This window comes from Mus musculus, chromosome 7, assembly GCF_000001635.26.
Source record: "Mus musculus strain C57BL/6J chromosome 7, GRCm38.p6 C57BL/6J".
In the NCBI taxonomy this organism is placed as follows: domain Eukaryota; kingdom Metazoa; phylum Chordata; class Mammalia; order Rodentia; family Muridae; genus Mus; species Mus musculus.
In genome coordinates, this window is record NC_000073.6 from 35,517,730 (window position 1) to 35,639,625 (window position 121,896).

The 121,896-nt window shown below is 46.9% G+C and overlaps 4 protein-coding genes across 19 annotated transcripts in view; 1 reads left to right on the forward strand and 3 right to left on the reverse strand.

Annotated features, from left to right (window-relative positions):
- Tdrd12 (tudor domain containing 12) overlaps positions 1–20,055 on the reverse strand; it is a 70,844-nt gene extending 50,789 nt beyond the window's left edge. For 2 of the 9 annotated variants that reach the window (XR_001778000.2, XM_030242998.1), the window contains exons 1-4: positions 19,785–20,054; positions 11,384–11,542; positions 6,209–6,345; positions 4,191–4,310 (exon numbers count right to left, since the gene is read on the reverse strand). Coding sequence is in view for 8 of the 9 variants with exons in the window: in XM_030242998.1 (XP_030098858.1) it covers positions 4,191–4,310; positions 6,209–6,345; positions 11,384–11,542; positions 19,785–19,808 (440 nt within the window). In the remaining variant the exon portion in view is untranslated. The other 7 variants (XM_030243001.1, NM_001368387.1, XM_030242999.1 and 4 more) reach the window with 7 other exon arrangements.
- A 9,400-nt stretch (positions 20,056–29,455) lies between these two features.
- On the reverse strand, positions 29,456–40,914 carry Nudt19 (nudix (nucleoside diphosphate linked moiety X)-type motif 19). Of its 2 annotated transcripts, none has more exons than NM_033080.2 (3): positions 37,425–38,199; positions 33,725–33,932; positions 29,456–30,394 (listed from the first exon to the last, which is right to left on the reverse strand). In NM_033080.2, the coding sequence occupies exons 1-3, from the start codon at positions 38,073–38,075 to the stop codon at positions 30,180–30,182; spliced, it is 1,074 nt and encodes a 357-aa protein (NP_149071.2). In that variant the 5' UTR covers positions 38,076–38,199; the 3' UTR covers positions 29,456–30,179. The 2 variants fall into 2 exon arrangements, 1 of the variants encoding a protein (NP_149071.2); XR_391037.4 differs by having other exon boundaries at positions 29,461–30,394; positions 33,725–33,813; positions 37,425–40,914.
- Positions 40,915–61,263: 20,349 nt separating this feature from the next.
- Positions 61,264–67,853, reverse strand: Rgs9bp (regulator of G-protein signalling 9 binding protein). Its single transcript, NM_145840.3, has one exon. It carries the CDS (start codon positions 67,489–67,491, stop codon positions 66,778–66,780), a length of 714 nt encoding a protein of 237 aa, NP_665839.1. The 5' UTR covers positions 67,492–67,853; the 3' UTR covers positions 61,264–66,777.
- A 643-nt stretch (positions 67,854–68,496) lies between these two features.
- Ankrd27 (ankyrin repeat domain 27 (VPS9 domain)) lies at positions 68,497–121,508 on the forward strand. 7 transcript variants are annotated; one of them, XM_017322264.1, is made up of 29 exons: positions 68,497–68,640; positions 74,023–74,153; positions 82,586–82,696; positions 83,761–83,917; positions 84,702–84,853; positions 85,826–85,885; positions 85,970–86,023; positions 86,107–86,172; positions 86,484–86,560; positions 88,054–88,175; positions 89,372–89,450; positions 90,592–90,724; positions 94,734–94,826; positions 96,726–96,853; positions 97,299–97,381; positions 98,119–98,234; positions 99,118–99,210; positions 101,586–101,783; positions 102,629–102,688; positions 102,814–102,933; positions 104,576–104,620; positions 107,918–108,037; positions 109,675–109,872; positions 110,698–110,817; positions 113,414–113,575; positions 115,208–115,319; positions 118,502–118,580; positions 118,801–118,873; positions 120,285–121,497. In XM_017322264.1, the coding sequence occupies exons 2-29, from the start codon at positions 74,052–74,054 to the stop codon at positions 120,513–120,515; spliced, it is 3,144 nt and encodes a 1,047-aa protein (XP_017177753.1). In that variant the 5' UTR covers positions 68,497–68,640; positions 74,023–74,051; the 3' UTR covers positions 120,516–121,497. The 7 variants fall into 7 exon arrangements, 6 of the variants coding, with proteins under 6 accessions (XP_017177753.1, XP_006540049.1, XP_030098450.1 ...); NR_152519.1 differs by having other exon boundaries at positions 68,518–68,640; positions 84,699–84,853; positions 104,580–104,620; positions 120,285–121,508; NM_145633.3 differs by having other exon boundaries at positions 68,518–68,640; positions 84,699–84,853; positions 120,285–121,508.
- The last annotated feature ends 388 nt before the right edge of the window (positions 121,509–121,896 follow it).

Below are 121,896 nucleotides of genomic sequence, written 5' to 3' on the forward strand. Positions count from 1 at the left end.
AAGAAAACAAGTAACTCAATTAAAATATAGGATCTAGATCTAAAAAGAAAATTCTCAAAAGAGGAAACTCAAAAATGGTTGAGAAGCACTTAAAGAAAATGTTCACCATCCTTAGCCATCAGGGACTACCAATCAGAACTACTTTGAGGTTCCATCTTCTCCTCCTCAGAACGGCTAAGATCAATAACACAAGTGACAGCCCACGCTGGTGAGGGTGTGGAGCAAGGGGCACACTCACCCATTGCTGGTGGGAGTGCAAACTTGCACATCTACTATGGAAAGCAGTGTGGTGGTTCCTCATGACCTACCTCAGAACTAATATACCCCAACATCCAGCTGTACCACTGCTGGACATACGTCCAAAAGATTTCAGCTTACCAGAGACACCTCCTCATCCATGTTCATAGCTGCTCTATGCATAATAACCAGAAACTGGAAACAATCTAGATTTCCCTCAACAGGGGAATGGGAAAAAAAAAAACCCTATGGTATGTTAACACAATAGAATTTCAGTCAACTATTTTTAAAAGACATGAAATTCTCAGGTAAACGGATAAAACTAGAAAAAAAAAATCATCCTTAGTGGGATTGTCTCAGACTCAGAAAGACAAGAAATGGTATGTATTTATGTATATGAAAATAATAGCTGTTAAGTCAGTGACAAACAAGCTACAGTATGTAGAATCATAGAGGTTAGGTATAGTTAGGGACAAACAGATCTCAGTAGGAAGGGGAAACAGAATAGAGTTATGGACGGATGCAGGAGTTTGAATGGGAGGATCAAGTGGAGGAGGAGAGGGAACAACAGAGGGAATATTGGGGAGAAACAATTAAAATTAAGGGTCACGAGTAGGAGTATGGAAACATAATGCAGTTGAAACTTCTCAAATATATGAAGGCAATCTAAATGAAATTCCCAAGTAATGGGGGAGACGTGCATGGGAGATCCCAACTATCTCGTCACAAAACAAGTTTCCTGTACCAGGACTGAGTTACATCAAATTAAGTTGTTGGCCAAATGGGGCTCATGAAAATCCCGACAACTCAGGCTGTTGCTGACAGAAGGCTCCATTGATGAAGACAACACCTATGCAACTCACTGAACATAAAGAAGTCAAGCTGGTGTCCTATGTTCTAGCATCTTTGGTGCAGGAAGGTACTCTACACTACTAAAAGAGAAATGTAAATACAAACCCAGCCTGTGGTGGGAAAATTAGGAAAGCTGTTGTATCTGGCATGAACACTGGGATGCTGGGATTGTTTTAGGTGGGCCTAAGCCCTGAGGAAATCTTTTGGATCTGATCAGTGACTGGGTTTTGAGATTTGTGGGGGCTGTATTTCTGAAGTAGCTTTATTGCCTTCACAGTACTTCAGTCACATGACATTCCTGGCAAACCTAGAATTCCTGTATTACTGAGTACTGCAAACAGTGCATAATAGGGACTGACAAGTGTGTGATTCATGTATTCCCTCAGGCAGCACATAGATCAGAGCAGATGCTCTGGTATGAACAACTTGACTTCTGTAAAATTAACTTTTGGGTAATAATCAATAAATACATTTCTGCAAAGCTACTGGGGGATCAGCCCAAAGAGGTTCTTCTCTCCCTGTTGCTTACGAAGATTTATTTCATTCTTGAGTGTCTCTCCTTCTTAGATTGTTCTGCCTAGCTAACAATACTGACACTAGCCACAAATGCTTTAATCTACAATGATGTCCTGTCTGCAAGATAAGTTAGTGCAATGGTGGTACAAAGCTTGTGGGAGTAACCAACTAATATCTGATTTGACTTAAGGCCCACTCCATGACATGAATGAATACCTAACATTGGGTTACCAAAAACCTAAGACAAGACAGCCTAGGAACCATAAGGTAAAATCAAATCCTAGTGTTCTTTGGTAATCTTTTTTTGGAGACAGGTTTCCTCTGTGTAACCCTGGCTGTCCTATAACTCCAGAGATCTGCCTGGCTCTGCCTCCCAAGTTATCTTTTTCAAGGTAGTAATAAAGTGACATTTGCTATCCTCATAGATCAGTGCTTTGCTTAGCCATCATCAGAGATGCTTCTTCTTATAGCTTATGGGAATAAATACAGAGACACAGCCAGACATATGCAGCATGTGAGAGACCTCAGAACACTCAACCTTAAGTGAATGACTATCAAATCACTCCCCTGAAAGATCAGGGAACACCAAAGAAGAGGAGGCAGAACATGTAAGGGCCAGAGAGAACGGAGGCCACCAAGACAACAAGGCCCTCTAAATCAACATGAGTAAAGCCCATATGAACTCAGAGATGAAGGCAGTGTGCACAGGGCATGCCTAGGTCTGCACCAGGCCCTTTGTGTATATGTTATGGCTTGTAATTTAAGGTTTTTAATGGGATCCCTGGATGTGGGAACAAGTGGGTCTGTTTCTTGTGCATTTTCTTGGGCTTTTTTTTTTTCTGTTGGTTTGTCTTGTCTAACTCCTATGTGATAGTTTTTGTTATATCTATACTTTATATTATCTCTTAGAAGCCTGATTTCTAATGTGAGACAGAAAAGGAGTGGATCTGGAAGGGAGGAACTGAGAAACTGTAATCAGAATATATATTATGTAAGAAAAAAATCTATCTTTTTAAGAAGGGGGAAATAATATTGAGGCTCAGTTATTTTCAAAGCAATTTGGTTACATTGCCAGAACACTTGGGAAAAGATTTGGTAACAAGATCTCATAAATTTCTCACAAGAAAAAATTGATAAAAATTGAAAATATTTACTCAATTTTAATATTACAATTATCAAAACTTATAGTGAACCATCTTATGTTCTGTACTGTTTCTGTTTGCTTTTGAGACCAGATCTCACTATCACCGAGGCAACAAGCTGTCATCTTGCCTTGAGCTCTAGAGTATGTGGATTTCAGGAATACACCACCACATCTGGTTTTATTATGTTATCTTCTTTATCACACCCTGACTTCCCTGTTTTTAACTTTAGAAAAATTCAGAAGTAAAGCAGCTTATCATAGCTCTCCTTGCTAGCAAATGAACCTAAAGGGTATCAAAACCACTCCAAATAAAAAGAAGCAGAGAGGGAACTGGAGAGCCCCCACATACAAAATCTGTACACGTGAACGGCTATTTTATTGATTTTAGAAACAACCAAAGGGCTACATTAAGATGCTGCATAAAATTAATGTCAATTTCTTTGAAGAAAAAAAAAAAAACAAGAAACAAAAAGAAATTCGTATTATTCTTATCTCAAAGGTCCTGGCGTCAACCTCGTTCTTTCCGCACATTTCATTGCTTTCTCATCTCATGTTCCATGCTGCTCATCAGGAAGAATTTAAATACAGCAAGGATTCTGTGCCAACAGGTATTGTCTTTTATTTCTAAGATAACCATGACATCAAACCCTATCCCCTTAGTCAATGAGTTTATCTTATGTCATATCTGGAAGTGAACAGTTGTTGGGAGCACAGCAGGAAGGGTCCTGTGCACACAGATCTTTAGAGAAACCAGGAATGTTAAGCACACAGGATTGTCTTTCCAATGGGAAAGATGAAAAACCCATTCTTCCATCCAGAAGGCCAAGAATTGGAAGCAATTAGTAGCCTGGTGCCATATCAAGCTCCTACACCTAGGACTGAAGGTGGCTAACAGTCCAAATGAGCTCTATGCTATCTGTATGACCTGGCCAGAATCTAAGGCCCTTAAGCTAGTACAGAGAGCCTATCTCTAGAACCCATCTTCTTGGGGGAAAATGATATGTAGCTCGAGTTGAGTTTCAATGTAATTATGCTTCTTTGTGCACCAGGGATTATATTATACCAAAGTCCTCTTTTTTTCTTCTTCAAATTACATTGGGCTTAAATACATTGGGAATAAACCACCTGTTATTAGACTCTCTGACGTCCATCTAGGTTGATAAAGTCAACCTGCGCTGGATGTCTTCACAATCCACTTCCTCGTATGACATCTACAGGGACACCTCCCCACCAAAAAACAGTGCCCTCACAATGCCACACCATAGTATTACAGAACTACTGGCTCAAACTTGCATTCGAGTGGAATCAATTGTTAATTAATTTTCTCATTTTTTTTGTTGCTCGTTTCTGATTGTGATCCTTATAACAAATTAAAATGGAAACACATATAGAAATAAAAGGAGTGCCAGTATTTTAAACTTCCAAAAGAAGATATACTTACACAATCTCAGCATTGTCTTCACAGAAGTCAATGTGCAATGTCACAGGCTTTGTACCGTAAAGTCTGAATTTTTTTGCTCTGTAAGGAAGCTGCATAAAAGACTCTACTGCAACTCGGATGCTTAAAGGTAAAATACAAACAATTTTATTGTAAGTAAAAAAATATATAACAAGTTCACTTAAAGCACACTTATATAATTAATATACTGTTCACTAAGGAGCAAAAGAAAACTTAAGTTTTATGTATAAAGGTTTATACACTGCACATAATGAATGGTATTAATATTCTGTGGCATAGAAATTTAGGATATATATATATATATATATATATATATATATATAGTGAGGCTACAAATGGTGAGAAATACTGAATAACAACTGAACTTGTGAAGGGGTCTAATTTTTATTTTTATTCTTTTAGATAAGGTCTCAATATGGTTCAGACTGGCCTGCTTCCATGTCCCAAGAGCTTGGGTTATTGGCATGTGTCACCATCACCATGCCTGGTTACTTACTACTCTTAAATATCAAATCCAGGCAGGTGAGTGCCTAAAGGGTTAAAGCACCAGTCACCAGCCTGATGGCCTAGACTTGATCTCTGAGGCCTACATGGGGGAAGGAAGGAACTGACTCCTGCAAGTTGTCCTCTGACCTTCACACATGCATTGTGGCTTGAGTATAAATCTCAACACACACAACAAATAAACTCATAAAGTGGCAATTTTATCATATGATCAGAATCACACAAGAGTTTCTTTAAACAGATGGATGTTGTCACAAAAGCTGGAGGAATGAGATTTGATAAATTACAATTTGGTCCATTCTTCTTCAGGCAAACTCCAGGCCACTTTAACCTGACACATTTCAAATGCCAACTGGCTCTCTTCCTGGGACGCCACCCTCCACAAGCAACCACACAGCTGGTTACCCCAAATAGGTTAGACAGTACAGATGGCTGTACTGAACTTATTACACTCATGGATCATGTATTCTCTTGCCCTAAATAAAGTAACCAAGGAGAAAAACGAATAAACAAGGAGAAAAGTTCCCAACAGGTAAATACAATAATTCTTTTGAAACAAACAAAAAAAATAAAAGCTGCAAAGCTCTGAACATAAACTACTTCTTCCTGTACTCTCTGTAAAGTCTATTGTCGCATTTGCCACATGCCTCTAATGCTACTGTAGCCTGCCTGTTATAGTGCCTTATTCAGTGGGAACAAGGGTCCTCCTCTTTAACTGACTACCTTTTACTCTGGGAAGAAAACTCAAAAGGTTGTCACAAAATGCAAAGACTAACCTATTAGTTCCAGTTATCTGTAACATGTGGTCCCCAAATCAGAGCAGTCTGCCCAGTGGACATTTGGCTCCTGTGTCCTACCTTAAGGACAGCTAAACTCTATTATGCAAGAGAATAAGAGAATATGCAAGAATGTATGCTTGCATCCTTTGCCCTGTGTACCCTGACAGTGGTCTGCATTCTCCTTTTCTGAGACAAAAAAAAAAAAAAAAAAAAAAAAAAAAAATCTACTTCTTGGCAGTATCTTTCCTGAGTCATATCTCCCTGTCTATGAGCAAGCTAAGGGGACAGAACAGATGGCAGCAGTACAAGAGGTGCAAAAAGAACAGCTTGCCCTGCCCTTTCAGGAAAGAAGAATCCTGTGAGCCCATTCTGACTCTCTGTGCTCCCAAAGTCTCTCCTTACTTTAAAAATCAACATTGATTTGGTGGAGAGATAGCTCGGCAGTTAGGAACACATGCTGCTATAACAGAGGTCCTGTATTTGGTTCTCAGTACCCACACTGGGTGGCTCACACTGCCTGTAAGGATCTAATGGTCTTTGGGTGTGAGCATACACACATGCATATACACACCCAACATACAAAATACATGTACACATAATTCAAAATATATCTTTGAAAATGTTTAAAACAAGAATGTATTTACTTCATTGACATTTTACTTTAAAACTGCCATCTGTCTCCTTAAGGCATGTAAGACAAAATTAACACATACGTACTTTTTAGATTTTACTGGAATATACTTGGCAAAATCGACCAGGAAACACTCTGCCAGGTAATGGTCTGCAGAAGAGATGATGGACTTAATCAGAGCCCTGCACCAGCACTTCAGCTCCTGGCAGTACACCACACACACCTGCAAAATGAAAACAAGCTCAGGGTTAAAGCACAAATGATGTACGGTCCTCAGCTGAGCACAGGGCAGGGCGGCGGGGAGCTGGAGGCACTGTCCACCAGGAAGGAGGTTTGGGGTGATTTTCTTACTACAGTAGCTCCCATTAGCAACAGTTTCTGTTGCTCACAGTTAACTGTAGTCTGAAAGGATTAATGAAAGTTCCAGAAGTCAACACTTTATAATTTTAAGTATCCTCTGCTCCGGCTAGCATAAGGAATTCTTACACCATGTTGCTCACTTGTGCAGCACATGCTATATGAACAGTACTGGCCTCTTAATCACCACCCTGTCTTGGATATCAGGCCAGCTGTCATAGGACTGACATGACATGCTTGGTTCAAATAACCTTTATTTCCCCTAAAAATGACCTTACAGAAGATTTTGATTGTAGTACACTGTCATAATTATGCTATTTTATTATTGTTGCCAAGGTCTTCTTATGCTTAATTTGTAAATTAAGCTTTACAGTAACTCATATCTCCACTAGAATCTTATCGAAGTAGTTCCTTAACTCCAGGCTGTTTCTACAATGTGCAAGTTAAAATGCATTGTTCTTTCTTCTCCAGTCAGAAATTCCAACTCTGGTTCCTTTGCCCCTTGGCTTGGCTACACTTTAATGTCAATTTTTTCCTCTGGCATAAATAGTCCCTGGCTCTATGACAGTATGAACTTTGTCTTTTGGGGTTTGCTTGGTTATCATACACTGCCTGCCATATACTTAGTCTTCAAAAACTACTTGCTGAATAACTGCAGTTGCTCTTAAGGGAAACACCCTGACAAAGTGACAGCCCTTACCATCCTGACTTGACCTTAGGGCCCTGTCAAGCCACAGGCTATTTGACTGGCAATCTACAGCCAGGCAACCCATGTGCTGACCAGAGGCTTTTACAAAGCCACCCAGAAAACTGACGTTGGAAACTATAGTGCAGCTATTCCACAAGAACAATGCAGTTCAAAAGTCAATGACTAGAGAGAAAATCTGATACTGGATGAAGGTCATGTCTACTGAATGCCAAATTCAGACACTTGCAGGATGTGTTGCACTGGTAACTTACACAGCCAGCAGATTTTGAACCTGTTATTCTAAAGCAAGCTATCAAGTATAACACTGATTACAAAATGTAGCTTAGGAATACACATACCTATATGCAAGAACACAGCTTCAATTCCTATTTTCCAAAACACACAGTTTTCTAGTATTGACATTCTCCCTACAAGAACATGTCTTCTCCTTCATGTCTCTTCAAGAGAGGAAGAGGAAACATGAGCAGCAGTCCCTGGAGCAGGGCTCCAGTTTTGTACTTCATGAACGTGAAATGCCCAGGATGCTGAAACATTATCATGGGCTTGAGTCCTGTACAAACTGTAATCTTGTGTCCTGGCTATCTTTTGTCAGTCATGTGCAAAAATGTGAAGGCTACAGAAGGATGCTCCTTCTAGAGGAAACAGCACTAAAAGCCCCTGGATCAAGGAGCCATCTAATAGACACATTTGGATCTAAAAATAGAAAGAGTAACAAGCCACTATAAAGTCCAAAGGAGCTGGAAGTAAAGTTCAGAGGTATACACGAAACTCTGGGTTCCATCCCTAGTACAAAAATATAAATTAAGCAAGTAGGGCTGCAAAGATGCTCAGTGGTTAAGAGCACTGGTTGTTTCCACAGGTCCTGAGTTCAATTCCCAGCAACCACACGGTGGCTCACAACCATCTGTAATGGGGTCTGATGCCCTCTTCTGACATACAGGTGTACATGAAGATAGAGTCCTCATATACAAAAAATAAATAAATGAAATAAATCTTAAAAATTAATTAAATAAACAAATAAGAGGAGAAAGAGTGAAGACTCTGAATATCAAAGGGGATACCTGGGCACCAAGCACTAAAATGAAAAATTGAAAGAATAAGAATCATTCTTAGGATAAAGAAAATGAGGTATATTTACACAATGAAGTATTATTCAGCTAATAAAAATAATAACATCATGAAATTTGCAGGCAAATGGATGGAACTAGAAAAGACCATCTTGAGTGAGGTAACCTAGACCCAGAAAGACAAACATGGTGTGTACTCACGTAAGTGGATATTTGCCGTAAAGTAAAGGGTAACCATGCTGCAATCCACATACCCAAAGCAGCTAAGTAACAATGAGGGCTGAGGGGACTGGCGACACATGAATCTCACTGAGAAAGGGAAACAGAATTGACATCAAGGGTGAGTGGGGAAAGGGAACTGGACAGAGATGGGGGTGGGAATGGAAACAGGAGGTATCTCTGGGACAAGCTAGAAACCTAGAGCAATGGAAACACCCCGAAATCGATGAGGGTAACCCTAGCTAAGACTCTTAGCAATGGAGGATATGGATATGGATTGGACTTGCCATCTCCTATAACCAGGAAGAGTTCCAGTGCAGGGACTGGAACACCAGCCAAACCACAAAACCTTCTACCTACAATTTGTTCTGCCTACAAGATGTGCTGGGGTAAAGGTGGTGAAGAAATTGTGGGAGTGGCCAACCAAGGAGTGGTCTAGCTTAAGACCCATACTATAAATGGAAATCCACCCCTGACACTGCCTGGAAGGCCAGGAGCCAGAGGCTAGATAGGATAGCCCAGAGACCCACAATAGAACCAAACACAAATTGAAAAAAAAAAAAAAAAGAAATGATTCCTAATGATATTCTGCTATACTCATAGATGGGTATACAGCTAGCTCAATTGTAATCAAAAAGGCTTCACCCAGCAACAGATGGAAACAGATGCAGAGACCCACGGCCAAATATTAGGCAGAGCTTGAGGAATACCTCTGAAGATGGGAGGAAGAATTATCGGAGGCAGAGGAAGTCAAGGACACCACAAGAAAACCCACAGAATCAACCAACCTCATAAGGGTCCAGAGAGACTGAACTGCCAACCAGGAAATCTGCCTGGGACTGATCTAGGCCCTCTGCCATATATTGCAGTTGTGTAGCTTGGTCTCCTGGTGATACTACTATCTTTGACTCTGGTGCCTGCCTCTGGGCACCTTTCTCCCTACTAGGTGGCCTTGTCTAGCCTAAATAGGAGGTGCCTAGACTTACTGCACCTTCATATGCCATGGTTGGGTGATATCCATTAAGGCCAGCCCTTTTCTGAAAGAAATGGAGGAGCAGCAGATAGGATTTGGGGGGGGGGGGGAGGATGGGGTGGATTGGGGAGGAGGGCTGAAAGGAGAAGGGGAGAGAAAACTGTGGTCAGGATGTAATATAAATAAAATTTTTTTTTAAAAAGGAGAACCATTCTTAAGTTCAAAATCTTTTCTTTTTGTTTTGTTTTTGTCCTGGAACTATGTACCAGGCTGGCCTTAAATTGGTCTACCTGCCTCTGCCTCCTCCTAAATGATGGGATTAAAGGCATGAGCCACCATATACAGCCAACTATTTCATATTTTATTAGATAATAAATGATAAAAAGTTCTACATAGATGAATCCTAACTCAGAATGCAGAGGAATGAGAAAAAAATCTCATGTTAAAACCACAAAGGAAAGCGCTGATGATCACTACTAAATGGAGAGACCACTTAGTAGTCATTGTTGGTGATGTCAAGAATGAGGCCAGGCTGTCGAAGTCTCAATCCATGGCAACTTAGCACCTCTCAGAGTCTTACCTTCCAAGTTAATACAACAGGAAGTTCACAGATTACATATGGAGGGAAAGAGACCTCAAATCCATCCAAAACATTTAGCTATGCTATTAGTCTATACAAAATAAAAAGGACAAAAGGAAAAGTTTAAACAGACAGAATGTCTGAAATATTCAGACACAAGTGCACACACACTTTCAAGGATCCAGTGGCCTTGCTTCACTTTAGAAGCTAGCATTTGGCTAGCATGAAAAGCAGCTCATCCTGTCACTAATGATCATGGGGTGGGAAACTCAAGGGCTTCCTGGCTTTTTTTCTTAAAACACTTATAAATCTTTCCTACCATGTTATTATAAAAATTCACTCTCCTGGAAAAGCCTGACAAGAGGGCCAGACTGTAGACAGTGGCAGTTTATGCTGCTAGAATACAGAGGGGCCTAGACATGGAACAAGTAGAATAAAGAAATGTAAGTTTCCCAAAACCTGAGTTAAAGAAAAAAACCCACAAATACAAACAAACAAACAGGAAGCCCCAGCCCCATGTCCTGCTTGGAAAAGGCCTGCATATACATGTTGGGCCCTGAAGACAATGTGATGTCTCCTTTGCCCATGGTATAAAAAGTCAGTAGACTGAGATAACTCTGCCAGTATAAGTCACTGCTGCCAAAGCCCAAGTTTGATCCCTAGAGTAAGAGAACCTTGCCTAACCATCCTCTTCCAAGATTAGGTTCTAGCATGTGCAAAATAAACCAGTACCAGGTGAAAGAAACTAGTGGGGAAACTCCCACTCAATTCCCAATTCAGCGTGCACCCAAGAATCACAAACAGAACAGAACGCCTTGATGTAAAAACACGAGGTAGTTTAATGGCGGAGTTCCGGGTCTCACGCAGGAGACATTGGATTTGACCACGAGGCTTGGAAGCTAGGGGTTTATATAGAAAAGGGGCTGGGGCTGGGGGGAGGAATTGGCGCGGCTTCACATGATTGGTCCATTTAAACATCAGCAGACTGTACATGCAGATAACATTTAACTTAGGTCAGAAGGGCGAGTGTAGGGAGGCGACGGGCCAGTCCGGACATGTCACTCTCTTTATCTTTATGGCCAAGCAGCCTCAGGAATGTCTTAACAACAGGCCTGCCCAGGCATGTCCTGGCCTGTTCTGCTATGTTCTCAGCCCCAGGTTTCAAAGCTCACAAACAACTCTTTGGGCTATTTGACATACATTACATGAATCACAGGTCTCAAGTTTCATTTTCTTTCACAGGCAATGATAGAAAGAGCTAAAATATTCCAAAACTTTTACTAATTAGGTATAGAATATTTTGCATTTTAAGCTCTGTTTTAAGACTCTGAGATCAAAGCATATTTAGGTACATACCTGCCCTTCTTCCAGCATTAATGGTTTCATTTCTACGTCCTGACACATGCTGTTATAGAAGTCATTCATGGCAGTGTTTAGTTTTTGGTAGTCAACTTCTTGTTCTAAAAAATGACTACATCCTTTTATAATTACCCAGAAGCAACCTGGATCTTCAATCTGTAATAAGAAGACAAAACAATGCATGCCTTAAAAATAGAGTCCTACGACGTTAAGCCTATTTGTAATGTCTGTGATCTAACACATCCTTGATAAGCACCTTTGTCTTAAATGGTCAGACTGAAGCAGTGGGATTGCACATTGATGTGAGTTTGATGCCAGCCTGGTCTACATAGTGAGTTCCAGAATAGCCAGAGCAACAGAAGGAAGACCCTGACTCAAAAACAAAACAAAACAAAACAAACAAAAGAGATCTGATAGAAGATAAAAATCCCAAAACACATTTAAAAAAATAGGCAAACAATTCTCAATTATGCGTGCAAATCCAAAAGCAAACAGGATAGTGAGCATGGTGGCACACATGTATAATGGAAGTACTTAGGAGGTTGAGGCAAGGTGATCACAAGTTCAAAACCAGTCTAGACTATGAATCTAAAACCTATTTCAAACTCTGCCCCCACAAAGGCAAAAAGATGCCCTTGATCTCCAATATTTAAAAAGTATACACAATATAAATAAGCAAATTATAAACAGTATTTATAACCTGTGAAGAAAGAAACAACAACAACAAAAAACAAACAAGAACATTAAGTGTAGGGAGCCAAGGAAGGCCTGAGTGAGTCTGAAAGGAATAGATAAACTCCTATGTGAATGTCTTGACATGGACACAAGCATTTCAAGGACACCAATGCCTCAGACTCATGGGATTTAGTAAAGCCTTCCCTCTGGTCTGTGGATATGGACAGTGTGTAAAGAACTAGCAACTGGGACTGGAGAGATGGCTCAGTGGTTACGAGAACTAACTGCTCTTCCAGAGGTCTCAAATTCAATTCCCAGCAACCACATTGTGGCTCACAACCATCAGCAACAAGATCTGACGTCGTCTTCTGGTGTGTCTGAAGACAGATATAATTGTACTCAAATACATAAAATAAATAAATTAATCTTAAAAAAAGAAAGAGAACTAGCAACTACAGCTTCCTCCTCCTGGGTGATTGCAACCCTTGATGGTTCCTCTGCTGCTATGCACACTTCAGTGAAAAAGTCTGCTTGGCAGGCCAAGAGGCCTGGAAGCACTCAGGAGGCAAAGAGTTTCAAGGAAACTCAACCTCCTGGAACCTTGGCATTCTCATAACCTCTATACTCACACCCTATTCCTGAGTTAGTCTGGTGTATGGATCCACGTGCTCTCTTTTAGTATTATTTTATTATAAGTGCCTTTAAAGATTGAATTCTGACATAGCTAAGCCTTCGCCAGTGTTCCAACATCCCAGAAGCTGACAAAATTGGAATTCAGTAAGAATGTTACCTATTCAGTAACATTCAAATTTACTTCTAGTAGAGACAGTGAAACTAATTAGGCATTACAAAGAACAGAGCCAGAATAGCTCAGGGCTGGTCTGCAGAATGTTTACTTGGGACAATAGCCAGTCTTACCCAGACCAGGGAATTCACAGTGGCCTAAAGAATAGGTGAGTTTACCATGAAAGAGTTAGGGAATCCCCCTGAGACAGGTTTCTTCACTAGCCCAAAGAAACAGCATAATCAGGCATTTACTAAGAACCCCTGGTGGCGGGCTTAACAATAGACTAGCATTACACCTGGCTCCCTTCTTAGTGGCAGTGGCCAGGTCCCTGCCTTCTTTTGATGTATACATTCCTTTTGTTTTGTGTCACTGTAACTCGGTGGATGTATCTTGCCTGGTTTCTGGTTGCTCTTCATAAAAAAGTATGATCTCAACTTGAAAAATTACATTCATATTCTACACAACCTCTTGTGTTGATTTTGTCTGTCATTCGCCAACTCCTTGTCCACCTGCAACTAGAGACCCATTCTATGCAGACAGGGTCCAAAAGGGTCTGCAGCACTCTGCAAAGTCTCCTATTGAGACTAGCTAACCCCTCATTCTCCTGCTGTACATAATGAACTTACTGAGGTTCTGGCTGCTGCATAGTTGGTGCCATTCCATCAGAGTGCACACAACCCACCATATCCCAGCCTTTCAGTTCCTGTGTCTTGTGTATCTATCTATCCTTTCTTCATTCCCTTGTCACCCTGTCAGGTTAGGTCCAAAGTCACACAGGATATAATGCATGTGAAAATTCTATCATTTAATCAAAGAGGATATGGGGGCAGCAGATGTAGCTCAGCTGGTAGCACACTTGCCTGGCATGTATGACACTTTAGTTTAACCTGCAGTATGTCATGAAATGGAACATTTTGACACACATCTGTAATCCTAGCACTTGGAGGTACAGGGAGGAGAATCAGGGGTTCAACACCATCCACAGCTACACATACACAGTGAGTTAAAGGGCCAGTGTGAGCTACAATTCCACATCTCAAAAGTGGGCAGGAGGGAGAAGAAAAAAGGAATGAAAAACAGCCATGAGGGGCTGGGGTGCAGTTCAATGGTAGAGCACTTAACTAGCATGTGCAAGGCCCTGGATTCCACTCTCAGCACAATCCACCCCCCAAAGTAGCTGGGGCAGGATAACAGATAAATCAAGCAAACATAAATCATTACCTAGGGAAAGGGAGGCATGGAATAGAAGATCAAAGTTGGAGCTATCTGAATTTACCTTGGAATATGTTATTTTTAAAATTATAAAAAAACTACAGCTCAGCTCTTAGGTGCTGAGGCTATAGCTGACCACCTGAGCTGTTGCCCTGGAACCCATGAAGTAGGAGAAAAGTTCCACAAGTTAAGTTGTCCTCTGACCTTCTCATGCCCATTGCCACAAACACATGCACAAAACAAATACAACGGGATGAAAAGACCCACAAAGGGCTGGAGAGAGATCAGAAGCTAAGACCACTTGCTCCTCCTCCAGAAGACCTGAGTTCATTCTCAGAAATCAAGCCAGGTAGCTCCAAATGCCCTTGAAGGCCAGTTCCAGGTGATCTGATGCTCTCCTCTAGCCTCCGAGGCCAGCATAGCAGCACACACATGGTGTACATCCAGATACATACTGTCTTAGTGTTCTAGTGCTGTGCAGAGACACCATGACCACACCAACTCTTATAATGGAAAGCATTTCACTGGGACTGGCTTACAGTTTCATTAGTGCCTTGTCATCATGGCAGGCACGATGGCGTGCAGGCAGACAGTGCTGGAGAAGGAGCCCAGTTCCACATCCAGACCAACCGGCAGCAGTACTTCAGGGCTTGGCTTCTTGGGTCTTTGAAAACCTCAAGCCCACTTCCAGTGACACACTTCCTCTAACAAGGCCATGCTTCCCCTACCTTTTCAAACAGTGCCATTCATTCTCTGGTGACCAAGCATTCAGATCTATGGCCTATGGAGGCCATCCTTACTCAAACCATCACACATATAAAAAAATCTAAAAACTCCACAAAGGACCATTTTTACAAATAAGCTAAAAAACAAAAAACAAAACAGTTAAACTTGAATTAAAAACACGAGTTAAAACTACCACTGATGTTTCAAATGCATACCCTACCTCTGCCTACTGAAAGGGTCAAGAAGCAATAATAAGACACCACAACTTTGCACCCTACGCACCAGAAGGCAGGAACACAAGTCTGCTTTAGTATTTTTCTACTCTTATAAATGCTTGATTTTTTTTTTTTCTTTTTAAAGCCTGCTAAGTATCTTGGCTGGCCTGGAACTAGCCATGCAGACCAGGCTGGCCTCAAATTCACAAAGATCTACCTGCCCCTAGCTCCTAATTACTGGGATTAAAGGTGTGCACCATCATGTTTGGCTCTTTGGAGGTTTTTATAATAACTGGGGAATTGTCACTGCAGAGTAGTCTACAGTCATATACTTAATAGCATCTGTCTCTCCAATGTTGAGTGCAATAACTAACGGATAAAGCAAAGCCCAGTAAAGTCAGTCACTAAGCAGATGAAGAAATGAAACCATGATACATGGCCAAGAAAAAAGTCACTGGACAGTGACCCCAGGGCTGGGGAGCTCAGTGGCACACACTTGCCTAACATCTCCAGGTCCAGAGCTCTATCCTAGAAAGCGAGGGAGGGAAGGAACCCAAGCTACTTAATTGGCAAGGACTTGAAAGTAACTATTACAAGAATGCTCAAGCAAGAACACACCCAGGATCAGAGGATCAGAGGCGAGGAGGACACAACATCTGTCCCCAACACTCTTTACTAGTTAAACTAGGACCTTTATGGTCAGGGAACAAGAACAATGGCAGCACTGGCTGACATAACTCTCACTAAGACTGGACTGGTGATAATTATTTCTTATATCCATTTTTGCCCTTAGCTTCCTGATACTATTTAATAAGAATTGCTGATAAGTATATATGCATTATGAGGATTTAAGATACATATGGCTGTTTTTATATAAAAGTTTAGATTTGTGATTCTTTTAAGATTATTATAAAATTACTTTTTAAAATAGAGGCTTTAAAAGATTTATTTATTTATTTATTTATTTATTTATTTATTTATTTTATATGAGTACACTGTAGCTGTCTTCAGACTCACCAGAAGAGGGCATCTGATCTCATTACAGATGGTTGTGAGCCACCATGTAGTTGCTAGGAATTGAACTCAGGACCTCTGGAAGAGCAGTCAGTGCTCTTAACTACTGAGCCATCTCTCCAGCCTACACGATCACTTTTAAAGATAAATAATAAAATAATTATTCCTTTCTTTGTAACCTCAAGTTGTTGCCTGCCAATAAGAAAAACTGGCTGAAAAAACTACCTTGCTTGCTTATACTTTGTTAATCTACAACAAGTCGCATAGTTATGAATGTGTGTGGGTTCTAGAGAATAATTTGTTTTCTTTACCTGTAGTATGTAATGCTACTCCTTGTAGAGGTATTGGAAAACACAGTACTTTTTCATAACCATTCACTAAAAGAAAACTAAAATGTAATCACATTGCAATTTATGCTGCTTGAAAGATTTTGCTGGGATATATAAGTTATGGAAGAAAGAATAAAGGATGAGTGTCAGAGCATCCATCAACTATGTGTATGTGTAAGGTTTGTGTGTGTGCTGTGCTGGAACACTCTTCCACACATCAGCTATGTGTATGTACACGTGTAAAGTTTGTATGAATGAGGGCTGGAACACTGTTCCTTCCATCCATCAACTGTATGTATGTATGTATATATGGAAAGCTTGTCTGGGTGTATCTTGGAGCCTGCTTGCTGGAGCTTTGCTCTAACCATTCTGTGTGTGAGTGTGTGTTTCTGTTTGTAGTTATGTATGTATGTGTGTATGCATGCATGTATATATATGTATGTTTGTATATATTTGTGTGCATGAAGCTATTGAACTGCCTTTCGTTTCATTCACTCAGTGTGTGTGTGTGTGTGTGTGTGTGTGCACATGTGAATTCTCTCTCTATCCTTCTCTTTCTTGATAGCCCCAAGGAGTTAAAAGAGTTCATAGTTTTTCCACTGGCCACAGGGAGTGCAGGCTCCAGTAAATTAAATTTTGTTCCCTCAGATAAAAGTATGCTGAGAGCCAGGCAGTGGTGGTGCACACCTTTAATCCCAGCACTTAGGAGGCAGAGGTAGGCAGATTTCTTAGTTCAAGGCCAGTCTGGTCTACAAAGTGAGTTCCAGGACAGCCAGGGCTCACAGAGAAACCCTGTCTCGAGAAAAAAAAAAGTCTGCTGAGAAACTTCTCTAATCGCTGACTGCCTTTGGCAGCATCCCCTGTAGCTATTTGAATCCACCTGTCAGCAGCTCTAAACACTGACACACCCCCCCCACACACACACAACTGCCTGTCTCAGTTTACCCACCACCTGGATGCCAAAGTCGATCACTGGCAGCTGTATATGGAGTCCTAGCCCCAGCACTACATAAAACTCTCCACGGTAGTACATGCCTGTAATCTCAGTCCTCCTGAGATAGAGGGGAGGATCAGGCTCCTGAAGACAGAGGCCAGTCTCAGCTATTTCAAAACAAGACAAGCTAGAGGAACTCATACCTGATTTCAAAACTTACTACAAAACTACAATAATCCAAACAGTGTGGTGCTATTGTAATCCAGACATACAGACCAGAAGGATAAAAATCCCCGGACTGCCTCTTTTACAATGTGGCCCAGTAATAGCTGACAAAGGTAGCAAAGTCATTCTAGGGGAAATGATTGTCTATCCAAATCTTAAGTACTTCATGCCAAAGAACGAACTAGCTCCATACAGAAAAATTAGTTCCAGAGGTTGGCAGGATGGCTCACTTGCTGGGGAAGCCTGGCCACTTGAGCTCAGTCTCTGAAATCCATGGAGACACGTGAGAATTAACTCTGCAACTTTCACAGGTATGCCACAGCATGTGCCTCATCATAATAAACATGAACACAATAAAAATGAAAGAACAAAGAAAACTAGCTCAAAAGTATCATAGCCTAACTGTGAAATATATGGCTATAAAACTCTTAGAAGCAAACAATACAAAAGCCTTCCTTTATATTTGGCATTGGCTGCTTGGACACTGACAGAAATAGCAACAAAAGGAAAAGGAAACTACTAAACTGATCAAAACTGTATCCTTTTGACTCCAGAGAGACTATGACTGTAACAGTCAGCCATGTGTCCTAGTCTCCTTTCTGTGGCTGTGACCAAAAACACAGCAAGGGAGGAACAGGCTTATCTGACTTACAGTTCCACGTTGTAGTCCATTACTGCCCGGAAGTGAAACTGGAACTGGAAGGAGCGAATCTCCCGGACTGAGAACACCTGGATCCTTGCTTGCCGGTGCTCAGCTAGCTTCCCCAATTACACAATCCAGGATACCAGGCCCCGGAAGAAAGCTAAGGCCCTCAATGGGGTGTGTCTTCTCACATCAATTAACAATCAAAGCACACACACACACACACACACACACACACACACACACACACACGTCCACAGGCCAGCTTGATCTAGGTGATTCCTAATTGAGATGCTCTTCCCAGATGATCAATTCTAGGTTGTGTCAACTATGAGCAACCAGCACATCACAGAATGGGAGAAAATCACTTCTCTGTAGAGGGAAGAACAAAGGTCTTGTCCACACAGATAAACACTGAAGAAGCCGAAAGGTTAAACACACAGCTTACCTATTCAATGGAACGAGGTGCACAGCTGCTCCTCCTGGACTGCCAAGAATGATGTGGTTTTACAACCTGGTGACCCTTGGCTTCGATGAGACAAGCTCTGCCCCTATCTCCCAGAATTCACGTTTATACATCCCAGATCTTCCCTCTAAATCTTGAACATTGCTTTTAGACCATAAGCCTAACGAAATCTGATACCCTCTTCTGGAGTGTCTGAAGACAGCTACAGTGTACTAACATATAATAAATAAATAATAAATAAATAAATCTTTTTAAAAAGATTCATAGTTAAAAAAATAAAAATTAAAAATAAAAATAAAATCTTTAGCCAGGCATGGTGGCGCCTGCCTTTAATCCCAGCAGAGGCAGAGGCAGGTGGATTTCTGAGTTCGAGGCCAGCCTGGTCTACAAAGTGAGTTCCAGGACAGCCAGGGCTATACAGAGAAACCCTGTCTCGAAAAACCAAAAAAAAAAATAAATAAAATAAAATCTTTAATGATGCTTGACATGCTGGATACAGTAGTGCACAACTTTGATCCCAGCACTGGAGAGGCAAAAAGGCAGGTTGATCTCTGTTAAGTTCAAGGCCAGCTTGGTCTCTATATCGAGTACCAAGCAAGCCAGGGCTACAGAGTTAAGCAACTAAAATTAAATGCATTTGTTAAAATAAGCGGGACCTGTAGGAGGAGTCAGGAAAAGGTGATTGCCAACAGGCCTACCTACCTGAATTCAATCCTCAGATCTGTTGCCCTCTGCATGTGTGCCATGGCACAGGCACTCCCACAGGGATAACACACACACACACACACACACACACACGTAAATTTTAAAATAAGTGACCATACCAAGGTTACAAGGCCTAAGTTTACAGAATAAATTTAATTGTAACTGATCGGTTCCCCAATGAATATTTCATTTGGGGAGGTGATGTTTGTTAGACAGGGTCTCACTATGTAGCCCAGGCTGGCCCAGAACTCACTGTGATTTATTTTCCTGCATGCTCCACTGAGGTCAGTTCATATACTGGATAATTGAAGTATATTAACATTTTGCCACCCCATCTGCAACCAGGGAATGCATCTGCGTCACTCACTTAATCGGAACGCAAGCCTACGGCACCCGAGTTTTGGGGCCCCCAAGATGGCAGCCGCACGTGGGGAAGCTGCTCGAGGAAGGCCTCGGGCACTCCTCACCTTCAGCACCAGGACCTCGAACATCCTGGCCCTTCTCTCACAGAGGAGATCACAGCACACAGACGGGGAGACAGCACGCGGAGTGAGAGTGAGCGTCCCTCACCACCGACAAAAAGACCTGGCCTGGGAGCCTCTGCACCACCAGCCTTCGTAAGCCCCTAGCATGCACGCACTCCTAACGGCCGGCGCTCACCACGCTCCTGCGCACAGGGCTCCAGAAGGCTAGAAAGCACATGCGCACCAACGGCCTGGATAATGGCCTGGCTGCGCACTGCGCCACCCTCAGGCTGGGCGGTGAACTACAGGGCTAGGAAGGATGCATGGTGCAACCTGTATGGGGTTTTACTTGTGTTCCCCTCCCTCCCCCCCATGGAGTGACTGCATGCAAGCCAAGTCTTTAGCAGTATTGCCTGGCAGGAAACCCTGCTCTCCACTCCCCTTGGACCAGCTTGCATCCTCTGTCATAGCACTTATGGGCCTCTCCTATATCAATATCTGACTTTGGCTTGCAACCATCACAGGGTGTTCTAATCAGCCACCCAGATTTTGTGTCTTCCTGGCATCATTTCCACCGGACCACATTCTGGAAAAGACCCCACCTCCTGAGCCAGGTTCTACCCACACTTGTACGTTATTGTGGCAGCATAGGTTTGTTTGTTTGTTTTTCGAGGCAGGGTTTCTCTGTATAGCCCTGGATGTGGCTGTGCCCTGGATGTGGCTGTCCTGGAACTCACTCTGTAGACCAGGCTGACCTTGAACTCAGAAATCTGCCTGCCTCTGCCTCCGTATTAAGGCATGTGCCATCACTGCCTGGTCATAGGTTTTTTTTTTTTAAATATTTATTTATTTATTTATTTATTTATTTATTTATTATATGTAAGTACACTGTAGCTGTCTTCAGACACTCCAGAAGAGGGCATCAGATTTCGTTATGGATGGTTGTGAGCCACCATGTGGTTGCTGGGATTTGAAATCAGGACCTTTGGAAGAGCAGTCGGCGCTCTTAACCACTGAGCCATCTCACCAGCCCTCAGAGGGGGTTTTTAACTCCTATTTTCTGATCTTGTATCCTGAGACAGACATAGTGGTTCTAAGTTACATGTGATTACATTGAAACAAAAGACACAGAAGCACAGGGAGGGTTAGCTATCAGTGCTGTCTTGCGCATCAGCAACAAACAAGAAGTGGAATTAAAGGAACCATGACTCTGCCGACCCAAATAATTTTACAAATGAATTCTTTGATGGTTGAATTTTGGGGAAAAAAAAAATGCTTGAGTTTGTATTCAATTGTAGTCATCTACTGGTAGGGAATTAGGATGGCAACAAAGAGACTTCCGGTTTCAAGAACGTGTGGAACTAGGAGGGGACGGAGGGGATCATGTGTTTAGGAAACAATGTGCATCCAGTTTTAAAAGTAAGCTTGATGCTAGAGAGATCATTCAATGTGCAAAGCGCTTGTTGCCACATTCATATGAAGATGTGAGTTTGATCCCTAGATTCCATTTTTAAAAAGCTATGTTTGGTGATGCAGTCAGTCTCAGTGCCGGAAAGGAAGAAACAGAAACAGGCAGATCCATGGGACTTGATGACCAGCAAGCCTGACCTGCCTCATAAGCATCAGTGGGGCGAAAAGACAAGAAAAAGAAAAGTGTGGCTAGGTAGATGGTTCAGAGTGAGGAGTTGCTATGCAAACATGAGGACCTACCTGAGTTTAAATCCCTATCACCCATATAAAAAGCTAGGCATAGCTACAGATGCCTACAATCTCAGAATTCAGGTAAAGAGACAGATGGTTCCTAGGAGCTCACCGACCAGTCAACCTACTCAAAATGGTGACCTTCACATTCAGTGAGAGACCCTTTCTCAAGGGAGTCCAAGAGAGAGCCTATGCTGTCTGGCAATCTTGTGTTGAATTGTGAGAATGCACACGCGGATGTGTATCCATCCATATGTACGCGACCAAGGTGGACGGCTCCTGAGGGATGTCACCCAGGATTTTAGACCCACGGGAACAAGTGCATCCACACAAATAAGCCTGAAGAGGTAGGGTGGCTTACAGCTACAATCTCAGCAGGAGAACTAGGAGGCAGAAGTGCAGGTTTGAGGTCAGCCTGGACCTTGTCTCCAGAAGCAAAATACCAAACACATGGTTGATTTCAGAAGGACCACAAATATGTAGGCTCAGGAAGGAAGGTGGGAGGAAAACTTCTCTCTGCAGTGTAGAAAATCCATTTTCTTCTTTGGCTAGGTCCCATGTGCACCTATAGGATTGCACTTTATAATTTTTTCACATGGCTTATGGAAGCTAGAATGATTCTGAATGGTTAAGACTACTGAATTGTATATGAAGACACACTTCTGTAATCCTGACAATCCAGAGGCTGAGGCAGGAGGATAACAAGGCTAACCTACATTACCTATGTAAGTTCTAGGCCAGCCTGGGCAGCTTTGTGAGACACTGTCTCAAAATAACAATAACAATAATAGCAACAAAACAGCTAGAATAATTTTGGCTTTGTATTTTTGAGACAGGATGGCCTTGTATTTAGTCTTGGATGGCCTTGAACTCACAGAGACCCATCTACCTCGGCCACTCTCTTGAGTGTTAGGATTAAAGGTGTGTAGAGAGACTCACCAATAAACAACACCTGTCAATAAGAAAGCTTATGGCCAATGAGCTGAGGCAGAAAACAGGGGGTGAGACATCCAGCAGGGACAAAGAGGATTCTGGGAAATAGTGAGAGGTGTGAGGGATTCACCTGGAGCTCTGAGAAGGCTGTAACCAGCCACATATATGGACTCAGATTAGAACAAAGGGAGATTTGCCCTGGAACTCTGAGGAGGAGACAGATGTAAGAGGACAAGGAGAGGGAACCAGCCATGGAGCTGAACCCAGATTAGAATACAAGGGATAATAAGTTAAGAACAAGTCAGAGAATAAGCGAAGCTTATGGCCTAGGAATTTACTAGTAAATAGTCACAAATAGTCACAAAGTTCTTCTTTCTGGGGATTAAGTGGGCAGGAAGGGAGAACTTGGATTTTTTTTTTTTTTACAAAGATATGTGCTTTTGTAAAAAAAAAAATGATTTTTTGATCCATTGACTTGGATACAGTGATGTCTGCATCATAGCATCCATAGGTATTTTTCTGTTCCGTGTAACGTAAACATTTTATGGAACTATCAACTCTCTTCTCTCATATTCTTTCCTAGTCCTGCCATAGACACTTCTGTTCATGGAAAGAAATATAGAATTTTCATAAGTTTTACACGAGAAATCTGAGGGTCTTTTTTTTTTTAAACCAATCTAATGTTTAAGTTCACTTAAACATTGGCAGCCTTTTCTAGCCATATGTAATTAGTCAGACATACTGCTGATATTTAGTTAATTTCTACACATGTCGTCAGGGTTTCTACTGCACACTGCCATTTGAAGAGGTTACATGTTGTGTTGGATAGCTGGTTTGTTGGTTAAGAATACTTACTGCTCTTTCAGAGACCCTGGTGTACTGGCTAGTTTTGTGTCAACTTGACACAGCTGGAGTTACCACAGAGAAAGGAGCTTCAGTTGAGGAAATGCTTCCATGAGATCCAACTGTAAGGCGTTTTCTCAATTAGTGATCAAGGGGGAAAGGCCCCTTGTGGGTGGGACCATCCCTGGGCTGGTAGTCTTGGTTCTATAAGAGAGCAGGCTGAGCAAGCCAGGGGAGGCAAGCCAGTAAAGAACATCCCTCCGTGGCCTCTGCATCAGCTCCTGCTTCCTGACCTGCTTGAATTCCAGTCCTGACTTCCTTGGTGATGAACAGCAGTATGGAAGTGTAAGCCGAATAAACCCTTTCCTCCCCAACTTGCTTCTTGGTCATGATGTTTGTGCAGGAATAGAAACCCTGACTAAGACACCCGGTTAGGATCCCAGCATCCATATCAGGATGTTCCCAGACACCAGTAACTATAGCTTCAAGGGATCAAATGTTCTGTTCTGTCCTCTGTGGGTACCAGCAAACACACAGGTAAACATAAACATATGTACATACATATAAAATATAAATGTTTATTAAAAAGAACTTTAATTAATCTTTCAGTCTATGGAATTTTTTCCTATGGAATTTCTATACATGACTTTTTCTTAGAGATAGAGGATCTTCAGAGTCCACACACGTAGAAATGATTATTTCTATAGCTTCTACATGAGCCTGATACAGAATTATTATTAAGTATACAATCATCCCCCCATCAGCACTTCACATATACTGTCCAGCTATCCCAATACTGATTTTGGACTTTGTACTTACTTCTTTTTGTTTCTTAATACTTGGTTGTTTTATTTGTGTGTTACTTACTTGTTATCAGGGCAGGGTCTCACTTTCTATCCCAGCCAGGCTCTGAAATTACTGTGTAGACCAAGCGAATCTTAAACTAGCCTCAAACTCAGCATCCTTCCTGACTGAGCCTCTCAAGTTCTGAAATTACAGGTGTAATTGTATAATTACCATGTAATTACCACCCCCCCCCCCCGTGTGTGTGTGTGTGTGTGTGTGTGTGTGTGTGTGAGAGAGAGAGAGAGAGTCAGAGTCAGAGGTTGACATGGGATGTCTTCCTCTTGCCCTTTGCCCCTCTATTCCATATCTTTTGTTATTTGACCATTTCATATATGTATGTTCTACTTTTCTTTCCTTTACTCTGTTAAACAATGTGGTCCAAAGCAACTTAGAGTAGGAGAGGGTTTATTTGGCTCACAGGTCAAACAGTTCATCGCTGAGGGAAATCGAAGCAGGAACTGAACTCAGGAATGAAAGCAGAGACCATGATGGAACACGACTCAGTGGACTGCTTCCCCTACCTGCTCACCTAATTTCTTCTAAAGCCCAGGACCAGGTGTTCCAGATAGCACTGCCAAAAGTAGGCTGGGCTGTCATCCATCAACAAGCAATCAGGAGAATGCCCACCAACGTGCCCATAGGCCAATGTGACAGAGGCTAGTCCTCAGATGAGGTTCCCTTTTCTCAGTTGACAACCAAGACTCCCCAGCACATCCCATGCAATATATAGTTCTAAGGCCCATCCCCCTCCCTCTCCCCCTGCACCTCCTCTTCCCAGGAAATTCCCCTCTGCTTTCCTGTCTCTTGGGTTTGATCCACTGAGTTTACTTAGAGTCACCCACACGGGTGTGGGCAGGTGGTTATTTACTGGAGCATGCTCTATCACTGAAAACAACGGCATCACATCACCCAGCCACCATTGACTGCCGATAGTCCCTCAAGGAGGGCCCCTCCCCACCCATGATGAGATAGATGCTGACCGGTGCAGCTCACCCCAGTTTCAGTGAGTTCCTGAGTGGGATCCTGATGTCAGGCTCAGAACACATCATTTTGCTGCACATCCTTTGATGCTAGATTCTTTCTGCCGCTCTTGCACAGTGTTCGAGCCTTGGTGTTGTAAGTGTGGAGCTCTCCATCGCCTCTTGGTCTCTGCACTTTGGCCTGTATGGGTTTCTGCAATAACATTTCTCTGATGAAGGCTGGAGACTGAGCTAATATCGAATGGCAAAGCAGAGCTGGGGCTAATCTACCTTACTTTATGAGACAGGGTCTCTCAATGGGCTTAGTGCTTACTGCTTTGGCCTCAATGGCTGGTATTAAGCAGACCCAAGGATCTGCCTGTCTATATTTCCCTGGACAGGGGTGTACAGGAGACCAACATGTCTAATCTTACAGGGGTGTTAGGGATATGAACTCAGGTTCCCATGGTTGTACAGCAAGTGCTTTACCACTGAGCCATCTCCTCAATCCCTATACACGAGTTTATCAACCACATAGATGTATTAGTACCTAACTGGGCCTGATGGCAAAGCACTGTAACCCCAGCCATTCAAGAGGCTGGGGCAGGATGGTCACAACTTCAAGGTCAGCCTGGGCTACACAGTGAGTTCATGTCCAACCCAAGCAATTTTAGGAGTCCTGTCCCAGGATGAAAATTGGCTCCGTGCCACAAGGACTTGAGTTTGGATCCCCAGGACCAGTGTAAAATGCTGGAAGTGTTTGGCGAGTGCCTATAGTACCAGTGCTGGGAGGTAGAGACTGGCAGATCTCTGGAGCTCGCTGCTCAGCCCAGTCATGGTGAGCAGTACAGATTCAGTGAGAGACTCTGTGTCAAAAAAGTGGAGAGTGATTGAAGAAGATGCCCTAATGTCAACCTGTGGACTTGGCAGACTTGAATACACACACACATGCATGCACACACACACACACACACACACACACACACACACAAACGCTCACACGCATGTGTGCACACACAAACATAATTTTGTTGTTGTCGTTGGGCCTACTGTTGAGTTCATTTAGTCCCAATAGTTGAGAGTCGGAGGCAGGCAGATCCTCTGCATTTGAGGCTAGCCTGGACTACATAGTGAGTTCCAGACCAGCCAGGGCTACCAAATGAGACCCTGTCTGGAAAACTTTTATAAACAAAAAAATAAAAAAGGTCTGGTGATGTAGCTCAGTGGTAGAGCACCTGCCTAGAATCCACCAGGGAGAGAGACCCAGGCAGTCTATTGGATAAGAAATACCAAATGATATCTGGCTTGCTTGATGCGGCATGCCTTTAATCCCAGCACTCTAGAGGCAGAGGCAGGTAGATCTCTGTGAGAATAAAGAGAGAGAGAGAGAGAGAGAGGGAGAGAGAGAGAGAGAGAGAGGGAGAGAGAGAAAGAGAGAGAGAGAGAGAGGCTACAACTGATAAAAGTGATGAACTGGATCTGAACTCTAAAACAACTGTTCAGAGTATGAAGACGGCTATTATTTGGGGCTGCTGGAGCAGGCTGTTGCTCCAGGTGGGAAGTAATAACTTTCTTAGAATGTCTCCTTGGGGGAGAGACACGTTTCACTCAGATTAAAAACATCAGCAATGAGTTCAGCAAGCAATGATGCAAACCTGTAACCCCAGAACTCAACAAGCTGAGGCAAGAGGATCAGGAAGTCAAGGCCATCCTTGGCTACATAGCAACTCCAACGCCAGCCTGGGCTACATGAAAGAGACCTCAAGGCATGATGTGTGCACTTGTAATAATAGATCTCAGGTGGCATAGGCAGGAGACTACAACACAGTCTGGGAGTTCGAAGCCAGCCTGGGTCACATAGGGAGTCCCTCTCTCAAGAAACAGTCATACCTACATTATTATACCTTTTCTATGAAAAGCTAGTTATTATTATCTTAGACATCTCCTAAGATCACCAGGGAAGGCAGTGACTTCACAAATAGGTCAAGACTACTGTTCAAGCTCTCTTCTTAGCCAGGACGGAAACTCAAGGCGTGCCATCTGTCTCTTAGCCTCCTCGCTGACAGAACAGTGGCATGCACCGGGGTCCCTTCTAGCAGTGACACTTGGTGAGAATGAACACTATGACCAGTAATCTTAAGAATTTTGGTAGATTGAGAAACCACGTAGAATATTATTATCTATAGATCTCAAATCGGGATACATATCAGGACCTTCTACTTAAAACAACAACAACAACAAACCCAAAACCTAAATTTGGGGCCAGACAGATGGCTCAGCAGTTAAGAGTGCTTCCAGGGGACCTGAATTCAGTTCCCAGTGGCTCACAACCTCTAACAACTCCAATAAGGGAGTCAACACCCTCTTCTGAGCCTGTGGGGAACTCCACTTATTAGCATTCTTTCTAGGCTCTGCCCCAGTTACCTGGCTTGCTATAAAAGGGGCTGATTGGCCCATCCTTGATCTCTCTCTGCCCCTCCTCTCCCAGCTTCTCTCTCAATCCCCATCCCCCTACCCCCTCTCTCCTGGTCGGCCTTCTCCCCCTCCCCTCCTTTCCCCTCCCTTCCTCTCCCCTCCCCTCTCCTCTCTCTTTTGCTCTCTCTCTCTCCTTCTCTCTTCCCTTCTCACCCCCCCCCCACTTCCCACGCCCTAAACTCTATTCTATACAACACCCAGTCAGGTGGCAGGTGGCTGATACCTCAGGGGAAGGATGCCTCTCAGCAGGGGCCTGCAGAGGCAGAGGCACCCCTTCCCACCTCAGCATACCTTGCTCTAGCAAACATATCCTTGGCTCCTTTTTCTTTTTTATAAAACACGCAACTAATATGCACATACACCAAGGGACACATAAACATAGAGTTTAAAAAAAATCCATACATTTCATGTGTGTATGTGCGGCAGACACCTTTAATGCCAGCACTTGGGGAACAGAGGCAGGTGGATCTCTGAGTTTGAGGCCAGTCTGGTCTGTATGCAGAGTGAGTTCTAGGACAGCCAAAGCTACACTGAGGAACCCTGTCTTAAAAAGCCAAACCAACCAACCGACCAACCAAATACCTTGCACATATTAGGCAAGTATCTGCCTTAGCCTTCTTTTAAAATGTTTGCGGCAGGTTCTTGGGTCTTCAACTCCCTCTGTAACCTAGGCAGACTTTGAATGTTTGACTGTCCTGTCCCAGCCTTCCAAGTAGCTGGGATCACAGAGCTGTACCACTAGACCTTACTAGATTCTACCTCACGTCTGGTGACTCAACTCTCCTCTACACTGCAGGCTACCTAACTGTGCTGGCACACTGTCCACTAGATGGCACTATTTGCTCCTCAGCGGTGACAACTGATATTTTCAGACATAGCTAAAGTAACTGGAAAAGCATGAACAAGCTAAGAAGCACGGCTCTCTTTTAGTCCCCTAATGGGGAGTAAGTAACACACAGAGAGGGCTGGAGAGGTGTTTTAGCCATTGGAGTGCTTACTGCTCTTGCAGAGGACTTGAGTTTGGCTGTCTGCTTCACCAACTCCATTCCAGGGCATCCAGTGTGCTCTTCTGGCTTCCAAGCAGTGCACATAAACTCACACAGACAGCCAGCCAGACAGCCAGACAGCCAAATTCTTAAGGATAAAAACCACACGCGTAAGCTTTATGCTATACTTGCTTATATTGTGTCGGCAGGAACAGCAAGTCATTTGGTGAAAAGTGAAGCCCACTACAACACACAACACAAAGATCTACAAACAGAATTTGTGTCCTGCTGGTCTGGTAGCATATGCCTTTAGTCCCAACACTCAGGGGGGAAAAGTAGACAGATCGCACCAGTTTGAAGCCATCTGGTGTACACAGTGAGTTACAGGACAGCCAGGGCTATGCAGAGACTCTGTCTCAAACACACACATACACACACACACACCAGTACCCTATCATTTCTCACCTTTAGTCAATAAAGACCATTAATCACCCACATTAACCATATTAAATGTCAATTAAACATTCTCCAGCCTCATTAACTGCTACTTCATAAGCATATAACGGCTGATAAGTTTTATAGTGTCGGTGTGTGCATTAGGTGTGTGCGAGGACACAAGCACTGTGGCATCCGTGGAGGGACAACTTTGTAAAGTAGGTCCCCTCTTCACACCTTTGCACGGGTTCCAGGGGTCAGGCTCAAGTCGCTAGACATGCTCAGTAAGTGCCTTTACCTGCTGAGCCATCTCACCAGCCCGCGTTTTCTTATGACTTCCTGGCCTGACCTTAGTCTACAGGACACACACGCAGCAGGAAAGCAGTGTCCTTGTAAGGTATTCTCTGCCCTCCACACATGCTCCATGGTATGCACTCCTCTGCACACACACACACACACACACACACAAATAAATAAGTAGAATAAAAAATACAACTTGGATGTCAAAATGAATGTCATTTGGTTTTAATGCAAATACTGTATGTTAATTATCAAGTTGATTCTATGGCACGACCATGACATCCCCTTTGAAGGATGATCACTGTTTATTTATATTAACTTTCCTTACTGTGATCAAAAGCCCGACAGAAGAAACAAGGGACCTTCCTGGAGGCAGAAACCTGAGGCAAAGTCTGCTCGCATCTCCTCAGATGGAGAAACAAAGGACCCTGCTGGCACAGAGTTAAGACTCGATCCCTCAAGACCCTAGCTAAAGCCTGCCCCTCAGTTTTCACAACCTGCCAAAATGGCTACCAACCAGGGAGCAAGTGGGAGTCCTCTCACATCTGACCCTCAGCACTCTTTAACTAGGTATCTCGGAATCAATTCCTGCGAAAGTGTAAGAGAGCCAGGGCTCAGTCTCCACAGCGCACCAGGAAACCTGCTAACGCGTGGGACAGTTAGAGGATGGCAGGAGACCACTTTCCAATGTTCAACTAATAAAACAACTGTCGTGAAACCGTTCATCTTGGTGACAAGAGCTTTACTACTTCGTCCATTCTACATTTGGCTTGCTGTGCAGTCTGACAAATGGCAGAGGCTCCCAAAACACACATGACACAGGTAACACCTCATTGTGACTTTTATGGGTACATTCCTTAGATTTTTAGACAGGTTCAGTCAATCTTCATTATTTGCTAACAGTACATAAGTAGTGCGGCTTACAGGTGGGCAGTACATCTCTTATTCACTATGTAGTTCCTAGGGTACACGTGCTTATTCTCTGACGGAAGAGTCATGTAGATTTCGTACACATAGGGACTGTGGATCACAACTCGGTTAAGGACTTTGCCTTCCTTCACGATTTCTTCAGTCTTTTTGTCAGTAGACATATTCTTTTCCAAGAAGTCTGAGTCTTTCACATACAGCTCATCTCCTGAAAAATAGTAAAAATGTATTTCCGTAGAGCATTGTTTCATAACACACACACACACATATCAAGGACTTAAAGCAGTGTTTTTTGGATGTATTTCATGGTGAAGCTTAGTTGGTGTTTTTCTTGTTGCTTGTACTAAAATTTATTTTATTATAATCCATGTATATGTGTATGTGTGCGTGTATACTGCCTGGGGTGGGGACTGGGGACTGACCTCAGCTACTCTGAGAGCAGCAACACAGCCTCTAACCACTGGGACTGGCTGTTTCAGGTTTTTATTGTGGGGGGGAGAGGGAGGGGTATGTGGTGCATATATTCATGCAGGTGGGGGTCAGAGACCAGCCTGCTAGGGTTGGCTCTCTCCCTCTGCCAAGCGTGTGCATGATTACAGGCAAGGAAGCAGGAGGGCCAGAGAACCGCCTTGGTGTTCCTCCAGAACTTTCTGCCTTTTATCTCAGCTAGGATTCCTACTGGCCTGGAACTTTACCACTTAGGCCAGGATACTTGGCCTGTGAGCATCCAGAAATCTGCTTGTGTCCACCTCCCATCCTGCCACTGCAAGGCTGAGATCAGAGATGCCTATCACCAGACCTTCCTCTCTGCACCACTTCAGGGGACCCAAGCTCGGGCCTTCACACTTGCTAGCCGACCTTTTACTGACTTAGTCAGCTCTCTAGTCCTCTGTGTTGGATTTTAATATCCCTACATTATGCCTCCCTCCAAGATAAGCATTTGCTTCGGGCACATCAAAAATTGATGCCTATCGTGTTTCCACTGTCAGCTGTAATTATTTTATCATAGTTCAGCAGCACTGGGAATTAAAACTGAGGCCTTGATGCAGTTGAGGCAAGCACCCCACCAAGTCCCATGCCCAGGCAAGAGCACTTTAAGTTCTGAACTAGTTCATGACTCTCTTTATTAAATAGTAATATTAATGTTGGCCTTAGTAACAATGATTTTGATGTTTCAATACAAGTTTGTTCTGATAATCTCATGGCTAATCCATTTTTTTTGCTTAGTCTTAAAATTTTCCTTATGTACTTGCGTATGTGCGCAGGCGTGAAGGCCAGAAGTTGACACAGGGGGTCTTCCTCAGTCACTCTCCACCTTACGTTTTGAGGCACAGACTCTCACCAAGCCTGAAGCTCATTCATTTAATGAGACTCCTTGGCCAGCAAGCCTCAACAATCTCCTGTCTTTACCTGCGTAGCTGGGATTACAATGACCACCAGGTTGGCCTCTAACCTGGGTACTGGCAATATGAATTCACATCCTGTGCTTATACAGCAAGTACTTACTGGCTGAGCCATAGCATAATCACCAAGGTTAATTTAGATGAGTTATCACTTGTATTAAACTTGCTAGGGGTTGGAGAGATGGGTCAGGGTTAAGAACACTGGCTGCTCCTCCAGAGGACCTGAGTTCTGGTCCCAGCAGCCACATGACAGCTCACTACAACCTGTAACTCCAGTTCCAGGGAATTGATGCTCTCTTTTGGCCTCTGTGGATATTAAGCACATTGGTGGTACATGTACATACAGATAGGCAAACATTCATATACATAAAATAAGAATAAGTCTTAAACCCTGCTAAACTATCCTTCTGTAGGGTGAATAACAAATCTTATCAGTATTATCAGGTACTGAAGAGGCAGATATGAAATACTACATAGTGCTTAACCCCGAAACTGTCCAGTGTTTGCCAAACTATAACTCACCACCGACAATCTTTATAATTCAAATAAGCTGACAGTCTACAAGTTCTCATAATTTGAAATGAAGATGTAAAAGTGAGAAAATGCATGATTAGAGAATCGTGCCCATGCCTAGGAAATATATATATGCATAAATTCAGGATTTCTAGTTATAATAAACATTATGGGCTGGGCACAGTGGTATACCTGTGATCTCAGCAAATGGGTAATGAAGGCAGGAGGATGCCAGCCTGGGATAAACAGTAAGTTCTATGCCACTTAGTCTGAGATCTATATTAGAAATTTTCTCAAAAATAAATAAAAATAAAGACTATGTTTCCTAAAGTTCACTTGGACAAAACCATACAGCCTATAGTCATCTGAAATAAAGTATCTTAATTGAAGGACTGCCCAGATTATATGGGCCCGTGGAAGTATTGTCCTGATTGTTATTTGATACAGCCCACTGTGGGCAGCACCATTCCTTAGTCAGTGGGTCCCAAACTGAGTAAGAAAGTTAGCTAAGCACAGTTCTTTGTGAGCCAGCTAGCAAGTAGAATTCTCTATGGTTCCTGATGTATGCCTCTGATTGTGAAGTGAGTTTGTTGGTTGGAAGCAATGCTGTGTGTGGTAAAGCTTGAGGCCTGTTTTCAAGTTACTGCCCCAGCTTCTCTCAATAATGAACCATAACCCACAGTCTGACATAAACCTTCTTCCTCCCAAAGTTGTCTATGGTCATGGTATTTGTCACAAGAACAGACTCAAACTTAAAACACGTACATTTTATGATTCTGGCCTTCCCCTCTCCTCCCTCCGTTTTTTGAGACAGGGTTTCACTGTATAAGAGCCCTAATTGTCCCGGAACTCTCAACGTAGACCAGACTAGCCTCCAAATCACAGAGATCCACCTGTCTCTGCCTTCCAAATACTGGGACTAAAAAGCATGCACCACCACAGTGGAGTGACAGTGACCTTTTAATTACTATTCCACCAGGCACAGCAAACCTCGTAACTAAAGGCTAGAGCCTGTGATTGAGCAGTGGAAGGGAAAGGTGGAGCTTTTAGAGAGGGAGAAGAGAGGAAGGAGGAGAGGAGAGGAGACAAGGAGATGGAGGAGACAGGGGAAGATGGAGGAAGAGGAGGTGGAAGGAAGATGGAGCAGAACCATGTGGCTTGGAGAAGTCACAAGTAGCAATGGCTCTCATAGCTGGGGAACAGAGTAGTGCAGTGGTAAATCTGCCCAATCCTTATAAATATTGTAACTGAGTTGTCTGTTCTTTGCACGGGCTTATTGGGGTTGGAGATTTACTGCAACCCTTGACATTAAAGATTATGTCTGAGAACCACACAGCTGAACAACAATAAAAAAACAAACAAACAAAAACTTTAAAATAAAGAAGTTAAGAAAAAGATCCCTCAAAACTTGTCAGGAAGCATAAGCTTTTGTATTGGGCTGCATTCAGTTATCAGGGGGTGCATGGGGGTGGCCTATAAGCAGAGGTTAGCCACACCCACAGGCAGAGGCGACATAAAACAGGCTGTAACTCCTCCCTCTCTGCTGGGCAATGCTGCCAGAAAGCCTGGCTGTACCCAACTCGAATCCTAATGAACAGGAGTGCTATACTTCTCTGACTCACCTGGGAGAAGATGGATGGTGCCATCAGAAGTTAAAAGTATTATTGGCAGCCATTTCTCAGGTACTTCTGATGGGCGATCCGAACAAAATCTATACAGAGCAGAGAGAGAGGCAAAGTTTTCAAGTCTTCTCATTTCATAGAACTGTGGTGGTGCCAGCCAGATTTCTTTTGATAGGAAACATTCAGTTGCCTCTGATGGGGACAACCACTGTAAGAGACAAAGGGAGAAGCTTTGTAAGATGTATTGAGTCACCAGTCAGATCTGTGGTCGTTAGATGGGGATACAAGATCGATTTGATGTGAAAAACATTAACTTATCCAAAGGCCTTGCTAGAGCTCTCCGAGACAGCATAACTTTCAGAGGCCCAGACACTGCCATGTACCAATCGCCCTGCTTAGTCAGGAGGCTGAAGCAGGAAAATTGCTTGAGTCCAGGAGTTGAAGTCCTGCCTGGGTAAGATAATGAGGTCCTGTCTCAGAAAGAAAGAACCGGAGGCTAGAGAACTGCCTCAGTGGTTAAAAGCAGTTGCAGCTCTTCCAGAGGGCCAGAGTTGGGTCCCTAGCATCTACACAGGACAGCTCACAACCATCCATAACTCAAGTTCTAGGGGATCCAATGCTCTCTTCTGGTCAGCTGCATGCGTGTTAAACAAAAATAATCAATAACAACCAAATAATAAGTATAAATAACAACACTTAACAACAATAAAATGCCAATTAAAATATTAATAATTAGTAAATAAAATTCAAAAATCCTTTCAGTCACAAGAGCTAAACCCACACGTTACACAGCAACTCAATAAAATCTAATTTTTTTTTGGTTTTGTTTTGTTTTGTTTTTTCGAGACAGGGCTTCTCTGTGTAGTCCTGGCTGTCCTGGAACTCACTCTGTAGACCAGGCTGGCCTTGAACTCAGAAATCCGCCTGCCTCTACCTCCCAAGTGTTGGGATTAAAGGCCTGCGCCACCACTGCCTGGCAATAAAAATCTATTTTCAGACACCAAAAATGCCTAACTATAAGTAAGTAAATAAATATATAATAGAATGAAGTGAGCCCACCTATCTGCTTAAAGTCAATCCCAGTCCAAGAGCACTGGGGGAGACTAAGTAGCATCCAGGAGTCTTACTGACTAGAGCAGACTGGAGCAGACTGGGGCAGACTGGAGCAGACTGGGGCAGACTGGAGCAGAACTTGGAAGGCTCACTTAGTATCTGGTGAGCATGTGCCGAGAAGTTCTACCCAGAACTGAACTCCACAGCTCTACTGACTACTTACCTGGGCCTGATGACGCCCAGGGAAAGAGCAACTACCTGGGAGGTTGCTGACTAAATTCTTCATGCTCACCTGGATCCAAGACGTTTTCTAGTTTTCCCCAGCAGTATATTCCTGACAGAGGGAAAGCCTTTTTTGAATGTAAGGAGCTTTTCCACTCAAGTGAGCAGGAATAGAACCACAGAATAGAACGTCAGGGAAATGAGCCCCAAGGATGAATGCTACTGTGGACCCACTTGCAAACCATTTTAAACACACCTCAAAAGGGTAAAGTCCATCTCTAATAACTTAACTGCCTTCCGGGGAGAGTGCAACACTAGTTAAGAGAATAGAACAAAACCCTGCATCCAGCGACCTAAAAACAATGCTAACATGCACTCAAAAACTTCAGAGCATGCTGACGTCAAGCGCAGGGAAATGCAGTCCATAACTAAAATGCATGCACATGCATAAAATAAAATCGTTTGTTAAAAAGACAAATTTAGGGCTGGAGAGGTGGCTCAGTGGTAAAGAGCACTGACTGCTCTTTCTAAGGTCCTGAGTTCAAACCCCAGAAACCACATGGTGGCTCACAACCATCTGTAGTGGGATCCGATGGCCTCTTCTGGTGTGTCTGAAGACAGCTACAGCAAGAGTACTCATATACATAAAATAAATAAATAAATCTTTTAAAAAATGATGAAGTTAAAAACAGGGTCAAAGAGAAGCTCAAGGACAATTTTTACTACAGTTTAAGAGCACAAAGCTATAGATCTCAGCAGGTGCTAGCAGAAGGGAGATGGGGTGGATAGAGAGAGAGAGAGCTATGCTTTAAGTGGTCACCTGGTGGACGGGGTTAGCAGAGTAGCTTTAGAGAATGTCTGGGCAAGCACACCCAGGCTTTGGACAGTACTTCAAGGAAAGGATGAAAAAGGCATTTGTGAGTGACTCAAGAGAAGCAGGCAGGTCTGCATCCTCCATCACAGAAGCTCTGTAAGTATCTGTACCAAGAGGCCCCTGAGAGGAAGTCTAGGTTATGGCAAACTGACAAACTCCTGTTCTCAGCAGTTCCATTGGTCCAAAGATGTAAAGGAACTATCAACATAATAAAATAAAAAGGAAAAAAATTCAAAAAAAAATTAAATTAAAAAAAAAAGGAAAAAATTCGCTTTATAGTTAGTTACTTTTTATTCATGTATTTTTGCCTGCTTAGAAATCTGTACACCAGATGAGGGCCAGAAGGGGGCGTCAGATCCTCTAGTACTGAGGTTACAGGCAGCTATAATGCTTCCAGAAATACTATTTACAGTTGATATTTCATTTAAAAAAAAAAAAAGCAAACTTAAACAATTGAGCTGGGTGTGGCAGCACACGCCTTTAATCATAGCATTTAGGAGACGGAGGCAGTCAGAACTCTGAGTTCAAGGTCAGCATGGTCTACAGAGTCAGTTCCAGGACAGCCAGGGCTACAGAGAGAAACCCTGTCTCAAAAAAACACAATCAAATATTAAAAAGCAAAAAAACAGCCATTGAGTTTACTCAATTGGAATACTGAGAGGAAAAGGTTGAAATGAGTGAACGAGGCATCCAGGTCCAGTGGGAGGCCAAGCTGTCCAACATATGTGTAACTGCAGGTACAAGAAACAGGGAGTGGCGCGAGAGACTGGCTCAACTGAGATCTGGAGAGGAAGCATCCCGCAGAAGGCCTGAGTTCAGTGCCCAGCACCCATTCAAGGTAGCTCACAACCTTCCTCAACTCCTGCTCCAGGTGATTAGACACTTCTGGCATCAATGGGCACCTGCACTCACGTGCATATACTCTCACACCAGAACACAACTTAAAATAAGTCATTTTGTTTATTTTACAAAAAGGAAAATAACGGGCAGTTGAAAACATTTTTTTGCATAAATAAAAGATGAACTTGAAGCGGTGGCACACTCAAGACCTCGGGTCCTAGGCCTGAAGCCTAACTAACTGTGCCTGGTGCATTGCAAGTGACACGAAAAAGAAAGGGAGGGAGGGATGGAGGGAGACAGACAGACCAACTCGCGCGCGCGCACACACACACACACACACACACACACACACCTACCACGCGTGCGCATGCAGAGAGAGAAAGGGGTTAGAAAAAGGAGAAAGATGGAAAGGGAAAGGAGAGAGAAAGCGAAAGACGAAGGAAACGGGAACAGAGAAACAGGAAGAGATGAAGAAGGAAGAAGAAAGTTAATGACTGAAATCCTATAATGTGTTCTAGAAACCCGAATGAAAACGATTTAGGGCATGAAGTGAATTGGGAAGTGTCCAGAACAGGCAGTTGGGAGCATTGCCGCGCCCCCGCTTAGGGTGAGAGTTGAGTCCTTGAGAGCCTAAAGCAAGGTCACGCACGTGCGCCTTTGGTCTGGGGTAAGGCTCAGCGCATCCCGGGGGGCGGGTCCCGCGACCCCTACCTGGTAGCCCACCACCTCGGCCACGTCGGGCTCCACGCGCGGAATGTCGCGCAGGCAGCACAGGAAGAAGGTGGTGTCGAAACGGCGGATGGTTCGCCCATACGGGGTGAGCCATCCGCCCCAGTCGTGCAGCGCCCAGATGTCAGGCGTGCAGTCTAGGTGCGCACACAGCTGGAGGAAGCAGCGCGGGTCACTGCGCACGCGCGAGCGCCATTCGGCCAGGCCGGCCGGAGGCGACAGCGCCTGACTGGGCTCCTGAGAAGCTGGAGCCGCGTCCCGCGGCCGCAGGAGCAGCACCCCCGCCTCCTCGAAGGCTTCGCGGATGGCACAGATGCGCAGCGCTACGTCATCGGGCAGCGCCGCGGGGTCCGCGTCGCCGTGGGACAGCCCGGGGAAGGGGGGTTGCCGAGGGGGCTCCGGGCCTAGGCCGAAGCGCGGCGGCGTGTGCCGAGGCGCGAACAGACGCACCCAGTCGGGTGAGCTGTCGGCCGCGTCCAGCACGCCGCCCGGGAAGACGTGCGCGCCGGGCAAGAAGCGCTGGTTTTGTGCTCGCTGGAGAAGCAGCAGCCGGAAGCCGGCCGGGCTCGAGTGGGTCCAGCCTGCTGCCAACATCACGGTGGCTGCCCGCCGCCAGCTGCTCGAGCTGCTCATGGCCGGCGTCCTTCAGATCCCCCTTAGGAAGTGGCCGGGTCGTAGAGTGGTGTCCAGAAGCCCTATAAATGTTGAGGGCCTGAAAAATCCGGCCTGGCGGCTTCCGGAGGTTTACTTGTGGGAGGAGCGTGATTCCCGCGCCAGAGCACCTCCTCGAATGCCCTGCGCTTCAGTCAGGGTCATTCTCGCCCTGTCACAGCCCTGTCACAGCTGCTGCAGTCACCAGCCAGCCTCTGGGAGCACGGGTGCCAGTGTGGAGTGGAAAATAATTTCTAGTTGTGAACCTTTCCCACTAAACGCAAACGACTAGGACTTTGTCCCCTACGCTGGCCTGTTGCCTGTATAGGAGGTTCCAAGGTGTCTGGAGCTCTCTTGAACCATGCTAATAAACGAATGGGTGGATCAGATGCCAAGTTAGACTAACTACTCTGTAGTTTGAATGTCTTTGGCTAGTCCCTGTCCCTTGGGGTAGTCTGTCTTAAGTTGTAGATGTTGTTATTGCCTGAGCACCTGAGGATCAGGGAAAATTATCTTAGTGTGATTAGTTCTCTTTCTACGTGGGAGATGTTTAATCCTAGACTAGCAATGCTTCCCCCTCCTCTCCAACCTTTTTTCCTTTTTTCTTTTTCTTTTTGTTTTTGTTTCTTGTTTTGTTTTGTTTTGTTTTTAGACAGGGTTTCTCTGTGTAGCCCTGGCCGCCCTGGAACTCACTCTGTAGACCAGGCTGGCCTCGAATTCAGAAATCTGCCTCCCAAGTGCAGGGATCAAAGACATGCGCCACCACTGCCTGGCTTCCTCTCCAACTTTTAAGTGGCTGGAGGACTTGCACTTCTATTTTGTTTTTTGGAAACAGCTTGTTTCTGTCTCCCTTTTTGCAGCTCTCTCTCAGTCACCAACTCTTGTAAATCCCATCCTAACTGATCACATATTTTTAGGGTTTCGGATGAGTTAGGCTGTATTCTTGGGGCTATAGAGATGTTTTTTGTTAGTTTTGAGAAAGTATTATTATGTAGTCTTGCTTTTTTGGGAACTTGCTATGTAGACGACCAGGCTAGCCTTGAACTCACAGAGATCTATCTGCTTGTCTCTGCCTCCCCAAGTCTAGGACTAATAAAGGTGTGTGCCAGCCTCATCATTTTGCAGTTGACTTTGGTTATTTTTAATGTTAACCTGTCTAAAGATGGAGCTGTCTGTGTACTTACTGCATCTCCAGAAACAGAAAATGGGGCCACAGGTTGAGAAGTATCTGCCCTTAGTAAGATAACCTGCCGCCGCCGTCTATCTGTGAGCCAACAGACTACCCTTGTCTAAACTGATGCTCTTGGCACTGACACGGGAAATTTGAGCTGAAATTTATTCTAAATCTATTATAGAGCCCAGGTGTCATTATGGGAACTTTTTTTTTTACACTTATTACTTACTTATGCAAGTGCCATTGAATGCATGTGGCGCCCAGAAGACAATGTATGTCCTGGGTCATCAGGTTTAGCTGCAAGTGCCATTACCTGCCTCCTGCCCCTTCCCCCAGCCATCTCACCAGCCCCCTACATTAAAAAAAAAAAATCCTCTTTCCTCCAAGTGGTAACAGGATGATTCCCGTGTCTTTAAAGGACATACTGACAACTGTACAGTGACTCAGATGTGTGGGCCTGGCCTGGAGGCTATAGAATGTACTAGGCAAGAAACAAAAGCTTCAATGAAAAGAATGGTAATAGAATAGGAAAAGGGGACTGGTTTAAAGTGCATTTGGGAAATAGACAACACAATGTGGTACTTGACTGACTATGCAGAGCAATGGATAGGAAGGAGTTAAGTTCTGACTTAAGAGGCTGGTGACCTTCCCAGAGTGATAATATTATGTGTGAGACACTGCAAGCTTTGTCAGTATACTTGTGTAATACTTGCCAACGCCAATAAGGTTAAAAAGTTACTACTACAGATGCCTAACCTGTTACACAAGAGATTAAACTTTTTCAGGAAGGGCACATTCACTAAAATGGCTCTGTGGTTTTGTGACCCTTAGTGTTTGGTTTGATAGCAGCAGTCTTGTTCCCAGATTCTGGCCACTCTAGAACAAATCAACCAAGGCCTGGAGTACAAAGCGAAGCAGCAGACGTGGTGCTCATGCATTTATTTTTGTAGTGCTAGAGGGTCATAACCACACCTTTGGCTGTGCTAGGCAAATATCGCACCTCTATACGGCATTACTGTGGTAATGCCTGTGGTTTTCTGAGACAGTGCCTGACGGTGTAGGCCAAGACGGCCTCATGCATCTGATTGTTCAAAATCAGCCTATGGAGTCCTAATGTGCATCTGCACAGTCAGAAAGAAGCTGGGTTTTTCATTTATTTGTGTGTGTATGTGTGTGTGTATTCGAGTGTTTGAATTGCACAGAAGTCCATGTGCCTTCAGAGGCTAAAAGAGGTGTCTGATACCCATGGACCTGAAGTCACAGGAAATTATGAGCTGCCAAAGTAGGCTCTAGGAACTGAACTCAGGTCCTCTGTAAAAGCAACAAGCACTCTTGACCACAAGCCATTGCTCCAACCCAGAAACTGAATCTTAACCATCTCCAAAGCCAGCTCACCACCATCGCTGTCTGCTCCGTAGGCTTTGTAGTGACGCATTACCATCTTCATGAAACCAGAGATGAAATCGCGTTCTGGATTGTAGCCAAGAATCCAAACAGAAGCAAGGAATTGAACCTCAGCATCAAGAGAGATACAAATACAGAGCTAAGCTTCCAAGCTCAGGGAACTAATCATGTACTAACTACTCCAAACCATCGTGACTTAAAACAATAAGCATTTGTTATCCCTTCTGTGGATAAAGAATTTGGGAAAATTTGGTTGAGTGGCTTTGACTCCGTGTCTCCCCTATGAGACTTGGGTTAGCATGTCATCCAGGGCCTGACTGGGCTCAATAGATCCCGTTCCTTAATGAGTCACATGACTGAATTACCACATGGGGCTTTTCCATTTGGCAGCCTGGCTATCAGAGATTTGTTGGCTCTGGTGTCTCTACAGAAGTTACACTCTGTAGAGGAGTGGTTCTGATCCTTTGATTTAATTGGGGTATCTGTGCTTACTGTGTTTGCTGAAGGTCCTTGCCCTCAATTGGTTTTTGATCTATCAACAAAGATGCCACTGGCCAATGACTGGGTGGAAAGAAATAGACAAGACTTTTAGGTTTCTACAGGCTAGGAGAGAGGAGGGGGCAGAGGAGGAGAATTGAGCTACGTGGGGGAAAGAGTAGGAACAGACTTGGAGCTGCAGGGGAACTTTTCCAAAATGTAGGCGGAAAGGGAAAACAGCCTATGGAAAGACGGCCTGAAAGTGTCTTGGGTAGCAAGAAGGTAACTGGGCAACTGAGCTGAGGGCAGACTTAGAGGTGTTGAACTATGTTGGTATTCTGTCTGGACTTCACCCCCACAGTTACCTGGCAGTAGCCAGGTATGCTCCTCCCCAGTTACCTGGCAACTGCCAGGGAGGCCTGGCCCACTATAAAAGGGGCTGCTTGCCCCCTCCCCCCCCTCTCTCGTTCTCTTACTCTTGTCTCTCCCTTGCTCCTTGCCTCTTGCTCCCCCTCTCTCCCCCTCCTTTTCCCCCCTCTCCCCACATGTCCATAGCCGGCCTCTACTTCTCTACTCTCTCCTTCTCTCTGCCTTTCTCTGCCTTTACTACCCTCTTAACTCCCCTCCCCATGCCCTAAATAAACTCTATGCTATACTATACTGATCGGTCATGTGACTGGTCCCTCAGGGGGAAAGGAATGCCTTGACATGGGCCCGCCAAGACATCCCCTTACCTCACACCTCACCAGGACATATTCTTATATTTCTTTCTCCTTTTATGATCATAACAAGCTAGGAGTCAAGGTAACTGGGCAACTAAGGTAAGGGCAGATTTGCAGGTGTTGAACAAGGAGTAAAGAAAGGTAAGGTCACGCTAGCCAAGGGAGGCTTAGAAGAGCCCAGCCATTGAGCCAGTAAGGCAGGTTAAAAATGAGCTAATGTAGCTGGGCAGTGGTGTCACCCGCCTTTAATCCCAGTACTTGAGAGGCAGAGGCAGGCCGGTTTCTGAGTTTAAGGTCAACCAGGTCTACAGAGTGAGTTCCAGGACAGCCAGGGCTACACAGAAAAACCCTGTCTCAAAAAAAAAAAAAAAAAAAAAAAAAAGCAAATGTATGTGTAAATGTGCAGATCCAAGATAGCTTCTGGGTGGGTGTGTACCTGTGAGCTCAAAGCCGTATAGCCAAAACTACCCACTACAACACTTCATTAACCCTACTGTTACATCAGTCTAATAACAGCTAGTAACAGGAAAGAAGGAGGTATCTGGGGTCATCTTGGAGGCTGGCTACCACAGTGAACTGAAAACAATGAGGCTGTCTAGCTTGTTACCCTCAGCAGTGAGGGTTAAACCCAGAGCTTCCCCAATTCGAGGCAAGAATTCTACCACTGAACCACAACTCCAGCCATAGCCATCTAAATAGAATACGAAAACATTAAAGATGCCTATCACACTTGGCTCAGCATGTAAGTGCAATAATGTAGATGTTCGATCAACTTGGGTTTCCATATATGTAAATGCTATGAATAACAACAACAAAAACCTAGCAGTAAAGTTGACACAACAAACTAGAAAATTTAACATCTTGGACACATTTGCATTCAGGAAAAGTAGAGGAAAAACCTACAGTTTCAAGAGGAAACTACAGAAAAGACAGATCATAATGGTTTACTTAGAGCCATAAGCCTAGCAAGTGTTTGAATCTGGCTCTACCCTGCCCTGCATGTTTTCAGACCTCTCTCTCCTGTTCTGCAAGATGGGAGCCAGCTCGGTGACAATAGCCGCAGGCCCACACAGCAGGAAGTGCACATAGGGATTCTTTACAGTCATTACTCTTACTTGTGTGCAAGGAGGCCACCAGGAAGCAGGTGGCTTCCCTTACAAGACACTCACGTCACAGCCAAAAATACTTGATATTCTGTTCAGATAATCCTTCCCAACTATCTTCACAAGGAGAAAAGTTCTTATATGTTTTATCAGGACATATATAAAACTCTGAAAGAAAGGGGGAAATTTTGTCAGGTCATATTGCTATTTCCCTAGGTTCCTGCAGTCTTCTTTCAGCCTCAAGTTAAACAAGACCACAAACATTTCTGCTATTCATTGTGGGGGTCCCTGCACATGCCCTGGCCAATAGAGTAACATCTGCATGAAACACGAAGGAAATCGGATTCAACAGGACTCAGTAGCTGGTTCAAACATTGAGGGTTTGGCACCAGGCAGTTTGGGCATAATAAAGTACAGAACAATTTGGGGGTGGGGGGAAGTTTGCTATCATAACACAATTGTGTGTGCACAATGACGTGCAATTACATTGAAAGTACATGTCACTTCTTCCGTGAAGATGGATTCTAGAGATAGGGTACATGTATTACCGTAAGGACCCACGGGAGGATCTGGTGTGGTCTTGGTAACAGAGATCACTTAGGTCAGTAACTATTTCCTGGCTGTGGGAGCTTGAGGGGAGTGAGGTATGGCCGGACCCTACAGATAGTGCAGGGGTTGCCTACACTATTAGCCACCTCTGTTTCCAGCCTTCCAGGTAGAAAGTGGGTTATAGATCTTTTCCCTTGAAAAGACAACCCTGCATGCTTAATATTTCTTGTTTCCCTAATGCTATCCTGTGAGTGAAAAGACCTTTGTGCTGCCAGAACATTCACTGTCGGGTCTTTCAGTTAAGAGAATGGAGACACTATGTTGAAGGTTTACTTCAGCGGTAGAGAATGTGTCTGCTTTGACCCTTGTAAAACAACAACCTGGGGTTATTTTAACCTCAGGTAAAAGGCACTCTCTGCCAAACCTGAGGGACTGAGTCTGGTCCTCAGAACCTACCACCAGGTAGGAGAACACTGACTTCTGAGATTTGCCCTCTCTCCTTTCATGAGTGCATAGTAGCACAAAATAGAAACTTGAAAAGCGATTCAAGAAAACCTAAAGGAATCTGTGTTAAAGTAACTGTGTTGCCAAATTTGTTTTGTTAGACTTGCTTGTTTTAATTTATGTGTGTGTTGCCTGCATGTCTGTGCACTGCATGCTTCCCCTGTGCCCATGGAGATCAGAGAGGTCATTAGGTTCCCTGGAATTGGAGTTACAGACAGTTGTAAGTTGCCGTGTCGGTGCTGGAATTGAAGCCAGGTCCTCTGGAAGTAGTCAGTGCTCTTAACCACTGAGCTATCTATCTCTCTAGTGCAAAAAAAAAAAAAAAAAAAAAAAATCTACTGCTTTTGCTATAATGACCCAGTGAGAGATCTCACTCTGTTTTGTAAAATGGAAACTGCCCTAAATCGTGAATTGCGAATAAAAACCAATTAGATCTGTGTCTTAGTTACTGTTCTATACAGCTGAAATTTAAATGGCAGTTTCCTGGAATTTCCAGAAATACATTGAAGGGTAGGGTGTAGAATGAATGGTAACCAGTAGGGACCAGAGAGTTCAGCAATGGCTGCCTGCTTGTCTGCACTCAGAAGAGGCTAAGAGCTAGATGCCCCAGCAGTCCCACTGTGGCGCTGAAAACCTGGCAGATTCCTGAAAGTCACTGGCCTTTGGTGCACATTAGAAGACTGAAGAAGCCAGGGTCTGATGTCATCAGAAGATTGGAGGGTCACGGAGCAGTGATAGATGGACTTGCTCTCTTGTTATCAGGCCACCTGTTGGATGGTGACACACTGAGGGCAGACCTCCCTTCTTTGTGAGACCGTGAAAGGCAGCCTGTTTTGGTTGAACGAGGCTTGCTCCGAAGACCCAGTAGAAAACTCTACACGGGTCGGAACAGTGAGCCACATTCCCAGAAACAGGTGCCTGACACCACAGAACCCCCAACTCCATTATTCTGTGTCTCTCAGTCGTGCAGACAAAGCCCCAAGTTCCTGGCATTCTAGCTAGACTCCACCCTCACAGTTACCTGACAATAGCCAGGTCTGCTTCTCCCTACAGCTACCCTGCAACTATAAGATAGCCCAGCCCACTATAAAAGGGACTGCTTGGGACCTTATCTCTCTTTCTAAGCTCTCACCTTTCTTACTCTCATCTCTAGCCCCCCTTTTCTCTCTCCCTTCCCCCCTCTCTCCATATTGCCATGGCCATCCTCTTTCTTTCTACCTTCTCTCTTTCTCCCTGCCTTTCTACAATAAACCTCTAAAACCATAGACTGTCTCTGCTTATCAAGGCCCACCGTGATTGAATGATAGGATAGGCTTTTCCCTAAGGAGCCGTGTCTAACCTCCCACCAGAAGGCCTTCCTGCGCTCCAGCCACAGACAGGACCAAGGATTCTCGCCCGTGTGGGAACCATACAGTGCCTCCCTCTCTCCCTGCCCTCTCCTCCCTTTGGCCCTGGGGCTGACTGAGCCCCGCCCCAGGAGCCCCCCATTCTGTGCTCAGCTCTTCCTTGGTGTCCAGAGGTGTCTGGGATGCCCGAGGCTGAGAACCTGGTACCTAGGACTGCCCCTTGTCCACCACCCACCAAGCTGGGGCCAGTGACTTCACACAGCCAGACACCCACCAGGGGCCACGTGGAAAGCGTGAAACAGTCCTTCCATGTCTGCCCGCACAGAGCACCAGAACTCTGGCAAGACGCGGGTTTTCTCCCACTCCCTCTTTCCCCCATGCTCCCTGCCCCACACCCCTCAGGAAGGCTGACTCACCAGAGGACATGCTAAGAAGAGGGGAGGAACAATTATCTCTTTAATGAAATAGTGTACTTAACCTCCCCAGAAATTACTTGCAGAGTCTGTCTGCCCTGCATTTCAGATTTTTTTTTCTTTTTCTTAATTTTTTAAAAAAATCTCCTTCTATCTTTTAGATACTGGCCAAAGCCTACACATGCCTTTCCCTGTGTTCAGGACTTTCTTACTCCTTCTTTCTGAAGCTACACACCTCTTGCCTCTCATGCTTACAACTGGCATGGCTTTCCCTCTTGCTCCCCCTCCTCCTGACAGCTCTCAAGATTACAGCTTGCCTGCCCTGAGCTTTTTCTCATAAACTAGGATAAAATTGGCCTCAAACTTCGACATAATGAAAGAAGAGAACTGACTCCTGTAATTGGTCTCTGACCTCCAAACAAGTGTCATGGCACTCACACATGCACTCGCGCGCGCGTGCACACACACACACACACACACACACACACTCAAATGATATATAGATAGATAATATGGATAGGTAGATAGATGATAGATATAATAAAACTTTGAAGGCATAACTTTGTCTCCCCTCTTCCTTCCACTTTTCTTTTTTCCTCTCAAACTCTGATGAAGTTGCCCTTGACCTCCCCTCTGAGTCCATTTTTAAACTCTTTCCTTATTAATGAGACTAGAAATCTCAAAAGAGAACACTGGGTTCTCTAGTAACAGGAGAATGTGAAAGAGGTTTGCCTTGGTCCTCTTCTGCTAACAGGGAGGGCAAAGGTCCTTAAGAACTTTCTTGTCCTGGGTGAGCAGTAGCTCAGTGGCTGGGGTCCTGGAGAATCAAGGGCCATCAAAGCCACACCAGTCCCAAAGCTTCCAGGTCCTTCATCTCAGGAACTTGAAGGTTCATAGCTGGGAGCTTAGGAGAAGGAAGCAAGTGGAGTTCCCATAGAGCAAAAAGGCAGGACTCAAGAGAAGGCTTGTCACCAAGGGCCTCTTGCTAATGCTTCCTCCTGGCTAATCCAGTTGTCTCACACATGGAATGTTCATGCACTTCCCATCCTAGTGTCTAGACTGTGAGGAGAACAATGGCTTCCCTTTGGTTCTGGCCTGAAAGGGTCAGAGCAGTTAACTGGGGGAAAGTTCAGGGACCATCCCTCCTGAAAGGGAGGTATGTCCTAATATGACTTTCTGTGGGCCAGAGTTTTTTCTTGTTCCTAGTCAAGAGTTAATATTTCCCCAGAGAGGAGGATGTCCTTGGGTCTGCGGATATATACAGTTTCTTCTTCTGAAGTTCGTTCTTGTTATGAGAAAATGACTCCAAAAATGATAATATTGTGTGCCAGGTGCAACTAAGTAAAAATGTTATTTTTTGAGCAAAAATTGCAAAGTCATACCCCATGTTTATAAGCTGAAGAAATCAGTAAAGCTTTGCTACTTGCCACCAGAGTGGTAGTCCGTCTGTCTCTTTAAGGCGTTCGCGAAGCTGGTCTTCGTCAGACTGGACCACTGGCCATGTCCTCTCACACAGCTTCCAGCCAACTTCACTAAGAAAGGTGGTAATGAGCAGGGCTGCCAGTGTAAGAACCCCGCCCCCCCCCATGCTGGGCCTCCGTTCAAGTCCCGGGATGAGCTGGCCAACACCCCAACATCCCGAGAGAAAACCACACCTGATGCAAACTGCAAGAGGTTTTATTATCAGCTAGCTGAGGATGAAGTCCCTCCACCACCGTGCAGGGCAGGGGAGGGGTGCAGCCCCAAGTGGTGACAGTAAGGGGTTTTTAACAGCTAGCTGAGGAGTTGGGGGGAGTTGGGAGGAGAGTTGGGAGGAGTTGGGAAGAGTTCTTCTCTTCTGGGTGTCCTTGGTGAAATTTACAAGGCAGGAGTGGGGAGTCAGTTCTTTCTGAATTTTTATTTCCGTGTCCTCGGCACAGGAAGGCAGGCATCTCTGGTTGTACAGTATAGAAACAAAAAGGCTTTTTGCTGGCTATAGAGATCCAAGAGCTTCTTTCTAGCTGTATTTTTAAAGATCAGGGAAAACAAGCTTGGGGAACATCCAGGAGTTTTACCTTCCAGGGAGAAACTCTCTAAGTCAGGGTCTCATATTCCCCACTCCTTCTAGTACATAGTTCTAATCTTAGTACTAGGAAAATTAAACCTCTGGCCCAGCTGTCAAATAAGGCCAACATGAGGTCACAACTTTAGGATTTGTAACATTGAGAGCCTCAGAAGCCCCTCGAATGAGACTAGAGAGTCTCTCCTCAGTGGTAGGAGGGAGGGAGGAGGTTCCTGTGCTGTGTCTGGTGAGTGTGAGCAAGGCCAGGCCAGTGGGCCACAGCAGGGCTGGGAGGGGGAGCCGGGCGCAGGCTGGAGGAGCAGCGGGGCTTGTCAGAAGCACCACGTAGGGTCCCTTCCATCTGGGTTCAAGGTTGTTGGAACGGTGGCTCCGGACCAGGACAGGATCTCCTATTTGAAATTTATGTGGCACCACAGTCGTTCCTGGTTCGTATGTTTTTTCAGCAATTCTCAGGCGTCTTTTCTGACCAGTTCTAGGGCCTTTAAGCGAGCTAGCAGGGGTTGGGAAAAAAGGAACATCAAGGTCGAACATTCTCCTGCTTCTGTTAAGGGGGGCGGTCCCCCACGGAGGAGTTCAAAGGGTGTAAGTTTAAATTTTCCTGGGGTGTTCTGTACTCGGAACAAGGCTATGGAAGGAGAGCTGTCCAATCCTTTCCGCTGGTCTCTAAAGCCAATTTAGTTAAGATTTCTTTTAATGTTCTATTTACCCGCTCTACTGGGGTGTTCTGTACTCGGAACAAGGCGCAGGGAAGGAGAGCTGTCCATTCCTTTCCGTTGGTCTCTAAAGCCAATTTAGTTAAGATTTCTTTTAATGTTCTATGTACCCGCTCTACCTGTCCTGAACTCTGGGCTCTATAAACACAATGTAACTTCTAATCTAATCCCAATTGTCTGGCTAACCCTTGGCTTACCTGGGCAATGAAGGAGGGGCCATTGTCTGACAAAAGTACCTTAGGGATGCCGAATCTTGGGAAAATTTTCTCTAATATCTTCTTTGCCACGACATTGGTGGTCCTTCTTAGTGGGGAAGGCTTTGACCCACCCTGAAAAAGTGTCTATAAAACCTAATAGATATTTATTACCGTACTTGGCTGGTTTAACTTTAATAAAATCTACTTTTTAGTATGCCCCTGGCTGGTCACTTCTTAGCCGCCTTCGGGAGCGTTCTTGTGGTGCCCGACATTGGTGAGGGCACAGGCTTGGCATTTATTAACAATCTCCTGGGCAACGTCGGACAGTTTTATAACATAGTAGTTTGAGTTCTTAACAATTTCTTTGAGCTTTTAGTTCCCAAGTGCATGAGCCAGTGTAGATTGGCTACATATTGTTGCCCTTCTCTGGTGGGCAGGACAGAGCAACCATCTTGGGTCTTAGCCACTCCCTGGGGAGTATACCTACATATCTCAGGTATTTTGCATGTTAGTTCCTGATCTTCTGGAGTGTAGTCAAAGCCTGTGTCTTTGAGTTCATAATGGTCCTTAAGTTCTTTATTTTTCTCTCTAGCTATGAGGATCATAGCTCTTTGGGCCACCTGTTTGGCAGCCAGGTCAGCCATCTGATTTCCCTTTGCTATGGCATATTGGCCTTTCTGGTGACCAGGGCAATGTATGATGGCCAGTTTTTTTCTTTTTGGCAAGTGTATGGCTTCTAATAGGCTCAAGATTTCTTCTTTATTTTTAACATCTTTCCCAGCAGATGTGAGTAGCCCCCATTGCCTATAGATTGTCCCACGTATGTGAGCGGTGGCAAAAGCATACGTGCTGTCTGTGTAGATATTGATGTTCTTCTCTTTGGCCAGCCGCAAGGCTTGGGTGAGTGCGATTAGCTCTGCTCTCTGGGCTGTCGTCCCTTCAGGCAAGCTGCTGGCCCAGATGGTTTGTTTTCCGTTGATCACTGCTGCCCCTGCTTTTCGCTTACCTTTAACCTAAAAGCTGCTATCATCCGTGCACCAGTTGGGGCAGTCTGGCCATGGCTGGTCAGTGAGGTCTTTCTTAGTCCCGGTTTCTTCTGCCAGAATGTCCATACACTGGTGCACTGGTAGGGAGTTGTCAGCTTCTGGCAGCAAGGTGGCAGAATTCAGGATAGCAGGTGGTGCAAACTGCACTCTCTCAGTCAGTAAGAGGCTCTGATAATGGGTCATGCGAGCATTAGTCATCCAGCGATCAGGTGGTTGTCTAACGATGCTTTCTAAGGCATGGGGGGGCTACTACTATAGTTCGTTGACCTAGAGTCAGTTTGTCAGCATCTTTGAGAAGTAGTGCCACAGCAGCGATAGCTTTTAAGCAAGATGGCCACCCATTGGCCACTGGGTCTAATTTTTTGACAAGTAGGCCACAGGTTGTTTCGATGGCCCCAGAGCTTGGGTCAGGGACCCCTCTCGCTATTCCTGCTCTTTTGTCTACATAGAGAGTGAAAGGCTTAGTCAAGTCCAGCAGGGCTAGGGCTGGTGCACTAAGCAAGGCCTTTTAAATCTCTTTAAAGGCCTCCTGGTGTGTGGGGATCCATGAGAAAGTCCCAGTCTCTTTAGTAAGGGGATAGAGTGGGGCTGCCAGAGTGGCAAAGCTTGGGATCCAGAGCCTACAAAACCCAGCCGTGCCCAGAAATTCCCTCACCTGCTTCGAGGTTGTTGGAATGGGGATTTGAGTCACAGTCTTTTTCCGAGCTTCTGTCAGCCATCGTTTCCCTCCCCTGAGAGTATAACCCAAATAGGTTACTTCTGTCTGGCAAATCTGGGCTTTCTTAGCAGATGCCTTGTATCCCAACTTGCTCAATTCCACCAGTAATTTCTCAGTTCCCAGTCTGCCCTCTTGCTCGGTGGTGGCAGCAAAAAACAGGTTATCAACATATTGAAGGAGAGAAATTTGGGGGTTTTCTGACCTGAACAGCGCCATTTCCTGGTGGAGGGCCTCATCAAAGAGAGTAGGAGAGTTCTTGAATCCTTGAGGCAAATGTGTCCAAGTTAGTTGTAAAGCCTGTCCCGAATCTGGGTCTCTCCACTCGAAAGCAAAGATTACCTGACTCATGGGATGTAGTTTTAGGCAGAAGAATGCGTCCTTCAGGTCCAGGACCGTATACCATTGTCTGTCAAGGTGGAGAGAACTGAGTAGATTGTAGGGGTTAGGGACAGTAGGATGAATATCGCTTACTCTTTTGTTTACTTCTCTTAAGTCTTGCACTGGCCGATAATCATTAGTGCCTGGCTTTTTAACTGGTAGCAATGGAGTATTCCAGGAAGACTGACAAGGGACAAAAACACCTAGTTCTATGAGCCTTTGAATGTGAGGTCTGATGCCTTCTTGGGCCTCTTTGCTCATCGGGTATTGTTGTACCCCAATAGGAGTCACACCAGTTTTCAGCGTCACAACGATGGGGACCACCCTCTTTGCCTCTCCCATACCTCCAGTCTCTGCCCAGGCTTGAGGATATCTCTCTAACCAGGTCCCTTCTAGTACTTTTCTCGATGGGGTTTGAGGCTCATGTAATCTATATTCTTTTTTTCTAATTTTAAAGCTAAAATTATAGAGATAGGGGCTTGCCAAGAGATTGAAGTCCCTTCTGAAGAGAAGCTTATTTGGGCTTTTAATTTTGATAGTAAGTCTCTCCCCAACAATGGGGTGGGACATTCAGGAATGATGAGGAAGGAATGAGTTACTTGGCTTCTTCTTAAATCAACTTTCCTATCAGTGGTCCAAGAGTATGGTTTCTGATCAGTAGCCCCAATTACTAAGGTTTTTTTTGTTTGTTTGTTTGTTTTTCAATTTCTCCAGTGGCTCTTTCAGGACTGAAAACTCTGCTCCGGTATCAACAAGGAACTCCTTGGGGGTTCCCTCCACTGTTAGGGTTACCCTAGGCTCGGGGAGGGGGTCCGAGCCCCGTCTCCCCTAGTTATCATCCTCTAGGGTAAGGACCTTGGGCAGTCTGGTATCTGTCTCTTTCTTGGGGCAGTCTCTTGCCCAGTGTCCCTTTTCTTTACAGTATGCACATTGGTCCCTATCTAGAGGTGGTTGTGAAGGTCCTCTGGAGTTCCGAGGTCTTCTCGGCCCTGTGTTGCCCAGGTACCCTGCCTGCCTACTTCCTCTACCTTTTTTTTTAAACTTCCTTATCACCTGCGAATGCAGCCACAACCCTAGTTAAATTTCTTTCCAGCCTTTTATCTCGTCTACTTTTTCTTTCCTCATCCTCTCTCTTTTCTCTTTCTCTTTTTTCTTCTTCAGTCTCTCTCTTATGGTACACTTTCTCTGCCTCCTTAACCAGATCTTGCAATGATAATGGTTGCAGACCCTCTAGACTCTGTAACCTTCTCCTAATGTCAGAAGCAGACTGCCTGATGAAAGCCATGGCTACCGCCGCCTGCTGGCCCTCCGATGTAGGGTCAAAGGGATTGTAATGCCTGTATGCTTCTAAGAGGTGCTCCAAAAACACTGCTGGGGGCTCCTTTTCCTCTTGTAGGATCTCTCTTACCTTGGCCAAATTGATGGGGCACCTGCCAGCTCCTCTCAGTCCTGCTACCAGAGCCCTGTGGAAAACAGTCAACTGCTCCCTACCTTCAGGCCTGTTAGGGTCCCAGGCAGGACATGTCAGAGGGAAGCCTGCATCTATTTCATTCAGAAGTTGTGTCGGTAGTCTATTGGCCCCCAGCACACTTTTTCTTGCCTCAGCAGAATCTTTTCCTTCTCCTCTGTGGTGAAAAGAACCTGTAAAAGCTGCTGACAATCATCCCAAGTGGGCTGATGAGAGAACATGAGAGATTTTATTAGATTAGTAAGGCTAGAGGGGTTTTCAGAGAAGGGGGTGTGATTTGCCTTCTAATTATAGAGATCAGAGGAGGAAGAAGGCCAGTACTGAAGGGGCTGCAGTTGTCCGGGGTCCGCTGGAGGAGGGCCATAAGTACATAAAGGCAGCGTGGTGGTAGAGTCTGGTTCCTCTGGGCTCGAAGCTCGCTGGCCTCGGGTTCCAGCAGCTGGTCCCTCCCCCAGTCTCCAGCAGCACCCCGTTGAGAGATCTGGGAGGGGACTGGTTGAGGATATGGGGGTGGGGTGTTACACCATTCTGGAGGTTCTTCTATCTCTGGACAGATCCTGGGAGGAGCCGAGGGCTGTGGTTCAGCCCCCGCAGTTTTTTTTTTTTTTTTAATTTATTCATTATATGTAAGTACACTGTAGTTGTCTTCAGATACACCAGAAGAGTGCATCAGATCTCATTACGGGTGGTTGTGAGCCACCATGTGGTTGCTGGGATTTGAACTTCAGACCTTCGGAAGAGCAGTCGGGTGCTCTTACCCACTGAGCCATCTCACCAGCCCGCCCCCACAGTTTTTATCTTAGGCAGAGAGCCAGGACTCGGGATCCCAGCTTGTTCCTCTGAACCCAAGGCTTCAACCAGGATGGGGGGGTCCTGCGCTAAATTTTCCCAGATGAGAATGTAGAGCACTTGATCTGGTTGAGACCCTGCCCTCCTCTGCATAACAACATGTTTAACGGCAGAAATCACAATCAAATCAAGAGTGCCCTCTGGTGGCCAACCAACATCAAAAGCTGGCCATTCCGTAGAGCAGAAAGTTCTCCAAAATCTTTCTGACATCTACAGACAGATTGTGAGTCTTAGTCTTAATTTCAGTCCAATGCTCGAGAGTCAGTCCAAGGGGAGTGCTAATAGTCTGTCCCATCGTCAGAGTCACATACAGGGAAACAAACAAGATATTCACACAAAAAGATTACAATAACCGAGACCAGGACCCAATCAGACAGCCGAGTGAGCACACTCTCACTTGGCACCCCGATGGGAGATCTCCAGGCATCCCTGGAACTCCCTCAGACCTCCTGGGACGTCTCCCAGGGTGGCAGCCAGTTACTTCTGAAACGTCTGTCAGTAACCCTCCCCTCCATCCTGGACAGGGAGTTCATTGCTCTCACGAGCGCAGACGACTACAAACTGAGAATACTGAATTCAAACACAGCCGGCAGACAAAGACATAGACAAAGATACAGACAAAGATAGGATCCTACCGTCAAGCAGGGTCTCTGAGAACTGGGGTAGGCCACAAATCCTGGCGGATGAGCCCCCACATGTAAGACCCCCGATGATGGGCCTCCGCTCAAGTCCTGGGATGAGCTGGCCAACACCCCAACATCCCGAGAGAAAACCACACCTGATGCAAGAGGTTTTATTATCAGCTAGCTGAGGACGAAGTCCCTCCGCTGTGCAGGGCAGGGGAGTTCGACCCCAAGCAGTGACAGTAGGGGGCTTTTAACAGCTAGCTGAGGAGTTGGGAGGAGTTGGGAAGAGAGTTGGGAGGAGTTGGGAAGAGTTCTTCTCTTCCCGGTGTTCTTGGTGAAATTTATAAGGCAGGAGTGGGGAGTCAGTTCTTTCTGAATTTTTATCTCCTTGTCCTCGGCACAGGAAGGCAGGCATCTCTGGTTGTACAGTACAGAAACAAAAAGGCTTTTTGCTGGCTATAGAGAACAAAGAGCTTCTTTCTAGCTGTATTTTTAAAGATCAGGGAAACAAGCTTGGGGAACATCCAGGGGCTTTACCTTCCAGGGAGAAACGCTCTAAGTCTCACACCAGCATGGTCCAGGGGGTAAAAGTGAGTGTTGCCAAACCTGACGGCCTGACTTTGCTCCCCAACACTTACTCGGTGGAAAGTAAGAACCAACGCCTTCAAGTTGATTTCAAACTTCCACACACATGCACACACACACACACACACACACACACACACACACACACACACACACACAAAATAACAAAAGAGAAAAAAACTAGAAGAGGAAGGAAATAATAAATAGGGGACTGGAGCCATGACTCAACAACTAAGAATATGTGCTGATCTTGCAGAGGACCTGAGTTCAGTTTCCAGCACCCAGGTTGGGCAGCTCACAACTGCCAGTCACCACAGCTCCAAAGATCCAATACCCTCTTCTGGCCTCCACGGTGTGGCAGTCATATGCACATTTACACCCCTCCTCACACACACACGCACACACACACACACACACACACAGAGAGAGAGAGAGAGAGAGAGAGAGAGAGAGAGAGAGAGAGAGAGAGAATTAAATATTTTTAAAAAGAAAGAAAGATAAAGCAAGCAAGAAAAGAATTCAGGGGGCTGGTGAGATGGCTCAGCGGGTAAGAACACCCGACTACTCTTCCGAAGGTCAGGAGTTCAAATCCCAGCAACCACATGGTGGCTCACAACCATCCGTAACGAGATCTGACTCCCTCTTCTGGAGTGTCTGAAGACAGCTACAGTGTACTTACATATAATAAATAAATAAAAAAATAAAAAATAAATAAAAAAAGAAAAGAATTCAGAACCCAAATCAGTACTTCTCAAACACTTCTGGCATTATTGTCCTCCTGTAAGGACAGAACTATCCATAGAACCAAGATTGCTTCTAGTTATTAACGATCCGAAAAAGGAAAGCAGCCAGGCATAGTGGTGCATGCCTTTAAATAACAGTACTGGGGAGGCAGAGGAAGGCGAATCTCTGTGAGTTTCAGGCCAGCCTGGTCTACATAGTGAGTTCCAGGACATCCAGGGCTACACACACACACACACACACACACACACACACACACACCATGCCTTTTTTTTTTTTAAATATTTTTATTAGGTATTTTCCTCAATTACATTTCCAGTGCTATCCCAAAAGTCCCCCATACCCTCCCCCCCACTCCCCTACCTACCAACTCCCACTTTTTGGCCCTGGCGTTCCCCTGTACTGGGGTATATAAAGTTTGTACAACCAATGGGCCTCTCTTTCCACTGATGGCCGACTATGCAGCTAGATATACATAGATAGATAGATAGATAGATAGATAGATAGATAGATAGATAGATAGATATAGATATAGATATAGATATAGATATAGATATAGATATAGATATAGATATAGATATAGATATAGATATAGATATAGATATGCAGCTAGAGATACGAGCTTCGGGGGGGTACTGGGTAGTTCATAATGTTGTTCCACCTATAGGGTTGCAGATCCCTTTAGCTCCTTGGGTACTAGCTCCTCCATTGGGGGCCCTGTGTTCCATCCAATAGCTGACTGTGAGCATCAACTTCTGTGTTTGCTAGGCCCCGGCATAGTCTCACAAGAGACAGCTATATCAGGGTCCTTTCAGCAAACGCTTGCTAGTATATGCAATGGTGTCAGCATTTGGAGGCTGATTATGGGATGGATCCCCGGATATGGCAGTCTCTAGATGGCCCGTCCTTTCATCTCAACTCCAAACTTTGTTTCTGTAACTCCTTCCATGGATGTTTTGTTCTCAATTCTAAGAAGGGGCAAAGTGTCCACACTTTGGTCTTCGTTCTTCTTCAGTTTCATGTGTTTTGCAAATTGTATCTTATATCACCCTGTCTTAAGAGGAGGAGGAAGAGGAGGAGGAGGGAAAGAAAGAAAGAAAGAAAGAAAGAAAGAAAGAAAGAAAGAAAGAAGAGAAGAGAAGAGAAACGAAATGAAAGCACAACAATATTGCCTTTTGAGAGTGAGGGTTATTAGTGAAAAGGGCCTTGCCTGAATCCATGAGTGGCTGTCAGGAGGGAGAGCATTAGAAAGAAGAGGTACAGGGACTACTACAGAGATGGCTGCCATCCATCTTCACTGTCACTTTGTTCACAGTAGAGCCAAGAAATGGAAAACCCAATGACTTTGGGATCACAGTGTGACAGCCAAAGGGAAGGTCAGGTGTGCTTTAGAATATCTTCATTCCTGACAGAGCCACTCTATAGCCCTATGTTCTGTTTCCTAAAGAGCATTGATAGTGTGCATATGAGTATTAACTTTTGAAACGATTCATTACAATACTGGCTTCTGCAGAGTCTGAGAAAACAAAACAAAAAACAAACAAACAAACAAACAAATGCCAGGCTTCGTTCATGCCCGGATCTGAAGACAAATCACTCAACAGTGCTTTACTCTCAGCCATTGAATACCTGGAAAGAGCACCGAGAGCCTCTAGCTACCATTCTGTAAGGCGAGACTCTGGCATCCAGGAGACAGAACAGCCGATCCAGCTCAGCCTCCAAGAGCATTAGCTGCTTTTCTTTTGTTTTGTTTTGTTGTTTGAGACAAAGTATCTCTAGGTAGCCCTGGCTGTCTGGAGCTCACTGGGTAGACCAGGCTGCGGTCTAACTCACAGAGATTCTCCTGCCTCTGCCGCAGTGCTGAGATCAAAGGTGTGCACCATCACAGCTGACCACTGGCTGCTTTTGCAGAGGATCCATATTGTTTCATAATGCTGCTCACAAACCCCTGAAGCCAGTTCCAGGGGATCTGATGCCCTTTTCTGACTTCAGTGGGCACTGCAAGCACACGGTGCACATGCAGGCTAGAACACCCATCAAGGAAAAAAATAAAAATAAAAACTTTTAAAGGAAAGAAGAGGCACAACATATTAAAAGTGACTGAAAAGAGTCTGAAGAGAAATAGATGCTTTTGTTTAAAACCTGGAGAGGCACTTTATTGTGAGTGAGAATAAGAGTGGGGAGTGGGGCAGAGACCGACAGAAAGAGGGAGAGAGGGGGAAGTAGGGAAAGACAGAGAGAGGACATAGGAGGAAAAGAGACAGAAAGAGTGGGAGGGGGGAGGGAGAGATACAGAAAGGGAGAGAGGGGAGTGAGGGAGAGAGAGAGAGAGAGAGAGACAAAGACAGGAGGAGGGAAGGAGAGAGGGAGAGGAAGAGAGAGAGGGATAAAAGGCAAGAGGAGAGGGAGAGAGGGTAGGAAGAGAAAAGGAAAAGAGAAAGGGAGAGGGGAGGGGAGAGAGAGACTGACAGACAAAGAGAGAGGGGGAGAGGAGAGATACACAGAGACAGACAGAGATAGGGGAGAGTAGAGAGGGAGGAGAGATAGACAAAGAGAGATAGAAACAGAGTGAGCTGTCATGGCGGAGATAGGGCTAGCCCAGGGCAGAGGCGGGCCTTTAGAGAAATCCCCTGAAAAAAGGGAGACCTGGCTTTGCTTTGTTTCCAGGGGTGTTGGGAAGTTTCTCACCACTTTACTTCGTATGGGAGAGAGATTAGGGGCTGCTTTTAGCCCACAGCATAGACCTATAGCTTCTCCTTCTTTTTGATACATTTATTTTAGGTGCATTGGTGTTTTGCCTGCATATCTGTTTGTGTGAGGGTGTCAAAAGCTCTGGAACTGGAGTTACAGACAGCTCTGAGCTTGCCATGTGGGTGCTGGGAATTGAACCCGGGTCCATCTGGAAGAATGGACAGTGCTCTTAACCTCTGAGCCACCTGTTGAATCCCACCACACAGCATCTTAACTCTGTTCCAGGGAGAGAGCTGCAGCAGGAGAGGACTGATTTCTTCAGGCTGGGAAACAGCTTTCTTAAGAGTGACAACTGTCTCAAGGGGCACATAGTAACCTAACACTGGCCAAGGCCAGAAATCAAAACTCCTTTTTTCAAGGTCCCTGACTTTAAAATGTCTTGCCTGTTTCTATCCCTGTCTTTACCACTCCCCACTCAGAGCGTTTACAAATAACAAACATGTAGGCTTAGATGTTTCTCTAACCCTACTTTACTTAGGGTTCTTGAACACTTCAATCTCCCACTGACCAGAGGTAGGGAAAAAGGTTAACAGGAAAGGGGGCTTATGGACCTTTTTAGAAGTAGTTGTTTGGGGGCAATTCCAATCTTTGTTGTATGGACATCAACAGCCCAGTCCAATAGCAAACACCAATCACGGATCAGTAGCCGTGACTCAATCCAACAGAAACCACAAGGCAAGAGTCAGCAAGGAAGCAGCAAGAGTCAGCTGGAATAGCCTGAGTTCTTTGGCACGTTTCTCTCGACAAAAGCGAAGACCAGCGAAGACAGGAGACAAGCATAGCATTGCAAGCCATAGCCATGCAAGAGCCTCCTTTCACTGTCTGCAGGGTTCTAGTTGCACTCTTTCCAGACGTCATGCGCCTTCTCAAGCGTCGGCTTCTGTAAAACATCCTCTCCTGTGCCTGTTTCAGCAAACCGTCCTCTCTCGACAGCTTCCGGGAAAACATCGCATGACATAACTGAGTTTCCAAAGAAACCAGAAACTTCTTCTTCAAAAAGTGTCTTTTGTCATTGTTCACAATAAGCTCCTTTGAAAACACCTGTCTTTATAAAATGAGGTGACTTGGGGCTAGAGCCCCAGTAATCTTCCCCACATGATAGAATAGCAGTTCTCAACCTGTGGGCTGTGACCCCTTTGGGGTTGCCTATCAGATAGCCTGCATATCAGTTATTTACATTATGATTCATAACAATAGCAAAATTACAGTTATGAAGCAGCAACAAGGTAATTTATGGTTGGGGGTCACCACGACACGAGGAACTGTACTAATGTTTGCCATAGGCGACTCTATGTTAGTGTGGAGAGCTTTCACCAACCTAAAGAGGAAAGTCGTGAGAGCTGCATGGCTCATACCCAGTCAGGAGCACAGGTCACATGGTACCTGTGGTTGGTGCCTGCTGGAGCTGAGCTCGTAGCCTGATAGTCATTCGGAAAAGAAATTGCCAAAATTGAATTTTAGGAAACTCAGTTTCTGCAGGAGAATTTCTTATATTTCGGGTTTTTTTAAAACACCATCAAATCAAATCAAATCAAATCAAATCAAATCAAATCAAATCAAATCAAATCAAATCAAATCTTCAGGATCGGTGGCATACTCCCTTAATCCCAGCACTTGAGAGGCAAAAGCAAGCTTAAGTCCAGCCAGGTCTACAGAGTGAGTTCCAGGACAGCCAGGGCTACACGGAGAGACACTGTCTAGAAAACAACAAACAACAAACAAACAAACAAACAAACAAAAAACTCCAACCAACCAAACCAAACCAACCAACCAAACACCACCAAAAAACCTTCAAGTCTAGTCATATAATTAAGTAGGGAGTATAGAAGAATTTTATTTAATGTATCTTTTTCTTTTTGAGATATATAACTGTCTTTCACTTCAAGATTTAAGTAAATTTTATCTAGTCATGGAAAAGTTAAAGTTTGTGTATATACTGTTTTTTTTTAGGAGTTTTAATATTGTTTGATAAATGATAACAGCATGGCAGCATATTTTATCTACCAACTTTTTTAAGAGAGAGAGAGAGAGAGAGAGAGAGAGAGAGAGAGAGAGAGAAGAGAGAGAGAGAGAGGATGTGTATGGGTACCTGCAGAGGCCAGAAAAAGGCACTAGAGTCACCGGAACTGGAGTTATAGGCAGCTGTGAGTTGCCCTAAGTGGGTACTGAGAACTCAACCTGTCTCTCCAGCCCATTTTAAAATTATTCTCACCCACCTTTCTCTCCCATTTTATTCATTTGTTTACTATGAGACAGTGTTCCATGTAGCTCAGGGTTGCCTGTAAGACACAGTGAAGACTGGCTTTGATCATCTAATCCTCCTGCCCCCACACCCTCCTATACCTTTTGCTCCTGGCTCCTCCTCCATGAGACCCTAAAATGTTTTTCTGTTTAGAATATGACTCAGTGATAGGAAACTTGCCTAGCATATTTGAAAGGCTCTGCTACAATGTCCAGTGATGCAGGGTCGGGTAGGAGGGGAGAAAGGAAGGTTCTGGTTATTTCTCATTAGACTCGAGAGACTGATTGCTGTTACTTTTTGTCTGTCTGTCTGTCTGTCTGTCTGTCTGTCTGTCTGTCTGTCTGAGACAAGGTCTTAACCATGTAGCCCTGGCTAACCTGGAACTCTCTATGTAGACCAGGCTAGCCTCGGAGCCCACAGAGATCTACCTGCCTCTGGAGTGCTTGGATTTGCTTGTAACAAATCTGGTGTGGTGGCAGTGGTGGTGCACACCTTTTATCTCAGCACTCAGGAGGCAGAGGCAGGCAGAGTTCTGTGAGTTCCAGGCCAGCCTGGTCTACATAGTAAATTCCAGGACAGCCAACTCTATAGAGAGAGACTGTCATGGTTTGAATGAGAATGGACCACATAGGCATATAGAGTTGGATACTTAGTCCCCAACTGATAAACCAGTTGGGTAGGATTAGGTGACACAGCTTTGTTGGAGGAAGTGTGTCACTGGGAGTGGGCTTTGATGTTGCAAAGCCTGGGGTAGGGCCATTCTCTCTCTGTCTCTGTCTCTGTCTCTGTCTCTGTCTCTGTCTCTGTCTCTGTGCCTGCTGCCTGTGGGTTAGGCTGTGAAGCTCTCAGCTACTGCTCCAGCACCGTGCCTGCCTGCTTCCCACCATGATGATGATGGATTAACCCTCTGAAACTGTAAACCTCCCAATTAAATGCTTTCTTTTATAAGGGTGGCCACGGCCACGGTGCCTCTTCCCAACCACAGAACAGTAATTAAGACAGAGATTTTTGTTTCAAAAAGCAAAAAAAATGAAGTCTGTAGGAGCATACCCATTCAAACACTCTGACTGTTAAAACTTACATTTTTAATAACACAATAACATTTTTCCAGATGATAATAGCATTTAAAGTTTTATTGTAAAAGCAATATAAGATGAAATAAAAACATTGAAAAATTCACAATTCATAACCTCACCACCTTAACAAGTACTTTCGTTTCTGTGTATTTCTTTATAGAACGCTTCCACACACCTAATACATCCATAGCCACGCAAGCAACACTCAACTCTGCTTTCTGGCACCAGAACGTTCAAAAGACTCTTTAAAGTCATCTGACAACAGGAGCTGTCGTTTCGAATATTTACATCAGTCATATAAACTTAAGGTCTTAAAATTCTCAAATTCTAAACAACTAGGGTGTCTTCTCTCTCGTAGTCCTGCAGGGAAAACTCCCTGAACCTCCCACAGAATGAGGTGGACATATATAAATGACAGGAGTATCTTTCCAGAAATGTCTACCGTCCCAGTCATCAGCCTTTTGCCAGTTCTCAGGAACCAGAAGACACTGCATTTGAAGGACGGCTTTGAGCTGTGATGTCCACGGCCAAGCTTCCTGTGGTAATGGCTGCGTACAACTGTACTGCAGAGGAAAGCACGCAGATACCTACAGTTTGGAACCCTCTGGGCTCTTTTTGCATCCGAGTCTGTGGAGAGTAAGTCTATCGATGGGGTGTACACTCCAACATTCCAATGTTGGTGAAGAAAATTAAGCATATTGTTTAAAATCACAAGCCGATAGTGGCCCATTTGAAGTCCTTTCCCTGAGAGGTTATTAATGCTGCATATTATCTGTACTTTTTACTTATTTACAAACATTGTGGTTAGAACCTGTTGATACAACACGGAGATGTGAAAGCTTTGATTCCATGACAGATCCACCATTACACATTAGGAACACCCCCTGCTCCATGGTAGGGAGCTAGTATAGCCCCCAGACTTTTGGGCAAATAGCAAGGGCTTGTCTTTGCAGTTTCCCAGAATCCCTTGTGATGGCCTAATGGCTGTGAAAACAAGATTGAATTAGTGCACTTTGCATGGCTTGGTATGCAGTGTCCCTGGAGGCCAGAGGAGGGCGACAGAGAGCCTGTAACTGGAGTTACAGTCAGGCATGAGCGGCCCCATATGGGCGCTAAGAATTGAATCCTGGTTCTCTGTAAGAGCAGCACACACTCCTAACCTGTGAGCCATCTCCCCAGCCCCTAAAAATAAATAAAGACTCAGATTCAGACTTAAGAGTCTGCAGTTTAGTTCCTTGTCTATTTAAATACTATACACAGGCAGCATATACACGTGAACCTCTGTCTTCCCTTTGCATTGCTGCCAGTTGAATCCAGAGCTGTGACGTGCAGATCAAGCCCACTACTGCTAAGCTGTACCCCAATCCCACGCTTGCTTTTTTAGTGTCTACACTCTATGTGCACTGAAGCTTATGAGCACTAAGCGCCATTAGTTTTGATTTTTAAAACTAAATACTTGTTATTGTTTTACATGGATTATTTATTTATTTTGTGGGGCAAGGGGGCTGCACCTCTCTGTCTCTCTCTCTCTCTGTCTCTGTCTCTCTCTCTCTGTCTCTCTGTCTCTCTGTCTCTCTCTCTGTCTCTGTGTAGGTCAGAGAACAACTTTTGGGAGCCTGTTCTCTCCTTCCATTTTGTGGATTTCAGGATGGAACGCAGGTGGTCAAGCTTGGCAGTGAGCACCCTTAGCCCGAGCCACCTCACTAGCCTGACTTTTAATCTTTTAAAACTACTTTTCAAATACGTGATTTTCAGTTATGTGTACGTATGTGTATCTGTGTACATGAATGTAGGTGTCCACAGAGGCTAGAGATGCCCGATCTGCCTGGAGCTGGCATTATGGGCATCTGTGAGCCACCCAGTGTGGGTGCTGAGAACTGAACTTGTGGCCTCTGGAAGAACAGCATGTGCCCTTAACCTCTGAGCCATCTCCCCAGCCCCCGAACAGCCTATGTTTAGACAATAACCGCTAGACTACAGGATTACATTCCATGAGGATATACCTAAACCAACCAGCAAAGTACAAAGTCCCAAACCAAATCATCCAACAAAATAAGCCTGTCCCACTTCAGTGCCATCTGCTCGACACCTCAAGCTCACAAGGGCTCCACAAGGGCTCCCAAGACCCCAGTGCTACCAGTGGAGGATGCGAGGCACAGGGATATCAAATGACTTGAGGTACTTGGAGAGAGGCAGGGTAGATGGTGGGCCCTCAAGGGAGAGGCACACCCCAAGGGATGCAGAAGTAAGCTCTTCCTGCAATATTTTCCTCATCAGCTTCTTATACACAGGAGCCCCGAGGCTTACAAAGCATCCACCGTACAACATAGCAAGGAGGAAAGAACAGCTTACAAATGGACCAGAGTGCACATCAGGGCAAAATGCTACATTACCAGGGACCTCATGTAAATTCGACATCTCTTCAGCCAAAATTGCTTAACAGAATCATACATTCTTTACACAGCATCCTGTAACCCATAGGGGAATCACAAAGCTCTGGCTTTAACTCTACCCTAAGTATTTTCCCTTGTGGCAATTAAACTTTTATAATACATAAAAACAGAAATCATCCAGATGGCTGTGGGGGCCCACATCAGTAGCGTATTCTGAAGAGGCCAAGGCACGGAGGCTCATCACTTTGAGGCCAGTCTGGGCTACAAAGCAAGGCAGGGTAGCATATGCCTTTAATCCTAGCATTCAGGAGGCAGAGGAAGGAGCATCTAGGAGTTGTCCCAGGAGTTCAAGGGCAGCTTGGTCTACAAACTGAATTCCAGGACAGCTAGGACTACACAGTGAGATTCTGTCTTAGAAAACCAATTATCTGAGCATATTCTTGCTGCATTATGACTACTGTAGTCATTAGCAGTTCACTGCTGACTCATAGCTCACTCCCTTGATAGGTGCCTTGACACCCCGAGGTTCTGCCTTCTTAATATTGGTTAATACATTTTGGGGGGTATAATGATTGAATCTGAACCTTCAAGCACGCTAAGCAAGTACCCCGCCATTAGGCTATAACCCCAGTCCTCTTTTCATCTTTTATTTTGAGATAGAGTCTAAGTTGCCCAGGATGGCCTTGAAGTCACACTCCAGACCAACCTAATTTTGAACGTGTGATCTTCCTGTATCATTGTGAAGTATCAGGCCTGCACAGAACCCAGCCTAACTGATGTATTTTGGTTTTTTTTTCTTGTCAATTATACCAAGTATGAGATCATACCAAATGTCTATAGAAGATGAATTACCTCAACATCCAAGTATGAATAGAACCAGGATTCTATCAGCAAGCTAGCTCACAAACACAAGAAGACATATTAGTTAGAAGATAGCCAGTTTTACAAGGCAAGAGGTGACTTTGCCTATGTCCTATAGCAGCTTTCTTAGACAGCATCATAACACCAAGGACTTCACCTCATGTTTAACATTTTCAATCTCAGTGAGTTTCCTGGGTTCACAGGTCTACTAGAGGAATGTTTAGTTTAAGTCAACCTTTTGCAACATTGCAATGAATTGCAGTCATCTAAGAACCATCACAGGTGGACATCTAATGACCCAGCTCATTAAATATCCAAAGAATGGCTAAGGAGTGCAAAGAGTGGCGGTAACACCCCCTCTTTCTCACTTTCAGAGGTTAAAAGGAAATCCCATTTCTAGCCAAGCAGATCTTTGCTTTTGTCCCACCAACCATTTGAAAGTTAAATGCATCTGCTTTCTCAGTACCACTTCCCCAAGCCCCTCCAGGAAGGCAGAGAGCATTTCTCACATCTCATCCTTTACCGGTGGAAAGCAGGGGCCATTTCTGCCTTTTATGTGGAGGGTTCTGGCAGTTTGAGCTATGATCTTAAAATTCAGTCTCTATTCAGGAATATAGATGTAAAAGTTTCCGTTTTGGTTATGTGCATGTGTGAATAGTGTGCCTCCATGGGGACAAATACCTGAGGTGTCCAGAAGAGGGGGCTAGACCTCTCCTAGAGCTGGAGTTACAGGCAGTTGCGAACTGCTGGCTGGCAGTGGGTGGATGAATACTGTGAACAGAACTTGCATGTTCTGCAAGTGCAATACCTACGTGTGGTGTGTGTGTGTGTGTGTGTGTGTGTGTGTGTGTGTGTGTGTTACAGGGTCTCTCTGTGTAGCCCTGGCTGTCCCGGATATTATGCAGACCAGGCTGCCCTCCAACTCAGAGATCCTCCTGCCTTTACCTCCAAGGATTAAAAGTGTGCACTACTATGTCCCGATACAGTACATACTTCTACCTCTTAAGCCATCTCGCTGGTCCCCAGGGTTTTAGAAAAAAGCAGATGCAGATTCATATTTAGCAGACTACATATACAATGTAAAAGTTCTCTAAGCTTGACTCACTTGGCATCTATGAGCTTGTGGCCCAGTTTCCTTTATACAAAAACAAACATGCAACCCAACTTTGGTACTAACGTGCTTACATTCTTTCAGATAGTGTGTGTGTGTGTGTGTGTGTGTGTGTGTGTGTACGCATGCGAGTGTTTAAAGCTCTTTAAATTCCAAATTAAAGCTGTTACATTTTGAACTCAGCTGCCAGGCTCACAACCCCTGGTTACTAGTGATACCAGCATCGCCCTTCCCTGTAACATGGGGTCAGACAGTTGGGCAGCTCTCTAGAAAACTAGCGTTCCTATTGGCTATCGAGTAAATTCCAGGGATAGATAGGATTAAGAGCTTCAAAGAGGATTCCCCAGCCCTCCCTCAAAGGAGGGTCAAACACTGTGGTCTAATTCTGGGATAAAGTAAGCCGGTGAGAAGGAGAACGTGCCTGTTTACATAGCCGTGTGGCCCTTCCCAAAGCAGCACCATCCTGTCCCTCCCCCATCCGGGGATGAGTATGGAGCGGTCTTCTCTTGAAGCAAGTGTGCAGAGGATACACCACAACCTTCTTGGCTGTGACCCTAAATGGGGTCACGACACAAAAACCTCTCATAGCTGCAGCTCCTGGTGACTAATAGGCAGGCTCTGCCAAGTGCAGTAGTGTATCACAGAGAAAGCACTTTGCACGAGCCTCTATCCGTACACACTCCCAAAGCCTAGGCCCCAAAGGATTAAGGTAACAAAACCCACGCGCATCTTACTGCAACTGGTTTCTTGTCTAGGGAACAAAATGTCTCCCTCCCCCACCACCACTATGCTTGATACAACCCCACACCTTAACAAAATTGTCTCGTCTAAAACAGAATGAGTGCTACCAACCAGCGTGAGGGCACCAAACTTGGGACATACGTCTTAACCCATCAAACTCAGAGGGACCTGGGGTCACTGTGGACCGATTTCTATTAATAGGAGGTAAAGCTCCTACAGACATTAGAGGTAATGGCCTGGCCGCCCTGTGCTGTTAACTCCTCTTGGGCCAGCATGTTAAAAAACAAAACACGTTTTGCCCAGGCAGAGGTGGGCTTTGAAAGGATCATGTTCATATGCACACATTCAGGCTCACTACCTCTCTCCTTAACGGTTCAAACCCGAAGCCCATGCCCTGGAAAGAAAAGGGGCAGCGGACGACCGTTGGATATCAGTCAGCTCAGCTTTGCCACACATAAGGCGAGGGCCACAGCCACCAACAGCACGGCGCTGAAAACGGTGGCAGCCAGGGCCTTGCTGGGGTCGCAGGGGCCCGCGCGCTCCTCTACCGAAATGCCACCGGCTGAGGACGCGCCGGCACTGGCACCGGACAGGAGTTCGGCGCCTGCCGCTTGTCGCGCCTGTACAGTCCAGCGGGGCACGTTGACTTTCATTTCCATGTCGTCAATCATCTCGCCCACCTGGAGGACTTCGCGCTCCAACTGGGGCAGATCGGCGACATCGAAGTCGCTCTCCGCTTCGTGCCGCAGGCTGCGGGCGCTCAGGGCGCGCGCAGCTACAGCAGAGGAGCCGCCCGTCACCCCAGTGCGAACAAGTGGCCGGCGCGGCGCGTGCAGCGGGAAGGTGGCTCCCAGCGCTAGTGCGCGCTGCATGTCGGCTTCGAGCAGGTCCAGGCAGCCTGAAAAGGCCACCCAGAGCCGCTCAAACTCCGCGCGCTCCTCGGTAGCTAAGCTCCGGTCCCGGAGCGCGACGGTCAACCGGGCGCCGGTGGCCACGGCCAGCTCCCGCGCCTTCTGGCGGGTCTTCTGCAGCTCTTCGCGTAGGTCCTGAGTGTCCGCGGAGCCGCCCACAGTAAGCACTAAGTGATGGTAGCACGCTGTGGTCTTGTTGAGCGCGTCCAGCAGCGCCTTGCACTCCTCTCTGGCCATGGCGCTGCCCTCCGGCGGTACCCTACTTGCAACCTTCAACGTCGTAGGTCGCCTCCAGCCCTGATGCCAGCCTTGAGCAGGGCGGACTGAAAGCTCCTCATGTCCTCGCCGCTGTTCTCAACAGAGCTCTCCAGGGACCCTTGAGGTGCGCCTCCGGCGTCCCCACGGCTGGGGTAGTCTGGTTAGCTTCTCCCCATCCGCTCCTCCATTTCCCCCAGACGCGCTCCGGGTCACGCGTAGTGTCTTTGCACCACTTTCTTTTTCACGGCGGCTCCCTGAGAAGCCCAGAGTGAAGACCCCATCCTTGATCGACCCCAAGTCTCCAAGACGAGCCGCGCGCCTTAGCCCCGGCCAAGGGCAGCAGGATCCAGTTTCCTAGGACACGCCTCCAGCCACCAGTCCAGGCCCGGGGCTTCCTCCGCCCGCCCCCCCCGCCCCCTCCCCGCCCCCGGGCCAGGGGTAGGCGGGGCCCAGCCCAGGTAGATCAAGTGTGGCTTTCCCTCTTCTCCCTACCATGATAATTCTGGAACCTTAGCGCCCTACAAATTCAAGGTTTTTTTTTTTCCTACTTTGCAGACGAGGAAAAGTGAGACTCGGTAGAAAGAATGCTTAGCTTATCGCAGCCCATGCTAGTGAAGGGAAAGGACCAAGGGACTAGACCCTGTAGGCAACAGAGTAGGGTGGCTCGGAAGTCTGGGCACCTCCAGTTTGCATCACCAGTAGCACGGGCGATCGACCGGGTAGGATTGTTACTTAGTTGGAGCTCTCTTCTTCATCACAGTCTAACCCCATTTCAGGGGCCCAGCTTGGACCCCACCCCTAATATCAGATCTTCCTTAGGTCCCGCCTCTCGAATTCTGGGCACGCGCACTCCCTGGTTCTGGGCGGGGCTAGCTTGAGTAGGAAGCGCGGAGTCGCCTGGGCCCCACCTCCGACTGAACTAGACTTAATGATTGCTCTGTTTACGTGTCAGTCTCGACTAAAACGACCTCTTATTGGACAGACTGGAGCAGGGTTCCGCCCAACGGCGGAGTAAAGAGGTAGGCTGAAGAGTGGAGCCACCGCACCCGGGTGGTGGGCACTCAGGTCCCAGCCCAGGGTCCGGGAGGTGCTGTCGTAGCACAGAGGTGAAACTATGTAGCCTCTTAAGTAAGTGTCTTCTGCGGGTATCCTCCAGCGCCTCCCTACTCTGGGGAACGCCGAGGTCGGGCGGGGCCTGGGAGAGGAAGGGGGAGGGGTTCCCTGCACTGAAGGGGAGCCCCAGGCTGGGCTGATGGGCCCCAGGGGCCCGGACCCGTGGCGGGCTGAGCCTCCCAGCTCTCCCGTTCCTCTGCGGTCCGCATCGCGGCGCGCACGTTGTCCACTAGGTCCAGAGGGATGCCTAGGCGGCGCGGAGAATGCATCTGTTCCTGTGGCACCACGGCAGGCCTGGGTCCCCCGGAGCTGGGACTTGGGGCAGTGGGCAGAGCTGTCGCTCCCAGGCCATGTGGCCTGGGAGGTTTTCCGGTGACCAAACTGAGGGAGGAGGCTGTGTGTTCAGATCCTGGTCTAGGCCAGCTGATTGAGTTTCCGCCGGGGCTGAAAGTGGAAAGGGTATCCCTGCCTGCTTTACACGTGGCGAGGTCCTCTCGTCCTGTATGTAGAGAAGACTTATGGAAAACTCAGGTACCCAGAGACGTACAACCACACAGAGTGTGTTCGGTTTCTTGGTTGAAAACGGACTGCCCAGATGCGCGCGCGCCAGGCGGTGCCCCTCCAGCCTCTCCTCCAGCTCCAGGGGACCTGGACACTCAAGGCGGGGTGGGTGGCAGGGGAAGCAAGTGACACATCACCATCTAGGAGTGAGAGGCTTGGGATAAGAGGGCTAGTGAGACTGGACAGACAGAGTTCTCAGTGGCTGGGATTTCTGTTTCATTCTGTGGAGAGATGCTCCTGTTTACATCAAACACTGTAAACTTCCCATTGATCCGGAGCGAAAGCAGCACATAGTAGGGTTTTCAGAGTCCCCCAGTGCAGGCCGTGGTGGTGTGTCAACCGACAGGATCTAGGGCCCTGAACCCCAGTACTTACTGTCACTCAGGGGTCTTTCCTTTAGCCAGCTCAGCTGTCGGTTTGCATTCAGAATTTGGATATTGTGAGACTTAGCCATTCTTGGGGCAGGGCGGGGTGATGATTGCAGCCACGCAGGAGCCACCCACCCCCATGGGTTTTGATAGGGGACTAGGTTTGGGGACCGAATGGGTGGAAGGAGGGAGAACCCATCCCTTTGGGAAGCTGTAGGGCATGGGGAATGATGGGGCTTAGAAAATGGACAATGGCCAAACACCAAGTATGGATCATTCAGCTTGTTAAGGGGGGGTGGGGGTGGGGGAGGAGGCTTGGCGGGGCGGGGGTGGGGGGGAGAAGGAAAGACAGAGGAATACTGTATAGGAGTATTGGAGAGGTCACTTGGGTGTGGTTCACCAGGACAGGTATGTGTGCAATTGGGAGGCAGAGGAAGAGAATGGGCAGAGGAGATGTTGTTGGGAAAGCAGCCAGGGTCTTGCAGTTGGCTGAAGGTGTATTCCTGGGTTAGACCTCGGGAGAGCTCCTCCAGCCCTGATGCCTCACCTGAGTCATACAGCAAACAGCAGTTCTAGGCGAGCAGCAGTGGTGTCTGCACAGGGCCTGGGGTCAAGGTCATGACTGGGCCTCCATGTGTTTACTGGACTGTGCTAGCCTCATACCAAGCTGCTGCAGGCTTTTTTGTTATTGATTTGTCCGGGTGCCGCTCAATGATTTTGTGCTGTTAGGACACTCCCTGGTTATTAGCCGGTGACATTAGGTTGGTGTCCAGTATCATCTGCCTCTCCAAGGGGTGCCAAGGAATGTGACCATCTGATTATAGATGACAGACTTAGAGAGGAGTCAGTTCAGGGGAATCTGGATTAAGGTGTCACGAGGTTGGCCATCTTAGGGAGCTAATAATTACTGGCCCTCTGAGTGCCTGAGATCCTGGCAGGGAGATGGGTGCATGGCTGTTCCATCTGCAACTACCGGGAGCAGGGTGATGGGGTCAATCTGAGCAGAGACCATACCCCTTAACTGGCTCCCTGTTTCTCCCTAACACCAGTTACCAGTGTCACCGTGTTTGACCAGCTTTGAGCACTTTGTTTATTTTTACCTGTGTGGCTGCTGTCTGGGATTAACCCTTCACCTACCTGGTAGAGACAGCTGTCCTCTTGCTTCCTCTTGGCCTCGAAGTGAGCTGAATGCGGGTGTTAAAGCTGAGTGCTCTAACGTGGGGTTTATGGACAATATAGCCCCATCTGTAAATATCACAAGGCCAGAAGGACTAGGGACCAGAAAGCACAGATTACATCCCTGTGCTTCCGTTGATATTAAAAAAAAGATGGCTAGAAACTGTTCTCGTTTTGTTCCCAACCCTACCCTTCCCTTTGCATCACTTAGAGGGCCTTGCTCATTGCTTGGATAGCATGCCTGGTTAGGGTCTTTGGTTCCGAACCAGGTCTAGGGTTCCTGGCATGTACTTGGCAGGGAGTACATTTCTGGGAGGCATAGACTCCCCATGCTGGATTTTGCAGAGCAGGGCTGTGCGCAGTCCCCAGATGGTCCCTGACTACCCAGACTCATCTGGCTTGTCAGGACAGCTGAAGACCACAAAACCACACCTCAGTGTGCATGCTATCTCCTGAAATGTTCAGACTTTCTCCGTATGGCTGTCTTGTTCACAGGGTAACTCACGTTCAGGGGTATTTGGCAGTTCTGACTAGTGCTGTCAATTTTCACTGGAGGTCTGTTAGGGATGGTCAGGAGCCCCCTGGTCTTGGATTCTTAAGACTTCTTATGAACTGAACTCACGACCTCCCGAATCCTTAGCCTTGCTTTGGTCCACATCTCAGTGTCTCCCCCATCCCCTGCTAGGCCTTTTCCTTTCTGGCCATATCTCCTTGCTGAGGAGTGATGGTTTGAGTGCTTTGCCAGTGTCACGTGCCCTTCCCCAGGTTTATCTCGCCATCACATACATCCTGTTTCTCAAGTGGTTTTTATCCGAAGCATCTTCAGCTGTCATACTCTGCCCCATGGAACCACCTATGGGAAACCAGAAGAATGCTATTCCCTTCTGACTCTGTCCCCCCCCAAATTGCATTCTCTGCTTCTCTTGGGGAATCATGAGAATCTGGAAGTAATTGAATTCAATGAATCAAACACCTGAACCATTGCCAGGGTCTCTCTGGGGGCCCAAGGAAGGATTATTTACACCCATTTTATTTTCTTTTAGGTTCTTTTTTAAAAGTTCCCTTAGATCCTCCTGTGGGAGGAGTTAAGGTCCCAGTGAGAAGAGTCCCCAGTGGGGCCAGTAGTCAAGCCAGCTCTTATTGGGCCAAGAGATTTGGTGATAGGCCTGTGTGGCTCTCTGTCAGGTAGACTTTTCCATCTGGGTAGATGGAGTTTACAGCCTTGTGTGTATGTGTAGAAGTCAGAGGACAGGAGCTGGAGAGGTGGCTCAGTCGTTAAGAGCACTGGCTGCTCTTGCAGAGGAGCCAGGTTCAGTTGTCAGCGCTTACATGGTGGCTCACAACCATCTTGAACTCCGGGGGGGGGGGGGGGGGGGTTGACGCCCTCTTGTGGCTTCCACATGTACCAGGCACGCGTGTGGTTCGTAGTTGTACATGTCGACAGCAAAACACCCGTGCACTTAAAATAAATAACGAAAATAATAATTTAAAAGAGAAGTTAGAAGACAGCTTGCAGGAGTCAGTTCTCGCCCGGGGATGGAAGTGAGGACGTCAGGATTGGCAGCAGTGCCCTCATCCACTGAGACATCTGTCTCATAGGCCACATTAATTTTAATTTTAAAGTAATGATTATTTATTGAAAGTGTATTTTGGATAGGTCACAATATATAAACTGTTAAAAACCAGTTTTAGCTGTTTTATTTATTTTTTAAATGTGGCTACTAGACATTCATATCATGTACTTATCAGGCATGGTGGGCACACCTGGAGTCCCAGCTACTTAGAGAGTGGGGTTACGAAGATCACATGAACCCAGGGGTTTGAGGTGCAATAAAAACAAGTACAGTTGGCTGGCAAGGTGGTACATTCAGTAACCTTAAATCCATCCCCACGGCCTGCCCTGCCCACGTTTTGGAAGGAGAGAACCAAGTCCCGGGAGTCACCCTCTGACGGTCACATGCATACTGTTGCACGTGTTGCTCACACTCCACACCCGTGTGCAAAAGCAAAAAAAAAAAAAAAAAAAAAAAAAAAAAAAAGTAGAAAATGTAATAACTTAAAACAAACCAAATACACTAAAAATATCTATTTAAAATGTAATAATTCAAAATGAAACAAAGGCAGTAAGAATTTCCATGTGGCTGTATGATCTGTATCTATAATTCTATTTTTTTCCCCTACCTCTTTTTAAGCAGCCCAGGTCTAGACCACTAAAACCGAGTAGGGTGAGGAAATAGGATGAACGCACATAAGAACTTGGGAGTATGTCGGAGACAGTTTTCTCAACTGGTGTGTGAAAGAAAGAGACTGTGCCAAAAGCAATGTTGGGACAATCAGCGTACCATATGGAAAAGTGAAATTAGCTGCCGATTTATAGCGTATGCAAAAATAAAATCCAGATGGGTTGGAGATGGGAATGTGAGACAGTTTATGGTTTTTAGAAGTTCCAGGGGCTATGCTTGTGGAATTGGAGGGGTCCTGGTTGCAGGAGGCCTTTGCTGTGTAACCAAGTCAGAATGCGAGAGCTCCCAGCTGCCCTCATTTCGTTACTCTCTAGATGTTTTCCTTGGCATAACTGCGAGGCTCCATTTTGTTCCTGCATGGCTCAGTTCATTAGCTCACATGGGCTCCTCTCTCTCCCCGCCATGGCTTTTTCCTTACTTGGGCTGTTTCCCAGCATGCTGTCTTGGGGTATATTGAGAACGAGGGCGGGATATACAAGGCCCCTCGAGGCTGATGAACAGAAACTGTAGCCAGTGAAGTCAGGCTACAGGGCTGGCTCAGGATGAAAATAAGTGGAGAAAGCTGGGCATGGGGTGCACTCTACTACAGTCCCAGAGCTGGGGACACTGTAGTAGGTCAGTCCCAGAGCAGTGGGGACCTCGGTAGGAGGATCCTGATTTTGAGGTCAGGTTGGGCTGCATACATAGTGAGGCCTTGCTTCAAGCAAAATAACAAATAACAAAGTGGTTGGGCATTTAGGTCATTGGTTGATTGCCTTGGGCTACATCCTTAGAGCTCTGGGGGGGGGGGCGAGAGGAGGGGCGGGGCTGCCCACGCGCACATGCATGGATTTGTGGGTCACCACAACCAAAAAGCACAAAAAGGCAAAAAGACACAGCCAGCTATGCCAGTTAAGGTGGCAGAAGTGTTTAATCCCAACTCTTGGGAGGCAGAGGCAGGTGAATCTCTTTGAGTTCAAGGCCAGCATGGTCTACAGAGTGAGCTCCAGGTTTACTGCACGTGGTGAGGGCCTTGTCTCTGTTCACAGCTTTTCCCTCCCTTGTTGCAGGAAGCTCACTTGGATCCCCCGAAGTCCCTATGGCTCTATATGATGAAGATCTCCTGAAAAACCCTTTCTACCTGGCCCTTCAGAAGTGGCGCCCCGACTTGTGCAGCAAGGTGGCCCAGATCCATGGCATTGTAAGTCTACCGGCCTTCACGCGTGAGCAGTGTCGGGAGTGTGGCAGGTGAAGGGGATATTTAGAGGAAGTCAGTTGCAGAGCTGTGGAGTTAAACGAACCCCTGTGCTGTCCCTCCCCCCCGGGAGGGGGTGGTTACCCAATGTTGGATATGTGGTTGAACAGTGAGGGGCCACCTCAATCTCCTTCCTGGATGAAGCGTCCTGAGACTGACCTGGGCTGCCTTAGGGTGTCTATTGCTGGGATTAAACACCATAACCAAAAAGCAAGTTGGCAAGGAAAGGGTTTCTTTGGCTCCTACTTCCATGCCACTGTTCCTCACCGAAGGAAGTCTGTGCAGGAGCTCAGACAGAGCAGGATCCTAGAGGCAGGAGCTGATGCAGAGGCCATGGAGGGTGGCTTACTGGCTTGTCTCACATAGCTTGCTCAGCCTGCCCAGGGATGGCATTGCTCAAAATGGACTGGGCCCTCCCCCATCAATCACTAATTAGGAAAATACCTTACAGCCAGATCCTATGGAGGCATTTTCTCAATTGAGGTTTCCTCCTCTCAGATGATGCCGGCTTGCACCGAGTTGACCTAAACCAGCCAGCACATCCTGGGTTGTCATCCTGTCTCCAAACTCTTGCCCCTCACCTATGGTAGATCCTACCTTTGTCCTGGTACTCAGCGTTCTTATCTCCTTGTTGTCTGTGAGTGCTCCTAGGACTCGGGTAACGGTCCTCCCTGGTGCTCAGCAGTCCTCCTCTGTTCAGCTGGGTGCCCTCCTATGGAATCAGGGAGCATGTGAATGCTCACCGAGTGGCATGGTTAGGTTTAAATGCTCCTCGGTTAAGAGCACTTATGGCTTCTGCAGAGGACCCAGGTTCAGTTCTCAGCACCAGCTTAATAATTAATTCAGAATATGTCATCTCAGCACACCTACCATAACCTGAGGGGAAAGTGCTAATTGAGGAATTATCTGGATAAGGCTGACCTGTGGCTGTGTGTGTGTGGGGGGGGGGGGGGGAGGATTGTCTCTTTGTTAATTGGTTCAGGAAGACACAGCCCACTGTGCGCTACATTGTTTCATGAGCCTTGGACTTCAGAAGAGTGAAGAAAACACGTAAGAGGCAGCAAGCAGGAGGCATGGTGCATCTGTCTCTCGCTGTTTGACCTTGGACGTAATGGGACTGACTGTCTGCTAGATTTCCTGGCTCCACATCTACACTCCCCTCTTCCCCCCAGTGATGGACAGTACCTGGACATTCTAAGTCAAGTAAACCGTTTCCCAGCAACAGAAATGAAACTGAGCAATAGCCACGGCTCAGAAGCCTCCCGGGCGGGGCCCCGGGAGCAGGAATAGAAGAAGCATTTGGGAGCAACTGTGGTGTCGGGAACCTGTGCCGCCTAGAGTGGGCACCCCCATGTCTTGGTGTTGCAGATCTTCCCAGGACATGGGTTGGGAGCTTTAGTCAGTTTTCTTGATAACGTGACAGAATGCTTAGCAGAAACCACCTATTGGAGAAGAGTTGGGTGCTGGCCAGTGGTGGCAGAGCTTTCTGTCCGTATCGAGACTGCTGACCCTGGACCTGTGGTGAGTGGAGCATTGTGTGGTGGTGGGAGTCTGTGAGGCAGGATGTTCTTCATCTCAGGATCAGGAAGGAAAGAGTAAGAGAGGGAATAGGGACCAGCTTAGTCCACAGAGGCATGCCTCCCAATGAGCTGCTTCGACCAGGTAAGGGCCCCTCCACAGCCTAAGCTGTCAGGTCCTTCTCAAAAGGGCCACCAGCTAGGGACCAAGCCTCTAACACCTGAGCCTGCCTGTGGGGGAACATTCAGTATTGCACATTAGTGGTTGTCCTGGTTTGTGTCTCTGTCTATCATGAAGGGAAGGCGGGGCAGGAACTCAAGACAGGAACTGAAGCAGAGACCACAAAGGAGTGCAGCCTTCTGGCTTCTTCTCCATGGCTTGCTTAGCTGCTGTCCTATGCAGCCCAGGATCACCTGCTCAAGGATGGCACTGCCCACAGTGGGCTGGCCCTCTCACATCAGTTGTAGATCAGGAAAATGCCCACAGTCCAATATGACGGAAGCCTCTTTCCAGCTGAGGTTCCTTCTTTCCAGATAACTCTAGCTTGAGTCAAGTTGACAAAATGACAACCAGAGCAGCTGCAGCTGCTGCTGTTTTCTTCTTCTTCTCCTTCTCCTCCTCCTCCTCCTCCTCCTTCTCCTCCTCCTTCTTCTCCTCCTCCTTTCATCTTCTTCCTCTTCCTCCTCTTTCTTCTCCTCCTCCTTTCTTTTCTTTTTCTTCTCTCTTTTTCTTCTTTTTATTTTCTCTTCCTCCTCCTCTTCTTCTTCCTTTTCCTTGCTTCCTCTTTCTTCTTTTCCTTTTTCTTCTTTCTTTTTCTTTCTCCTTCCTCCTCCTCTTCATCTCCCTCCTTTTCCTCCCTTCCTCTTTCTTCTTTTCCTTTTTTATTTTTTTAAATCAGTGCCAAGGAGGAAAATCAGGATTTTGTACATGCCAGGCAAGTTACCACTGAGCCATTGATTGATACCCCTCACTGGGAGAGTTTAAGCAAGTGCTCCACCACTGAGCCACGCCCACAGCCCCTCACTGGGTATTCTAGTCAGGGCTCTACCACTGAGCCACGCCCACAGCCCCTCACTGGGGGATTCTAGGCAGGTGCTCCACCACTGAGCCACGCCCACAGCCCCTCACTGGGAGATTCCAGGGAGGGGCTCTATCATTGAACTATCCCAGTATCTTATGTGTGAGTTTGTGTGTATGAAGGCAAATCTATATGTGCATGTGGCGGTCACGGGACAGCCTCAGGTGACATTCCTCATACTACATAGCTCTTGTTTTTGATATTGAGTCTCTCATTGGATCGGTACACACCTACGCAGCTAGGCTGACTAACCTACCATCTGAGGGTTCTCTTGCTTCCTCTGCTCAGAGTTCATACATATATGCTCCACCAGACCTGTTTTGTCTGGCTTTTTCACATGAGTTCCGGGGGTTAAGTTGAAGTCCTGCACCTCACTGACCGAGCTAGCCTCAGTTTCTTTTTCCACACTTCCTTTTATGTTGTCCTTGACTCTGCTTGGGAAGTCCCTGTTGGCTTCTGTGTCCTGCTCCCTTCTCACCTCACTGAGCTTCTGCTTCTCTTCTCCTGTGGTGACTTGCTCAGGTCAGGCCTCCGAGGATTTGCACCAAAGGAGAAGTTTAGCTAGCTCAGGCCAACCTCCGTTTGCTGGTAGCTTTTCTGGAAAACCAGAAGTGATTGCTGTCTTGTTTCTGCCCACAGGAGCCTCCTCCTCTAGAGGCTTGCTCTGGGTTTTAGGATTAGTATTTTGCTTCATGTGTTTTAACCAGAGACTTTTGGTCTCTTAATTTGGATTTTGGAAGCCATAGAATTCATTATACAAAAAATAAAAATTCCAGGTGGAACATGACAAAACAGGCCAGTAACTCCAACACGTGAGTTTTGAGTAGCATATGTTACCTAGTGGGACTCATCTTGTAAAACTCCAATAAATAAGTAAAGAAACAGACAAGGGGATGAAGAGAAGGCTCGGTGGTGAGAGCACGTGAGGACCCACATTCAATACTGAGATCCCAGCTGTGTGTGCACCATGGCGCTCAGCCCCATCTTTTGAAGTAGGACTCTGCTCCAGTCCCTTCCGAGAGCCACAGATCCACCTGGCCCACTCTGGGTGGCGATCCGCTTCAGGCCTTCCTTGGCCCGGTTGGATGAGGCCAGCTTCCCTGCAGGAGTCAACTGTGCGATGAACCACTCTGCCAGCGGACTCAGGGGTAGGGCTGAAGCTGGGTGACTCGCTCTGACCCCCTGTTGTTCAAAGCATGGGCAAATGGGTCACAGCTGTTCACTGTGCAGTGTGATCTACATGGTTGTTAGCACAGTGAATGAAAAAAAAATAGAACGTTGCAATTGCTTCTAGAAAGTTCCTCATCCTTCCTGTCACTTCTGAGAGAGCAGTGTGGGATCAGCAGCTTCGTGCTTAGTTTCTGCCCCGGGAGTTTGCCATTGGGACCACAGTATTAACCTTACTTGTTGCCACGACCAACCTAAGGAGGGAGGGTTGGTTTGGAATCAGTTGTGGAAGATTATGTTCCATCCTACTGGAGTAGTCGCAATGGCTGGAGTGTTTGCAGAGGCGTCTCTACATTATGGAGGAACAGGAAGCAGACTGCTAAACCGGAACCAGTTACAAACAGCCATGCCTTTCCAAGGCCTCGCCTTAGTGACCTGCTTCCACTCTCCAGCCTCCGCCCCCTAAAGATGCCATAGACTTCTAGACAGCAATGCAAGCTGGGGACCAAGCATTTAAGATGTGAGCTGTGGGAGACATCTCAGATTCAAACCATAACCATGGGACTTTAAAAAAAAAAGATAAATTCACCGTTTTAAGAACTGTCTTGGGGTTGGAGAAATGGCTCAGTGGTTAAGAGAAGAGCAGAGAAGAGCTCTGGCTGATCTCAGAGGACCCATGTTTGATTCCCAGCCATTACCTGGTGGCTCACAACCATCTGTAACTCCAGTTCCAGTGGATCTGATGTCTCTGTTCGGGCCTCTGTGGGCAGTGTGTGGAAATGCAGCGCACAGGCATACGCAGCGCACAGGCATACACATAGGCAAAACACTCAAACATTTAAAATAAAAATGACGGAGTAATAAATGTATTTCTGTAGTATCAGCCATCTCTGGGACTTTCCCCTACAAACTGGCATGATACCCTGCTCGGCCAGTCTGCCATAGCACGGGTGTGGCAGCTGAGGGGGAAGGCTGACCCGGTCTCCTACCTGGCCCAGCCACCGCTGGAGCTGGCTTCCTTCCAGGGCTTCCTTGCCTGGGAGGACTCTTCTTCCTGCCCCCTGGTTGCACCATGGAAAAGCCTCCTCCTGCACCCCTCATCTTTCAGTCACAGGGACCTGGTGACACCCACTTTGTTCTAATAGTCACCTCTGTGCTTATTATCTAGGCTAATAATGCACCTGGGGCTTTCTGAGAGTGGCTTGGGAGGGTCTCTCTCCAGGGACTCTTGTCCACAGGCAGCTGTGTCCTGACTTTGTAAGAGAGATATATAATTAAGATCTACCACCAAGGTGAGACATCACGCCCCCCATGACTCATTTGCATTCATCTGGTTGGGTAAAATAAATTTATGCGGGTTACTTACAGGGCTTTGGGTCACTACCGATGGCTACATTTTCTTAAGTTGACAACCCACTGATTTTTTTTTTTTTGAGATTCCCATTTTACAATGACTCTAAGCGTAGCAGAATTTATACAGACTTAGATCCAGCCACCCTGTGTCAAAGCGAAACAGGTGACTATAAGCTCAGACAATGCCAGGCTTGGGAAGAGTTTCTTGATCATTATCAGAGGTTCTGCTGGGCTCAGCAAACACTGTGCAGCTGTGGGCAGGACGATTGTCTCACCGCAGTCTGTTGCAGAGAGCGGCTAAATGGTGGCTTGCTGCACATTGGAGTCACTGGGAGGTGAAGGACTGGTTTGTAGGGAGTATCTCATATAAGCATCACCTGTCAGTAAAGCCTATGGCCAATGAGCTGAGGCAGGAAATAGGAGGTGGGACACTGGCAGGAAGAGAGAGGATTCTGGGAAATAGCGAGAGAATAAAAGGGAGTTTTGCCTGGAAACTAGGGGAGACTGACGGAAACCAGCAAGTAGCAGAACTGAGAATAGAATGAAGAGAGAGATTGGAATGATATGCTGAGGCGATGCAAAGAAGATGCAAAGAAAGAAGTGGCCAGGACTGAAGAAAGTAACTAACCAAGTGGTAGACATAAAATAGTTTAAATGGAGTAAGTAAGTTATGAGCTGGTTAGGGAATGAGCCGAAGCCTATGGCCTAGGCATTTATTGATAAATAATCAGTCTCAGGGTCGTCATTCTGGGAGCAGGAGCTGAAAGGAAGAACAAATCATCTCTTTTTACACTGGCTCATGACAACTGCCTTGAGAAAGTTGTCCAAGTTTCCAGTGTGACTTAGAGGATGGGTCCATTTGCTCGTCAGAAAAAATAGAAGAAGGCAGGTAGGTACCCGAGGGAGAGGAGCTGGAGTTCCAGGCTGGCCTGGGCTACACAGTAAGACCTTCTCTCAAAACACCGGCAACAAAAAGCAAGCAAACAAGCTAAATAAATAAGGGTTAGGGCTGTCTATAGCTTATTAGTGGGGGGGCTTTCTGTAGTGGGGGATCCTCTCCCTTGAAATGGAAGGGTTTAGCCTCACATCCAAGTCTGTCAGGAAACTGGGGAAGGGCAAGTGTGTGAAATTGCAGGGTCTCCTGTTCAGTCAGTGAGCGCATGCCACCTACTCTGCCTGGCATGCTTGGTGATCCAGCATGGCGGGTGCTGGGCACGGGAAGGTGTGCCGGCAAGCCAACAGGATGTACATCTTACTTGGGTGGCATTTCCCAGGACACACACAAGTTCCTGGTCCTGTGGAAGTTAGATGAAGGCCAGGAGCATGCCTGTTTCATGGATGGATGGACGGTGTGTTCTCCTCCTCAGTGCAGCAGCAGTGGCCACCACAAAGTCTCTGAGTCTGACATTACATGCCCCCAGAACTGCTGCTAGGCATCCGCTGGCTGGAACCCACTCTCCGGCTTCGAGGTCTTCTGTGTGTGCACTTAGCGTGAGCTGCACTTTTTATGTAGTCCTGAGGTCCCATAGAGCTGGCTGGGAGTTGTTTCCCATTTTGAAATTGATATACCCAGAGGCCTCCCTTTAGTTTTAAATGAAGCTTTCAGATCTGAGGGGCCTGGAGAGATGGCTCAGCAGTTAAGAGCTCTTGCAGCTCAGCTCAGTCATGAAGTCCAGAATTTGGATTCCGGCACCCATATCAGCTGGCTGACAAATGCCTGTAACTGCAGCTTTCAAGGAATTGGACAATCTCTTTCAGCCTCTGTGGGCACCCAAACACACGTGCTAAACAAATGAAGTTGAATCCATATATATATATATATATATATATGTATGTGTGTATATATATATGTATATATGTATATATATATATATACACACATATGAATATGAACAAATGCATACAATTTTATCCCAGGTAGGCCTCAAATGACTGAGGCTGACTTTGCACCAGTCAGCCCCCTGCTGGGCCCCTTTGAGTGCTGGGTTACAGGCATATGCCACTGTCTGCCTTTTCTTCAGTACTGGAATCTCAAAGGGAATTCAGCAAGAGCTACAGAATAGAGTTTAAATACATAAAAGGAAGTCTTATTTTCCCTGAATATAAACAGTGAAGACATAAATATCAGAAATTGAACATTTGGGCCAGAGCAGAGGCCCATTGGTTAAGAGCACTTGCTGCTCTTGCAGAGGAGAGGGCCTCCGGTCAGTTCCCACCACACACATGGAGTCCTAATGGTCTGTAACTCCAGTTCCAGGGATTTAGCATCGCTTTTCTGCCCGCTGTGGGTACTGAATGCAACTAGTGCATAGATACCCATTCAGGCAAAATTTGTACAATGAATTAAAAAAAATGTTTTAAAAATAATGTTTTTAAGAAGAAAAAAAAAGTAGGAGGTAACTAGAGAAGTTTGAAGTGGGCATTTATGCATAATAATGCACTATGGTTCTGCTTTTAATTTTCATTTATTTTTTTAGATTTATGTGTATATGTGTGTATATCAGTGTTTGGGTTTGTGCATGTGTGTGCAGTGCCTCCAGACGCCAGGAGAGGGCGTTGGATCCCCATGACTGACATGGGTGCTGGGAACCGCTGGGCGATCTCTCCAACCGCGTGTTCTGTTTCTTAAAAAGAAGGCTCATTGTTCAGAAATGCATTCCTAAAATATATATATGAATGAGTCACTTCTCTACCTTATGTAATTTTCTGGGCTTTGCTTCAAAATAACCTAGAGATTGCGTATAGAAAGCTATGGCCCAGGACCGGACACTGAATTCCTAATTTTTGAAGCTGGATGAAGGACATGCGGGGCTCACCATATTGTTCTCCAGTCTACAAATTAAACAAGTTGAGCTGGGTGTGGTGGTGCGTGCCTTATATATTGGCACTGGGAGGCACAGGCAAACTCTGTGAGTTTGAGGCCAGCCTGGTTTACATAGTAAATTTCAGGACAGCCAGGGATAAAAGAGACCCTGTCGCAAAAGAATATTTTTTTAAAAAGAAAGAGATGAAACAAGTTAGGGCTCATGAAGTGGGGGGAGGGGGGGCAGGGAAGAAAAGAGAGAGAGAGAGAGAGAGAGAGAGAGAGAGAGAGAGCGAGCGTGCGCGCAAGTAAAAGCATTTGCTGCCAATCATAATAGGCCACGCCTCTAACCTTAACCAGAACCATTTTCCAAGTAAGCTGGCGTGCCTCATCCCAGCCCGGGCTGCAGAAGTCACACAGCACTCTGCCCACCAATCACTAAGCTTCCTTCTCCTCTAGGTCCTAGTGCCTTGCAGAGGAAGCCTGCCCGGCAGTGTGCAGGCCTCCTGCCAGTTCGAGTCCTATGTTTTGGTACCCACGGAAGGACACTTTCAGACCTTAGATGGAAAGGTACTCACTTCTAAGGTGGCTCCGGATTGATGGGGGTGGGGTGGGGCAGACAGAGACAAGATTGACCCTGTTTTTCCAGCTTTTCACATTGTTGGCATCAAATATTGATTTTTGTTTGTACATAGCAGCTTTTGGAAAGAGTTATGGGTCCCCCATCTTTATTAGGGAGCCTTTGAGACAGGGGGCCATGGTAATAGTGAGTAGGACCCAGACTCTGTCATGGGAGGTGTGGTGGGGCTGGAGTTCTTCCCTCCTTCCCTCAGCCAAGGGAGTCATCTACCTGTATGTTGGGGGCCCCTGGAGTACCCCTTCTCAGGTCTGTATCCCACTAAGCTATTTCTTTTGTTGTGGTTGTTATTTCGAGACGGTCTCACCATGTAGCCCTGGCTGGCTTGGAACTCACTTTGTAGGACAGGCTGGCCTTGAACTCAGGGACTTTGGCTTGCCTCTGCCTCCCAAGTGCTGAGATTAAAGGCATGCACCACCACACCTAGCCCATATATACTGATTTTTGACACAGAGTTTTGTTGTCTCAGGCATTATGTCCCAGGCTGGCTTGGAAGTCATGATCCTCCTGCCTCAGCCTCCCAAGTGTTGAGATTACAGGCCTGAGCTGCCGTGTCCAGCTGTGTGCGTGCATTTTGTTGGTTTTCTAACGGAAGCAGGTAGAACCTAAGAGGTAGATGTTTCATTTGCACTCAGCTGGCCCCATCCCCCCAACTGATGCACAGTCAGGGGTCCAGGCCACTCTAAATTACTCTTCTCACTGGGGTTGCTCTGCAGTCTGACCCAGGGCTGGAACAGGTGGGGTTCGTAGATACCGAGGCAGATCGGAGAGGGTGAGGGTTGTTATCAGCCTGCTTGGTTGGTTGACATCCCTCTGTGGCTCATGAGGCCTGGCACGTAACTATCACAGATTTTTATCACCACATCTCCTAGTCACATGTCCAGCTAACCCACACTGGGGTGGAGTGACAGGCTCTGCCTAAATACCTCCCAAGAGGTGGCTACAAGGGTCCCGGTGGCCACCCTAGGCTGGTCCAGTGAGGTTTTCTTCATTCCAGGCTGTCGTCATTGAAGGAAACAGGATTAAGCTAGGAGCAGGTTTTGCTTGCCTTCTCTCTGTGCCCATCCTCTTTGAGGAGACTTTCTACAACGAGAAAGAGGAGAGTTTCAGCATTCTCTGCATTGCTCATCCTTTGGAGAGGAGAGAGACTTCAGGTACCGAGGGAGGGCTGATCTTTTCTCTCGTGCACGTGCACGCACATCACTCCCCCCCCCCCCAGCTGTTAAATGCTTGAATGTCACACACACAGAAATATCAGAGAGCCCATTAGAGACCTGCCTAACTATAAAAGTCCCCTTTGGGACTTGATCTATGTCTTCCCTTGCTAAGGCGATGTGCGGATTGGGGCTGCCTTGGCGGATATGATAGGACTCCAGCCCAGAGGCTTCGGGGCTCTAATCAACCCTTGAGGAAGATTGTCCCTGGAGCTGTGCAGAGCCGCAGTGCTGGCTGAATCTAGGCTCAGCCTCGGGACTTAGCTTTGTGTTTTATTAAACCAGCTACACCGTTGCCTCTCTGAGAGCTCATTGGTTTTCAATGGGTTGTTTAGTTGGCCCAGGAAACAGCACAGACCCTGTGCCAAATGCACCATGACACCGAATTGTCCTGAGCCAGTTTCACCTCAGCCCCATGGGTTGTCCCTTGGGTCACACATCACTGGCATTTCGTTTCCTGAAAAGACCTTGTGTGGTTTTCTGGACTCTATGCTCTCCTGCAACTGGGATGTTCTTGGACAGCAGTTTCTTTACCTTCTTCCCTGGTCCTTGGCCATCCTCTCTTGGAAGCGTGTATGTGTGTGTGTGTGTGTGTGTGTGTGTGTGTGTATGTGTGTGTGTTCTAGATCTTTCTTTCTGGAACAGGGACACCCCCACCCCACCCCCATTGTTCAGAAAACGGAAAACTCTAGCCAGCCCGACCCTCCCTCTCTTTTCTCAGAAGAACCTTCAGCGCCTGCAGATCCTTTCTCCCTGAAAACCATCGAAGATGTGAGAGAATTTTTGGGAAGACACTCAGAGAAATTTGACAAGAACATTGCCTCTTTCCACCGGACGTTCCGAGAATGTGAAAGAAAGAGCCTCCGCCACCACATAGTTAGTATCCGTACTCTCATTCTGCCTAACTGGCCACTGTCACTCACTCCAGTGCCATTAGTCTGTCTGCTCCAGAAATCCCCTGGGTACCCACTGCATGGTGGGAAATTTTTTTTTAAATATTTTTATTAGGTATTTTCCTCATTTACATTTCCAATGCTATCCCAAAAGTCCCCCATACCCTCCCCCCCAACTCCCCTACCCACCCACTCCCACTTTTTGGCCCTGGCGTTCCCCTGTACTGGGGCATATAAAGTTTGCGGGAAAATTTTTTTTAAATGTTTCTACTATACAAAGTAGCATAAGACCCTTCAGGAAGTGAAAAATCTTTGCAACGTCTAAAAATGAATATCAGAAAGAAACTAAAACTCCTACTTACTGTGGCCATCTGTGTTAACCTCAAAGAGAACTTTTCCCCCATATACACTTTAAAAAAAAAAAAAAAAAGTTGAGAGCCAGAAGTGTTCAGTGGGTAGAAATGCTCACCACGCAAGATGGACAGCTTGGTGGATAGCTTTCACGTGGGTGGGATATAAAATTTGGACACAGTGGCACATGTCCATAACCTCAGTATACTTAGGAGAGGAGATGGGAGCTGGAGACTGGAGAATCCTCCAGAAACGCATGAGCCAGCCAGCCTGAAGTACTCATCACTGTGGCAAACAGCAAAGAGAGGTCCTGCCTCTAAGCTAGGCGAAAGGTGAGAATTGGTACCAGAGGTTGACCTCTGCACACACAACTACGTAAACACATAAAGTTAGTATGTTAAAAAGTGGAGGGTTGACCAGATGGCTCAGCGGCTAAAGGCACTTGCCACTGGGCCTGACAGGTATGGGTTGGCTTTTCAGACACACTGTAAATAAATGTAATTTTATAGAGCTGAATATCCCTTTTAGAAGATGTGCATATGCCCGAGAGCCCGTCACTCTGGGTAGTAAGAGGGGTCTCCTCTCTCTGTTCTTGGTTGCATAGGACTCCGTAAATGCTCTCTACACCAAATGCCTCCAGCAGCTTCTCCGAGACTCTCACCTGGTAAGCACGGGTCTAAACAGAACAACAGCGGTTTGCACTGTGTGCAGACCCAGACTCTCAACCAGCGTTTCTCTTGAATTCTAGAAGGTTCTTGCAAAGCAGGAGGCCCAGATGAACCTGATGAAGCAGGCCGTAGAGGTAAGGAGAGAGTGAAGGGCAGTGACTGGGAGACTCTGTGTCAACCCCAATACATACCACAAGCCTGTCTTTTGAACCCACAGATGTATGTCCATCACGATATTTACGACCTGATCTTTAAATACGTGGGGACCATGGAGGCGAGCGAGGTAGGTTCTTTGTTACCAGTCTTTATTCTCCGGGATGAGAGCCTTAACCTAAGAAATTCCAAGTGTTGGGGCTGGAGAGATAGTTCAATACTGCTTTTGCAGAAGACCTAAGTGTGTTCCTAGCACCAATGAAGGGTGGCTCACACATTCCATAACTGCAGGTCTGGGAGATCTAGCATCTTCTGGCTCCTGTGGCTACCTGCAATCGCATGTACCAGAATAGCTGGAGCTATGTAGAGAGACCCTGTCTCTAAACAGCCAGCCAAATAAACAAAAGTCTTAAGTGAAAGAAATTTGAAATCTGTTGCTAGGATGCCGCCTTTAACAAAATCACGAGAAGCCTTCAAGATCTCCAGCAGAAAGACATCGGCGTGAAACCCGAGTTCAGGTGAGTCGGTCCCACAGCTCCGGGAAGTCCAGCACGCTCACGGCTGGGCTCCATCTCCCCCACCCCTCCACTTGGCAGCCGTGGTGACCACTGATTAGATGAGGTTACAACCAAGGAGTTGTACACTTGGTCCCAGTGATGCCCGACAGCCGAAGTTGAGCTGCGGCTGCCTTGGTTCCCTCCTGTGTTTGTGGGCCAGTGTGCCAGCTGGGTGGGAGCTAAGGGGAAGAGGGTTTGGTAAAACCGGTCTCCGAGTGGGCATGCGACTCTCAGCTGGGCCCTACACAGAAGCCATCGACCCTCATCTGCCACTCGGAGAGAACCCAGACCTCGAGGCTCTCACTCTCGGGCAAGCTTCATTAGGGTAAATATGTCTGAAGTATTGATGTGGAAGCCGCTCCTCACGCTTGGGTTATTTCCATCTTGGGCTTTTATTAAATTTTTAAAAGTTAATATTTTTTGTTGCCATATAAAATTTTTTCCTTTTTAATTTAATTTAATTTTATTTTAGTTTTAGTTTAGTTTAGTTTAGTTTAGTGTATGAGTGTCTTGCCTGCATGTATGTGCACACACGCGTGCGGTGCCTTTGGAAGTCAGGAGAGGGCATCAGTATTCTGGGGATTACAATTAGAACCAGTAATGAACCACCATGCGGTTGCTGGGAATCAAACAGGGGTCTTCTTCAAGAGCAGCCAGTGTTCTTAACCACTGAGCCACCTCTCCAGCCCTATATTATTTGAAATTTTTATTTTATTTTATTTTATTTGTTTTGTTTTGTTTTTCGAGACAGAGTTTCTCTGTATCGCCCTGGCTGTCCTGGAACTCACTCTGTAGACCAGGCTGGACTCGAACTCAGAAATCCGCCTGCCTCTGTCTCCCGAGTGCTGGGATTAAAGGCGTGCACCACCACCACCCAGATGAGACTAACATTTTTATTTTATTATTGGAGTTATGTGTATATGCATCTCTCTGTGTGGGTGTGTGTATGTGAGCTCAGGTGTCCTCAGAGGCCAGAGGAGCTGGAGGCACAGGCGGTTGTAAGCTGCCCAGTGTGGGCTCTGGGAGTCAAACTCCAGGCATCTGTAAGAACATCACAAGTTCTTAGCCACTGAGCCATCTCTCTAGCCCCCTTTTTTTTTTTTTTTTTTTGAGATAATAGCTACCTATATACTCCAGGTGCCTTTGTAGCTCAGGTTGGCTTTGAAATTGTAATCCTCCTGCCTCAGCTTCCCAAGTGCTGGGATCACAGACCTCTAGGTCAGGCTTCTGGATTTTTATATTTTTGAATTCCTAGTAAAAGCTCTCTTGTCTGCAAGCCTGGATGAAACACCACTGACCTGCATCAAAGTACTTCCTGTCTGGCTTTTTTTTTTTTTTTTTTTTTTTTTTGATCATTCCTTGAAGCTGTAAGAAATGTCTAAGCAGCTGTATGATCAGGACAGACATGTTGGGCCCTCCACCATGGCCTGATATTTCTCCTTTGTAAATCACAGCTTCAACATCCCTCGGGCAAAGAGAGAGCTGGGTCAGTTGAACAAGTGTACGTCGCCACAGCAGAAGCTGCTGTGCCTGAGGAAGGTGGTCCAGCTCATGACACAATCTCCCAGCCAGAGAGGTTGGTGCTGGGCTGGGCAGGGACCGGGCTTGGTGAGGCAGCAGGTGGGAGGAAAACTTCCAAGAGACCAGCATTGCGTGGGGAGTGTCCTGGGCGGTGGGTAAGGCAGGAGCAGGTTAGCAAAGCCTGAGAGAGACAAGCAGCGGCTTCAGCTGGGCCGGGCTGGGGGTGGGCGTCCGGCTAGCTCGCCTCATTTTGTATATATATTTAAAAAAAAAATCCAGGGTAAAAGTAAAGTAGGGGTTGGGATTGTCACTTAGTGGCTGAGCTCTTGCTGGGTCTTCATGAGCCCCTCCACCCAGGTTCCATCCCTAGAGCCACTAAAAAGTTAAGACAAAGGACGTGGAGAGAATCTTGATTGGGATAATCAAGCAAGCATACAGCGTGCTTCCAGCAGCAGCAAGGAAGAGGGTGGAGGTGGGGCTGACCCTCCTTTGGGTGACGGATTCATAAACTGTCCTGGAAAGTAGATTCTCTCTCTCTCGGGAGGGACACTGAGTGACAGAGGTGGCTGGGACATTCGTGGTCTCTCTTTCTGTACTGTTTGCCATTTCCTTAGTTAGATTCTGCTGCTGATGTTTTGAGACAGGGTCACATTATGTAACCGAGGCTGGCCTCAGCTCGCCCATTGCTGGGATTACAGGTGTGTCCTATCTCGTCCAGCTTTTTCTTTTTTTCTTTTTAATTTTTTCTTGTTAATTTAATTAATTTATTAATTAGTTGTTTTTTTATTGTATGAGTACTCCGCTGCATCTGCATGCCAGAAGAGGGCATCAAGATCCCCTTATAGGTGGTTGTGAGCCACCATGTGGTTGCTGGGAACTGAACTCAAAAACCTTTGGAACCTAAGTGCTCTGAGTTGCTGAGCCATCTCACCAGTTCCCTCTTGTAATTTTTTTTAAGCCAGGGTCTCATTATGTAGTCCTGGCTGGCCTGGAACACACCCCGTAGCCTAGACTGGTCTCAAACTTAGGATCCTCCTGCCTCTGACTCCCAAAAGCTGGGATGACAGGCCTGTGCTGTTTCACTCTGCTGCCGGTACAGCCTTTCATCCCTTTCGTTCTGACATCTGTTCAGGACACTTTCTGCCTGGAGTGTGGTTTCCCGGGGGCGTGGCTGTGGTCTTGGTTGGTGGAGCAGGGCTCCGTCCTCCCGCTTGGGGCTCATGGAGGCTGTGGGCCTGTTTCTCTTTGCAGTGAACTTGGAGACCATGTGTGCCGATGATCTCCTCTCGGTCCTGTTATATCTGCTCGTGAAGACAGAGATCCCTAACTGGTAACATTTTCCTGTTAAATATTCCTTAGCTCCTTGGGCTCTTTTGAGCAGGATTCTCTCCTGCAGCCCGGACTGGGCCCCAACTCTTGTTCTTCTTGCCTTGGCCCCTGAGTTCTGGGATTTCAGGAGAGCTCCATTCTGGCTGGCATATATTTGCCGTTAACTGTTCTATGCATTTTGAATTGGGGGGTGAATCTGGGCCAAGCTGCCTTTAGGGGTTTACCTCTGAAGGGGGCAGTGTTCTCTCCTCCATCCTTCAGGGGCAGCTTTCCTTCAGTGGATAGATGGGGAAACTGAGGCCTGGAGAGCTGCTATTTCACTTTGTGAAGAATGTGGCGATTTTGTTGCTGTCAACTGTGTAGGAAGCAGCCACCATCTCATAGGAAACCATAATTCACTTTATAACATTAGCTAGGTGTGGTAGCTTGCCCCGTTAATCCCAGCACGCAGGAGGCAGAGACACATGGATCTGAGACCTCCAACCATTAGCTGTCTCAGTTACTCTTCTAGTGCTGTGAAGAGGCGCTATCACCAAGACAACTTAGAAAGTATTGAACTGGGACTTGCTTATCTTTTCAGAGGGTTAGTCCATAATCATCATGGCCGAAGCGTACTGACAGGCAGGCAAGGTGCTGGGTCAGTAGCTGAGAGCATGCATGATCTGTAAGCTGCAGACAAGGGAGAGAGGGAGAGGGAGAAGGAGAGGGAGGGGAGTGAAGGAGAGAGAGAGAGAGAGAGAGAGCACTTTTGAAACCTTGAAACTCACTTCTATTGACATGCCTTCTTTAAAAAGGCCAAACCTAATCCAACAAGGCCACGCCTCCCAATCCTTCCCCAACAGTTCCATTAACTGGGCGGGGGGGGGGGGTGGGGATGGAGAGGGGGGAAGGGGGGCAAGCATCCAAACATGTGAGCCAGTGCAGGTCATCTCCAGCTTTCTAATAGCCAGCCTTTCCCAGGAAGTAACTCATAGTTTTCTTGTCCTAATTGTATACAATATGGGCAGTGGGCTGAAGCTGGGCAGCAGCCATTATACCCACCCTCTACCTCTAATGAATACACTTGATGGAGCCATACAAGTCAGTAGTGTTTGTAAAGTGTTCATTATCCAGCAGTAACCCCTTTTTCTTCTTTTGGTTAGGATGGCAAATTTGAGCTACATCAAAAACTTCAGATTTAGCAGCTCGGCCAAAGATGAGCTAGGATACTGCCTGACCTCAGTCGAGGCTGCGATTGAATACATCCGGCAAGGAAGTCTCTCCACGAAGACGCCTGTAAGGTCTCCCTGCTAAAGCTAACCCACCCCTCCTCCCTCTGTGGCTGAGAGTTTGGTTGAGGGGATGGCTGTTCTTTCATCGTCTCCCAAGCCTGGAGCCTCAGCTGGTTAATCGTTTTGAAGTTTGAGAGCTACTCAAGAAACTGAACGTTAAGCCCTTAATTGATTGTGAGAGCTGGTGTGATACCAGTGGGATTTACACTGTCAGTAGCCGGCTCCATTAATCCTGCCATCTTCAGGAGCCCGAGTGTGGGGAAGGGAGCCAGATACATCAGATAAGGACTCTTTGGCCTTATTATTGCTTCCTTGGTTGGTGAGCTTTGGTGAGAGAGAGCAGATCTGTTTCTATGTAAATTATGGGAGTCTTAAGCTCAGGTTTCACCACGGGCCTGTTTTATGTACTACATGTCAACAGACAAATGGTGAAACTCAGTAGTACTCAGAAAGATCTCCAGGCTGAAGTCAGTCATGGTGGTGCATGGCTGTAATCCTAGCACCTAGGAAGCTGAGGCAGGAGGATTGCTGTGAGTTTGAGGCTGACCTGGTCACATGGTGAGTTCCATGCCAGCCTGGACTTTACTGTGGGCACTGTGCCAGAAGACAAAGGGAAAAGACAAATAAAGTAAATATAATTAAAATAAACAAAAGAGGAGAGTGAATTTGAGTTCAGCCTGGGCTACATGTAGTAAGACTCTGTATAAAAAGACACACAGTCAGCCCTGGGTGTTGAGCAGGTCAGGCCTTGCTTGATCTGTTGACAAGCCAGTGCTGTGGTGCCATTGTCCCATGTGGCTCCACATGGGAGTCTGTGCATAAGAATGGACTCTGCTTTTACTGCAGACTGCCTTCTTTCAGTTCACAGAGTTTGAGTAGGAATGCCTGAAGCCATTTCCCTGGTGAGAGAGCCCGTGTGTATCTCCACGCGGCAAGCGAGGCTTCTGCATATAAGTCATTGGAGTTGGTTTCACTACCAGCTCTATGTAACGTGGTTTCACAGACATTTCCTCTCTTGAGTGTTGTGAAACTTGAGCTAGCCACAGGCATCCTTAGGATGTTCATAAATGGAGACTTCAGCTGTCGGCAAACAGTTCCTACATCGATGGCCGCAGGATCAAGGCAGAGACCCTTGGAATAAAGACACTTGCCTACTTAGTTTCTAAGATTGTGTGTGTGTGTGCGCGCCACATGTGTGCAGGTGTGCAAGTTCCTGAAGGGGCAGAAGAAGATGCTGGGTTCCCTGGAACTGCAGTTACAGGCAGTTGGGAGCCACCTGATGTGTGTGCTGAGAAACTGAACTAAAGACCTCTAGGAGAGCAGTGGATATTTTTTTTTTTAAAGATTTATTTATTTATCATATGTAAGTACACTGTAGCTGTCTTCAGACACATCAGAAGAGGTCTCATTATGGATGGTTGTGAGCCATCATGTGGTTGCTGGGATTTGAACTCAAGACCTTTAGAAGAGCAGTCGGTGCTCGTAACCACTGAGCCGTCTCTCCAGCTCTCTATATTTACATTTTAAAAGTGTTATACCTCTGCTGCCTTCTTACACACTCCTGGTCTGCCTTGCTTCCTCATTGGCTGTTTGGTTTTGGAAAGGTGATGCTGGGATTGGAACTTGGGTCCTTAAGCATGCAGGCTTTTCTGAGCCCTTGCTTTGGGAGGTGAGATCTCTTTGCTTGGGCCATTCTGACCTTGAACTCCCAATCCTTCCCCTCAGAGATGATGGCATTTGTTACCAGGCCCGCCTCTGGGTTCCTGTGGTATTTGCTCTTTTCCCATGAGCCTCTGGGTTATGTGCCTCTCTGAGCACTTGCTCCTCCCCGAGGACTTAGTCCTGCGTGCTCCACCTTTCATTGCTGCCCTTCAGCTTTCTCCCTAGACTTTTAGAGAAGATCCCTGACTGGCCTGCTGTCCCAGGCCTTTGATGTTCTTCTGGTCCCAAGCTCCTCAGCCTTCAGTCTCCGCACAAAGCAGATTGCTGGGGCTTCATTATCCTCAGCTGTCAGTCACCGTACAGAGCAGATTGCTGGGGCTTTATTTAAGCATGAGGCCGCTGGGGACAGAAATGGCTCCTTCTGAGGTGCTGGCAGCATTTGTATATCACATTAGTCAGTCCTCGTTGGAGGTGGGCAGACTTAAGGGATGATGTTTGATAGACGACCCTGGAAATGATCCCTCCTGCGGTGCACCGTTGGCTTCATCCATAGCCTAGTCAGAACGTAGAGACACGGGAAGAAAGAACCGTGTTCTGCCATGTCACCAGGGCCCGTGAGTTTCCAGCATCACCTGCCTTGAAAAACTATTCATTTTCCTCCCACCAAGACTCTTTGGGAAGAAGCTCATATGTCACTGTCCCAGTTGGGCCCAAGTGAGCATAGGAGCACTGTGTTAGCGATGATTCTGTAAAATAGGCACAAGACTGGGGATGTAGCTCAATGGTTAAGCCCTTTCCTAGAATCCCCCAGTGAGGGGCTGGGGGCATGGCTCAGTGGTAGAGCCCCTGCCTAGAATCCCCAGTGAGGGGCTGTGGGTGTGGCTCAGTGGTAGAGCCCCTGCCTAGAATCCCCCAGTGAGGGGCTGTGGGCGTGGTCAGTGGTAGAGCCCCTGCCTAGAATCCCCAGTGAGGGGCTGGGGGCGTGGCTCAGTGGTAGAGCCCCTGCCTAGAATCCCCAGTGAGGGGCTGGGGGCGTGGCTCAGTGGTAGAGCCCCTGCCTAGAATCCCCAGTGAGGGGCTGGGGGCGTGGCTCAGTGGTAGAGCCCCTGCCTAGAATCCCCAGTGAGGGGCTGTGGGCGTGGCTCAGTGGTAGAGCCCCTGCCTAGAATTCCCCAGTGAGGGGCTGGGGGTATGGCTCAGTGGTAGAGCACCTGCCTAGAATCCCCCAGTGAGGGGCTGGGGGCGTGGCTCAGTGGTAGAGCCCCTGCCTAGAATCCCCCAGTGAGGGGCTGTGTGTGTGAGAGTCAGTGTTGATAACTTTGATTCAGATTCTGCAGTGAGAAGCTGGAGTCATTTCTTTAAGATAGGGCTTTGGCTAGCATGGTAAGGCCCTGGCACTGCAAAACAAAGCAAGCCCACAGTGAAACAAACAATATAGTATTGAAAGTCTTCCCTCAGACACCACCTGCATGCACATAGTGTTAGCCATCATGATCATCAGGTGGTAATAATCACTAATAGCTAATGAAGTGTAAATTTCTAGATTTTTAGATTTTATTTGTGTGTGTATGTGTGTGTTTGTGTAGACATATGTGTGCAGTACCTGTAAAAGCCATAAGAGGCCATCAGATTCCCTGCAGCTGGATTTACAGGCAGTTGTGAGCCACCTGATATAGGAGCTGGGAAGTGAACTTCTAGAAGAGCAGCAGGCATCTAGCCATTCCCCAGCCCCAAATTTCTAGACCTTTTTGTGTTCGGGTAAGCATTACCTTTGATAGGAAAAGCTGAATATATGAATTTGGGTGGATCCCTGAAATGCACTAAGTGTTTGGGAGTGAGAGAGGAGGCAGGAATTCCTTTGTGTCTTCCTAGATTTTTTTTTTCTCCAGTGAATTAGACAGACGTTTTCCTGAGCAGATTAGTAAAACAAGATTCCTCCTGCTGCTTGACATCAGGAAGTAGAAGACAGTGTCGGGTGATGTTGTCCACAGCCCTGGATAAAGCAGCAGAGTCAGGCAATTCAGGCGAGAAGGGAGGTCAGAAGGGGTGGAGGTCAGGATGAGCCAAGTGTCAATCTGGATGACGAGATGGCGTGTATGTGGCAAATTCCACCCCTGTAGATGACTTTCTTCACCTGCAGTCTTGCTGCCCAGGGCACCGTCTTCAAAGCTCACTTTCCAGGCTACCTGTTCTGTGCTGAGGAGGATCTGCACTTCAGCTCAGAGAGCAGACCTGGGTGGGAGAGGCCCCTGAGGGTCATGCCCGGGAGGGATGGCAGGGCTTGTACCTGGGACCTCTCCGGGAAGGGGGAAGGGTCCGTGACGGGGGTCTGTGATGTGTGATGACCACAGGACGCTGAGGGATTTGGCGACAGACTATTTCTCAAGCAGCGGATGAACTTGCTGTCCCAGATGACATCAACACCCATCGACTGCCTGTTCAAGGTAAGACGCCACAATGTTCTTTGGAGGTGATGGGTGAGCATTGTCCCATTTGTGTGTGTGTGTGTGTGTGTGTGTGTGTGTAAGTCCTGGGGAGATTAATTTGCGTTCTGTCTGGGAGAGTGGTCGCAAGACTACCTGTCTTCCTCAGCACACACTGTGTGGTTACCACTGTACAGCACACAGGGGCTGCTGGGCCTCATCACCTTTGTCATTCAAGGCTAGCTCAGTGGAACCTCTTCCTGTACCTGATACAGCTGTTTCCCCTCTTGGACCCGAGGTGCCAGCACTCTTGTAGTAGGCCTTAGCTGAGTGTAGCATCAAATGCCCTGCAGCTTTTGGTCCTGAGTGCAGGAAGCGCCCTGTTCAGATGTTTACTGACTCCTGGGAAACTCACGAGGCAGTCTGTAGCCATCACTATGGACTGCCTGAGGGTGGACCTTCTCCCAGAGTCTGCTGATGTTTCTAGGCTTCTGGGAGCCAGAGTAGATCCCTAGAGGGAGCCCATCTGTGAGTCACAGAGGCCAAGCCTCATGGGCTTGAATGCTGGGGTAGGGGGGCCTCCCAATATTGCAGCCGTTTTATTTACTTTAAGCCTAGGATACACTTGATTACTATAAAGATAACACTGGGGCTCTGTATGTCCGTCCGTCCGTCCGTCCATCTGACTCCCTCTCTTCCTCTCTTGTCAGTACTGGAAATTGAACCTAAGACCTTGCACATACTGAGCCACATCCCAGCCCCTTACTGGTGGGTTCTAGGCTGGTATTCTATAGCTGAACTGTGCCCTCAGTTCATGGTGCTTTGGGACAGTGTCTACCTATGTAGCCCATGCAGAACTTAAACTCATGATTCTCTTGCCTCTCTGCTCCTGGGTGCTAGGGGTTAAAGGTTTGTGCCACCCTACAGAACTGAGGCTTTTGCTAATGAAGTGTCAAAATCCACACTGAGGCCTGAGATGGACCGTGTGCCTCTTCTCAGTATTTTGGAAATTTTGTCAGGTTGTTTAAAAAAAAAAAAGTGACTGCATTTATAGAAACAGTAATTGAATGTGAATTCATGTTGCCCTGAAGCTGTCACCCGAAGTGGCTTCGTCTCATTTGCAAAGCCAATGTCTCCATCTGCCCAGACAGGCAGGGAGCCATTCCCAGAGAACAGCCATTTCAGTGTCATCTCAGAGAAGCCTTTAATCCCAGCACTCGGAGGCAGACAGAGGCAGGTGGAGATCTGAGTTTAAGCCTGGTCTACAAAGTGAGTTCTAGGATAATCAGATACACAGAGAAACCCTGTCTTGAAAACAGAAACAAAACAAAAAAGAGTCCAAGGATTGCCTGGGCTACAGAATGAGACCTATCTCAAAGTGAAATAAGCCAGGCTTGGTGTTCCGGGCTTGTCATCCCAGCCCTTCAGGAGGCCAAGGCAGGAGAGTGACAAATTCTAGGTCACCTTGGTGTACAAAGTGAGTTCAAGGCCAGCATGTGCAACTTGGGGAGATCCTTTCTCTAAGCTGAAGAAGACCCAGGTTGTGACTCCATGAGGGAGTGCTTGCCTAGTGTGTGTGACACCCTGGGTCCACCCACAAGTGGACCAAACCCAACCACACCAAACCACATCAAACCAAGCCAAACCACACCAAACCCAACCACACCAAACCACATCAAACTAAACCAAACCACATCAAACCAAGCCAAACCAAACTACATCAAACCAAGCCAAACCAAATCACGCCAAACCAAGCCAAACCCAACCACACCAAATCACACCAAACCAAGCCAAACCACACCAAACCCACACCAAACCACACCAAACTAAACCAAACCAACCCAAACCAAACCAAAAGAGCCATTTCTTGGAAAGCGAGTGATTCCTTAACATTGATAGTATTCGGAATGCCATCTTTAGCACATCGCCTCTGGTAACCAAAAGGAAGTGGAAAGACTTCTGAGCCAAGATGACCAGGACAAAGACGCCATGCAAAAGATGTGCCACCCACTTTGTTCCTGTGAGGACTGTGAGAAGCTTATCTCTGGGTAAGAGCGCCAGGGTGAGGATTCTCGGGATGCAGCCATGAAATTGAATTATTTCCATGGCCCCTCGGCTGTCGGCTCTTGTCCCCAGTGCGGGGTGACACACTTTCCTCTTCCGCATCCTCAGCTGCATCCCAGGGCTTTGCATATGTCCTGCCTGAGCCTCACAAGAGGGTTTTAAGATGGAGAGGGGGGTGGGTGCCAGTTCCTTCTAGTGACTTTTTGGCTTCCCTTTATGCTCTAAGGGCAATTTTGTAGTTTGTTGAGGCCTAAGGGATTGGTAGAGAAGGACACTGAAGCTACAGGCCTCAGATTCTCACCCTACAGAGGCCTGAAAGGGTCTCATGTTGGATGGCCTCCACTTTGGCACTGCCTTGTGCCACTGGCAGGTCGCGGCTTTGCCTTGCCTTTCCCTGTTGTATTTTTCCACATCTTCTTTCTGTTTCAGGAGGCTGAATGACCCGTCAGTTGTCACTCCTTTCTCCAGAGATGACAGAGGTCAAACACCCCTCCATGTGGCTGCCCTCTGTGGTATGTGACCCTGGGCTGGCTTCTGTGAGGCAAAAGGATGGTGGCCCATGAGCTAGTGGAGGCCCAGATGATGGGATACTGGGAGGGGCTGGGTTGTGGGTGCATCCCACAGGGCAGGAAAGATGGACAACTGCCCCTCTGTTTTTGCTGGCCACCATGCTACCTCACAGGCTGGAAGAGGACTCATGTGGCTCTCCATGCTTGGGGCTGCTGCTGGCCAGTGAGAACGGGCTGGTATGTCTGCTAAGACAATCTCACAGAATTGTGGTTTGGGGTTCACATATCACTGTCCTCAAAGATAATGTTGAGCCAGGTGTAATGATGCAGACTGTAATCTCAGCCACTCAGGAAGCCGAGGCAGGAGGATTTGAGCTATAGAGTGAGACTCCAGCTCAAAACTAGAGGGGCTGAAGTACAAATGTTTCCAGCACCACGTGGGTGCTGGAAATCGAACCTGGGTCCTCTGGAAGAGCAGCCAGTGCTTTTATCCACGGGGCCATCTCAGCAGCCCCTGGTCCATTGTTACTGAGAACAGATGTGGGTGTGATTCCCTTCATAGGGCATCCATCCCACAGTGATTTAAGTCTGCAGAGCCTGACTCATGTCAGCTCAGGCTCCTGTACAGCTGAGACTGGGTCTCCTGTGGGTTTCCTGCCAGGGCTATCCAGAGTGAGGTAGCATTGTAGTTGGGAGCCCCTCTGTTTCCTCTACCAACAAGAGGTCCTTCTGTTCTGCAGGTCAGGCATCCCTCATTGACTTCCTGGTCTCCAAAGGTGCCGTAGTGAACGCCACAGACTATCATGGGTCCACCCCCTTACATCTGGCATGTCAGAAAGGCTTCCAAAGTGTGACGGTAAGCAGCAGGGTTGTGTGTAGCATTGCATGGTGGCTTCATGGCTGTACCATGCACTAATCTAGTGCTAGCTGCCAGGTGTGAGGAACCCAGAGGCCAAGGGACCTCCCTGGATATGGGTTGAGATGGGGAAATCCCTGATCATCTCAGGGTGGGAAGGGCAGGGTTCTGGACATTTCCCTTTAAACTTTGTGTTGATGGGAAGCAATGGCTTATGTGTATATTACATACGTATGTGTGCAGGTGAGCCACAGTGCACATGTGGATGTCCAAGGAAAGCTTGCTGTCTGTTTTCCCCTGCCACCATGTGGGTCACGGGGAATTGAACTCAGGTGGTCAGGCTTGGTGGCAATCGCCTTTATCTGCTTACCCATCTTGCCACCCTGCAATGGAACAATTTTAACAGAAGTACAGGTTGAGGAGCCTTCCCCTTGATGCTCGGGTGTTTTGGATTGTTCTGGATCCTTTTGGATTTTAGAATATCAGGCACTTGGTCTAAAGGTCATTTGGTATACTATTTGAACTGTCTAAGTATTCCTCTGTTTTGGCTCATGTCAAATGCCTCTGACACACTAGACATGGTACTGAATTTTCTACTTGGGTTGCCTTAAAAGCTCAACGCTTTTCAAGACTGGGGAGTTGGTGGGGGGTGTATCTCTGTGTTGAAGCACCTGTGAGTGAAGCCTTGAGTTTCTCACCTAGCATGGGGGTTGGGAGAAGAAAAAGAAAGGAAGAAAGGAAGGAAGAAATTAATTTCAGATTTAGGGCCAGAGTGCACAGCCTATGTAATGTTTAGGATATGATCATGACCTCCCTGGAAGGATACAGCTTTGTGCTCCGTGCTCCTTCTCGGGCTCAGCTGCTGTCTTCTCTCCTCTGCTAGCTGCTGCTGCTGCACTACAAGGCCAGCACTGAGGTTCAGGACAACAACGGCAACACCCCGCTGCACCTGGCCTGCACCTATGGGCAGGAGGATGTAAGTGGCTCCGGCCGCCCCCAAGCGCTGCTTTTCGTGTCTCTCACCTGTGGAGAAATACAGATGTGAAAGTAGACCAGTGTTATGTTCTGTGTTATAGTGATTGAAACATTGGTATGTGATTATAATTTTTTTGTCTGCTTTTTATCGTGTGTGTGTGTGTGTGTGTGTGTGTGTGCATGGTTGTGTGCACATTGGGACAGGTGCCATCATGTCTGGAGGTCAGAGGATGACAACTGTGTGGAATCTATTCTTTCCTTCCATCTTGCCCAAGTTTGGTTTCTATTGCTATGATGTTGCGGTATATAATAATTGGGGGTTTCCTACCCCACCTTTGATTGTTTAGTTCCTAAATAAAAGACACAACCTTGATATTTATAAGAAGCCTTAAAGCATTAGAGCTGCGCAGATATCAATCCTCTGTGCTATTTTATCTACTTCCCTGTCAGTAATCCCAAGATATCACTTGCCATGTACTGCCCAGACCACTCCCACTCCAACTAGCCAGTCCTTGTGGCCATGGGTTCATGATCTACCTACACCATGGTACCTTCCTCCTTCTTCCTCCCTCTACCTCCTGATCTCTGCCTCAGACCCCAAGCTGAACCAATGCTTCACTTAGCTCTCTTCTGCCCAGCTACCGGCTGTAGGCATCTTTATTAACCAGTCATGGGTAATGGGGGGGGGGGGATTTGCATAACAAAGGCTGATGTACTCGATAGATTTGCACCACTTGGAGCAATGCAGAACTTAGCATTTGAATACAAGCATCTTTAGACCAACCCATTATTTTATGAGACCACGTGCAACCTGGGGGAGGGAACTGTTTATTTTCTATTGCACCTCCCAAAGGAAGTCGGGATAGTCACTCCCCAGAGGCTGAAACTGAAGCAGAGACCACAAAGGAGTGTTGCTTACTGGCTTGCTCCTCAGGCTTGCTCAGCCTGCTTTCTTATACAGCCTGAGACCACCAGCTCAGGGTTGACCCCACCGTAATGGGCTGGGCTTCGCCTCATCAATCACCAGACCCTGCACAGACTTGCCTACAGGCCAGTGTGACGGAGGCATTGTCACACTTGACGTTCTCTCTTCCCAGAAAACTTTAGGTTGTCAAGCTGACAAAAAGTAACCAGCACACACCTTTACAGGGGTTCTGGGATGGAGCCCCAGGCTTGTGTAGCAAGTGTGTTTACCTGTGCAGCCATCTGCTAGCCCTGTAATTTAAAACAATTCAGTGTTCAGTGTATTACGGATGCTATATATTGAGAAATGTAAGACCTAACCCCAAAGTTAAATCATTTTTACTCATCCGCACTACATCTGGCTCTTAAACTCTGTATATTACATTTTAGCCCAGCATCGAGGAACCCTGTGGTTTCCAGTTCTGCCTGTTACTTTACTATGTATATATCTGTTACCTGGCTTCCCCCTCATTTCCAGAAGTTATAAAAAAAAGTACACTGATTTTTTTTTCTTCTGGTTTTCTGGTGTAGCTCAGGAAAGCACTGAACTCCCAGTCCCCTGTGTGGTCTATTCAGTCAGTAGTGGGGTCAAAGGTGTGGCGTCACCACAGGTATCCTTGCAGAAATTCCAAATTGTATCAAATGTTACATAAATCGTATCTATTTATACAACAGCTCTTTGTAGTAAGAAAAGTGATTTTCAGTTACAGTTGGAATCCCTATCTGCATAAACTTTGTTGGTAAATACTTGCCCAGCCCTAGTTTGAGATTCATTTTGGATGGCTCTGCAGTCCACTATATAATTTTATTTTCTTAAATGTTTTCCCAATATGCATATACAATATAACTACATATATACACACATATATACATACATACATACATACATACACACACACACACACACACACACACACTCACAGTCCTGGAAGTTTGTAAACGTCTTCTATTATTTTTTGGATTATTTTGTGGCAGACCATCCCTGACTGTCACCCAGGCTGACCTCAAACTCTTTCAGTTTTCCAAACACTGAGATTATAGGCAAGGCTACTCACTTCTTGTTGACAATTGGTGATGGTTTTTCCCCTGTCCTGTTTTGCTTCTTATTGGAAGTTGCCCTAAGGTTTCTTTGAATGCTAGACAAAGAGACAAAAGTTATACCACTGAGCCACGCCCTCAGCCCCTCACTGGGGGATTCTAGACATTCTACCACTGACCTACTTGGATTCTTTTGAAAGAATGAGGTGTCCTGATCAGGGACTATAGAACCCTTAAACTGTAACTGCTGGGTTTCATATTTTGTCTTGGTGAGTGGAGCCTTGGTCAAACCAGGGCATGGACCATGGCTGAGGGAGGGACTGACGTTGCCCTTGGCTTTCATGTTAGAGAACCATGATTTTGCTGTCTTTGCAGTGCGTGAAGGCCCTGGTCTACTATGATGTCCAGGCCTGCAGATTGGATATTGGTAATGAGAAAGGAGACACAGCCCTGCACATTGCTGCACGCTGGGGTTACGAGGGCATCATAGAGACACTGCTGCAGAATGGAGCCCCCACAGCAGTCCAGAACAGACTGAAGGAAACACCACTCAAGTGTGCTCTGAACTCGAAGGTAGCTCTTTCCATCTCGGAGCAACCCTGTGACTCTTAAAAACAAACAAAAACAAAAAACTGCTTACAGACTGGCCTCCTGAGAAAATGTACATTAGCACCCCAGGAGAACACTTGGCCTCCATCCTTCTGTTCTATTTGGAACATGGTTGTTAATGAGCTTTGCTTTTTGATACAATTTTGAGTTTTTTTAGCAGTTTTTCTCATTATGAGCTGCTCCCAGCAGAAATGGCTCTGGCCCCTGAGCACTAGGTCTCTAGCAGCCAGTGGACTGTGTGAAAATGGGTGGTGGCCTTGTCTGTGAAGAGCAGAGAAAGCAAAAAGGGACAAAGCACTGTTGGGGACAAACACTATTCTCTCTCTCTCTCTCTCTCTCTCTCTCTCTCTCTCTCTCTCTCTCTCTCTCTCCCTCTCTCTCCCTCTCCCCCTCTCCCCCTCTCCCCCTTCTAGCCTCTAGAAACTTTATTTCAATTTGGCCAAAATTGAATGAATTAGGTAAATTAGAGACTGTGGCCCCGCTAGCCTTGAGCTCATAGTGTGCCTCGGTCTCCTGACTGCTGGGATTATAGGTCTGATACCACCATGCCTCTAGACTTGGTCTCTTGAAGAAGAGGAAAAAGTCCTGGATTCTCCATTTGCCCAGGTGGATGGAGGGTGGTTGACCTTGGCAGCAAGGACTTTTAACCTGCTGAGCAGTCTGTCCAGACCCCAGAGTTAGCTAAGACCATCTGAGACCATCTCCTCTGACCTCCCCTGGGGACTGGCAGGCAGAGGGTGCTGGGGATGCAGAGAGCTTGGTTGTAGCCCATCTCATTAGATGTCTTTCCTGTGCCCATCATCCTCTAGATTCTGTCTATCATGGAAGCTCATCACCTATCCTCTGACAGGAGGCCAAGGCCTTCTGAGGTAAGTCTCTAAGTCTCTAGGGCCGTGCTTACTGGTGTCCCTGGAGCTTGGTACTCTCCTCTGGGCCTGACATGGCTGTGACATACCCACGTCCCTTCTGTTGCCTGTCCCTCCTTCCCCTCCAGGTTCCTGCACAGTCCCCTACACGCTCTGTGGATTCCATCAGCCAGGGCTCCTCCACCTCCAGCTTTTCTTCCATATCGGTGAGCTTCAGGCAAGAAGAGGTCAAAAAGGACTACAGGGAGGTGAGCCAGTGAGATGGGTAGACCTGGTGTGGGTGGGCCGGTAACATCACTGTGGGCTGACCACAGCTGCCTGCCAGCTTACCAGTTATTGGACAGCCAGTTTGTTGACTCCAAGGTCAATTGGCCTTTGAGATGCACCCAACTGTGAGTCATGTGGTCTTCATCTTTTCTGGCTCTCCTGGGTCTTTTCTCCATAGCAGTATTTGGAATGTGTGCGTTTGAGGGGAGGAGGGGTGGGGGGGCACAGAGACACAGAAAGAGACAGAGACACAGATCTGGCGCAGGACAAGAAATAGACAAAGTGCCATGCCCACTATATTCTAAGAAAAATATATGTTGATAAAGCTGAGAGTTCTAGTGTCAGACTCTCAAAGTCCATCCTCTGTCCCCACCCGGTGAGCATCCCTGTTAATATCCTGGTGCACATTATCCCTTATGGTCTGACACGTACACCCATCACATTTTGTAAAACCTGATTTATGGTCAGTCTTTTTGTTTTTGTATTTTGTTTGTTTGTTTGTTTGTTTTGTTTTCCATGACAGTGTTTCTCTGTGTAGCCCTGGCTATCCTGAAACTAGCTATGTCTACCAGGCTGGCCTTGAACTCACAGAGATCTGCCTGCCTCTGCCTCTGCCTCTCTGCCTCTCTGCCTCTGCCTCTCTGCCTCTCTGCCTCTCTGCCTCTCTGCCTCTGCCTCTGCCTCTCTGCCTCTCTGCCTCTCTGCCTCTGCCTCTCTGCCTCTGAAGTGCTAGGATTAAAGGCATGAGCTGCCATGCCCAGCTTTTCTTTCCTTTGTAATGCTTGTTCAGCATCAACACAATCCATCCATCTCCTCGTCTTCTCCTTCGGCAGAGGTGGAGATCATTACCTCACGGTTCTGTTGCTCCTCTGTGGAGTCACTGTCCACCCTAGAGGGGTCAGCCAGCACCCACACCCCAAAGCGTTCTCCTGATGGGGGTATTCAGTGAGCTCCATGCAGAGTCACAGAAAGGAAAGCCACTATGTGCCCCCCGACAGAGCACCCAGTCCCTCAGAGACCTGCACTCGTTCTTGGGAAGGGGTGTCTACTCTCAGACTCCTCACCCATCAAACTGTGAGAGCTGAGTATGACGATCAGGGTGGCTGGCTTCTTCAGAAGTGATCCTGACCTGGCCCTGGTGACAGGAACCTCTTGTCTTGACTCCTCGGGAGGGTGAAGCAGGAAGATGATCACCCTGGCTTGCTTTGCTTGGGCTGTATTGTGAGTTCAAGGCTTAGCCTGAACAACTCAGTGAGACTCTGTCTTGAAATACAAAGTAAGAAGAGCCCTGGGGGGGTCTCTCCCTGGGAGAACGCTTGCCTAGATGCTTAAAGCCCCAGGTTCTGTTCCCAGTGCCAGCAAGCAAAAGGAAGAAAGCCTTATTGTGTTAAGGTCACTGTCACTTCGCCTCCCACATAACCAGCAGCTCCAGTCTGTGTTATGTGGGAGGTGGTTCCGTGCGGCTTTCAGAATGTTCTAGATGGACGATTTGGGGGATACATTTGAAAGGCACTGAGTGAGCCACTAGCCAGAAGACTGCCCAGGCCTCCAGAACACTGTGTCTCCCTGTTGTTTGTTTATTGTTAAAGCAGCTTCCCTGACTCGCTTTCTCCTTCCATTAAGGTAGAAAAGCTTCTAAGGGCAGTTGCTGATGGCGATCTAGAAATGGTGAGTTTTTCGGTGACTGTCTTTCTCATCGCTGTGACAAAATGCCTGGCACTTGGAACTGAAGAGAAAGAGCGTTTGTTCACAGTTTCCGAGTTCAGTCTGCCATTGCAGAGACAGCGGCTTTTCGCATGGGGTGGACCAAGAAGCAAAGGGGAACTAGAGACAACCAGGGGTGGGTGTGACCTCCAGAGGCCTGTCCCTAGCGCAGGACTTTCCATAGCCAGGTCCAGACTGCTAAAGGCTCTACAGCCTTCAGGGTATGACATGAATAGCAGCCCAGTGAACGGGAGTCAGAACAGGAGCCTGTGTGGGACATTTTGAGATTAAAATCCCAAGAAAGCACATGTTCCAAGCTCTTCGTTGGAAGTGGCTGTACTCCTGTCTCCTGCCTCTGAGTCTCTAGCTATGTGGCCTCTCTGTAAGCTCCCCCTCGAAGGTGGTGGCTTCCGTATGCTCTTTATCATGGCGGTGGTAGGCTTTCCCAGGGAGGAGGCGCCTAGCAAGCATGGCCCCGCCCCTCCCCGCTCCTGGCCTTCTAGACATTGCCATTCTGAGAGTCAAAGTGATGCTGGCAAGAATCCACACTAAGGTTTGGGAAAGAGAGGCGTGAGGGAGGCAGACATAGCCAGGGTTGCATGAAACTCAGCAGCAGTATGAGGACATCGGGCTCCTTGCTGGGTCGGCAGGCTTGAGGCTTTGGATGTCACAAGCAGGGATGGGACTCACACTAACAGTAGCCGGTAGAGGCAGTCTTCCTGGGGGTGCCCATGGACAGTTTCTCTTGGCTTCCTGGAAGTAGCATGCCTGTGCTTAGCAAACCTGGAGCTCTAAATGACTCATCTTCCGAGGGCACGTTACAGCTTTCAAGAGTGCTTTCTGAAGGCTGGTGGCGGCAATTGTGGAAGGCTGGCAGTGGCGGTGGTGTACATCTTTAATCCTGGCACTTGAGAGGCAGAGGCAGGAGGATCTCTGAGTTCCAGGGCAACCTGGTCTACAGAGTGAGTTCCAGGACAGCCAGGGCTAACACTGTCTCGAAAAAGCTCCAGGCCTCTGTGGGCATCAGGCCTGCCTGCGATGCTCATATACTCATGAGCCGTGTGCACACATGCATACACACACACACACACACACAAAATAATGGATAAAAAAATGTACTTTTCACTGATGATCAAGTGGGCCCTGTCTGTTCCTTGTGTTGTCATGGTGACAGGACAACTGGAGAGAGCAGAATTGTTTCAGCCTACGGTTTCAGGGGACTGGCCAGAGCTGTTTGGTTCCATGCATTTGAGCAGAAGACCTACTGTGATTGAGACGCAGATGGATTTCTTCATCCTGTGACAGCCAAAAAGAGCCTAGAAAGAGGGCCTATGAGATGGCCTAGTGAGCAGAGGGGCTTGCTGCACGTGCTGTGGCACGTGTATGACCCCTCCCCCCAGTCCAGGCTCCAGTCATGCATGCACGCACACACAAACATGCATACAATAACAGTTTTTTAAAAGGCAGGGTAAGAGGGAACTAAGCGTTGGAGATCATATAACCCCTCCGCAAAGACCCACCCCCAGGTCACCTGCTCCCTCCAGCTAGACCACACTGCTGGTAGTTCTAGCATTTCCGCAAGCAGCACTGTTAGCTGAGGTGTAGACATCCAACCCGGAGCCTGCATGGGAGATTTCAGATTCAAACCATTGCAGAGGTGGTAAATAGGGTCGTCTGGGACAGAAGAAATGTACCCCAGTTGCCATATATAATAAGCCTGTCTCAGAGGCTGATGTCATTCCATCAGGATGACACACAGCTCTCTGGAAGACACAGAAGTCTGCACCTATCTGCTGCTGGGCTGGTCCTCTCACGAGAGCATCTCTGGAAAACCCAGAGTTCCAGTGCTCTTTGGGTATTTGAAGGCCACTGTGGGAGCCTGATACATAGTCTGTGCAGCAAGCAATGACTAGACCAGGTCATGACCCATGTGCTCTGCCTCCCACTGGGATGGGGTTCAGGCCACATATGGAAGGGGTGGCCAGTGGCACCCTAGGCAGCGCCCTGAGTCACTGTTGAGACTGACCTTGGGCTGTCACAAGACCCCTTTCAAGGCCACTTGTCAATCTTGTTCTTACCCTGTCTTGAGATCTGAGCTGGCCGATTTGTAACTGCCACCCCAGTATGGAACCTGGGGGACAAGAGGCTTGGCATTGATGGGGACCCCACAAGCTCTACCCTTATATGCTGAGCCCTGAAGACCTGCAGGGAAGCCTACAAACGCATGTCTGTGGATGCTTTCTTTCTCAAAGGAATTCTTACTGATAGTTTTCTTTGGGGAGGGACAGGATCTTACTATGCAGTTCAGGCTGGTCTCGAACCTGCAGTTCTCTGGAGGGATGGAGTTGCAGGTTTGAGCCACCACACATGCTGTCTTCTCAAGTTTCAGGTCCTAGTAACTAGAGGATGCTGGAACCCAGCATATCCTGCCTGGAAGTTTCTTTGCTTTGGCCCTTTGTGCTGGCGTGTAGTGCTGACAGGACCGTGGTGTGGGGTCAGGGATTCTCGTGTGCTCTGGAACACAGCATGAGGACTCATCACGAGGTTTCTGTTGGGTATCAAGGAAGGATCTGGGGTTGACATGGCATCTTAGAGTTTTACTGCTGTGAACAGACACCATGACCAAGGCAAGTCTTATAAGGACAACATTTAATTGGGGCTGGCTTACAGGTTCAGAGGTTCAGTCCATTGTCATCAAGGTGGGAACAGGGCAGCATCCAGGTGTCCATGGTACAGGAGGAGCTGAGAGTTCTACATCTTCATCTGAAGGCTGCTAGTGGAAGGCTGACTTCCAGGCAGCTAGGATGAGGGTCTTATAGCCCACCCTCACGGTGACACACCTATTCCAACAAGGCTGCACCTATTCCAACAGGGCCATACCTTCTAATAGTGCCACTCCCTGGGCCGAGCATATTAGAAACTATCACACCTAGTCAGGTGGCATAGGAGTGCGGACTCAGGGCCAGGGTCTAAAAGCTTGCCCTCCAGGCAGTTTCAGTCTGCTCCTCTTAAGATGGGCAAAGACTCGTATGCTAGAAAATGATAGGTCGATCCTTCTATGCTTCCCAGGGGGACCTAGGACGACTTGAGCACAGGTGGAATGTAGATTTATTGAGGAACAAATGCTCTTCGTCAGTGACAGCGGTGGTCCAGGGAGCTGATTTAGGAAGTGTGTGCGTCCGTGCGTGTGCAAGTGCGCGCGCTGCTGGTAAAGGTGTCAGAATAATGAAGTTCCCGTTTCTCCTCATTGCCCGCCACCAGGTACGATACCTTTTGGAGTGGACAGAGGATGACCTAGACGATGTGGAAGACGCCATCAGCACGGTGGATCTCGAATTCTGTCACCCCTTATGCCAGTGTCCCAAGTGTGCTCCAGCTCAGGTTTGGCTCTGCCTGTGTCTGTGGGGCAGCATGGGGTGGGAGGCACCGTCTTTTATTCTGCCTAGGAAGTCCTTTGCTTTAAGTAATTCATGATTGACACAGGCATCCCAGAGAGACTGAATAGTCAGGTGAGGGCTGAGAGCATCAGCTCTTCTTTGGTCATTTTCAACTCGCCAGTTATTTATTTATTTGTTTGTTTGTTTGTTCATTCATTCATTCACTCATTCATTTATGGGACAGAGTCTTACTACATAGCCCTGACTGGAAGTCATTTATGTAGATCAGGTGTAGATCAGAGTGGTTGGTCTCGAACTCACAGAGATCTGCCTGCCTCCGCCGCATGAGTGCCGGGATTAAAATGTATGCACCACCATGCCAGGCTTTAGTTTGGTTTTATGCATGTGGGTGTTTTGCCTGCATGGTTATAAATGCACCTCATGTGTGCAGTGCCCATGAAGCCCAGGAGAGGGCATCAGATGCCCTGCAACTGGAGTTGAATGGCTCCACATGGCTGTGAATTGCCATGTGGGTGCTGGGAACTGACCTCAGATCCTCTGGAAGAGCAGCCGGTGCTTTTAACTGCTGAGCCATCTCTCCAGCCCTCTTTTTCATTCATGTTATTATTTTTATTCTTGAGGTGTGAGTTACATTCAGTGAGACCCAACCTTTAACTCAGATGGTTAACTGTTTGTTCTCAATGAGATGCTCCACACTGCCCACCATTTTGTCTGCCTTCTCCCTGACCACTGTCCTCTCAGCAGAACTTTAAAGCCGCCAGGGATAAGAAGGCAGTCTCAGGATTAAAAATGAAGGTGATGTGTGAGGAAAATGACGTACTGGCTGTTTCAGGAGGTTTGGCAAACACTTAGGGGACCTGGTTGTTTAATCTCAGGCTGGCCGCAAACCCCCTTTGTTGTGAAGGACGACCTTGGAGTCCTGACCTTCTACTTAACCCAGGAGCCGTGTGCTGCCCGCCCGCCCGTTTTTGTGCATAGTCTCCTACTAAGCACTGTCATGAAGAGAGGTCATGTCTGTGTGTCAGTTCTCCATGCTCATGAACAGCCTCCCTTCCCCTCCTCCCTGGAGACCCATGATCTGTCTCCTGAGCTCTGGGGCTCTGTCACTCCTGATGCTGATGTGGGTTTCCTTGGCAACTGGCCACATTATCAAGCACTACAGTGAGCAGCTTTTCTGTTCCACGGAATGACCATCACTTGGCTTGGCGACTGTGATGCCATCCGGTTTATGTGTGTGGAGTTAGGGTTGGTGTCCAGTGCGCCTGTGTGCTGCACCCCCGCCCCAGGCTGATTTATTAAGCAGGCTTGGTGTTCTCCATTGCACCTCGTGGGGTACCCCTTCTACGTTTTGTGTCTTTGGAGCTCCTTCCTGATGTGATCAGGCATTCTTGCAGAGGGCTTACTCTATTGAAATACAGAAGTCAGTCTTTTGTTGTCTCATCTCCTTCTGAAGAAGTGGGAGGTCACTCGTGGGCCATGTTGAGTCCAGGTCCCTCTGTGATCCCAAAATTTGCCTAAAAGCTGGGAGGTGGGGGCAGAGAGATGCTTCCCATCACCCCCACCCCCGGCCCAGCCTCTTGAGTACTGTTGCCACATGTTTGCACCCTCTGCCTTTTCTAGAAACTGGCCAGGATTTCTGCCAATGGGCTTAGTGTGAATGTGACCAACCAGGACGGCTTCTCTCCCCTGCACATGGCTGCCCTGCATGGCCGCACAGACCTCGTCCCCCTCCTGCTGAAGCACGGTGCTTACTCAGGTGCCAGAAACACAAGCCAAGCCGTCCCGCTCCACCTGGCCTGCCAGCAGGGGCACTTTCAGGTATGGGCCCCATCTCCCGGGTAGCAAAATAGCTGTGCTTTGATTTTTGGCAAGACCCTCACTTGGTGACGGTTCATCGGGGCAGTGCTGAGGGAAGCCCTGAGGACAGAGCAGTTCTTTCCTTCCCACGATGGAACCCCTGGCCTGGGGCCTGGTACCAGTGCCCCTCCCCACTGCCCTTCAGGCTGGGTGGTGTAATGCTGTCCCTGAGCTTCTGACCCCAGCAACAGTGTGTCTCCTGCCAAGGTGCTGGTCTCTATACTACCTTTAGATCTGTGCAAAATAGCTTAGTATTTTATAAATGATAATCAAGGCCTTAAATAGCGGTTCAAGAGTCTGCAATGACTAACTTTTGTTTTGAGACAAGGTCTTCAAATGTAACTCAGCCTGCTCTCAAACTTTCCATCCTCCTGCCTCAGCCTCTTGAGTGTGGGGACTACAGGTGTGTGACCTCACATCTGGCTTTGAACCAGTTAGCTTCCTAAAGTGCGTTTTCTTTGGGAAGTTGTCTGTGTGTATGACCTTGAGAAGTTCCACTGTGGGGTTTTAAAGACAGGACCATGTCTCCAGCCTGCATCTGTCTTAGATGTCCAGCAGACCGCTTCCCACCGTGTGTTGAGAGCAATGGCTACAACTCTCCTTAGGTAGCTATAAAGATGAAAACCCTAGTGCCTGGTGCATTGTGGGCACAAAGCAGGCCCCCCACAGATGAGAGTGCCCCCCTGTTATTCATCCCCCTTGATCCAGAGGGCCCATTTCACCTGAGAGGAGAGATTTCTTTTCCTGAGTTATCATTAACACTGAAGTTTTTCTTCTCTGGACTAGGTGGCAAAATGTCTCTTAGATTCCAATGCAAAACCTAATAAAAAGGACCTCAGTGGGAACACACCCCTCATTTGTGCCTGCTCTGCCGGCCACCATGAAGTCGCTGCGCTGTTGCTACAGGTAAGATCTCTCCCTGCCACACCTGGCCTTATTTTTTTCCTTTTAAACAATTTTTGTGTTTATGCTTTTTTAAAGATTTATTTTTATTTTTGTGTGTGTTTTGCCTGCATGTATGTATACCATGTACATGCAATGCCTACAGTGGCCAGGAGAGGGCGCCAGGTCCCCTGGAACTGAAGCTAAACAGGCTGTTGTGAGCTAATGTGGGTGCTGGGGAACTATATCCAGGTTCTCATCACAGAGCCGTGCAGTGAGAGTTTGGAATTTTGGTGTTGATAGAGTCCTTGGAGGTTGAAAATTCCAATATTGAATATAAAAAAGTTACTAGACCATTAAAGGCATGGACAGCACCTATAGACAGTGGATAAGGGATACAATTGATATTGGTTCTAACATGTGCCATGCTAATAGCATAGAACAAGCTATATAGCTAGAGGGCTCAGATCCCAGAATTCCTGGTGCCCTAATTGTGGCAATTGCAGTCATTTGCACAGAGGTGGTGACGAAGCCGCTAAAGGTCTCAGCTCTCAAAATATTTGGTGCTTTAATTGTGGGAAATTTGGTCATTAGCAACAAAATTGTGAACAAGGCATCTCTAAGGTCAATGGTTTTTTTATAAATATAAACCAGAAAGAAGGCCTAGGCTTCTACACCTAGGGTGTGCAGGCGATGTGGCAAGGGCTGCCATTGGACCAATGAGTGTAGGTCCAAAAGAGATATCCAAGGATATTTCTTACTTTTGGGAAACAGCTTTGGGGGCCTGGCTTGAAGCCCCATAGCAAAAGTATCAACCGATCACCTCTTATCAGCCAGGGAGCATTAAGCAGACAGAAAAACCTTAACACTCAGCAAAAGAGAGACAGGTTATAGATCAACTGTGGAATTAAATCATTCTGTATACTATCTGGATGTGTTAATGTCAGAGTGGAAGCCCGGGGAGGTTTTGCTTTGGGAATGTGGATTTGTTTATATCTCCACAGGGATTGGAAAGCTGTGGATCCCATCAAAATTGATAAAGATTAGAACCAAGCAGGAGAGGTCTCCTGAAAACCTTGGCCACTGGTCCGAAAAGCACTAATTTCATCGAAAATGTCTCTGTTTATGATTTCCCGCCATCCAGCCTAATTAACGGCTTAATACAGAAAGGAGGAAATGTAGTGAGAATTTTGGAATTTTGGATTCTTTAAAAAACATAGAAATATAATTCTAAGAGTCCGTTTCTGTTTTAATCCCAGGTATAGGGACATGGGGCTGCTTCAGACTGTCCATAGCAGCTGACTATGATTTGTCTCGTGCTCTAACAGGGGCGTGATTTTGTCAGCCGCAGATGGTTTCTGCGATTGTGTGACATTTGGAGTTCTGGGGACTTTTCAGAGGGTGTATAAATGCTAGGGCCCTGAGAGGCAGGGCAACTTGTTGGTTGTTATTGGTGGCTGTTTGTCAAGTGGTCATGCACAAAGAAGAAACACACATACACGTACCTAAAAATTGGAGGAAAAGGCAGAAAAAAAATCTAAGTTCCAAGAATTTTATACTGAACCACACACCCAGGAGTTGAGTTTGAGGCCAACCTGGGCTACATAGGAAGTTTGAGGCCAGCCTGTGCTACATAGTAACACCATCTCAAAAACAGATTTTTTTTTTTTTCTTGAGACAGAGTCTCACCATGTACCCTAACTACCTAAATTCTAAATTCCATGCCTGGAACCCAGGCTCTGAAGCTAATGAGACCAGTGGTGTTAAGAGCACTGGCTATTCTTATTTTATCCCCTTCCCTTCCCTTCCCTTCCCTTCCCTTCCCTTCCCTTCCCTTCCCTTCCCTTCCCTTCCCTTCCCTTCCCTTCCCTTCCCTTCCCTCCCCTCCCCTCCCCTCCCCTCCCCTCCCCTCCCCTCCCCTCCCCTCCCCTCCCCTCCCCTCCCCTCCCCTCCCCTCCCCTCCCCTCCCCTCCCCTCCCCTCCCCTCCCCTTCTTCTTCCATTTTGTCTTGTTTTTCAAGACAGGGTTTCTTTGTGTAGCCCTGGCTATTCTGGAACTCACTCTGTAGACCAGGCTGGCCTCGAACTCAGAGATTCACCTGCCCCTGCTTCTCAAGTGCTGGGATTAAAAGTGTGTAGCACCATGCTGGGCTTATTGGCCATTCTTTCAGAGGACCTAAGTTCAGCTCCTAGTACCCACATAGTGACTTACAACCACCCATGCTCCATGGTATCTGGCACCCTTTTGTGGCCTCCAAAACCATAGGGCATACACACAATGCACATACATGCATACTGGCAAAACATTCATACACTAAAAATAAACCTCTTTTAAAATGTGGATGCCCTGTGTTTCGTGCCTATAGCCCCAGTACTCTAACCTCAGGATAGGAGGTGGGGACAGGAGAATTGGCAAGATGTCCTCACATTCAGTAGAGCAGCAGAATTAAGGGAGACCCTGTCTCAAAAGCAGCCAGGAGGAGAGATCAACTCCCAAAATGTTGTTCTCTGTCCTCTGTGTGTGGTGTGACGCATGTACCTCTGCCATTAAATGAATTTTTTAAAAAGTCATTCTATAGCGAATAGTCCCACGGATTGTGCTGTCCCGTTTTCTCCCCCAGCACGGGGCCTCCATCAATGCTTGCAACAACAAAGGCAACACGGCCCTGCATGAGGCTGTGATGGGAAGGCACACCCTGGTAGTGGAGCTGCTTCTGTTCTACGGGGCGTCGGTTGACATCCTGAACAAGAGGCAGTACACGGCGGCGGACTGTGCCGAGCAGGTGAGGGAGAGCGCTTGAGGAGGCAGCTCCGTGCTTCCTGAAGCACACACACTGTGGGTTCCTTGTGTTCAAACCAGATGGGTGATCACAAGAGCCAGGCCTTTGGTGCTCCGTGCTGAGCTAAGTGAGCAGGCCAGACGTCCACAGGCAGGGCTAGTTCCTTGTCATTGTCACCTGGCGGGGCATGCTCGATGTGCCAGTGCTCTTCCTGGGGTAACTTCAGAGGCCTAAGGGAATGTGGACCACCTATGAATTGCTACTCTTAGACGCCTTGGCGTGGTGCACACAGCTGCTGTCACATCTGAGAAGTTGCAGGTTACACATCGTTCTGGGTTTACCAGCCCTGTAGCATAATGGAGAGTTTTAGCTGTGGGTTTTAAATCCCTCGGATTCTGAGAGAGTTTAGATCCCCAGCTCTCTCTGGAGCTAATCATGGAGAAAGAAAGTTGCTCTCCTCTGTTCCTCTCATGGTGAATCTTGGCTTTAAACTCCAAATAACCCAATACAGATGTTAAAGTCACTATAAATCCAACCTAATTATATGCCTATTTAATTTTAAGGCCAAAGGCATGGCTCTGTAGAGCCCCTGCCTAGAACTCCTAGTGAGGGGCTGGAGGGTGTGGCTCAGTGGTAGAGCCCCTGCCTAGAATCCCCCAGTGAGGGACTGGAGGGTGTGGCTCAGTGGTAGAGCCCCTGCCTAGAATCCCCCAGTGAGGGACTGAGGGTGTGGCTCAGTGGTAGAGCCCCTGCCTAGAATCCCCCAGTGAGGGGCTGGGGGCGTGGCTCAGTGGTAGAGCCCCTGCCTAGAATCCCCCAGTGAGGGGCTGTGGGCGTGGCTCAGTGGTAGAGCCCCTGCCTAGAATCCCCCAGTGAGGGGCTGGGGGCGTGGCTCAGTGGTAGAGCCCCTGCCTAGAATCCCCCAGTGAGGGGCTGGGGGCGTGGCTCAGTGGTAGAGCCCCTGCCTAGAATCCCCCAGTGAGGGGCTGGGGTGGGATAGAGCCACTGCCCATCATGTACAATGTCCTGGGTACCAACCCTAGTTCCTCAAGAAGAAAAACTTTCAAATATTGTCTCAATCTAGAGATTGGGTATACCTTTTAAGAAACTGTTGGTGAATTTTAGGTGTCCCTTGACTGGGTGGAGGTGTCTGTGAGGGTTGACGGAACTTACCAGATAATGCTTAACGTTTCATTTGCTCCTTTCTCAAAGATAAATGATGCTGCGTGTGTTCTACTGCAGATCCAATGGTGGCTCCCGGACAGCTTCCTGGTAGCCACATAGTAACAGCCCTACTGTGCTTATTACCCCAGTGTGTGTAGTAGGGATGTGCAGGCTGGGGAATCCTAGTGCAGGTCAGAGCTTCTAAATGAAGAGCAGAATTCTTTTTCAAAACAGTTTCCCTGTTGCCCAGGCTTGAACTCCTGCACTCAAGCCACTGCCTGGCCTCAGGTGCTGGGACAGGAGCCATGTGTCATGGGACCCTGACGTGGTTTCATTGTTGTTTTGTTGTTGCGGAGATACTTAAGGAGGGGATTCGGTCACACGAATATGACATTTAGATGGGAACCCGAAGGATAATCGGCAGAGAAAACATTTAAACAACTTACTGACTTAGCCCCTTTTAAATTGTAGGACTCAAAAATAATGGAGTTGCTGCAGGTAGTGCCAGGCTGTGTTGCGTCTCTAGACAGCGTCGAGGAGGCAGACCACGAGGGTTACGTGACTGTTGAGATCAGGAGAAAATGTAAGTGCTTGCGAATTCTCAACCTCCCTCTGTGTATGTTAGGGTTCTCTAGAGTCACAGAACTTATGGATAGTCTCTATATAGTCTCTATATAGTAAAGGAATTTATTGATGACTTACAGTCTGCAGTCCAATTCCCAACAATGGTTCAGTAGTAGCTGTGAATGGAAGTCTAAGGATCTAACACGGCAAACAGGCGAGAGAGCAAGAGCGAGACTCCCTTCTTCCAATGTCCTTATATTGTCTCCAGCAGAAGGTGTAGCCCAGATTAAAGGTTTGTTCTACCACACCTTTAATCCCAGATGATCTTGAGCTCGGAGATTTAATCTTAAACTTCTATCTCCAAGCCTCCAGATAAGGGTCACTGGTGAGCCTTCCAATCTGGATTGTAGTTCATTCCAAATATAGTCAGGTTGACAACCAGGAATAGCCACTACACTCTGTTTGGGAATTAATGGGTAGGTGATGCTTTCTGTGTGTGTGTGTGTGTGTGTGTGTCTGTGTGTCTGTGTGTCTGTGTGAGTGTATATGTGTGTGTGTTTGAAGGCGTGTGTGTTTGTGTTAATGTGTGTGAGTGTATGTGTGTGTTTGAAGATGTGTATGTGTGTAATGTGTGTTAGTATATGTGTATGTGTTAATGTGTATATGTTTGAAAGTGTGTGTCTATGTATTAATGTGTGTTAGTGCATGTGTGTTAATGTGTGTGTGTTTGAAGGTGTGTGTGTATGTGTTAATGTGTGCGTGTATGTGTGTATGTTTGAAGATGTGTATGTGTGTAATGTGTGTTAGTATATGTATGTGTGTTAATGTGAGTGTTTGAAGGTGTGTGTTAATGTGTACGTTCGTGTGTGTGTGTGTGTGTGTGTGTAAGTGGGAGTCCAACCTTGACTGTCATTCCTCAGGAGCTATCCACCTTGTAGTCCGAGGGTTTCCCTTTGGGCTGGAGCTCCTGGAGTAGGGAGCCTGGCTGGTGAGGACAGGACTCCACCTGTGTCGGCTTTCACAGTGCTACGGTTACAAGTATGCACCGCTACACCTGACCTGCATGTATGTCTGCGCACCATGTGTGTTTGCTGCCCTTGGAGACGAGAAGAGAGCATCAGACACCCTGGAACTGGAGTTGCAGTTGCACGTGGGTGCTGGAAACCAAACCAGGGTCCTCTGGAAGAGCGGCCAGTGCTCTGAGCCTCCGAGCCTTTACTGTGGAGCCCAGGCTGGAACTCAGATCTCCATACTTCTATGGCAAGCGCAGCTGAGCCATGTCCCCAGCCCTTCAGTATTTTTTACTTTTGGGGTTTCTGTGTGTCGGGCATGAACCTGTGCATCCACACATGGTAAACAGGTGTTCCACTGTCAGCTTCATTCATGCTTCTGCTCACAACTGAAGAGAGCAGCCATCTTGAATCTCTCTGGCCTTGTGTCCTAAATCCAGGTGTTCTGTACAATTTCAGGGTATGCCGGGTGAATGGCAGCTTCTAGGCCTGAGCCACTTAGACCTTAGAGCCTAAGGGTTTCCTCAGCACATGCTATGCAAATGCCTACCACTGAGTCACACTCCTACCCTCCTAAGGTTAAAAAAAAAAAAAAAAGAAAAAGAAAAAAGAAAAAAAGAATCATTTAGACTGGAGAGATGGCTCAGAGGTTAAGAGCACTGACTGCTCTTCCTAAAAGTCTTGAGTTCAATTCCCAGCAACTACATAGTGGCTCACAACCACCTATAAGGAGATCTGGTGCCCTCCTCTGGCTTGCAGGCAGAACACTGTATATATAATAAATAAATCTTTGAAGGGCTAGAGAGATGGCTCAGTGGTTAAGAGCACTGACTGCTCTTCCGAAGTCCTGAGTTCAAATCCCAGCACCCACATGGTACCTCCCAACCATCTTTAATGAGATCTGACGCCCTCTTCTGGTGTGTCTGAAAACAGCTACAGTGTAATATAATAATAAATAAATCTTTAAAAAAATAGAATTATTTATTTATTTTATTCATATGAGTGCACTGTAGCTGGCTTCAGACACACCAGAAAAGGGTGTCAGATATCATTACGGCTGGCTGGGAGCCACCATGTGGTTGCTGGGATTTGAACTCTGGACCTTCGGAAGAGCAGTCAGTGCTCTTAACCAGTGAGCCATCTTTCCAGTCCCCAAGATTGTACTTTTTAGTTATGTGTATGTGGGCATGAGTGGAGGTGCTCATGATCATGGAGTCCCGAGAGGGCAGCAGATCCCTTGGAACCAGAGTCGCAGGCGGTGTGTCTCTGTGATCCAAAGCCGCATTGTGTCTAAGAGTAGCACAGTGCCTTAGCCACTGAGCTGTCTCTCCAGGCCTTCTTGTTTTCAGTTTGCAGGCGCACCAAGGGTGATAGTAACTAGATTCCTGCCCACCACTGCCTGGAATGAGCACTTCCTTTTTAAAAGATTTAAAAGGGATTCTGTTTTTAGGAGCTTTTCAAAATCAAGTATGAATACAGTTGCAACAGGTAGATAAACCCACTGGTATTCCTAGGAAGTCCCAGGGCGACCTTGCCATGACTGGCTACGGCTAAGGGGTCTCTATGGAGTGAGCTCTGTCTAACCAGGGTTTGCCTAGCAAGGAACAGCCATCGGGTGGGTTATAAAGCAGATTTAGCATTTAGCTTTCTAAATTTCTGTATGCTAGGAAATCAGAGGATGTGTGTGTGTGACAGTGTGTATGTGTGTGAGAGAACGTGTGTGTGTGTGTTGTGAAGTCACCTTTATGTGTGTTGTAAAGTCATCTTTATGTGTGTGTGTTGTGAAGTCACCTTTGTGTGTGTGTGTTGTGAAGTCACCTTTATGTGTGTGTGTGTGCCTGTGTGTGTGTGTGCGTGTGTTGTAAAGTCACCTTTATTTGTGTGTGTGTGTGTGTGTGTGTGTGTGTGTGAGTCACCTTTATTTGTGTGTGCGTGTGTTGTAAAGTCACCTTTATGTGTGTGTGTTGTGAAGTCACCTTTATTTGTGTGTGTGTGTGCGTGTGTGTGTGTATGTGTGTGTGTTGTAAAGTCACCTTTATGTGTGTGTTGTGAAGTCACCTTTATATGTGTGTGTTGTGAAGTCACCTTTATTTGTGTGTGTGTGTGTGTGTGTGTGTGTGTGTGTGTGTGTGTGTTGTGAAAGTCACCTTTATTTATGGAGTTTTCCACTGTTTTGCTGTTTTACTAACAGGGAACCCCAAAATGTACAACCTGCCAGAGGAACCTCTTAGGAGACAGTTTTGCCTCATTAACCCGGGGGGTCGGTTCCAGTAAGTATCTAGTTCAAGTTGACTGGGTTTAGACCCTGTGGTTGGCTTCCCAGGGGTGGGTTGGGAGATTGGGGTGGGGTGGTGGGGGGCTATGATTCTAGGATATCTGTGGCTTTAACTGCTCACGCAATGCTGCCATCTTGTGGCCAGTGGGCTTTATATCATTGCCCAGATATTTAACTTTGTTTTGGATTAATACTTGGTTTGTCTTGCATCTCAGGGAGAGGACATCCAGGGAGACTATGGGAAGGGATAGAAGTGTGCCCGATCTTGCAGGACGTTCTCTTCAGGAGGTGAGTGATTACACGGTAGGGGCTATGACCTAGCTTTAAAAAAAGTAACCGACAAAGGACATTTCTCAACAGTCACCTTCATTTTCTTATCTCCCTCCTTGAAAGAATTAGCAACAGTTAAGACTTAAGCTCTAAGGCTGGAGAGATGGCTCAGTGGTTAAGAGCACTTCTGAAGGTCCTAGGTTCAAATCCCAGCAGCCACATGGTGGCTCACAGCCATCCATAATGAGATCTGACACCCTCTTCTGGTGTGTCTGAAGACAGCTACAGTGTACTTAGATATAATAATAAATAAATCTTTTTAAAAAGAAAAGACTTAAGCTCTACAGCGAAGCAGACAAGAGTGTGGACTTAGGAGTAAATTTACAACTACAGCCCTGGACAAGCATGGTGGCACACGCTTTTAATCCTAGCACTCGGGAGGCGGGAGTGGGTGGGTGTCTGTGAATTCAAAGCCAGCCGGGGCTACATATTGACACCCTGTCTTCAGAAAGTATAAAACTGCAGGCTTGAGCTGAGAAAGTCAGGGAGACGTGGGACGTCGTATACATGGGAAGCTGCAATTCACTGTTCACAAAAAGCAGACTAGGCCGGAGTTTACTGCTTTTTAGTATTTGAAATGAGGACAGTGTGTGTAGATGACATAATGTTACACCCCCAGCCCCCCACCCCACAGAGTTCTTTATGTACCCAGCTTCCTACTGAATCAATTAGAAAAGGCCTGATGTACAGTCAGTTCCACTGCACAGTGAGGCTTCTCAGAAACATGTGCCTTTTCCAGTTGCTGAAGAGGAAGAGTGGTCCCAGACACACAGTCAATGACACAGCCATACTCCAGGTCCCAGAGGTGACTGTCCAAAATGCACAAAACTTAGTCGTTTTAAAGAATGTATGCAATAGTTAGTGTGGCAGATTCAGCCCCTTGCCCTTTTTGAGAGAGTTTCATACTGTAATGCAGACTCTCCTCAAACTCATGATAATCCCCCTGCCTCAGTTTCCCAAGGCTTGGGGTTTTGGTGTGAACTCCCATGCCCAGCTTGCATGATAAAATCTTATTGCATATGTAGTTTTCCATTGCCTTGCTTGTGTCCTGCTCCTGGAGAGGACATGTATCAGCTTTGACATCAGTCAGGGGTCCCCTTCCCTTGCTACGTGACAGTCAGATGCCCTTACTGTGTGGTTCCCTTGTCAGGGCAGCAACCACACATATGATCAGAGATTAAAAGCTCACAGAGCACTTTCTGTGTGTCACACAGAGCACCACAAGCCCCATCACCACATTCCAGTTGGCCACTGTGCCTGTGGGATTCTGAGTGCATTGCCTGCCACCTTGGGGGAGGAGTGGGTGCTGCCATCCTGGGGGTTTAAAAAGCACAGTACAGCTATGAACTAAGTTTTCTCTTTTCTTTAGCCAGAGAAGCAAAGAGTCACCGGAAAGCAGAGTGACCTGTCAGACCTGAGCAGGTATCAGACCTCTGAGGAAGGAAACAAGGGGCTCCCGGAGAGGCCCGTGTCGAGACAGGCTGCTCCAGGACACCGGCCGATGGTCCGCAGACACACAGTCAATGACGCAGCCATACTCCAGGTCCCAGAGGTGACTGTCCACCTCACCACCCACGAGGCGAGTGTTCCTCAGTCTTAGCGGTAAGGGCCTGGTAAATCTACGGAGACACGAGTCCACGGTAAGATGGTGAGCATGAACACAGTATAGAACTAAGCATACTTTCAATAACCAGCTTGAGAGACAGCCCCTCGGACTTACCACCCTCTCCTCTTCAAAGCTAACTCACATACTTGAAAAGGAATGGGAGGGACTGACCGAGCCCCTCCATCGCAGCATTCGGGTTTCCTGGTCACAGGCAGAGACTTCATCGCCAGGTCTGACCTCCTTTGGCTGGAAGGTGCTAAGTGTCTGTGAGGTGGATAAGTAGGCAAGCCTTACGCTAGAAGGATGCCCATGTCCAGGAGATGTCAGAGAAGCAATGCCGGTCTTCCGGAACCGTGGATACCAAGCAGAGAAGCATCCCATTGGGATGAAGAAACGGAACCTGGAAACACTTGAACTGGAAGATACCTGAATGCTGTTTTGACGTCCGTCCCAGTGAAAAGGACCTACCATTCTGCCTTGTTCTACACCATGTGTCTGGGGAAAGTTGGCCGTCGCTTTCCCAACAACACAGACCCCCCTGGGTCGCTGCACGTTTGCCTGTATGAATTTCTGCTCACTCTCCTTTCCGTTAGAGCCTCCCCAGCACAGCACACCTGACAGACGGTTACTAGAGAGCAGCTTTGGCACATCTTAAGTCTTTCGATTCAAATTCAAAACTTAGAGCACAAACCAGGTCAGAGTTTAAGTTAGGATTTGTTGCCATTGATTCCTTTTTATAACTTTCTATAGATTCTATTATTTTTTTATGTTCCTGACCCTAAAGTTGCAGACATGGATTCAGAGGGTTTTGTAAAGGGGAAATGGTTTTGTGCACGCTATTGGAAATACTTGTGAATGTATAGAAGGGAGGGGCTGATTATTTTTCTACAAAGTAATTTATGATTTCTAATTTTCTAATGTGCCTTGGATATGTGCCAAATGATGGAAAAGAAAACAGTAAACTTTGCCTCTCGATTGTGTCGTGCCATTTTTGTGTTTTGTTTTTGTTTTTTGTTTTTCGAGACAGGGTTTCTCTGTGTAGCCCTGGCTGTCCTGGAACTCACTTTGTAGACCAGGCTGGCCTCGAACTCAGAAATCCACCTGCCTCTGCCTCCCGAGTGCTGGGATTAAAGGCGTGCGCCACCGTGCCCGGTTGTGTCGTGCCATTTTTAAATGTTGCTGTGCAGTTTCCCAGTGAGTCTTCTGTAAACCTGTTGTTAAGGGTCTCTCCCTGGGGGAGATGGAATGTGCCTGTTCTTTCTAGGATCCCAGTGACAAACCAAGATGGAGTTACTCTGGAGAATCACTGAGTTTACGAGGCCTCCTGCAGGGCAGTGAGTGAGTGAGTGAGAGGTCACACTGGCAGCTCAGTGTC

Excerpts from the sequence above, each read along its gene's own strand:
- Nudt19 (NM_033080.2), bottom strand. The coding sequence starts at position 38,075 with ATGAGCAGCTCGAGCAGCTGGCGGCGGGCAGCCACCGTGATGTTGGCA. Across the intron at positions 33,933-37,424 it reads CCGAGGTGGTGGGCTACCAG|TGGTTGTCCCCATCAGAGGC; the intron begins GTAGGGGTCGCG and ends TGTCTCTTACAG. Across the intron at positions 30,395-33,724 it reads CACCATCCATCTTCTCCCAG|GAGATGAGCTGTATGTGAAA; the intron begins GTGAGTCAGAGA and ends ACTATTTTTCAG.
- Rgs9bp (NM_145840.3), bottom strand. The coding sequence starts at position 67,491 with ATGGCCAGAGAGGAGTGCAAGGCGCTGCTGGACGCGCTCAACAAGACC.
- Ankrd27 (NM_145633.3), top strand. The coding sequence starts at position 74,052 with ATGGCTCTATATGATGAAGATCTCCTGAAAAACCCTTTCTACCTGGCC. Across the intron at positions 94,827-96,725 it reads CCATCGACTGCCTGTTCAAG|CACATCGCCTCTGGTAACCA; the intron begins GTAAGACGCCAC and ends TGCCATCTTTAG. Across the intron at positions 98,235-99,117 it reads AAGGCTTCCAAAGTGTGACG|CTGCTGCTGCTGCACTACAA; the intron begins GTAAGCAGCAGG and ends CTCCTCTGCTAG.